The 108,649-nt window shown below is 47.3% G+C and overlaps 3 protein-coding genes and 1 long non-coding RNA gene across 10 annotated transcripts; 2 read left to right on the plus strand and 2 right to left on the minus strand.

Annotated features, from left to right (window-relative positions):
* The first annotated feature begins 208 nt into the window (after nt 1-208).
* On the plus strand, nt 209-27,632 carry LOC135366501 (organic anion transporter 3-like). Of its 4 annotated transcripts, none has more exons than XM_064599213.1 (11): nt 209-790; nt 3,922-4,271; nt 5,870-5,973; nt 10,915-11,069; nt 12,924-13,092; nt 13,174-13,321; nt 16,680-16,765; nt 17,617-17,831; nt 20,660-20,841; nt 23,166-23,303; nt 27,566-27,632. In XM_064599213.1, the coding sequence occupies exons 3-10, from the start codon at nt 5,936-5,938 to the stop codon at nt 23,301-23,303; spliced, it is 1,131 nt and encodes a 376-aa protein (XP_064455283.1). In that variant the 5' UTR covers nt 209-790; nt 3,922-4,271; nt 5,870-5,935; the 3' UTR covers nt 27,566-27,632. The 4 variants fall into 4 exon arrangements, with proteins under 4 accessions (XP_064455283.1, XP_064455282.1, XP_064455281.1 ...); XM_064599212.1 differs by having other exon boundaries at nt 23,166-23,299; nt 27,566-27,629; XM_064599211.1 differs by lacking the exon at nt 27,566-27,632 and adding an exon at nt 23,700-24,159 and having other exon boundaries at nt 23,166-23,299.
* A 9,286-nt stretch (nt 27,633-36,918) lies between these two features.
* On the plus strand, nt 36,919-61,998 carry LOC135366503 (organic cation transporter protein-like). The gene is made up of 10 exons (XM_064599215.1): nt 36,919-37,287; nt 43,185-43,288; nt 46,334-46,488; nt 49,154-49,322; nt 49,402-49,549; nt 53,726-53,811; nt 56,240-56,454; nt 59,608-59,789; nt 60,816-60,949; nt 61,016-61,998. The coding sequence occupies exons 1-10, from the start codon at nt 36,964-36,966 to the stop codon at nt 61,071-61,073; spliced, it is 1,575 nt and encodes a 524-aa protein (XP_064455285.1). The 5' UTR covers nt 36,919-36,963; the 3' UTR covers nt 61,074-61,998.
* A 1,128-nt stretch (nt 61,999-63,126) lies between these two features.
* Nucleotides 63,127-90,511, minus strand: LOC135366504 (phospholipid scramblase 1-like). Of its 4 annotated transcripts, none has more exons than XM_064599217.1 (6): nt 90,414-90,511; nt 87,945-88,001; nt 76,799-76,959; nt 74,897-75,070; nt 71,560-71,691; nt 63,127-64,268 (listed from the first exon to the last, which is right to left on the minus strand). In XM_064599217.1, the coding sequence occupies exons 1-6, from the start codon at nt 90,478-90,480 to the stop codon at nt 64,173-64,175; spliced, it is 687 nt and encodes a 228-aa protein (XP_064455287.1). In that variant the 5' UTR covers nt 90,481-90,511; the 3' UTR covers nt 63,127-64,172. The 4 variants fall into 4 exon arrangements, with proteins under 4 accessions (XP_064455287.1, XP_064455289.1, XP_064455286.1 ...); XM_064599219.1 differs by lacking the exon at nt 90,414-90,511 and adding an exon at nt 88,569-88,588; XM_064599216.1 differs by lacking the exon at nt 90,414-90,511 and having other exon boundaries at nt 87,945-88,523.
* On the minus strand, nt 79,881-86,154 carry LOC135366505 (uncharacterized). The gene is made up of 2 exons (XR_010414197.1): nt 85,874-86,154; nt 79,881-80,200 (listed from the first exon to the last, which is right to left on the minus strand). It is a non-coding gene; the product is annotated as an uncharacterized LOC135366505 (long non-coding RNA).
* Nucleotides 90,512-108,649: the final 18,138 nt, after the last annotated feature.

A 108,649-nucleotide genomic window follows, 5' to 3' on the forward strand; every position in this document is an offset into this window, starting at 1 on the left:
GAAGAAGGGAGGTCGACCTATCTGGCTAGGTCGTCCTTTGTTGCCTTCATGTAAACGCGCCTAATGTCGATCGGGTCGCACCCCGCTTACGCCACGAATGTGGGTCGAGGGTCTATACTGCCTGGGTTCTATAAGAAAAAGATAAGCGGGAGCAAAGATCGCCCGATAGAGATGCCGCTATCTCTCAAGTATAGGTTTACAGCAGGGTCTGAGTTGAGAAGAGCCTCGCGTGTGCGACAGAAGCAGCGTTTACATGAATGCGACAGGAGGTTTACCAGCTCCGGTGGCGCAGCGGTAACGCGTGCGCTTGGAGACTGGGAGGTCCGCGGTTCGAATCCGCGGGCCGGCTGTGCCGTCTGGGGTTTTTCCTGGGTTTCCCTCAGATGTGTAATAGGCGTATGCCGGCACAGTTCCCCTGAAGTCGGCCCATGGACGCAGCTATCCTCCCCCCGAGCGAATTCCGCTCGGTCTTCCACTTCACCCTTTCCTCTCCTCCTCTCCACCACCTTTCCCTTCCCGAGAAACATGCCGCCTAATCAGGCAGGCAGACCTCTCGGGTTCCTCCCAACGACACTCCTCCTCCACTCCTCCTCGACAGGAGGTTGTCGTATCGACTTACCGCAAGAAATCCGCTCAAACAGGGCCAAGTTAACCAATCTGCTGATCAGATGAGTGCGAGGGGGCTTGATAGCTCCGTGCGACGCGTTCCTGTCACACTCATGTAACCGCGGCTCTTGTCCGCGACTATAGCTTTGCTTCTCCGTACGGAACGACAGAAACGTCGCTTCAGGTAAGCACAGTATTCCCTGGACTTGAGTGCAATATACAAATGTTTAATTCGCCAGTGTCTTGTGGGTTAGGAGCGCAGGAGGGCCGCACTCCGCAAACGGAGATGTCCCGTTCAGTGAAAAACAGAACGTGCCATGCGCTTCTCCTTATTCACGTTTTCTTCTTTTTTTTTTTTTTTGCCCTGAACTAGAGCCCTGCAGTAGACGGTCAACTTTTCGTACACATACATACATAGAAATACATGTACACGTGTCGTCAGAGCAGGAGTTCCTGTGTCTTTCTGCTTTCCCATAGGCATAAAGTACAGTGGCCGCCCACCGACAAATGTAGTCCAAGTTCATTAGCGGTAACTGTTCTCTAACCGTGCGTTTTTTATTTTTCATTTATTAATTTATTCGATTTACGGCAGTAAACCCAGGGAACGGGGGGGGGGGGGGGGGAAGAAAACCCACACATTGTGTCTTGACGAGCCCCAGCCATAGCCATGGTTCCTCAGCTATAGGCAAAAAAAAAAAAAAAATACAAATATTACGAAATACGCAAAAAAGTGGAAAACGTGGACGTGCACATCAACTTATGCATATTCCTATCACTTGATAACATATACGTTTATACTGCATATAACTTTTACGAAATACTTTGCCTGTACCAGTTGCGACTATTACAGGTACGGGTACTGGTTACGTTATTTTCTTCATAGACAAATGACCAATTTGTTTGCAGCACTACATTTCAAAATCTCTCGAGCCTAAGGGCATCGATATATCGGTAATAATATATTTTATCCTCTTCCCAACCTTTTTAATGTATGCATATTCATGTCACGAAAGCGAATATTGATAGGTGATCGCTTATGTCTCAATGTCAGCTTTAGTTTGGACTCATGACAGTTTGTTGTTACTAAATCAATAAGAGTGGATATCTGTATAGTGTCACGGGTGTTGGTTCGGTTATTACATTTCTAACGGCATGGGATTTTAGCGATATAGCAAAATCTCTTTCACGCGTTGAACGTTCTAGGATATTCACATTGAGATCGCCACCAAGGCATAGACATATCTATTTAATTTTATAAAGTACAATAATTGAACCCCTGTATGCAATAAGGGGATAAGTCGACTTATCCTCTTTTTACTATTTTTGTTGCAATGACATCTACATACCAGTATGCACCTGCCAATGAAAACGTAGGACCTTATTGGGATTTGTTGGCCCGCTACAGCATGGTAAAAAACGGGAAATGCATGTGTGTCAATGGGACGGACAATCATATCAGGCCCCTTTTCTCATTTTGGGATTTTTCGACTTATCCCCTTATTGCATACATAGGTTCAATTGGTCCACGTACGCAAGGTAGCTACTAAATTAACCGTTTGGATGCCTGTATACTGTGGCGACGATGGGTCGTTATCATTTCATAGAATTTCAATGTCCGATGTACATGCTGTGAGCTCTGACACAATTTCGTAAAGTAGATTTCGTTGAACATAAACGACGACACCGCCACGTCGTTTTTTTTGGTTCTGCACGTATAAAATATTTTGTAACCATCTGTGTGGATTGGGCTAATATTTTCCGTATACCATGTTTCGGTCATCATTATGAAGTAAATAGTGAAAAAGAAACAAATCTAACAATTTGCCTGCCTTGTTGGTAAGACGCTTCAAATATGCTTTTGGGGGTGTTAACTGAGAGAGCTGTTGCGATAAAAACATGTTGCTGCAGTTATATCAATGATTGAAATCTGCATGGTCAGATCATCTGCATGACTAACCTGTAAACTGCAAAACAAGGCTGCCAGATTTCGGACAAGAATGCCTCCCTTGGATGCAGGCAGAATGTGACGTACCGCATTCTGCCGGCAAATAATGCCGTTGACCGCATGATTCTAGGTGGTGTAGTTTTTTTTTATTTACTATTATTCAGTGACACATTTACTGGGATACCCTGTATAGGCCAGACCGGGCGCTGTATCAACACGATACTTAAAACATATGACGTTGGTCTGGAGCACCACTCCGTCAGGACACCTGGCTCTTGACTCCAGGACTCGTGGGTGCTCCCCGCTATTCAGTGATACTACAATTGAGGGTGCTTCGAAGGGCGCGCGCTGCTACAGAAGATCTAGAGGCTCTCTTAAAGGGACTATGAAACGATTTTTTTCTTCGTTTCGTTCGAAAGAAGACATTTTTCTGAGTCTAGAACCGAAATTTTACTTTCGTCGCGCGAGCGGATTTCTCGGGAGCGAATTTAAACGGAGCGGCGAAGGGAGGACAGCTCGCGCCACGCCGTGGCGAGCTGCCGAGCGGAGACACAACGGGTAACTTGACGCGACCACGGCCGGCTCAGCAACACGTCATCGTGACGTGTTGCCGAGCCGAGGAATCCCGCCAGGAGCATGCGCCGTAGGATCCGGCGTATGCGTTCATCGGGAGTGGAAATCTCCATGACAGCAGCTTTCGCGCGATCGGCAGATTTCGGCAGTGGCGGCAGCCACAGCGCGAGCTCGCGGCATTACTTGCCATTGTGCAACACCGGTGACGTAACGGGGAACCGAAGTGCGGTCCGTACAGTTACACCATCGGCAGGGAAATATGCGCGGGAGAGGAGGAACGCGGAAGAGACATTTCCAGCGCGCGCTCCTCGCAGAGTGGAGCGATTTCGTCCGGAAAAAATTGTGGCATATTAGTTTCTCTGCGGGAAGAACAGTTTCCATCGAAAAAAAGTATGGGGGTTCGGGAAATTTCATAGTCCCTTTGATCACAACATCGGAAGAAGATCGCTGTTTGAGCACCCCTTCTTTGGCTCTCTTATCAACCGAGATGGAATATCTTTGGACGCCCCCGGATCGCAACCCGCGTGTGTTGTGTATCTATAGTATTTTTTTTTTCCTTTTCGTATCGTGATAAGGTTTTGGTGTGAACTTCCTTGTATCTAGCTTTTGTATACCAACTTGCTTTGTATTTAAGCCTGTAGAACAAATAAGCTTCTGTTAGTTGAAAACCTGCAGTTCGTTTGTACGCTTTATTGCCCTTGCCCAGGGCTGGCACTGGACAAGGCAAAATACATGTTTTTATCATTATGCATACAGAGGACAAGGCAAAATACATGTTTTTATCATTATGTATACAGAGGACAAGGCAAAATACATCGGCAACATGGCCGCGACGCTCGACGACCTTCTGGACAAACTCTGCCGATGGCATCTTTTCCTCAACCTCATCGCCTTACTCCGAGGATTTCCCGCCACATTCAACATGATGATGCCCGTATTCGTGGCACCCAGGAACCTGGACTACTCTTGCACCAATTCCTCGACCATGTGGTTCAACTAGAGCCTCGCCGTAGGAGACAAGTTGCTCCCGAGCCAGTGCTATTATGTGCCCGACTGCAACGGTAGCTACAAAGATACAAACGAGCTTGAACCCTGCCAGTCCTGGACTTACGACAGAAGTGTTTACGGCCGCACTGTCGCTGAAGAGGTACATTGCTGCACGCCACGTACGTTTACTGTGGCGTCTTATCTGACAATAGAAAGTTTTGCTAACCTTTGTTAAAGTGCCACTCGGGACTCGGAAAACAGCGTTTGTTTTATTCTATAGCCCATGAAAACAAGGTGCCTCAAGGATTCTACACGCGAAATTTCTATCCTGTTTACGAGCGCTGTGCATTTCTGTCAATTTTTGAAAATCTGCTGAGCCTCCACAAGTTGCGATGACGTGACGAGAGAGTGACGTAATCATAAGCCCGCAAATTGCAATGATGTCATGTTCTGGGGAGGGCACTTGTCTCCTTGGGAGAGGACTTCTCCCTCCTTTGTGTTTTCTGGAAGATCGGAGCGGTCGAATAATATATAACGTGGGGCTCCGCTAACGGAGTGCAAAAAGTGAGCCCCATGGAATACGCGAAGGGCAACGACGTTGCCAGATGAGAGCCGGGCGCTCCGTTGGAGCCTAACATGACGTCACAGTTTTTTAAAAAAAGTTCTCTGGCTTTCGCGTTACGTAGAGCCAAAATATTCTGCAGGAATGTAAAGTGAGACAAGAGAACTTCAGTAACATAAATTTGGCAGGATTCTGACGGCACGAGATTTAGATCGTAGTGGCACTTTAAGGAACTGCAGGTGGTCGTTATCCGCAGTCCCACACTGCCGTGCGTGCGGAATGTAACCACAGATCTGCAGGTGAACTCGTGTTACATGTAAATGTACTCCCACATATAGTGTAACAGCCTTGGCGGTTACTTTAAAGGTGCACTAAACAGGTATGCAAGATGTGCTTTTTGTAGATGCATTGTTCTACGTTCACGGCGGTGAAGCGTTTCCAAAAATTATTGGCACTAAAAATAAATTATGGCTCTATGCCGACAAAATATTCACTGTACTCTTTCCAGATCATGTCCCGCCCTGCAGTGTCCTGCCAACAGCAGCCACACGTCATTTTAACGTCACGATCCATCAACCCACGTGGCAAACCACGTGGTTGCGACGGATTAGTGTACCACGGCCACAGTTATTACGGACTCGCTTGCACGAGAAGGCGATAGATATGCGAGGGGCGTAAAGATTGCCTCTAGTACAGGTTGGGACAAAAGTTCACGGAACACGCGAGCGGCGTACTTTTTCTTTGGTGCGACACTCTAGCGGCCGCCGGAAGTGGATGAGTTCACTCTTTTCGGAGGGGTGGAAGGGTGCGCTGTTACCGACACACAGTGGTAACTCCGGTGCCGCTTGGGGGCTTGGGTGTGTCTGGGAAGTGGAAGCTACCGCTGTGTGTCGGTAACAGCGCACGCTTCCAGCCCTCCGAAGCAGTGAACTCGCCCGCTTCCGACGGCAGCTAGGGTGTCGCACCGAATAAAAAGTACGCCGCTCGCGTGTTCCGTAAACTTTTGTCCCAACAGGTAAGAGCGTAAGTTCAGCGCACCTCAGGAACCACGGGATGTGGAGAACGGCTCGTTTTACGTGTCAATATACACCATGGCATATATTGCTATTAGTAGAGTACAATAAATGCAGGACACAACGGTTGAGTCATGTGGAAGTAACGGCTTTCCTTGTTCTTCTTTTTTCTTTTTTTTTCAGTGGGACGTCGTGTGTGACCAGTCCCGGAAGCTGTCCCTCAGCCAAAGTCTTTATCTGGCAGGCCTTATGTTCGGGACATTCATCGCAGGACACTGTTCAGACTGGTAAACTCTGCATTTTTCAGTGGCCACAGTAGACATAATATAGGCAGTTCAAGGATATCGCCCGCATGACTGTACGACACGTTTCTAATATGCTCATAACTTTTTTTAGTTATATGCGATGGTGCGTAACCATGTGAGAACGCCACTTGGCAGAAAGTTATCTCCGACTATAATGAAAATTCGTTGAAGTACGTATTTATGCCAGACTCCGCCGGTAGTCGAATTTCTGACAATCTCCTTGATGACATTGTGCCTTATCGCACACAGACTTTCCGCTGTATGTCACTTGATATCAACGACCTCTACTTCTCCATCGACACCGCAATCCTATTTTCCAGATTGAGGGAGATCACGAAGAATAATTTAATTTGTTTTCAAACAAATGCAGGGATCCCACTTTCCTATTTTCTCGCACTTGCCAAACTTTACCTTTCCTCTGCAGTTGTCAGTTTCAACGATAGTCCTTCCATGCAGTCGAGGGGAATTTGCATTGGTCCTGCTGTCTGACGCAAGCTCAATTTACCTCTCCGCACTTGACAAATCACTATCCTCCTTTTTCAAATCACGTCTTAGCACAGCTCCTCAGGTCCCCCAAACTCACCTCGGAAAACCGTGCAACGAAGAAGGCCGCCACTAGATACCCCACTGTTGCCGTTCCGGATCACTTCGGCGCGCTAAGTTTAGCGGCAAAATGTTTATGTTGTTTCTGCGAATGAATTTAGTCTTTATATGTTCAAATAAAACGCGTATAACAACTTTCTCTGTCGTGTTTCACTTTTTGGTCCGTTTTTAAACGTGTTGAGCGATCGGAAGGATCTAGTGCACGGCTGCGTGCATCACATAGCGTACCTGTCGTACCAGGAGCCGCAGGCGCTGCAGTCGTCCATTTCTCCTTCGGTGACTTGACCTGGCTTGGTTTGTGCTTCAACTGGATCTTTAGCGCGCTACAATCCACGCAAGCCAACGTCTGGTAACAATGGGGTATCTAAGGGCGGCCTCCGGCATTGCACGCATCGGGATAGGAACAAATACATGGGAAAATGGCGACCTTGGGGGACCTGCAGCTCCTATTCGACGATACGTTGATGATAGAGTTAGTTTAGCCTCACATTCAGACTCCGCAACTGAACTCATGGTCTGTGCTCAAAGGACGTGTCCTGAATTGGTCTTTACTTCAGAAGTCCTCTCAAACGGCCGCCCCAAGGAACCGGCTTCCAGTCGGATGCAATATACACACCTGCAAAATCTCCTCATTCCCCCAAAACCCGTGAACCTTGAACTCTCAGTGAACCGCCGCGTTGTCCTACGCTTTTACCACGGTATTTCACATGCCTTAGGAAAATTTGTAACCTCGCAAGGAATCAGAGTAGCCTACTCTGTTCACAACAAGCTGTCCTCCCTCACACCCTTCATGAAATGTGGTCAAAGCCAGCGGTGCACCACATCCCACGTAAAAAAGTTCTTAGACCGCAAAAAGTCGTGCGGGTACCGTATACACCTTCGGTGTGGGGATTCCTACATTGACCAGAGTGTCCGTTGCCTGGACAATAGGCTTGGTGAACACGCTAATAATGTCAGAAACAAATGAAGCCTGGTTCGAACTCAAGGTAATGTTACCATCAACTCAACACCAGCTAGCCTGCCTGTTCCTGGTATGTCCATTGACTGCTATGTCCGTTGTTTCCCTGCAAGGCCCATTTACCGCTACCGCCTGTCTTGCCCATGTTTTTCACACAGGCAAATCAGATCCATTGGAATCTACGGAGTGAGAGGAAATGAAACTAGATATCTACCATCTTAAAACAGGTGGTAGTGGTTGTCGTGGTGGGGGTGGTAGTGATGGAACTGCTTGCCTTATGCCTGGTTCACACTGTTGCATTTTCACGCGGTACGAATGCGGCGCGGCGAACCGAAAAGCATACGCACCGCAAGTGTTTTGCTCGACCGAATTCCACGCGGTACGGATTATCTCCGGCTACGCAGCTGACCAATGAGCGAAGGCGCTTTGGAGAGTTGAGATAGATGAATAGACAGATGGATAGATACACTCTAAAAAAAAGGCGTACTTTTACTCCTTTTGGGGACTAAATGCATTGCCACAAAAAATAGTCCCTTTCGGGAGTAAATGCACGGGAGTAAATGAATGTCACAGAGTGGAGACTGCATTTCGCGCGCTGTTGTAAGAGTCCCAAGTACATAATTCTTGTGCTTGCATGAAAATACTTTGAAGCAAACCGTGATATATCGAGTGACATAAAATCTTGCGCCATACATAGGGCATAATTTGCGAAGAAAGATGCGCTAACTCTTTCTTACTCTGTGTGGCTGGAAAATTGCTACGTTGGCTGGGTTATACAGCCTTATGCCGCTCAAATTGACCAAGGGCACAGATTTACTTAGACTGTTGCATTCAGGAAACCATTCGCGAAGTTCAGTGACAATTTGCAGTCCTGGGGAGTAAATGTCGGGTTAGGGGACTAAAATGGGGAGTAATTGCAGTCTAGAGGAGTAGAAGCTGCAATTGCTCCCTGTTTTACTCCTTTTTTTTTTCTTAGCGTGTAGGAGTAGAAAGAGTGGCGGCATGATTGGTCAAACACAGACGCTTTCCGTATCAAGAACGCATGTCTGAACACCGTGTCGTACGACAACCACATCCACGCTCAATCTGCACCGTACCCGCAACGCAGACTTGGACGTATTTGGAGTATTGTATTTAAAATACCGTATTTTAAATACAATTTGCGGTATTTTGGTATTCTACTCAATACTTTTTGTTTTGTGTATTTGTACTCTATTTCAAATACATTTTATGGTATTTTATACTCAATACTCTAATTACATATTTTGGATCTCCCTCTCAAACTTGCTGTGTCTCGTCTTTCCATTATCTTGCTTGTTCAGTGGAAATTTCCGGAGTCCCCCGGACTTGACCTGGACATTGGCCCTTCTTGGAAGTCTGCATTTAGAGATCCTGCCCCGTGTGTCTTAATCCTCTGCCAGTGAGGGTTCTATTATGTGTACCCTGACGCGCTGACGCCGAATTCTGACCTCGCAGAGCGGGGACCTGCTAAAATTTTGCTTTGTTCTGGGTCACATATACTTATTGGAGTTATGTGGTATCTCTTTGTCATCTTTTTGGGACTTGTGTTTAGATGACTCCTGCCACACAGCGGCGGCTTCCGCTAGTGCGCAGAGTTTTAGTGATTCATGTCACATAGCGACGATTTGCCGCATTGACCAGTGACCGGTGACTTTTTGCGTTCAAGGATAAATAGTATCTTAACTGTATTTCAAATACTTTTTGAAGTATTTTGTACTCTATCTTAATTACTTTAATTTTCATGTATTTATACTCTATCTTAATTACATCCTAACGTTAGTATTTATTATCTTATCTTAAATACATTTTTGAGTATCTTGCACATGTCTGCCGCAACGGAGAGAAGTGGCAGTGTAAACCAGACATTACGCGGTACGCTCAGGCGTGCAATGTCACTGCTATCGCAGGGGGAGGTCGTGCGTCAATGGAACCGTGCCACATCTGTAACTTAGCGTCTCAAGAAAATCAACACTCTTAAAAAATGGTGGTGGTCGTGATGGCGAGAGGGCTCGCCGTTGTCGGCAAAGTGAACTTCACCGCATAGCACGCTCTGAGCCAACCATCATCCTGAACCATAGAAATCTTAAGGAGTATGCTAGAAGGAAACCTCCGAAACTGGGACGTACGGGCGAGGGGAGCGCCATATTGAATCAGCTACTGTTGCCGCGGCGCATGTAAACAAAGGAATCCAGTAAGCATGCAGCAAACACAACGCCAAAAATGTTTTTCGAAAAGTAACATACAGCCAAGAACCCATGAAACCGTAAGATATATGAAAACACACACACATACACACACGAAGAAACAAAGACGCGACACGGACGCCACATGGGGACGCCATCTCCGCCGCTGCCTCAACCAGCCTTGACTACAAGCCTGGATAGGGGCGGACACTGACAAAATACGTAGCCGACGGAAGCAGAGGAGCAACCGAGCAAGTGTTGCAACAGGTTTCGGAACTGTGGCTGCTTTCACGGGCTAGAAATACGCGACGGCTGATTCAATATGGCTGCCTCCGAGCGCATACACTGAGAGAGGGAAGAGCTCCGTTCAAGTCGTTTGCTCTCCTTCAATCCTCCTCCCGCCTTCCCTTCTAGCCTCTCTCCGTAAGATTTCTATGTCCTGAACGACAGCGTTCTCTCGCCATTTTCAACCTTCATTACTTAACGACGACGAAGCGACTAAACCGGATGAAGCTTGCTGAAAAACGGGAGGAGTACGCCATTTTCGTGTTAATTACGAACTGCACAACGGCACAAAAAAGGCGTACGTCCCCGTTTTCAGCAATTCACGGGAAAGAACGGTGTCATTCTGGATGATGATTGACTAGGACAGGGTGTCTACCAACCTGGAAAACCTGGAAAACAGGGAATAGTCAGGGAATTTTGATGTGACTGGAAAAGTCAGGGAATAGTCAGGGAATTGTCAGGGAATTTGGCTAAAAAGCAGCTGAAGTCAGGGAAAATCGCAGACAAGTGCCGTGATGATGCGCGGCGAATCGCCAGTGCCGACCGGTGGATGAGAGGCGATGCCGCAACAACGTTACTGCGAGTAGCAGTTCACCAGTATGACAAGCTCTGACGCAGAAAAGTAGGGTAGCTTCACTAATACTTAATAAATGGTCCGTTTTATGTTGGATCTGGTATCAAAACGTACGAGCAGGCACTAAGTTCCCTTTTGTTTTTGTCAGGGAATTCGCTTGAAATAGTCAGTGAAAACCTGAAAAAGTCAGGAAATTTGAAGGCTGCAGTTTAGTAGACACCCTGCTAGGAGCGTGCCATGTGGTGATGTTCATTCCAGGAACGAACGGTAAAATAAACGAGACATTTTCTGTTGCACAGGTTTGGTCGGAGGCGGACGATACTGGCGGGAATCCTAGCAACGGCTGCGTCGGGGGCTTGGGCAGCCTTTTCGCCCACTTTTATCATCTACACCGTGGCCAGAGTAACCCTTGCATTCGGAGTTAGTGCCTTTCGAGACGTCACGGATGCTCTTGGTATGACATCACTGTGCATATGTGCACAAATATAAAGCGGCGCTTTCGTACATGTGAGCCGCTTAAGTTAGTCACACTCAAAGGGTGACGTCAAAGTTGAATTGAAAGGCGCCTCACTTATAGTAGATTCACTAAATAGGGGTACAGAGTATCGCATTGCTTTTTCCGCGCCGGAGCCGCCGTTCGGTGTCTGCGATTGGGCCAATCGTGTCACGTGGTTTCTCCTTCCAAGAACTAGCCGCCCGTGTTGGGTCACCTCCATGCAAAACCGGTTTATTGGGTTGCGAGCCGGCTCGACACTAACCTCTATAGCTCGACTGCGCGTCCACTACTTCAGCGTCGTTCTCCACCAGAGAAGGGGGAGTAGGAGTCCCATATTTCTATAGGCGACGCAGCCAGCCGCTCCTTGACTCAAGATGGCGGGCTCGCTCGCCGGCGTGGCTCAGTGGCGCTACTCTGCTTCCAATTTGGTGACTCTAACTTATAGGACACGCACAAGTACACGTATGACGATAAATCGTAGCGCGCTCGGGACGGAATATAAAGTCCTGCCAGCGTGAAGCGTTTTCTGAATGGCAGCGAGGGGCAGCGGAAGACAAAATAAACGCAAGGTTCATATCACCGCGCAAAGAAATCTCTTTTTAAGACTCCTATGGTCCTTGGAGAGCAGATATCGCCGGTAGCAGACCACCGAAAGGGCCAATCAAACACCTGTTTCTGGTTAGCACGGGTGCTTTCAGGTTGTGGAATGGCTGGATGTGGAATGGTGTGGGTGTTGCGAAGGTCTTCCCAGGAGTCGGATTTCGCCTGATCAGATTTCCCCTTGTCGTACAGCGGACGCGTGGGCTGGCAATGGGGAGTTCCGCTCGTTGATCTGGAGCGGGCACCTGAGTCTGCTACAAATAAACGATTCTGCAAACCCCCCATCCGGTAAACTCAGCGAGTCGTTCCGGCGCTCCCGTTTGTGCTCGGCTTCACAAGATCTGGAGGAGATGACCGCGTTGATCTTTTCACGTTGGTAATGGTGATAGAAACAACAAAAAAAACGAGACTTATGTCGCGACCACGATCTACTAGATTATAACGACCATGTCATAGGCACCACTTCCCAGCGCCGCATTTGGAAGCTAGCGGTGGCACTACTCATCGGCCCGGTTATTGCTTCCTCAATTTCTGCAATACTTTGTACTTAAGCTTACCTTAGTACTTTTGCACAAGCGGTGGATGTCCCACGGGAGATGCTTCTTTCTAAAGTTGATTATCATCATCATTCTACGCGTTTTCATAAGAGCTGCTGTTGCTGTCGTCTGCTACGGTAGTCGGTGGTGGTGGTGGTGGTGGTGATAGGGCTTGCCGTTGTCGGCCTCACGTATGTGGGCAACGTCACGACTCACGCCCTGGGGTAGTCGGAGGTCCGCTTCTGCGCGTTCAAAATTCAAATTTCCATTGTCCAATCGTGATGCAGATCTCGCGGGCCGATGAGTAGCGCCCCTAGCGGATCATGCGGACGGGCTCCTCATTGGGTTTGCCGATTATCACATGGTCGTTATAATCTAGTAGGTCGTGGTCGCGACAAGATAGGACTGGCTACCCCAGTATCGTTGAAGTTCCGGCTCAGTCCGACCTTTGCAAATCAATTAAAAGAAGAAGCGCTCCGTCGTGGAGTGTTGAGTTGATCTGGACGGAACACGCGAGACCGATCCGAATCGACCAGTGGAACGTAAAGTCTTCGGGAGGGAGGAAAAAAATTGCTCGAGATCTGCCATTTGCTCCATCGATATACGATAAGTAGAGGTTGAGCGATGTATAGATGTTGTACGTAGAAGAGTTTGACACGCCTTTTACTCGTCCCAGTGATGGAGACGGTATCGCCCCGGTTCCGATACCTACCTACAATTTCCCTGGGTATAGGATGGAGCCTGGGCATGTTGGCTCTGCCCGGAGTGGCCTACATAGCGAAGGACTGGCAAGCCTTGCAACTCTACGCCTGCGTCCCTCTCGGTGTTATGTTCCTCGTCTGGATGTACGTATAGCTAAACACATTATCGTGCCAAAATGGTCGATCGATTATCTACAGCTTCCGCGTTGTGATACGCCCGTGCAGATTTCTTCCAGAGTCTCCACGATGGCAGTTAGCGAATGGTGAATACGACGCTGCCCGAAAGAATCTCATGAGGTTGGCCAAGTGCAACAACAGCCCAAAGGAAAGCGTTGAGGAGGTCATTGAAAACGCGCGGGAGAAAGCGGGAAAAGTGAGTGCAAAATGCGTGATAGTCTTTCTATATAGCAGATTGCTGCCTTGCACACAGGGTGATCGCTTCCCCACTCTAAAAACAGAGGTTCACCACATATCACGCTCCTAGCTAACCATAATCCTGAATGACAACGTTATCTCCCTTGATTTGATGAGAGCTGAGGTAAATCCAATGGGCAGTCAGCGTCCATGATGCACAAGCACGATGAAATACACGCAGTGAAGCTTTCATTTGTTTATTGGCATCCTATGTCATCATCACTTCTTCATTTATTGTTGTTGTTGTTGTTTATTACACAAGCTTTCATGCAGTGGACTGCATTTAATCAGGCGTTTTCATCCGATTGGATGAAAAAGGGGGCGTACGCCGTTCTTGTGTCAATTATGAACTGCGTAACGCAACAAAGGTGGTGGTGGTGGTGGTGATAGGGCTTGCCGTTGTCGGCCTCACGTATGTGGGCAACGACTCACGCCCTAGGGGAATGTGCGTCCTGGGCCGACTTCTAAGGGAACTGTGCCGACATATGTCTGAAAGCGTCTGACGCGTAACGCAACAAAAATGGTGTACGCCCTCCCGTTTTCCAGCAAATCAGGAGAAAGAACGATGCCACTTGGAATTATGGTTGGCTAAGAGGCCATTTGGGGGCAATTCGGATGTATGAAAATTGCCACAAGGGGCGATGGTAACGACAGGATCGGCTCGCCGTTGTTGGCAACACAGAAGTGGGCGTCGTCACGACTATAGCCAAAAACAAAGACGGATTGAGGACGAAGGGTGGAGATGCGTAGAAGGTGCGTGAGTTCGTCGGGGAGTGCAAAGTGTTAGAGGGGTCGTTGAGCAAGACTCGCCTCCTGGAGAAAGAGAACAAGGTTTCTTGCATTAGCGGAACGTTCGGCATAAGAACCACCGGGGAAGAGAATGTCCGCTAGCGTGCAAGAGCTCAAGTGAGGGAGATGTGCTTCACGCGCAGAACGGTATGCTCGACAGTCTCGCAGGACGTCCTCGATTATTTCAGGTTGTTGACATTGACCACAACAGGCATCACCCCTAGAGCCGATCTTGAATAGTTGAGAGTTGGTGAACGCAGATCCTGTGCCTAGCTTATGCGGCATTGTCTGTATGCCTCGAGGGAGGTTTTCAATTGTAAGAAGGGGGTGACGATGGTGGATGATGTCCTGTATCCCAGGGTGGCGCAGTTGAACAAGCTGTTGAACCGCCATGTGCCTGTCGGTGTCGTCCAGAGTTGGTAAACAAGGACCACAGTTCAGGTGTGCCGAGGACGCTAGCTGATCCGCCCTTTCGTTGCCGCCGGTACCGACGTGGGACGGGATCCATTGGAAGGCGATATCTCGTCCGGTTTGTGTATGCTGAGCGCACGATATTCTGACGCTTCGTGCTAAGATGTTGTCACACAAGGTGTTCATCACGTCCCATAGGGCGCTTCTCGAGTAAATCAGTAGGACTGCCCTGGCGAACATTCGCACCTGGACCGCAGCTGCTGCGTGCAGTAGAGCCAGGAGTTCATCAGTTGTAAAGGATATCAGGTAACGCAATGTTCTCCCTTGCCAGGCCACGTTCACTGCCATGGAATGTAGAACGCGCAAGTAGCACTTTTGGTACGGTCGTCAATAGAACCACCTGAGAATACTGGAGCGTATGAGCGGTAGACATCGCTTATCAGGTTCTCAGCCGTCACCCTAGCGACCAGGGGGCTACATTGCCTCCTTTTGTGAATACCTGGAACGTAGAGCGTCGCAGCTGGTAGAAACTCCCGCCATGGCGCCGAAGGTGGTTCACCGGGATGTTGAGGCCGGCTCTGGCTGAGGGCCACGGAGCTAGTAGCGGCTAGTAGCGTATACGCTGGCCAAATGGCCAAGGGACGTGTGCGACTTCCTCCCGAGGGCAGAGCGGAGGCGGGCGAGGGGAGTGCTTGCTTCCGGACGTCGCCAAGTTGTCCAAGTACAAGGGTCCCCTAAGCTCGGAATGAATATTAACATGCTTTTCCTCGGCTACCAGGTAAGTCTGGGTAAGTCCAGAGATGTTAGGTATTCCGATGGCGTGCTTATTCCTGCTCGACGAATTTGCTCATGAGCCTGCCATTGTGTAGGTCCTTTGGGGGACACCGGCCATAATCAGTTTGACTAGCGTGGGCAACAGAAAAACTTCCCTGTGGGACACCGCGCTCGAACGTTTTGTGGGAGCTGAAGCAGCCATTGACACACACATCGAACGTACGGGCTGATAGGAAGTCCCAGAGGTATCTCAGCAGGAGGCTCTTGATACAAGCACCTTGTGTTGCAGCCAAACATGCCGCGTGAGTTACAGAGCCATAGAAATTCTTCACAGCCAGGAACAATAAGAGGGCAAATGCATTTGATTTCCTCGCTTCTTTGAGCGATGTAGTCACTTCAGGAATGGCGTCAGAAGCGGACAAACCCTTTCGAAAAGCTGTAATGTGTTTAGGGAAGTGATTGTTGCGTTCAAGGCCCTGCACAGCCTCTTGTGGATTATCCGTTCTCATAGCTTGCCGACACATGAGGTTAAAGCGATAGTACGGTAGGAGGACAACTGCGCGGGAGGTCTCTCCCCTTGTTCAGGACAGGTATCACCCTAGCATGCTTCCAGTCAGGTTGTATGGCGCCAGAGGCCCAGGCAAGAGTACTGCACGGGCCGTATTTGTAGGCCCAAGCCCGGCCAGAGCAGAGCCTTCCTTTGATTTACCCGCCCGTGCCCGGCCCGATGGCTGCCCAGCCCGGGCCCGGTCACGGGTTCTAAGTTTCTTGGCCCATGTATAGGCTATACCCGGCCCCGCCCCGCCCGGTTCACTTCACAATTTGACCGTGGCTAACTAAGAAAGGGGTAACACAGCCTCGAGTCCAGCCTAGGCCCGGCAATCTACGGGAACGAGCCCGGCCAATAATGGTCAAACCCAAGCGCAGCCCAGGCCCACGAAAGAAAGCTTTACCCTGCCCACGGGCCGGGCCAGGCTCGGGTTTTCGGGTAAGCCCGTGCAGTGCTCTAGCTCAGACTGAGTTGTACAGATGGAGAGCCTCCAGCTGCTCTTCACCCCCGACACATAATTGTCACCAAAAAGGCGTTTGTCCCCTCTCTGTTCGAATGAGAAGCTGTGTTTTGCTCCGCCTTCATCTGTCTCAGAAGAAAAAATAATATCTGTTCGTATGTGTGAATGTGCAAGAATGTTGATGCATTTCCCCGTGGATACGATGCTCATAATACGAATATTTTTAAAACATATCGATTATATCGACTCGGAGAAATATTGATAATATGGTCCCATCCATGCTATAGACAATGTGTGATGCGTGACACTTTGCCGTCCTTTTGATGAACGCAGGCGCAAGAGACCAGAAAGGGTTTCTTCATTGACCTTTTCTCAACTAAGCGAAGGGCGCTCACAACGTCGGTGTTCAGCTTTCAACTGTAAGTATGTGGTGCGGATGTGTAGCATGTTGCCCCTCATACACTCTTAAGACTTCACACTTAGCATAACAAGGCCCTATAGTCAATTATCATGCCGAATGACCTCTTTCTCTCGCCTCAGATTTGTTGAAAACGGGAGGGTTACATTTTTTGTGACACTAATGCACTCATATGAACTGCAATAAACCGGTTTATGCCATGCGCTTTTCGCGAATCAGAGGCGAGAAAGATGTCGTTCGGCATGATGATTGATTGACCCTATAGAACGATAGAATATCCGCTTGGCTATAGAACCCGCCTACAAAAACATTTTTAATCAATAAAAGAAGCCTGTACATATGTTCGCATCCACCGCATGCCATGCACACTCATCGTCATTAAATCATCATGCCCTTCATCATGATCATCATCATTACACGATAAGCACATGACGCTGCGCTGCGTCGTTGCGTTTGGTGGAGCTGCTGGCTCGGTTCCCCTCATGCTCCCTACAAGAACATTTCCACAACCGGCGACTCCTTTCTTATGCTATTACTGCGGCTCTGGCCACAACGCTGCTGTCGTGGCCATCAACGCCCCAGCCAGCTCAGACAACGGAAGGCCTGACAATCCAGAGCAGACGATGGTCCCCAGCCCCATGGATAAACGGGACAGCAGCGTACAGTGGCGGTCAGGCATGGCAAGCCGACCAGAGGCAGCTGCTGCGGGCATCTCGTCTTTCGTCCACATAACCGAATGACGTCCACGCCCATGACATATGACATACTCGATCATTCACATCAGCTATCGTGCCCATCGTCATTAAACTATCACCATCATGACGCTGTGCTGCCTCGTTGCCATGTTTGCAGGGCAGTGTCCTCCATGGCATGGTACTACATGACAGTATCCACCGCAGCCGTCGGTACCAACCCATACATCAGCTTCGCAGTTGCTGCTGCGTCCGAGTTACCTGTCAAGCTCATCAACGCGCTATTGATAAGGTTCTGTCGCAGACGATTGGCGCTTCTCGGATCGTTCTTCCTTATCATGCTCGTGATGATCGCACTGATTATATTGCCTAGAGGTAAGTCGACAGCATCCATCAGTCAGCAGGGTCACGGCATATACGCGGTTCCACGCTGTGTTCCCCACAGGAACAGGAAATGATGGAAATGGTGCAGGAAATGATGGATGCAGATGATGGAAAGAGTGTACGATTGAGGGTAGCCACGACACCACGCGGCCGTGGTGATGTATAAGCATATTGACGTTGTTGGCCTTACAATGACTGCGGGCAGCGCCGCGACCTTAGCTTGAAATGAGGGTAGAATGCGACCAGGAGTGTTTGACGGTTGACCGGTTCGAAGCTACGAGAGGTCAAAAGCCTTGACCTGGCATGTCACTGAAGTCTTTGTACAAGCCAGTTTCAGGGTGTATGGGCTAGATTCTGCGCTGTCAAACGACCCGTAGAGAACGTACTTTTGAAGTGCGCAGTTCCGTTCACAGTACCGCTCTGCTAGGCAAGTTTTTTTTTTTTTCTATTCGGTGTTAGCGCCTCGAATCAACTGTGGCTACGAGCGATGTGCAGACGTGGGTGGGTGGAGTGCGAGACAAAGGAGGTTACTATCAGTCATGGGCAGACCTCAGGAGTAACTATACCGACATCCATCTGGAAAGTGCTCCGCAATACACAGGGACTTGGGCAGGACTTGCATGATCAAAAGGGTGTTGGAATTCTGTGGGGGGAGGGGGTATATGTCTATTAGAATAGTAAAAGGAGAGGGAAGGTCAGTCAGACGCCAGATGGGCTTGCTATTCTATTGGAAAGCAACACCGAGAAAGAGAAAGAGGAAAAGAAGAGTAAGCAAGAGAAGGAGAAAGACAGGGAGGGGATGATACCCGTATCGCCGGTTTGCGGGCCCCGGTGGCCTTTATAGCAAGCATGTGTGATGGAAAGTTGCATAATCTTCGGCGGTGTTTTGGGGGCTGCAGAGAAAATCCCTGCGGCGCTAGGTGTTTCCGGCGCATACCGTCATGTACGTGCAGCAGCCGCTTCGAATGCGGTCAATATGAAATCGGACTTTCGCCGTGCCCCAAAACTCTTGTGCGACATAGAGTTGAGCGCTGATACGGTTCGTAGAGCTCTGACGTTGCAATCGTTATTATAACGAATTCAAACAACTGAAGGAGAAGAAGTTCTGACGCCAGGAATTTTGGGTCTTCTGATCTCCGGTCAGATATGCAAATCGTCCCTGGTATCCTCTCTAATTGTGTACTGCCTCGGCCAATTCTCGTTGTATATGTTGTCGGTATAGACTCTAAAAGCGGAGTTTCACCGCATAGCACTATCCTAGCCAACCATCAGCCCGAATGACAACGTATATATATACTCTCTTGATTTGACGAAAACAGAGGGTGACGACATTTTTGTGGCGATTATGAACCGCGTAGTGCCACAACAATGGCGTACTCCCCCATATTCAGCAAATCAGGGAGCAAAAAACGTTGCCGCGCGAGATGATGCCCTGTAGAAAAACAAACAAACAAACAAACAAACAAACAAACAAACAAACACACACACACACACACAAAATCAGTCGTTCATATAGCACGTACAACTTGGCCGGTTGACACAAATCCTTTGTAGGCGACAAAACGAACATACGGACCAATGTAGTAAAGACCACATATAGTCTTAACATCATGACACGACTATTCGTGGTCTTCAGTGTATTAGTTCGTATGTTCACTTTGTCTCCTGTAAAGGATCATCTATATTGGTCCTGTATGAAACTGTATAGGATTATATAAGGTTCATAAAGGTTATGCGGAAGCCTATACAACTTCCGTGTTGTTCAATATGGAATCCCATACGAAGCCATGTAGGAGTATGTGGAGTCCTACATCGATCATGTAGGACCGTGAAGGAGTCATACAGGATAGTATTCTGGCCATGCAGTAGTTATAGGTGGTCCTATATGTAGGTCACGTAGTAGTCATACAAGGTCCTATATCTGCCACATATGAGTTTTGTAGTGTCCAATGACGACCAGTTACGAGTCCCTGGAAACCTGAAACAATTGGGGATGTGTGGTAACACATGAGAACTCTGAAAATTGATATAATTTTTAAATGTTAAAAAAGTGGTGTTGCCTTAATTTTTGAAAGATGCACACAGTACGTCCAGTATTATTATTATTGTTGTTGTTGTTGCTTGATTTCGTGTTAGCGCCGTGAAGCAACTGTGGCTATGAGCGACGTAGAGACCTGGACAGATGGAGAGAGGACAGCAGGGAAGAGAGGGGGACAGGGAGGGTCCATTATTAGTCGACCAAACATGAAACATACAATGATGCGTGCATTCCTTGAGAGGCACATATGACATATTGACATATGACCCCATCGAGCGACACCGAGGTGTCGCTCGTTGGGGTACCGGTTCTAATATGGTCGGCTAGAAGCGTGCTATGCGGTTAGTTCGTTTTTAACGGTGTATTTAAATTTCGCGCGCTCCAAGGCCGTGTTGGTAGACTCTCGAGCAAGAGCTCGTGGCGAGTGACGGGTCAAAATATGGAGACATGGACAAGTTGAAGGTCGGGCTGAAGATTCCTGGGTAGTCTTGTTCAGGGTGTTACCCCATAACTGTCTACCTGCACCGCCATGCCGTGCTCGCCAATTACTCAATGAAGGCGGAACATTGTTCTATCGACATAGAAAGCTTATAAGCACATTCCATCATGGTGAATTACGAAGTGACCGAGCCCTGCCGCGCAAGGGTATAACGCGAGACATGGGATTTCCATAGTCAGAACAATCAAGATGGCGGTATTACGAAGAACAGTTAATTAGCAGTTAACGAGGAATATAATTTATTCTACAGGACCTCTTCAGCACTGTTGATCTGTTACACAGGTTACCCATGGGTGAAGCTTGCCTTGCTGATCGTTGGAAAGATGTGCACCTCTGCTAACGGCGTCATCATCCGCGTTCATGTCAGCGAGGTTTACCCAACTATCGTGCGCTCTGTGGCTTTGGGCGTCTGCATCACAATTGGAAGAGTGGGCACCGTCGTCTCACCCTTCTTGGACGACTTGGTGAGTTTGTTTAAAGTGACTTGGCAATAAAAGCGCCAAAAAAGGCGAACACAGACGACACGACATTACGACTTCAACAATGAAACTGTTGAAAGTACTATTCTATGGTGTGTCATCTGCGTTCCTCTTTTTTAGCGCTTTTATCGTCAAGGAAATGTACCAACAGAGCCAAATGGATGTTTAAGCGTTTAATGTGACACTGTACACTACACCCTACTATGGACTAAAATACCGATAACTATGAGTTCCGCTAGTTCACACAGTCCTTGTCAATCGTTTTTCGATGTGGTCGACGATGTGGTCATCCCGTGGCATTCAAATCTTTAATGGCACTACTGCGTCCCTAAGCTTCTTCAAAACAGCGCGCTGAACCCAATTCGTATCCACAGTCGATTACATGCACGACGCGCGATGAAAACATTACACCATTTCTCTTTTTTTCTTCTTTTTTTTGTGCGCTTGGATGGTAAGGTTTATATCCCTGTCACACGACAAACTGAATGTCATTTCCACCGATTGATATTCGTTTCGTGTCACACGGTGGATCCAAATGGAAATACATATTCGCCCAGCGATAAAGTACGGGGTACGCTTCATCCGCTTGTACCTCTCGCTCTGACCGCGTACCGTCGCAGTTGAGAGATAGCAGTGAGCTTTAGTGTACCGTGGATAAAGTTACCGTGCCTATCGGGACCGATCGCAGTCGTGACCAGACTTGTGCCCGTTACTCGAAAAAAGTAATTGGTTACCGTTACTTGTACGGAAAAAGTAATTGATTACCGTTGCCAATTACTGGACTCCAAATGTAATTGAGTAACGAGTAGAAAAGTAACGCGTTACTCCGGTCGTTACTCTGCATTCACGCAAATTATACCCGTCTTTGTGTGCCTCAGAGGGGGAGGGGGGGAGAAAGAAAGAAATCGTTCAACAGCGGAAGAACTGAAATAACACGAGAAACAAAAACCCGCAGGACAAGTAGATCTGTACGTCTACTGCATTTATCGCCTGGGAAGACGTTGGCCCGATTGTGGAAGCGCATTGCGTGGATCTTCCCATGACTCACTACACCTCCAAAGCTACCGCAAAGGTACCACCACACTGGTGTAGTAAGAGATTAGGGAGAGAGACCCCAAAATTCCATAACCTTATTGCAATGACTTCCGCTCACTGCACGAGGGTCTTGACTTGGGGCAGAACATCTGAGAGATGAGTTAATCTCTACCGGAAAAGTAATCAATTACTGAGTAATCGATTACTCGGAAAAGTAATTGATTACTCTAAAAATTACTTTGACAGTAAAGTAACTGATTACTCTAAAAATTACTTTGACAGTAAAGTAACTGATTACTCTAAAAATTACTCATAAAAGTAATTGATTACAAGTAACGCAATTACTAGTAACGCGTTACGCACAAGTCTGTGCGTGACTCAATGTTATCCACCGATTGGTTCCGGTTGATACGGTTCGACTAAGTCACCTTATCAACGGTCTGCTAAAACTCTCTAGCAAAAACAGCAACAATAAACCGTTAGTAGAAACTAAAGTACGAATGAAAAGTTGCACTCCGATATTTTATCAGGAGTTTGATAACTTTTGACGGGAAGGAAGGACGGCTATACACTGTCTTTCGGACGGCTACCTTCGTTCCCAGTCGCCATGTTGCCAAGTGCGGTGCAGATAGGTTGCTTACGTGTCTTTTGCCGAGTAAGGTTTGTTGAAAACGCGACGAGTTTGTGAAATAATCTAATGTCACGCTAGTTTCTAGAAAAATAGATAAAAATGTAACTAATGTACCTGTATAACGCTTCACATGTTCGACAGTGACACCAATGGACGATTTTAAAAAGATGCGCGCGCCATCAAGCGCGTGGCGCAAGGCAGCATGGGAACTTTGAGGGACACTGCTCCGTCGTCTGCTTCGGATATGCTTCATATCGGCTGACGCTGTGGCTGCGCACACCGGGAATGTTGTTGTTCTTCTGCCTCCGCCTCTGGCCATATCGTAATGCTTGAAGGCGCTCTAAGTTCCCATGAGCCCTTGCGTACCACAGGTGGCGCTTGCTTTTCTAAAATGGTCTATTGCGAATGCCATTCCGTCTCGTTGTGTAGCTCGATGCAAGACAAACGTAGGACATTGTGTGCAGTTTCGGAAATGGTCCAATAGGAATTCGATTTGGAAATCGAATCGCTTCGGTATCTGAAAAAAAAATAAAAAATAATAAAAAAGAAAATTCGCGCATGCCTAACCTTTAGTGTATTGTGCTGCCTGGGACATGGCATGTGTTCATGTAACTGTTCATGACACGGCCATTTTCCTTTTCAGGGCCTGATAACCTTCCCGTGGATGTCCAAAGCAATTACGTCCGCCCTGTGCCTGTCGTGTGCTTTGGCGACAAGGTTGACGCGGGAGACCTTCCAGAAAGCTCTTCAAGACAACTTCGACACGAACCAACAAGAGTGAGTACTGTTGGGGACACGGTTGTCTAAAATCTCCAGCCCGTGGCCGAGCAGTCCCCTATCGGCGATGTCGCGCACGAAGGAACTATACCATTACAGTCTCCGAGGTAAGGCCACGCAGCGCCGCCTGTCGGGAGCGAGTACCATCGCATTCTCAGCGTCGTCTGCTACGGAGAGCAGGGAGCGAGTACCATCGCATTTTCAGCGTCGTCTGCTACGGAGAGCAGTTCAGCGCAGCCTCCCCTCGGGGAGGGTATTGGTGTAGTTCCTTCGTGTGCGACATCGCCGACAGGGGATCGCTCCGCCACGGGCTGGAGATTTTAAACAACCGTGTCCCCAACAGTACATGGCTTTTAGAGCTCTCTGTTCTAAGTGATCACATGACCATCTTACTTTACAGAGCGACACAAAGTCTGACAAGTCGCAGTCAAAGTACGGGCTGCACCACAAAGTTATGATGCAACGTCATCTTCTAGAAGGCCATGTGCGGTGATGCACGAGCGTTGTATATAGCGGATGCTCTTACCCTTCACGTTCGGTTAATGTGCATTCCCGCTTGTATCGCTGATTTTTTTATTGTGCTGTTGTATTTCACTCGAGTGTCGTACGATCTTGAGAGAGAACTTCACCACATCACACGTTGGAGACCAACCCATGCAAGGAATAAAAAGCATAGAAAAAAAAATCTGTGACGATTTAGCGGTAATTACCTGGGGAATGCTGACGGCATTAAAATATAATGGTACTCCGTTGCTTTACGTCGCCAGAAAACTGGGATCATGAGAGACGCCACTGTAGTCCATCTGTGGACTAATTTTGCTGATGGCCGAGGGCTGAAGGGGCTGTTATTTCAACACACTGCACACTCGATTTAACGTCCTTCGTGAAAGAGGCTATGTGCCAGCAACTTGTGCCCTGCCTGACACCCAGTTGCTGGCGTCCACGGCCGTGTTCGAATGTGCAGCCAGCAAAAATTGAAGTATCTGTTCGAAATACGCTTAATAAAGTGAAAATCCGCAATGACACCAGAAAGACTGCGGTACATCCGTTGCCTTTGGGTTGTCAGGAACATGTGCACGAAATGTGTATTTCCAAATATTATTAAATTTTCCCAAATATTAAATATTGTTCGAACGAATTTATTAGGAAGCGAGCGCTTCGCCTCCGTGAAGCGAGAGGGCGCTGGATGACACTAAATGTATTGCTCCGTAGACGAAAGCGTGTGCTGGGCGAACGCAACGCATCCTGGGCAGGTCCTGGTCGCACGTTACAACAAACGTCACACGTGACCTTAAAGATGGCGGCGCCCGTGATCGGCGGCCAAAACGTTCGTAAAGAACATGGTTGCTGTTTCTGCGCGATGTTTCGGGTGTCTTTCGATCACGGTAATTATTTTTATCCGATAACCTAGAAGTAAAACGCACAGTTTTGCACATAAGGCCTCCTACTGTTTACGACTTCCAAAGATGTGATGACGACCGCGCGGTAAGACACACCGAGGCAATGCGATGTATTTAAGCTAAGGAGAAATGGGGTACCATTATGCGGAAGAAGCACCGCCTGGTTTGCGCTGCACCAGCTCCGGTGGCGCAGCGGTAACGCGTGCGCTTGGAGACTGGGAGGTCCGCGGTTCGAATCCGCGGGTCGGCTGTGCCGTCTGGGGTTTTTCCTGGGTTCCCCTCAGATGTGTAATAGGCGTATGCAGGCACAGTTCCCCTGAAGTCGGCCCATGGACGCAGCTATCCTCCACTTCACCCTTCACCCCTTCCTCTCCTCCTCTCCACCACCTTTCCCTTCCCGAGAAACATGCCGCCTAATCAGGCAGGCAGACCTCTCGGGTTCCTCCCAACGACACTTCTCCTCCTCCTTCCTCCTCCTCCTCCGGTTTGCGCTGCAAAATACGTTCATTTCTTGGCTTTATGACGACGGAGATATGTCGGTAAGCGGCCAAACGATATGTGAATAATGTCGCATGACCTCAAAATGAGTTTTTCTATGACGCGACCAGGACAAGATGTCAGTTTTGCAAAAGGCACCCGCTTGAGGGTAGTTACAACAATGGCGGGTTTGTGTCACCCCTGTGCTGTTGGCATCATCTGGCAAGAGAAAAGGCCGGTTTCAAAGCAGACGACAATGCTGGGTGACGTCACGGTATATGCTCCTCCGGACGAACCGCCATAATATGAAGCTCTGTTCTCTGCTCTTCGCATTTCGGTTTCGGTTTGCTATTGTCATCTACTAATTCATTACTCGCGCAAAATGAATGCAAACTCGGTATCGGGGGATGGTTCATGATTTTGCGGAAAACGAGGGGCGTAAGCCCCCTTTTTTTAAAACTAACATAATTGCAAAGCATCACAAAAACAGCGTACGCATATCATTTTCAACGAATCAGGGACGGGAACGATATCATTATAGATGATGGTTTGATAGGATCCTGTTATACTGTGAAGTTCTCCTTTGAGAGTGTAACGCCGGTATTTTTAAGGGCGGATAGCAACCCTGTTCTAGGCGCTTCATTATCCACGAAATATATACTGAGCAATAAAAAATTAGAAACCTGTTACAACGATTTTGTACTCCGTTCATCTGTAGACAAGTTTCAGGGCGCGGCCTGATCGGTGGTGGTGGTAATGGTGTAAGGGCTCGGCTGATAGGCATTCGCATCAAAGACACGACGTTTACCAACATACAATGATTTCTCCTCACGCAATGGACGACGCCGTCATCTCAACACCAACACAAAAGGAATGGGACGCATGACTTGCGTTGTTTGCGAACTATGGGCGAATAAAGAAGTCGCACTGTCCGCTTTCCCTCTCCTTCTCCCGGAGGACGATCGTGCGGAACGCCCTCCCATTGGTCTCCTCAAGCCATTCGTCCAGTCATCGCGGGAGATCGTTTCAACAGACCAATCAGTGACCCCTCCGCATGGATATACCGAAAGCAGATACCGAAACCCATCCGACAGTGAGTTGGTCGCACAGGAGAGGTTGCCTGCTTGCATAGGGTGCGTTTTCGTATTCAACTCTGGTAACTCCGAGTTACTTTCAGCCGGCGAAAAATAGCCAGAGTAGCGGAAATGACGTCATAACTGTGCGGCGAAAATTAGCCAGAGTAGCCAGGGAGTGACAACTCTTCTCTACTCGTCGTTCTGACGTCACACACAAGATAGCAGACGACGATGGGTCGTCTGCTACCAACCGTGCTGTTGACAGACAATTTGGGTGGTGTTCAATTTGGAAATGTAGGACTTGTTAAAAACTGTTGAACATTTATAAAATCTGCTAGAAGAGGTGGTGGTGGTGATGGTGAAAGGGCTCGCCGTTGTCGGCCTCACACATTTGGGCAACGTCACAACTAATGCCCTGGGGGAATGTGCGTCCTGGGCCGACTTCTAAGGGAACTGTGCCGACATATGTCTGAAAGCTTCTGAGGAAAACCCAGGAAAAACCTCAGACAGCACAGCCGGCTAGAGTGCACGCATGTGCGGTTAGTTGTTAAACCGGCAGTATGCCACCACTACCACATCGTTTCGCCCGTCAGGCCAGTCCGCCATTTTGAGCGCAGAGTAACTCTAGCCGTTCGAAAATTACGGTCAAAGGTGGCTACTCTGGAGTCACGTGATGATAAAGGCTCTGACGTCGTTACCCAATTCCTGGCTACTCGGGTTGAATAAGAAAACGCACCCATAGAAATCATGAGGAGAGAGACTAGAAGCAAAGCTGGGGGACAGAAACAGAGGAGAGCAAAGGACTTGTACGGAGGCGATGATACCTCCTCCTATCGTCGAAGTCTGGCAGCCGCCATGATGGGTCGGGTGGTTTCGGCGGCGGCATTTCCCCGCGTGAATGACAGTCCGTTTTGGCACTCTGGTATCCAATCCAATCCAATCCAAGTCGGGCTTTCTCCCGCCGGGCTCCGAGTGTTTTCGTCTGCTAAGAGAACGGCGCGCCGAGATCCCGTTCGAGTAGGCCTGCCATATATCTAACATGGCAGCTAACTTATTGGGAGATGCTCCTCTTCGCGAGCATTGCATCATGGTATTACAAAAGCTCAGTGCATGCTTACGAGAACCAATACCCCGGTTCTCGGTCGCGGACGCGGGAGTGAGTTCCATGGTTTTCATCTGCAGGTCCGTATTGCTGAAAGCCAGACCTCTCTTGTTCTAATTTTTTTTTTGTTCTACGGACCTTTGTCAAACTATGTATTTCTAACCCCACAATGTATTTCTCTATTTTACTAGTGTAATGTTGAAATTTTCAGAGAGGCCACCACCGCATCACCACCAGCAATGGGGTAGAGTATCGCCCCTGGCCATGAAGCTCCCCATCTCCAAATAAAGTTGTTGTCTCAGAGAGATGTCCAGTTTCAGTACAACTTGGTTGCATTACACATCAGGGAAGCTGAAACATATTTCGTACATTCTTCCAGCCAACAAAGGAAAAGTAACTGTAAAAGTACCGAGGGTGCTGTTGAGGGCAACTGTATCTGGGTATTTTTTTTTTCGTGCAATGGTATCTCTAACTGCAACTTAGATACTTTTGAAACCATCTAACTGTTACAGCCCTGGATAGGAAACACCCTTTCTGACGTAGTGCTCGTCGCTGGCACACAAGCACATGATGACACATGATGTTCTAAGGCTGGAACACATAGAAAGGACAAATACGTACAAAGCATCAAGTGCCGAAGAAATTAAAGGACAACGGAAGCGAAAATAAGCTAAAAAGCTGTTTGCCTCATATTGCGATGTGTACCAAAACGATCCGGAATTCGACTTAGATTTACGTATATTAGTTGCAATGCCGCCAGAATCGCGATATAAAATTCGGCCGCGGAGCACTCTGAGCCCCTGTCGAGCGTCGCCGCGCAGCCGTAGCAGACCACGGAAGTGACGCACGTTGTCTCTCCTGTTTGAGTTCCGGACTTTCATTTTGCGGTTGTTTTGCGATCGGAGGTTGATTTTCGCGACAAGAAAAATTGTACATGCTTGTGAAGTCTTTCCTGGCTGTGCTACAACTAGGGTTACCACCTTTCTGAGTGCAAACTACCGGCTGAGAGAGAGGAAGTGGATAGAGGGAAAGGAGGAAATGTTCGCGGGAAAGGGAAAGTGCGTGAGGGGTGGAGAGTGTACAGAGAGAGAGAAAGAAAGAACGAGCGTACTCGCTCAAGACAACAATGATAATAATAATGAATAACTAAGAAAACGACTGGTGACTACGGAGTTGGGCCTGTGCCCCAGGGTTTATTCAAGCTGTAGTGCAATGTTGTAAGGAAAGTTCCGTAAAAACCACTATGAAAGCTGTTGAACCACAAATACCCGCAAAAGGCTGCCGGTATCACCTTCCTACCGGCAACCGGCAGAGCGAGCAAATAACCGGCCCTGCCGGTATAATACCGGCCTGGTGGCAACCCTAGCTACAACATGTTGCCGGCTTCCTTTCGGCAACCGGAGGACATAGCGTTCCTTGCACGAACGACACACGGATAGACATCACAAACACAGCGTCAAACATCGAGTGACGTTTATTACAAAGACAACACTACCGAGGCTGGCCCCCAAAATCCATCCGAATGAAGGCGATCTCATTCTCTCTCGGGGTGAGAGTCTTGCTGCTTACATTGCTGTCTGTCTTGCCTTGCGTTCGGTCAGGATATGTTTCAGAACAAACGTGCTATACCAGTCTCTGGTTGTTTCCGTGGCCGTATTGGCCATTGGCGCTCGACAGGCAATCGAGAGATGCGAAGTTCAAATTCTGCCGACGTCTGACTTTTTTTAATGACTGTCAGTGTCATATTTCAATTGTTTCCGAAAGACAGGAATCTTATTCTCGCCGCGAATCCGTCTATGCCGACTTGCAGACAGGTGAAACAAGACATGTAGTGTGCAGACATATTGTTGACGAATGGTTCAAAACAAATCCAGAGGTACTCATTAGCCTTGACTTGTCAACGAAGTACAGCAGGCTGAAAGAAGGACCGGCTCCTTCTGTATTTTGACGAAAACGGAAGGAAAAAATCTTTACCTCCACTTGGCGTTTCGGCGTACGTCTGATTCCCGCTACGGGGAAAAAACGAAGTCGAAGAAGCATGTACGAACCCATCTCTCATAGGATATATCGCCTTCAGACTTCCACGAGATCTCCGAATCGAACATCTTCAGGCGTTATTCGAAATTCGCCGTGTTTATCCCGTTCATCGGGCAGCCGCACATGGAGCTCGAGATATATTTGACGTCACGCGCTCCTCAGATTTTCCCGCAATGCTTCGCGGCAGCGCGTGCTCCATGGGCGATCGCGTCGGGTGGGCGACCCAGTGCGCTCGTAATCGTCAAAAATATGCCCATCCGTACAGCGTACTCGCAAAATACTAGTGGCACCATAATTCTACGTAATATTTACACCTTGTTCGGGCCCTTTTTTGCAATGGACAAATTTCGCTTCCATTGTACTTTAATGATGAAAGAAGGAAGCCACTGAAAAGGGCAGTCAGCTGTAGGATTCGAACCCACATCATTGTTGGATTACTGGTCCAGGCCCCTTACCAACTGAGCTAAGCTAACACGCCTCTCCAGAGACTTCCAAGGTTGCGTCATTTGAAGGTTCCCTTCAAATGACGCCCCCTTGGAAGTCACTGGAGAGGCGTGTTACCTTGGCTCTGTTGGTAAGAGGCTCGGCTAAGACCTTACAGAACTTGACCTCGACCGCAAAAGCAGCGTGGTAGCGCTTTTTTCTTGAACACGTTCTGTTTGTCCTTGTCTCCCATGGTTTCAAGAACAAGTACCAGAATCGCCAGCTGATGACAAAACATCCCGCAGAGGGGCGCAGAACGCAAGGCGCCACATGTGCGGTTGCTCTGGGCCTTAGCAGCAGCGGAGGTGGTATTACGTGTGTGTGTATGCGGAGGCGAATAGCGGCATTATGGTCCGTCCTAGGAAGTGTACATCTTCTGAAGAGCTTCGGGGACGCCACATTGCATAAGCACGGGAAAGACGCGCCAAAGCTGCAGCGATGGAAACCCCGCTGGAGACCTGGCATTAGCGATAAGCGAGCTGAAATATACAGCAGGAGAACCATATGTATAGAGGAACAACTATGGAACTGTGTTCAGCTCTCCACAATTTTAACGCGGCCTCGACCGGCGCAGCGGGAACAGAGCCACCCCAGTAGAATTCAGCTTCACCATTGGGAGAGCGCGTTCGGAGCTGTTCTATACTCCCTGTGTAGGGGCGTCCGTTGTTACTCAAACGATACGAAGTCCATACAGAATCACTAATGATCCATTCGGGTGCACAAGATCGTTCTTAGCTCCTAACGCGGCCACGCTCCGGATATCTCCGATATTAGCGATATCACATATAGCCCGCATCTCGCATAAGCACGAACAAGCATCATCTCAATAACAGCGTCTTCAGAAAGCAACGCCCGTCATCGAAGCATTTGAGTCATGGAGGAAGGATACACTGTTAAAACAGAACTTCACCACATAGCACGCTCCTAGCCAACCATCATTCCGAATGATATCATTCTGTGCACTGATTTGTTGAAAATGGGAGGAGGCGCCTATCTGGGACAGATTATCTTGTCCCAGATAGGCGTCTCCCCCCTGTTTTGAACAAATCATGACACGGAATGATATCATTCGGTATGATGGTTGGCTAGGAGCGTGCTATGTGGTGAAGTTCTGTTTTAACAGTCTACACAAGGAGCGGCTCTACCTTCCAGACTCGCATAGCCACCCTCTAGCGGTCGCTCGAGTCACAATCGCCATTGCGTCCTGTCGACCACGTGATCCCCTCTAAAGTTTCGGTTTTGCAAAGCTTTGTTTCTCGCGCTGTTCTCTGTGTGATTTTGCTATTCTAAGGTAATTTATTGTAAAAATGTGAGCACCACTGTAGAAACGAAGTAGGCTAATGCGTTCCTGTCCGGTCTGCGGCTCTCGTTGAACGGAAAGCAGCTCTATCACCGGAGCACATTTTGTTCGTATAAGTACAAGGTCAGTTGTTTCAGTCGCCTGTGTGCGTTCGAGTCATCTTGAATTGTTCGTTTGGGGCCTGATACTGTGCCGCAGATTCATTTCATGTCCTCTGTTGTTGCACAAATCTCATTAATGGTGTTCTGAGTACGGCATTCTTTACCACTTAATCAAGAAATGTACATAACGAAGGAAGTCACCGCTGGCACACGTGATGCTTCCTATCCCGCGTATTCCTTTTGAGTTCTGCACACTGTGACTGGTCTTCTAATAGAAGAGTAAACATCCGAATACACAGAAGTAAAGTGCAAGCCCGCGTTCAACGTAATAGTGCTATCCGAACTGTGACACAACTTCAGCTCGCGTCGCCTGCTCTGGGGGAGCAGTGCTGTCTGGAGCGTCATGTGAGCGGTCACGTGGTAGACAGGAGCATCCCAGAATGCAATGCGAAGTCGGCTACGCTCGTCCCAATAGAAAACTGTCGGAGGGGCCGCTCCTTGTGTTTCCTACCTCCATGGTTTGAGTAGCAAGATGAATCCCACTGGGGTGTCTCCGCTCCCGCTCCGCCGGTCGAAGCCGCGTTCAAGTTAACGTTGCGGGGAACTGTACCTTAACGGTTCTGTCGCTGTCGTTGGCTTGAAACCACTGTGACTTGCACTCTAAAAACTGAACTTCACCTCATAGCACGCTCTGCGCCAACCATTGTCGGGAATGACAGGCTTATGACTTCTGATTCGAGGAGAGAGGGAGGCGTACGCCTTTTTGTGTCAATTACCATGTATCCAAATTGACACAAAAAGGCGTACGCCCCCCTCTGTCTTCGAATCAGAAGCGATAAACCTATCATTTGTGGCAATGGTTGGCGCAGAGCGTGCTATGAGGTGAAGTTCAGTTTTTAGAGTGTGCATCATATCTGCTTTTTTTTGGGGGGGGGGGCGGGTTCACCCCGCCAAAACTAATCCAGAAGATGTGGGTTCGAGTCCTACAGCTAATCTTTTCAGCGACTTTCATCTTTCATCGTTCTAAACAGATATATCTATCGCTGAGCGCACGCGCTGACAGTATGATGCGAGTGTGGGCGAAATGTCATTAGACATTTCCCAGGCGCGCGGAAAAGATAAGCGGGAACGAAGGTCGTCGGATGAGGCAGCAACTATCTGCGAGGGTTTACAACGGGGTACGGTTTGGCAATAACCCTGCACGTACGGCATGGTTTACGACTAGCTCTGCTTCTCTGCGCGGAACAACAGAAACGTCGCTCCAGGTAAGCACAACATTCTCTGGTCTTGAGTCTCACTACTATGAGGTTTAAGTAATAGATGTAAACTTCGATTGCCACTTTGTAAACTAGTGGAACATAAAGAGCGGGAGAAACATCGACTGAGTTCTTTGGCTCCACCGCTACTAAAGCACTAATTGTTCGAGAACAACACAAGATTCCAGAACACGGCGAATTTACAGCCATAGAAATTTTTGCTTGGCTGTAGCAATGTGTTCGTGTTCCATGCGGTGTTTGCGTCTTGCGAGAGCACAGTCGTGGATGAATGTTTGAAAAAAAAATGCAAATTTTATGCAGAAATTTTTCGCAATCCCAGCCTGCGGCACGCATTGGACGAAGCCACAAAAATATGGGCGAGCTCACTTTGCGTACAAATCTAGTCCTAATTATTTTTTTTTTTTATGTCGTGGGTGCATGTAGTTGAAGGACATCGTTGGATCATTTCATCGCAAATTTTTGAAGGTTTTGTTATAATTAGGGTTCTGCTTTTCAGCATTTGCCGAAAAATGACGGATTTTTCTCGAAAATGCGCGCCGGATTTTCTTAAAAATTCGGCATGTTCCGGAAAACTAATAATTATACACTTGCATATGGCGCTACATGACCAAAAAGGCCGGTTCCCGATTGCATTTTTTTCCTCCAGGGCATCGCGTTTTCGTTATGTTCCCTTTATCTCGTTTGAGTCGTTTCCAACTGGAGCGCGGAGCATGCCGCCCTGCGCAAGAGTTAGCCTTGAGTTCGTGGAAAAAGCATTCTCCTGCAACACTGGTCAAGAGGGTTCAAGTACTCGTGGAATCCTTCGACAAAGGAAAGGAAACTCTCTGCCTTCTCAATGTCATCCTATGTATAGACGAATATATCAAGCTGCCGTCCCTCAATAGCCCTTCTCCCAAGTGATTATAGCCGCTGATTTTTTGGTATCTATTTTGAGCTCGAACGTTCAAAATGGCGAATACCTTGACAACAACATAAAAGGAACGGGATTAATCGGTTGCGTCGTTAGTGATCTATGAGTATATGGCTCGCAGTTTTCAGCATTTAGTTATCGGGAGATTCGGCGGATGTTTTTCGTCATTTTTATGTTTTGTCAAATTCCGATATTGGCGCAATTTTAAAAAGTTTGCGCAAGAGATAAATGGCGAAAAATCTGCAGCTATAATAGCTCATGGAAAGGGGCGGAAACCTAGGATGAGGAAATTGAGAACGCGGACGATTCGACTTTTTCTGCATTTACAAGTTTGCCCTAAAAATAAATGGCAAAAAAAAGAAAAAAAAATCGGTAGCTATAATGACTCATGGGAGGACTGCAGATTAATGGGAGGGCGTTGAGAACACCAACAACTTGTTTTTATCACTGATAAGAAAACGTGTTAGAGGGAGTGGTTTTCCTCAAAGGCTACACTCTAAAAACAGAACTTCACCACATTGCACGCTGTGCGCCAACCATTGCCACGAATGATAGGGTTATCGCTTATGATTCGAAGAGAGAGGTGGGCGTGCGACTTTTTGTGGCAATTTGGATATATGAAAATTGCCACAATAAGGCGTACGCCCCCCTCTCTCTTCGAATCAGAAGCGATAACCCCATCATTCGTGGCTATGGTTGGAGCACAGCGTGCTATGCGGTGAAGTTCTGTTTTTAGAGTGTAGGGTCCCCGCATTCCACCTGGAAGCGAGGGGAAGGAAAACAAAACTGTGATGCCGCGGAGGAAAAAAATTACACTCTAAAAACGGAACTGCACCACATAGCGCGCTGTGCGCCAACCATTGCCGAGAGTGATAGAGTTATCGCTTCTAATTTGAAGAGAGAAGGGGGCGTACGCCTTTTTGTGGCAATTTTCTTATATCCAAATTGCCACAAAAAGGCGTACGCCCATCTTTCTCTTCGAAACATAAGCGATAACCCTATCACTCTCGGCAATGGTTGGCGCACAGCGTGCTATGCGGCGAAGTTCTATTTTTAGATAGTACAATTTTATGAGTGACATATGAATCGAATTGATGGAACACGCACGCCAAGGTACAACAACAACAACAACTTTATTTTCGGTCTTGGAGAGTGGGGAGTTTCATCGTAACAGGCGATACTCTACCCCAGTGCTTGGTGGAATGGGGGGAATAAAATAACGAGCCCCTTTACAATAACGATCGAAGTCCGATGGTGTCCAGAAATGTCAGAAGAGCTTTGAGCGCAGAGCGTTGCTGGGCTGGATTGGGCCAGGGACCAAGCAATTTCGGTAGGGAGAAAGGGCCAGAGTCCAGCTGACGAAGAGACTCGGAGAGTGTGATTCGGGAAGGTTCGTAGTGAGGGCAATGAAGAAGAATGTGCTCCAGATCCTCAAGAGCACCACAGTGGCAACAGGTGGGAGAATCAATTTGTCTCAAGCGGTAACGCCACTGAGCTGTAAAGGCCACATCGAGGCGCATGCGGTGGATTAATGCAGCATCCTGACGAGATGTGTTTCGTGGCACGCGGAAAGCGAGCATGGGATCAACTCTGTTCAACATAGAGGGGGGAAGAATGTCGGTTGTCCGTTGGCGGGAAGCCAGGGGTGTCACTAGACGTCGCAGAATTGAACGGCGGTCTCCTCTGAGCAGAACAATACGGGTCCGGTTCCGAGACGAGAGTGCTGCTTCTGCGGCGCTGTCGGCCTGCTCGTTCCCCACGACACCACAATGGGCTGGAACCCACTGGAGAACGAGCCTGTGGCCTGCGGAGTAGATAGTGTGGTAAGCCATTAACACGTCGGTGACTAGGGGTGCGGATGGGCCTCGTATGCCGGAAGTTTCAATTGCTTGAAGTGCAGATTTGGAGTAAGGTACCAAGCCAAGCTCACCTGCCAAGGTACACATGGCAGGTGAGCAAGCATATATCACAGCACAGGGTGTTTAAAAAACGTGCTATCCATCATATGCAGGGTAGCGCAGATAAACCTAAGTGGCATTCGCACACGCTGAACCTCCGATGGCTCACGATGGCACATTTACGCGTGCGAAAGCTACAGACAAAAACCGTGGAAGCCATACTCAGCGGGGGAAGACAAACAAACACAAAACTAATAAATAGAGCAACGAATACATCGGCCTCCGTACATTGGAATAGGGAACATGGCGGCCTCGGGACAGTTGTATTCAGATAGCGCTATGGGAGCTGTCGGTGCAGAAACTTGGGAAAGAAATGAAAAGGGCGCGATAAGGTGGCTACTCGTGCACTCCAAATGAAGTGACTCTGTTTACCCTCACAGGGAGCCTCTGCTTAACGCTCCAAATCCTCGCCTTCTTTCACCGTTTGTTAGTCATCTTTTTTTTTGTCATCTTTGTCTTTAATCTACCTCATCCTTCTTTCGTCATCTGTTAGTTTTTCGTTTTTCCTACTTCTTTTTCTTTATTTCTTATTTCTTAATCTTCTTTATTTATTTATTTCTTATTCCTTCCTATTTCTTTCTTTCTTATCTTTTCTTTTTATTTATTTATTATTATTTCTTATTTCTGGAATAGCAAGCCGACGTCCCGTTTGGCTGACCTTTCCCAGTCTTTTTTTTCTTTTTCGTCTAATAAACATATCCCCCCCCCCCTCGCTTGGCGAGGATCCACGCTTCCGTTCAAACCTATTTCCGCTTCGGGGTTTTGAATCTCTGTCGGTGTGTTCAGGTCTGAGTTTGAATGGTGGAGTGAAAAGCAGCCATGGCAGCAACCGAAACCGCGGTGCTTTGTGCTTGCACGAACGGGCCTACATGCACGAATATTTGCACAAAGTTTTGTTTCTGTGGAGCTGCTATTTCTCTCATTTTTATGTCGCGCTTCCTGCAGCCGCCGTGAGAAGTGCACTCTAAGAAAAAAAGGAGTACTTTTACTCCTTTTGGGGAGTAATTGCATTGCCACAAAAAATAGTCCCTTTCGGGAGTAAATGCACGGGAGTAAATGAATGTCACAGAGTGAAGACCGCATTTCACGCGCTGTTGTAAGTGTCCCAGGTACATATGGCCACGCATGCATGAAAATACTTTGAAGCAAACCGTCAACTGTGATATATCGAGTGATATAAAATCTTGCGCCATACTAGGGCACAATTTGCGAAGAAAGAAGCGTTAACTGTTTCTTACTCTGTGTGGCTGGAAAATTGCTACGTTGTCTGAGTTATACAGCCTTATGTCGTTCAAATTGACCGAGGGCACATATTTACGTAGACTGTTGCATTCAGGAGACCATTCGCGAAGTTTAGTGACAATTTGCAGTCCTGGGGAGTAAATGTCGGGACTAAATGTTGGGTTAGGGGACTAAAATGGGGAGTAATTGCAGACTAGGGGAGTGGAAGCTGCAATTACTCCCCGTTTTACTCCTTTTTTTTTCTTAGAGTGTGCAGCGGCCGCTGGTGTGCACAGACGACAAGACAAACGACACGAGCAACATGGCCGCGACAATCGACGACCTTCTCGACAAACTCTGCCGATGGCATCTTTTCATCAACCTCATCGCATTCCTCCGAGGATTTCCCGTCACATTCAACATGATGATGCCCGTGTTTGTCGCTCCGAAAAAGCTGGACTACTCCTGCACCAATTCCTCGACCATGTGGTTCAACCAGAGCCACACCGTGGGAGCAAAGATGCTCCCCAGCCAGTGCTACTACGTGCCCGACGCCAACACTAGCTTCAACGACACAAATGAGCTTGAGCGCTGCCAATCCTGGACCTACGACAGAAGTCTTTATGGCCACACTGTCATTGAAGAGGTACAGTGGTACATTCCGAGCACATTTACTGTGGCGGCTGAATCTGACTATAGAACGTTTTGCCCACAAAGTTAACTCCGTTTTAGGAGTCTCTGGATGAGGACGGAAGCGATGTTGGGGAGATAAACATTGCTTCCGGCAACCGTGTGTCGAGGATTTCCAGCTTACGTTAAAGGTACCGTAAGGCAGTTCATGTTGCTTCGAATCCCAGCGCAACAAGTTGTATGTGACAGATAACGGTTGATATTTTTAATTTGCAAACAACATTGTGGTACAACAGTGCCGCGTATTAAAAGGGAGCCTGGCCATTAGGAGGAGCCTAAAAAGAGGCGCACTGCCAATCAAACTAGAGCGTTTTTCATTGGCTGCTGTTTTCTGTTATGGACGCCACGTCACCGACATTTTCCGGAAGATGGCGCCGTACACTCCTAAAAATGAACTTCACCGCATAGCACGCTCCTAGCCAACCATCATCTCAAATGATATCGTTATCTGCCTTGATTTGTCGAAAACGGGAGGCGTACGCCTTTTTTGTGACACTTATGCTGTTCATAATTGTCACAAAAAGGCGTACGCCTCCCGTTTTCGACAAACCAAGGCACATAACGATATCATTCGAGATGATGGTTGGCTAGGAGCGTGCTATGCGGTGAAGTTCATTTTTAAGAGTGTAGCTTGGAACGGCGAAGCGAGAATTTCATGACAAAATTGTTTCACAAATTGCTTTAACTGAGTTCCGTAAGTATATATTATGATGTCATTATCTTGGAAGTCACCTTTAGGTTACGCTCCACTATCGAGGTTTGCGTGAAAATAATGCGTGACTCTGTCCTCATTAGGCCTAGTAATGACAACGATCGCAAGAAAATAGCAAAAAAAAAAACGTTGCGTATGTCCAAAAATTTGCATTGCACGACATACTTTTACTCACACACACGATTTCGCGTTCTTGATTCCATCTTGTTATGTTTCGCAATTAAAATACTAATACCGGTAGTTTGTTCCAACAAGCGGTTCTGCCCGTTCTACCGTTCTGGGTCTTCCGGACATGCTCGTCTTCATCCAGATGACGTCGATAAAAGCGAGCGCGAAATCCATGGCGCAACGAATATCAATTTCAATCCTACCCAATCCGATTTCCCGAAAATAGCGGCATCGCAGGTGAAACATAGCTTGGATAGCCCGGGGATTAATAATGAGCTGTATTTCGGGGGTGTGATTGGCAGGAGAGCTCAAAAATGTGTGCGGAGCTTCAGGTATAGGCAGGTCCCATTGGTTACCCGAATCCCTTTTATTAGGGAATGCAGGTGATCATTTCGTGGCAACACAGCCTAGCACTCGCAAATCGCTACTCCGGTGTCCACGCCGGACCACATGAACGTTGCCACCCGAACATGAGTGCCAGGAATGTAGCGGTTTTATAGTCGCTTGGATCACGCTAAGGAAATCACGGTTCGCTCGTCTTCGGCTTTCGTTGTCTGCTAACCCGCGTGAACTTCGGCATGCGTGCCAACTTGGTACTTATGTGACGACCCAAGATATACATAGGCAAATCGTTACCCGATCGTATCGAGGCCTTGCGGAAAAAGTGCTTGCAAATTGATCTCTCCCTGTTTATAGACAGATGACATCATAGAGAGATATTACCATGTGCCTATCGTAACATCTACTACTTCGATAATCTTTCATGTCTGTTTTTTGGATTTTTCATATAGTTTTTATGTAGGTTTCCTTTTTATTGTTCGCATCTTCTTTAGTTTTGTTCACTTATCTTGCTTTCTTGTAGAGTATTTTGTATCTCATTTTAACATGTGTGATGTTGTGTGCGCCAATACTAAGGCCTATGAGGCTGTTCTTGGGCACCAATAAAACAACAATTTCGATTTCAATTTCTGCAGCACCACCAATTTGGTAGAGTTGAACTGCGCTCGAAGCTAGAGGCGAGCAAAGTTGCGCCCGAAAGCCACGGTCTTGAGGCGATTACGACGTTCCCTGAAGGGGACGTGACCGTCGGTCCTACTTTTCTTTCAATAGGAGGCAGCGAACAAATGCACATTCGTGGAACCCAGCCCTCCCTTTCCGATTTGTTTCGGTTGCAGTCTGTCTACCAACGTCATGATGACGTTTCTCGGGTAGAGGTCTACTGCTGGCGCTCGGAAAGCGCCACGCTAACATGTGGCATTACTGGGCTTTGGCCAAGCGAACGTGACTGCTCTGGAGGTGGCAAAAAACGTTACAACGAAATGATCACCCGAATTCGCCATATACACGGCTCTGTGGTAGAACGGCCCGGGGTGACGTCTGGGGGCAAATAATCCCCAATTCGTCAGGTAACGACGGTCAGGCAACAATACATGTTGCCGACAGACTTTGTGATCGTGATGGCTACGTAGCCGGCATGTAGCCAACTTCTTTCGTTTCAGACCAAGTTTTGTCCGCATGCAATCTAGTTTTGCTCCCGTACTTACTAGCAATGGGCAATGAGCCACTCACTATTTACAAACAAATGACGTCAGATGGTACAACAGCGCCGCGAACTTGCTGACGGCAACTACTATAATAAAAAATAAGTGACAAGAAAATCACATTAAAACATAGCATTTCATATTCGAGAATTTCATGTATTTTCTTATATATTATTGGTTGTGTGGCATTAGTAGACCTACACTCTTAAAAATGAACTTCACCGCATAGCACACTCCTAGCCAACCATAATCTCAAATGATATCGTTATCTGCCCTGGTTCGTTGAAAACGGGAGGCGTACGCCTTTTTTGTGACAATAATGAACCGCATAAGTGTCACAAAAAAGGCGTACGCCTCACGTTTTCAACAAATCAGGGTAGATAACGATATCATTCGAGATAGTGGTTGGCTAGGAGCGTGCTATGCGGTGAAGTTCATTTTTAAGAGTGTATCTTTCCGCTAGCTATTTCTAAGGATACCTACTGGGTTCCTTCATGTTCAAGAGCCCAAGGAGTCTCCCGGAGTACACGTGGTATTTCTCTACAAGACAAGCGGGAAGTATAGTCGTGTTAACCGATCAGATCCCACGCAGGACTACCACATTGACTTTCGAGACGATGCAGCTCTCGGGTGGAGCTTTTTCTTTCCGCGGTTGACTGGGAGCGCTAGGCGCAAGCCGGTCAAGACACCAAAGCGACAAAAAATGTGATCTCATTTGTTGTCATTATTGCAAAGAAGCGACCCGTGACCTTTGTGAGAGTAGAACGGCTTCGGGAAACGGCTGCGCTCTCCGTCCGTGTTGTTGAACCTAATCTACACTGTTAAAACGGGTAGGTGGTAGGTAGGTACACTCTTAAAAATGAACTTCACCACATAGCACGCTCGTAGCCAACCATCATCCCGAATGACAACGTTCTCGCCCCAGATTTGTTGAAAACGGGAGGAGGAGCCTATTTTGTGCCGTGCATAATGAGCACAAAATAGGCTCCTCCTCTCGTTTTCAACAAATCAGGGTCGAGAACGTTGCCATTCGGGGTGATGGTTGGCTACGAGCGTGCTATGTGGTGAAGTTCATTTCTAAGAGTGTAGTGGTGATAGGGCTTGCCGTTGTCGGCCTCACGTATGTGGGCAACGTCAGAACTTCACCAGATAGCACGCTCCTAACCAACCATCATACCGAATGATATCATTCTGTGTCATGATTTGTTCAAAACAGGCGGGAGGCGCCTATCTGGGGCAGATTATCTTGTCCCAGACAGGCGCCTCCCCCCTGTTTTGAACAAATCATGACACAGAATGATATCATTCAGTATGATGGTTGGTTAGGAGCGTGCTATGTGGTGAAGTTCTGTTTTAACAGTGTACTAACGTCATGATTACGTCACGGTGACGTTTCTTGGGTAGAGGTCTATTGGTGACCACTTCGACACAGTGTTGCCTGTGATTTTCAATTTTAATTTTATAAAATCTACGGGTGCAGTTGCGACGTAAATTGTGACGTAAGACCAGTGAGAGTGCTCAGGCAATTGAATAGAATATTCTGCGATTGCACATCTCCTGCTTTACGGTACCTTTACCGTGTCATCACACGAGCGACATTCCCCAGAATACGCCAGCAGAAGATGCGCAAAGCGTCATAGCTTTTTACTGTTACGTGAGCGCAAGCGCTCAACGTCGCGCCTTCACGTGTATACTGCTAACCTCGGGGAATATCGCCCTGCGAGACGATATTCCGTAGCAGACGACAGGAGAAGACGCTGATCATGGCATCTGCTGTGTGTGCCATATTCCACTTCCGATATGCGCACCGTGTGATTGCTCGACATATAACACTGGGCAAAACCTCTGTGAGCAGTTTTTTTTGTTTTGTTTTTTCTTCCAGCAGAACCTTCCGTGAGGACGCCTCTCGTGTGAATACACATACAGGGTGTCCCAGAAAACCTGTCATTGAATTATAATAAAAAAACTACACCACCTAGAGTCATGCGGTCAATGGCATTTGTTCTTACTGGGTTTTTGCCACCTCCTCGTGTAAATGTCGTGTAACGTAAATTTAATGATGTAAATTTTTGCGAGCTTAAGTCGGAAATTTGCCTAGTAAAGGTCACTTTTTTACCTCACCAATGTGAAGAGCGTGTCTAATTTAGTCAAATTAATGATAATTGACAGGGATATTCAGGAGCTATCCCATCGGAGAAAATAGCCGAACATCATGCTCTACCGAGGTCTCACAGAATAGCGCACGATGAATTTTTCAGCGCAACCTTTGTCAGTCCGACGAAAGGAGGTTGGAAACCCAGCCCTCCCCGACATCGCAGAAAGAGATAAAACTGGCACGGTTTATCACGTCCGACTTTCGCTGGGATAATGCTTTCCCTCTCCCAATTTTAGGAACTGTTACTTTTTCTACTAGTATCACTCTGTGGGCTGGCTTCGGAACCTCTTTTCGTCGCACTGCGAGCGATTGCGCTCAAAAAGTCATCGCGCGCTATGGTCCGGTACTCCGAAAAGCATGATATTCGGCTATTTTTTTCCGATGGGATAGCTCGTGAGTATCACTGTGAATTATCATGAATTTGAGTGAATTCGGCACGCTCTTCATATTGGTGGGGTAAAAAAGTGACCTTTACTTGGCAAATTTCCGAGTTCAGTTCGCAAATATTTACATAATTAAACTTGGAGTACATGACATTCCCATTAGGAGGTGGCAAAAACCTAATAAGAACAAATGCAGTTGACCGCATGATTCTAGGCGGCGTAGTTTTTTATTATAATTCAATGACACGTTTTCTGGGACACCCTGTATAACGAACCCCAGCTGGCCAAAATTGTCCGCAGTCCAACCTTGCCACGCGTGCGGAACGTCGTCACAGAGATGTAGGCTGACTCGATCATCTTACCTGGAAATCTACTCCCAATTATTATCGTGCATTACAACTATTCTGTATGGATTAAAACGAAGCATAGCTCTTTCGCTTGTTGATGCATTACGTTAGAGTGCCAGTCAATGTCTTTACCCGTTGTACCCGTGTTCTGCAGCGCACCCTTCCCGCTTTCAGCACTGTGTTGGCAGTACTTTAAATGACTAATAGAACTTACTGACGTTCCACTGCCCCGCCAGCGCCTGCCAAGACTTCACTCGTTGAACCGTTGAGTTTTCCCGCCGGTCACGTGATTCAACGCAGCACGGAGAAGTGACATTCCCTGTGCAGATGCAACGGGGTTTCCTTGGGACGGACTAGTGCACCACAGCCAGTATCATTAGGGGCTCACCCCCACGCGGGAAGTGTGGACCCACAGGTTCTGCAAAACGACTCCGTCTTACGTGTTACGCTTCTCTATACGATTAAGTATTGTTGATACAGTGCAGTAGATGAAGGACAAAACTGGTGAGTCATCTGAAACGAAGTGCTTTCCCTGTTTTTGTCCCAGTGGGATGTCGTGTGTGACCAGGAGTGGAAACTGTCCCTCAGTCAAAGTCTTTATCTGGCCGGTCTCATGTTAGGGACCATCATAGCAGGACACTGTTCAGACTGGTAAGTTCTGTGTTTTTTTTTAATGACCAATTACGGATATCATAGATCGAGAAGTTACCCGCGAAGAAGAACTCGTTACGAGTTAAGTTACCGTGCGAAAAATGTAACTAAGTTAATAACGAAGTTCTTTACCCTGAAATGTAACTCGCAGTTACGGAGTTACTTAAAAAAAAACAACGAGTTACTTCCAAGTTACTTCGGACACAAAATAGCGCTACACAGGTGCAGCGCGCGTGAGCAGTTGAGTTAGACATTGAGTTCCCTACGGAGGAGTGCAACACGCTTACATCGTTTTCGTTTATGTCCAACGATTCGAACGCTTTGCATCTTACTCCCTGTGGGCGCACAATGATTCAGCTCCATTTCAATGGCAGTGGTTCTTACTTCCTGAACAGAATACTATCATTGACTAAATACCACGTTTTATGACATAAAATGCCATGGAATAACCGGGGAGAAAGCAAGAAAATATGTGCACGGTGAGTGAAAAGCGAATTAAAAGTAACTTGGAACTTAGCTTAAGTTACTTTGGCAAAGTTACCTGAAAAAGGAACGAGTTCCTCCACCACGGCACAAAAGTACCGAGTTAACTTACAAGTTACCCAAAAAAGCAACTTAGTTATAGTAAGGAGTTACTTGTAACGAGTTATCCCGAACTCTGACGGATATACGTACAGGGTGCCCCAGAAAACGTATCATTGAACTACAAGAAAACACTACGCCAACTAGAATTATGTGGTCAACGCCATGTGTTCTTACTAGGTTCTTGCCACTTCCTGATGTGAACGTCATCTAGCCTGAGTTCTATTATGTAAATTTTTACAAACTGAACTCGAAAACTTGCCGAGTAAAGGTCGCTATTTCACACCACCCATGTGAAGCGCGTGCCGAATTTACTCACGTTCATAATAATCGACAGGAATATTGAGGAGCAATCCCACTGGAAAAAATAGCCGAATATCACGATGTTCGGAGCGCCCAGGGCCTATAGGGCTCGACGACTAATTGAGCGCCCGCGTTGTCAGTCCGACGAGGCGAAGTTGCTGAACCCAGCGCACATAAGGATAGTACAAAGTAGTAGTATTGAAATTGGGAGGGGTAAGGTGTGATCCCAGCAGAAGCCAGATGTGATCTTATCTCTTTCCACTATCGCTGTTGCATAAAAAGAAGAAAGAAAACAGTAATTAGCAAGTGCTGTTAACCGCATGGTTCGTAGGCGTAGTCTTTTATTATAATTGAAGGTCACGTTTTTTTGGGACACCCTGTATAGTTTAAGGATATGTTCCTGGTTTTACATCCATGAGTGTACGAAACGTTTTTACTGTGTTGTCAACTCTCTTCAGTTATATACGATGGTGTGTAACCATAATGTCACTCTAAAAAGTGAACTTCACCACATATTACACTTCTTCCCAACCATCATCCTGAATGGCAACGTTCTCTCTCCTAGTTTGTTGAAAACGAGAGGCGTACGGCACTTTTGTGACACTTACGTAGTCATGTTAACAGTCACAAAAACGTGTACGGCCTGTAGTTTACACAAATCAAGGGTAGGACATGACAACATACCCGGTTGATCGAAACCCTGCTTAATTAATTAATTAAGCGATCTATTATGAGCGACCATAAAAAATATCTTCGTTGTACAGCGTCCCATCACTGCGCAATTCCATTTGCAAAAGTGAAAGTGGCATCGCACACAGAAACGTGACCTTGAAGGTGCTTGCCGACCGCGGCCGTGACGTAAGAAGCACAGTATCAACGATCCATCCAATCGGCGCTCCCATTGGGTTCCCGTCACGTCACAGAGTGACGTCAACCACACTCATTCTCTTTCGACCCTTTCAATGAGTTGATGGGTGGGGCGACCAGCTCCGGTGGCGGAGCGGTAACGCGTGCGCTTGGAGACTGGGAGGTCCGCGGTTCGAATCCGCGGGCCGGCTGTGCCGTCTGGGGTTTTTCCTGGGTTTCCCTCAGATGTGTAATAGGCGTATGCCGGCACAGTTCCCCTGAAGTCGGCCCATGGACGCAGCTATCCTCCCCCCGAGCGGATTCCGCTCGGTCTTCCACTTCACCCTTTCCTCTCCTCCTCTCCACCACCTTTCCCTTCCCGAGAAACATGCCGCCTAATCAGGCAGGCAGACTTCTCGGGTTCCTCCCAACGACACTCCTCCTCCTCCTCCTCCTCCTGGGTGGGGCGCGTCCAAATCCAAGCTCCTTGCGCATGCGCGACAGGGTAGCTACAGTCGATGCTTTTCTGCGAGAACGCTCGTTAGTTCTAGTGCAACCCGCCGCAGCGAGAAGCAAGGAATTTATCCAGAGGTGCCCAACTGTTCCTTTGAAGTGCACAGGTGATCGCCCCATTATTACCGTTATGACCCTTATGACCATTATGACCCTTTTCATTGTAATGCATCACTTATACAGGATGTTCGTTCTTCGTTCCCAGGCGGGCATGATGTGGGCAAGAGCATGCAACAACTAGATCACTAATTACCAAACGTTCCTCAATTAATAGCTTTTAATTTGCGGATTTTGGGGTACCTGAAATAGCAGAGTTACAGCCTGTTACCTCGCACTTCCCGAAGAATCCCACTATATAATTAAAAAGTTCATTTACAAATTTTAGGCTACTAGTCACTTAATTGCTACATGCGCAAAAACCAGACCAATTGCCGGGGGTGCACATTCTTTATTACCAGTATAGGTAACGCACCGGCCGTAGGAGGGAATGTTAAAAACAGGAACGTCGCGAAATGCCACGTTTTCAATCTGTTTTTAGCCTTTGTTGTACTGCCGGTGCGTTACATACTGGTATTAAAGAACGGTACATACGCTCTCTGACACATTGTCCTTCTGGTCAGACTGACCTGCAAAACCTGTGCACCTCCCATGGCCTTTTTATTAAAAATCTGCAACGAATAAAAAAGACACCCTGTATGCGTCGTTGTGTGTGCCTTTCTATTCAATGTATGCCTTGTCTCGTATATGATGACGATATCAGGAACGAATGGGAAAAAGAAACAATACATTTTTGTTGCGCAGGTTTGGTCGGAGACGCACGATCCTGGTGGGCATTATAGCAACGGCCGCTACGGGCATTTGGACAGCATTTTCGACCACTTTTATCATGTACAACGTGGCCAGGGTGGCGCTTGCGTTCGCAGTCAGTGCGTTTGGAGACATCACCTACGCTCTTGGTATGACATCATGACGTCATTGTGCATGCATATGTACAGCCCCCGTCAACCTTAGCACTGAAAAAGAATGTGGTCTCGTTCCCCTGCGCGATTACGGGAACTCATGGGGCAATAAGGAAATTTTAATTGAACAAAATTATTGTGTTAGTTTAACGCAAGCATTTTGCTCACTTAATATTTTCCCAGTACACCCAAGGTGGCTGTTATCGCGCTCGGTAATGGGAGCAAATTTTTCCTACGTTAATAATAAGGTTGACAGGAGCTGTACATAAAAGAAACCGCTAGTGTGCAAGTAATATCTGTTCGAAGTGTTCGTACGCTAAAGGTGCAAATGTGCAAAGGTGTAAATGTGGACGGCGAAGGGTGCCCCAAGTTGAACCACATTGGCAAGTACTCGTAGGGCAGTAGTATGAAGTCCAAACCGCATGAGGCGTTTTTTGAGCAGTAGACCGCCGTGCTTTTCTCAGCGGCAAGCCTTTTTTTTTTTTAGGCTCCTCTCATTGGCGAGACTCCGTTTCAATACACGGCACTGTCACTGACCGCTTGCGCGCGCCGCTTCCGTTGTTAGCCGTCGATACCTGCTCGGATACCTGCGTCGATACTTGCTCAGACTTCAAGGACGGCGACGCAACCGTAAAGCCCGAATCCCATAACAAGCGACACGCGGCAGATACAGGCGAGAAGCGACAAAATCGACGTCACTGCCGCCACACGAGCGTCAAAAAAGCTTTGTCGCGGCTGAATATTTCTGCATCTACTCAGAGTAGATATTTGTAGCATGTCGCTGAGTTTGTTGCCTGTTGTTTGACGAAACCAGCTGGATTTGACGGCGTGAAACAAGAACTGAACGCGTGGGCAAGAGAAAGGGTGGAGAGGGCAACCAACAAAAGTAGCAGACGAAGAAGTGGGCGGGGCGTTGGGAACTTCAACCGCAGCGCCACTGCGTTACGGCGAATATTACATAGCACCTTCATTACAAGTTCTCCTCGTTTTGACGAATGAAATACTATTTTTGGTATAATTATGGCAATTTACAACTTAGCTCGAATAAAATAAGCAATGCTTCTCCAAAAACATCATTTCTCGGCGACGAAATATCGCTGCTCAAATGGACCAGGAAGTCGCGCCATGACCAGACGCGACAGCGACAAATTCTGCAGCGCGTCGCGTGTCGCTTGTTATGGGGTCCGCGCTTAAGCGTCAATCGCATACGACGATTTTTCGACAGAAAACCGGTCACCGTCACCGGTTTTCCGCTGAGTATACGCGAACAATGGGAACGTCACGGATTACACGACGACGGCGGTAGACCGAAATATCCGGCGAAAGGCGGAAGCGGCCGCTCGCAGCCAGTAGTACTGCAAACGGAAGTGACGTCAGGCGGCCGCTACACGTGGGAACGCGGCGGGCATTTCGGATGCCCGTACCAACCTAGGGACAATTTCGAAAGCTAAAGATGCCGTCTTCGGAAATGACGCGAGCTCAGTTTTAAATATTGATCAGTTAATTTGAAGTCAATATTTAACAAAGAGTAACGAAACGCCCGCTAGGGCGCCACCGTACACTCTTAAAAATGAACTTCACCGCATAGCACGCTACTAGCCAGCCATCATCTCGAATGATATCGTTATCTGCGCTGATTTGTTGCAAACGGGAGGCGTACGCCTTTGTTGTGACACTTATGCTGTTCATGATTGTCACAGAAAAGGCGTACGCCTCCCGTTTTCAGCAAATAAGGGCATATAACGATATCATTCGAGATTATGCTTGGCTAGGAGCGTGCTATGCGGTGAAGTTCATTTCTAAGAGTGTACGCGCAGCGGAAATCAGTGCGTGCGGTTCGTCCCGCCGTTTCTCAGCCGAGATGTGCCGCCGCCGAGTAATCTTCGTACGCTGTTGGGCTTGTATTGTTCGCCACCGCTGTGGCTTGCCGGTCGACAATGGCGACGGCCCCGCGTTCAGAAAACGCCTCATGCGGCTGGGCCTCGAAGCCAGGGTGTCGAACCGAAAGGTTTTTCATTCCGGTTTTCGTTTCGGTTCAAAGAAAACGGTTCAGTTCCGGTTCAGCTCCGGAGTAAAAAACTGGCTCAAACTGGTTCAATTTCACATGGTGTAAGGAGAATTGACTGCAGCAAAAATAATCCCCTTTATTCTTTCCAACAGAGAGAAAAATAAAGAGAGAGGTTAGTAGAAGGTTCTACCATGTGAGTTGCAGACAAAAACAAGGCGGCCGTCTTGTGCTCTCGCACATTGTTGTAACGTGGCGTTTCTGGAGCTTCCTACCGAAACATCCATGGATGCCATGTAATGTGCACTTGAGGTCTTGCGTTACGTACTCTTGAGGGGAAATAGATCATTGTTCGATTTGAACTGAAAACTGAAGTGATATTTTCGGTTTCCTTTCGGACCATAAAATTTAATTTTCGGTTTTCGTGCTGTTCCGGTTTGTCCAAAAATAACGTTTTTTTTCTTTTCGTTTTTCAATTCGCTCCGGAACTCTGCTCAAAGTTCTGACTGCATAAAAAGTTCTGAGCATTTTCTGACAAAAAAAAAAAAGTGGTCCGGATACACCGGCGGAATTCGCTATAAATGCACGACAAAGTTTAGAACTTGAGGTGATAGATATCGTACAAGATGTCAATATGGTACGCCTTATTCTTTTTAGTAATGGAGACTGTGTCGCCACGATTCCGATACCTGCCTACAATTTCCGTGGGTATGGGATGGAGCCTGGGCATGTTGGCTGTGCCTGGAATGGCCTACATAGTGAAAGACTGGCAAGCCTTACAACTCTACGTCTGCGTCCCTCTCGGTGTTATGTTCCTCGTCTGGATGTACGTACAGCTAAACACATTATCGTGCCAAAATGGTCTATCGAACATCTGCAACTTCCGCGTTGTGATACGCGTGCAGATTTCTTCCAGAGTCTCCACGATGGCAGTTAGCGAATGGTGAATACGACGCTGCCCGAAAGAATCTCATGAGGTTGGCCAAGTGCAACAACAGCCCAAAGGACGTTGTTGAGGAGGTCATTGAAAATGCGCAGAAGAAAACTGGCACAGTGAGTGCTAACTGGCACACGATTGCATTACTCTGTCATTACGCCTTGCATTACGCTTTCAAAACATAATGTCACTGCCTAGCACGCTGCACGCCAACCACGAATGACAGTGTTATCGCTTCTGATTCGAAGAGAGAGGAAGGGTACATCTTGTTGGTCACAATTATCATACATCCAAAAGGTCACAAAATGGCGTAAGCCCCTCTCTTCTTTCGAAACGGAAGCGATGATTCAATCATTCCTGGCAATGGTTGGCGCAGAGCATGCTGTGCCGTGAAGTTATGTTCCTTTAAAGTGCACTCTAAAAACAGAGCTTCACCGCACAGCACGCTCCTAGCCAACCATCATCCCGAATCCCAACGTTATCTGACTTGATTTGATGGAAGCGGTTGGCACACGCCATTTTTGTGGCAATTGTGAACTGAATAATGCCACAAAAATGGCGTACGCCCCTGTTTTCAGCAAATCAGGGGAAAGAACGATGTCAAAGGTCAATTGGGATGATGGTTGGCTGGGAGTGTGCTCTGTGGTGGAGCTCGGCGCTGCGAAGTGTACATGTTGCGTGTTCACCCCTTCTATGGCCCATTGGCTTCATCTGCCAACAGTGTGACAGATGCCGCCCGCCTCGATTGTGTTCGTCTGTGCGTGAAGAGAGAGTGTTGGAGGTGCAAAAATGTCGACACGCACCTTCATAGATATTGTAGTTCATCGATGTTTTTAGACATCGATATTAATGGGTTTTAGTGCGTCGCCCGCTATCACATTTGTGTACGTAAGTGATAGCGTGCTGCTTTTGCGCACTCTTTACGTTTTGCGCGTGCGCAGAACCACCGGCGCTATCTCTTACGTACGCAATGACGACATCGTACGATCAATCAGATATCAGCAACGTGATGTCACTCACTCCAAACGAATCAGACGACCCAAGCAGCACAATGTACTGAAACTCGGGTGCAATAGGGGTGGACGGTATGTGTTTTATCAATGTTCTTTAGTTTCACGAGTCTGTTCAAGGCCTTCCACCTACCCGTCCACCCCTATTGCTCTCGACTTTCAGTACATTGTGCTGCCTGGGGATATATTATTCTCAGCGAACCCACACAGGAGTTGGCTTATCGTGTTTTCGGAAGCGTTACGGTGAAACTTGTGCGTTTTCCTAAAACTCTGTAGGGAGCTTTAGTGCGCCCAACGAATCGTGTTCCCACCCACAACTGTCGCAGCAGTCACAACAAAAACGAAACGACTCATGATTCGGGAGCTATTTCGGCGCCTCGCCATTTCCGTGGTTTAGCTGGAGGCGCGAAAACTCTCCGATAAAGCACATACGACTCGGTCCAGCGGAGAGCCGTTCATAGAGGCCGCATTCTCTGACCTTTTGCCGCCTTGTGGGTGGAGCCTATTTTGACGTCAGAGTCGTCGTTGCGCCGCCCAAAAAGCCATTCGTTTCATTATGGGAAATTTAAGGAGAGGTCAGCCTAAACAAGCTGGCTTGCTACTCCGAGCTACCTGACAACCAATCCCTTATCTAAGCGTAATCCGTCCAGAATCCGTTTATCGGCTATACGGGGCGCGCCATTTTGATGCTGCCGGCAGGTGCTTTGTGTCGCTCAATGTAATCTAGAGAGATACCCGACTTATGCCTCTTGTGCTATGGGGGGCTCTGTTGCCAAACTGAAAGAGTTCAAGGATGAAGGGCTTTCGAAGGGCAAAGTACCCACGTGTCTTCCTCCCTTGAATCGTAAACGAAGCTGGGCATCAAAATGGAGTCGGCTACTGACGGACGACGGGGCAACAATTAATAGAGCGCGGCGGGGGAGGCCGTTCAGATGTGAAGTCGCATGACGCGCTTCAAGTTGGCCAAACTCTCTCTATGAACGACTCTGGTCCAGCATGGCCTCGTGCGCCATCCTTGGTGAGCCTTTACACAAGATAAACTGCTGTTTTTGCATTAAAAAGCCCGTAGGTGACATTAAATACATTTTTGACGTTTCGTGCGGCTGGGGTGAATGTTAGTGATTAGGAAAGGTGGCAGGTGAAGATTTTTTCCTCTTCAACAGCACCGCGGGCACACTGTCCGCCAGCCTACTTTCAAAGTTTTCGGGTGACGGAGGCACGCACGAAAGGCTTCCGATAAATCCCGAATGAGTGTGAGCGCGATACCTTCTCCCACTCACCCGGAGCATGCGTAGTCGTGGCGGCACTCAGTCGGAGACTTATCGAAAGTGCCAACAACAACGAGCAACTAAATCTCTAAACTTGTATTAGGGAGCATTAGGAAAAGATAAGGGAGTTTTAGTGCGCCCAACGAATCGCGTTCCCACCCATAAAAGCTCCGAAAAAGAGAAACGACTCACGATTCGGGATGCATTTCGGTGACTCACCATTTCCGTGGTTTAGCTGGCGGCAAGAAACTGTTCCGATATAACACACACGACCCAGTCTATGGCGCCGGGAAGTTTGGGAGTCGCCCCCTCGTGTTAACTGAACGAACTGTGTCGGGGGGATATTCCCGGGCACTATTTGCACATTGCGTTCAGTATCAAGACATTGCACGTGTAAGAGGCTGTCCAGCGTTGATCTTTCCTGATAGTGCATGACGAAAACGATATACGTTTTCCAAGTAAGTCGCATGCTCGTTCCAATATGACAGTTTTTACTGTAAGTAACCGAAACGAAATCGAAACGAGGATCCCCACCAAGAGGCGGCACAGCGAGCGGGGCCCCTAGTGAGGGCTTCGTCGCCAGTAGCGCTATCTGTCATTACATTTTTGATGCCCCAGACGGATGCGTGAACATTGGTGATTGGGAAAGGTAACGGGTTAAGCGTCGTGTAGTTCAGGTACCATACAGAGTAGCACATTTTGACTTCGCCTTCGTTCGCGCCGATAAGATTGTGCAGTTTGTTTGCCGCTATGGAGTCTGGTCTTGGACGACGTCCCTGAGCAGTAAGATAATTTCGTCGTACGAAAAGCGCTTTTACTGACGATTTTGCGTGCCACAACAGCACCCGGCATACTGTCCGCCATTTTTCTTTCAAATTCTTCGATTGACAGACGTATGGGCCTGTTGCTGTGGGCCAGGTGGCGCGAGTGAGCAGCAGCGTCAGCGCCCCAAATCATGCAACACTCCCTAGTTCAGCAGACGACGAGGCACTTTCAAATACACGGTCTCGAGTTGTTCGCGCTTTTCAAGAAGCACCGGTTTTTCTGTGGATTTCCTACAGGTTTTGTAGCTTTCCTTGGCACCATACCGTTTGACACACCATACAAAACCCACTGATGAAACTACCTACTGTTTGGATCCGTGGCCGTTTGGGCCCGAAATGGCACAGTGCAAACTTCACAGCAACAGCCCTATACGAAACGCTTGCGATAAATCTCGAATGGGTGGGAGCGCGATAGCTTTTCGTACACGAAAGCATCTCCCACTCGGTCGGAGCATGCGCAGTTGCGACGCCGCTGAGTCGGAGACTCATCAGAAGTGCCAAACGGGAACATTAAAACTCCCATAGTGTGTCTAACGACAACATTTCCGAAAACAGGATAAGCGTGATTACCTTAGAGGGGGTGACATCACGTTGCTGATATCTGATTGACTGACAGCGATACGGAAGTGGAAGACGCTTACGGCTTCCCAAACTTCCTAATGTGTGTGTGTGCGTGTCCTTGTGTATGCGACCACAAGGTCGTGACAAAGCACATTTCCGATGAGCTACGACCCAAGCAGCAGAATGTACTGAAACTCGGGTGCAATAGGGATGGACGGTATGTGTTTTGTCAATGTTCTTTAGTTTCACGAGTCTGTTCAAGGCCTTCCACCTACCCGTCCACCCCTATTGCTCTCGACTTTCAGTACATTGTGCTGCCTGGGGATATATTATTCTCAGCGAACCCACACAAACTCTGCATGTACACTCTTAAAAATGAACTTCACCGGATAGCACGCTCCTAGCCAACCATAACCTCGAATGATATCGTTATCTGCCCTGATTTGTTGAAAACGGGAGGCGTACGTCTTTTTGTGACACTTATGCTGTTCATAATTGTCACAAAAAGGCGTACGCCTCTCGTTTTCAACAAATCAGGGCAGATAACGATATCATTCGAGGTTATGGTTGGCTTGGAGCGCGCTATGCGCTGAAGTTCATTTTTAAGAGTCTACTTTTAATGAACGCAGCCGGAAGACACCAGAAAAGGTTCCTTCATTGACCTTTTCTCAACTAAGCGATGGGCACTCACAACGTCGGTATTCAGCTTTCAACTGTAAGTATGGAGCCATAGTTGATCTGTAGCATGTTACCATGTACAGGGTGTTTTTTTTTTTAAACCGACGCTGACATTTTGTAAACAGGCTATATGAGAGCGGCACAGATGCCATTTTTATAACTAGTCGAAATAGAAACCAAGCGCATCAATAGCGCAGGAGGGACACACCCATTCCCATCGTCGTACTTTGGCGTCGGAGGGCCACGTGCTTTGAAGCGATGGAGCTGATTTGCTGGCCAGATAAGCCGCTTTGAGGTCATGATTAGACTCCATCGTCGCCGCAGGTACACTCTTAAAAATGAACTTCACCACATAGCACGCTCCTAGCCAACCATCACCCCGAATGACAACGTTCTCGCCTTAGATTTGTTGAAAACGGGAGGAGGAGCCTATTTTGTGCCGTGCATAATGGCACAAAATAGGCTCCTCCTCCCGTTTTCAACAAATCTAGGGCGAGAACGTTGTCATTCGGGGTGATGGTTGGCTAGGAGCGTGCTATGTGGTGAAGTTCATTTCTAAGAGCGTCCACTCTTCAAAACGAACTTCACCACATAGCACGCTCCTAGCCAACCATCATCCCGAGTGACATAGTTCTCTCCCCTGATTGGCTGAAAACGGGAGCCGTTGTGCCTTTTTGTGACACTTATGCTGAAATGTTAATTGCCACATGAAGGCGTACACCCCACGCATTCCACAAATCAAGAGTGATAGAGGTACCAGTCTGTACAATGGCTGCACTCTAAAAACAGAACTTCATCGCATAGCACGCCGTGCGCCAACCATTGCCACGAATGATATGGTTATCGCTTCTGATTCAAAGAGATAGGTGGGCGTACGCCTTTTTGTGGCAAATTGGATATATGAAAATTGCCACAAAAAGGCGTACGCCCCTCTCTTCGAATCAGAAGCGATAACCCCATCATTCTTGGCAATGGTTGGCGCACAGCGTACACTCTTAAAAATGAACTTCACCGCACGCTGCTAGCCAACCATCATCTCGAATGATATAGTTATCTGCCTTGATTTGTTGAAAACGGGAGGCGTACGCCTTTTTTGTGACACTTATGGTGTTCTTAAGTGTCACAAAAAGGCGTACGCCTCCCGTTTTCAACAAATCAAGGCAGATAACGATATCATTCGAGATGGTGGTTGGCTAGAGAGCGTGCTGTGTGGTGAAGTTCTGTTTTTAGAGTGTATGCTATGCGGTTAGTTCTGTTTTTAGAGTGTGGCCTTCAGCGTGCTATGTGGCGAAGCCTTGTTTTAAGACTGTAGTGTCCTTCCTGGGCTCTTGATGGACTTGGTTTCAATCTGGCCTGTACATGTGCACACATAGTATATTATTTAAGTGCAGGACTAGCCTCGATAAAGTGCGGTACTGATAAAATAGGCTGTTAGGCACAGTGGCGTATTCAAGGGTTTCGGAGGTTGAACTCCCACCATGAGATTGTACCTATGTGGTGGAGCATATGGGAGAGGTGAACAGATGGTGAGATCAACGTGTCTCAGATAGTCGCCTCCTCTCAATTTCATGAAACCAGGACACGGAATGATATTGTTCGGAATGACGGTTGGCAAGGAACGCGCTATGTGGGGAAGTCCTGTCTTAACCGTGTATACGCAGACATACACTGAGGACGCGAATAATTTCCTTTCATTTGTCGGAGGGTACCACGTGATCAAAGTATTACAGGGGAAAGCTGTTCCTGATAAAAGTGTTATAGAGGAAGCCCTTAAGGAAAGAAACATACTATTGGGTACGTACCGTCATTTTCAGAATGGTAGCGCCATATGCAGGAGTATAATTCGGAGTGTTTCGGAATACGCTGAATTACAAGAGTGGAGGCGGAGGCAGGCTGGGAGTGCGAGCTCAACTAGTAAACATATGCTCCACGTGCAGCCACAGAGCTTCGGCTATTTCGACTTTGTATATATATGTGTATACATCCGGCAGGCGTCTCAGCCGAAGGCAACAGAGTAGCCTGATTGACATAGTTGCTGAAAAAAAAAAGTAGTCAAGTAACAAAACATTGTGGTTATGGCATCTTCGACTGGCAGTACCAATGCTATGAGCAGGGACAGATCTGGGCCCTCGTTTTCTTCTCTTTTTTGGGGGTCGGGTGGGGGTGGGGAAAAGTTCCTTATTGAAGCGTTTTACGGGACAGGGGAGAGAGCGAAATCCGACGTATAGACTGTTCTTTGCGTGCGATCGCCCCCCTTCCTGGATCCACCACTGGCCCTGAGCCAGCGCGCTCAGATCTTAAAGCACACGCTCGGATACTACTGGCCAAGCTGTTGCCAGGGCATCCCGTTCTGATGAGTCGAAGATCGAGCGAGCGCTCTAGGCGATCGGCGGCAGCCAGTCGAAGAGCAACGTGGAAGGAGGGTACATTATATGGAAGCCCTCCAAAATGAAGTATTTTTGCAGGGCGGTATCCTCCATGGTATGGTACTACCTAACAGTGTCCACTGCGGCCGTGGGTAGCAGCCCATTCATCAGTTTCTCAGTCGCTGCCGCGTCCGAGATACCTGTGAAATTCATCAACATGCTATTGATAAGGTTCTGCCCCAGACGACTGGCCCTCTTCGGAACGTTCTCCCTTATCACGCTTGTGATGATTGCACTAATCATATTGCCTACAGGTAAGTAAACGTTTCATCCACGAGTCCATGGGCGCTTCCACGTCGTGTTTCCTGTAAGATTTTAGGAAAAAATCTTCCCGGGAACAGCACCGCAGAAGGATGCTGCCCCGACGACCGTGTTATTGGCCGCGCGTTCAAGAACACGGCCCACCAGGGGGCGGACCGCGTTATCAAGGGGCCCTTCTCCAAAATATGAAGGACAGGCTCCCGTTTGCCTCCCTCCACCGCGTAATGGTAAACCCCGTAAGATACTCGTGCGGTCGAGTACTCGTGTCATCTACACTCTTTAAAATGAGGGGGGGGGGGTCGAGGTAGCTTGCCGTTGTTGGCCGCACTCAAGTGGGCAACGTCACGACTATAGCAAAAAAAAAAAAAAAAACTTAAAATGAAACTCTCGTTTCGAAATTGAGCCGCTCGCTGTTAGCCCTGCCGTGAGGGATCATACGCCTACACTCTTAAAAATGCCGCCGCAGCGTCTGATCTAGGTACACCTGTAACTACCAGGAACTTGCAGACACATTGAATTTCTCTTCGCAGATGTCAGTACAGCAAAACAAATCAGAAAAATCAAATCACCAAGTTTACTTATTCGAGTACTTTTCTCGGTGAGACTTGGGGAAGATGCCAAAATAAAATAGGGTCGCAGATTGTTAGCCTAGGGTGTGAGGAAAATGCGGGTCTTCCCGCACTATTCGCGGGCGCATTGTGGGTCACCCACATTTTAACCCCCCCCCCCCCCGACCCGCAGCGACAGTGAACTTCTATTCGCACATTGCAAAACTACGCGGTCATCTGCAGGTAGACGCGGATAAACCCGCATCCGCGCATACCTGTAGCAGTCCTCTAGGTGACCACGACGCCACGTGGTGGTGGTGGTGTGAACCTCTTGCTGTTGCTGGTCTTACAATTGCAGGCAGCGTCACAGCTATAGCTGGAAGATGAGTGCATAGAAGGCAGTTAGGCGACACCGATGGGTGACTGGTGTACTCTATAGGATCCAGTCTGAGCTACGAGTTGTAGTTCAAGCTACGGAAAGTCTACTATCTTGACCTAGCACGTCGCAGAAGTCTTCAGCTCTGTTTCAGGAAACAAGCGGATAGATTCTGCGCTGTCACGTGTCCCTCGAACACATGCGCACACACATACGGGAGATGATGGGATATTCGCTGCCGTTGTGGCAATACACTGCCCCCTTTTCGAAAGCGCATGAGGGGATGATAGAGAGGGCACCAGTCCGGTTGAGCGCGAGAAGTTCACAAGAGCGTATAATAATCATGAAACAAGAAACAGGAGAACATAGCTCTAGGGTACAAAATACCGTCAGAATACCGCTCGCGCAGTCTCTATTGCACGCATTTTTTAAAAATTCCGTGTTATCGCCACGAAGCAACTACGAATCTAAGCGACGTACAGATGTCGACAGATGCAGCGAGGCAGCTGGGAAGAGTTAGAAGACAGGAGGTTATTGCGTCCTGAGCCGACATCAGGGGGAACTCTGTGACATTCGTCTGGGAAGTTTGATGGAAATCCCAGGGAAAACTCTCAGACAACACAGGAGTTTGCGCAGGATTTTCTTCTCACGAGGGTGGTGGCATTCCGTAGGGGGCAGGGGGTGATACCCGTATCTGCTGGTTTTTGTATCTGCTTTGTCTGCAAGCATTGGTGTGGGGAGTTGCAAGACCTTTGGGGTTGTTATGGGATGCGGGGAGAAATTCCTGCAGTTGCCAGCTGTTTTCGACGTACGCCGTCATACTTGCGCAGGTGTCCCTTCGAATGTGGAGAATACGCTCTCGGGCTGACGATATAGCTCGTCCAATTTGCGACTTCCGCGGAGCTGACTTGTGTAGCAGCGAGTTCACCGCTGACCCGGTTCGCAATCTATATAGTGAGCGTCGTTTTTACGTGTGTTGGGAGACCCGTTATGCGTACATCCAGTCGACGACTAAGCATACTATTCCAGATTATGGATATCCCGTTTGAAGCAGTTCCCCAGCTCTCACTTGTCTCCCAATATCTTCTTGAGTTGGTAAGGATGGGCTGTACACTCTTAAAAATGAACTTCACCGCATAGCACGGTCCTAGCCAACCATTATCTCGAATGATATCGTTATCTGCCCTGATTTGTTGAAAACGGGAGGCGTACGCCTTTTTTGTGACAATTATGAACAGCATAAGTGTCACAAAAAAGGCGTACGCCGCCCGTTTTCAACAAATCCGGGCAGATAACGATATCATTCGAGATGATGGTTGGCTAGGAGCGTGCTATGCGGTGAAACTCATTTTTAAGAGTGTAGCTGCCGTAAAATGCACTTGCTAAACGTGACCTGCGTGTTCAGTGTTGCTGATTAGCAGTGATGTCCAGTAATTAACCGCATGTAGCTAAACTACTAGTTAAACTACCTGATTGTAGTTAAAAAGTAGTTATGAACTACTTGCAGAAATGTAGTGTGCAACTACTAGTTAAACTACAATTTCGAGTAGTTAACTACAGTAGTTAGGTTACTGCACGCGCCAACTACTTCCGATTTTGCCGCATGCTTTACGGCACGATTGTGCTTCCGACTTTTACCTAGTGCTACTCGTTTGATGAGAACGGAGGGGCAGAGCAATTGTGCCGTGCATGTGCACTAAATCTTCACTTTTATCACTGCTTGTGATTCATATCTAGGTGTCCAAGAACACTATCGAATGGGATTGGTGTTGATGGACAACGTTAAGTAGTTAGAGATGTAGTTAAAATACAGTGCAGTAGTTAAAGAAGTAGTTTTAACTACCTCCCCTGAAAAGTAGTTGAACTACTAGTTACACTACTCCATCGCGAAGCAGTTAGTAGTTATACTACTGTAGAAGTAGTTAGCGGCCATCAGTGCTGATTAGTACGTGTGAGGAAATCCAGTTCAGGGATTACGACGCAACCAAGTAGAACAAGTTCATGACAAGCTCAACCATGGGCTAATAGCGTATATGACGGCATCCCATTAAAGACAGTGCTACCAGCTTTACTCATGACAAACTCATCCTGCTGCTTGAAATTGTTTGTGTTGTTCTCTCGCTTCGCTTTACATCTCCCTGTCGTTTTTCGTACATCCCGCGAGAACAGCAAGTATCTTTTATGCTGCAGCACCTCTTCAGCACTGTTGATCTGTTACACAGGTTACCCGTGGGCGAAGCTAGCCTTGCTGATCGTTGGAAAGATGTGCACCTCAGCTAATGGCTCCATCTTCCGCGTGCATATCAGTGAGGTCTACCCAACTGTCGTGCGCTCTGTGGCTTTGGGTGTCTGCATAACAATCGGAAGAGTGGGCACTGTCATCGCACCATTCTTCGACGACTTGGTGAGTTTGCATAAAAGGACACTACGGACTATATCTCACTACGGACTAAATCTCGCGTCTTGAGAATCGTACCCCATCCATGCCATTGCAATCCCTGTGGCTCCCACTGCAGTGTTTCTGCAAAAAATATTGTTTCGCTATGCGAGGCGGAAGAAGTGCTTCGAGAGAATGCCTGAGGTACACGTCATCAACCGGGTAGCACCTGAAAGAAATTATGTCCAAGCACCGTTCCCAAGCACCGGTTCTCTCCACCGCAACTGCTGCAAAGCAATGTTTGTTATAGTCAGCCAAAGCAGCACAATGTGCTGAAGCTAGGAGCGCGTAGTGTGGACGGGTAGATGAAGGTTGTTCACTTCCTGGGCTGAGCTCTGTGAACTGAAGCGCTGCGCTGACAAGGCAATCCATGTACCTTTAGTGGGCATGTGCCAGTACTTAGCGCTGGACAGGATACACATAGAGCAATATGCAAGGATATAAACATGTGTACAGTATATGTGTATACGCGATATATTCGTACGGGCCAGCATATGAAGCAGCGCTCACTTTTGTTTTATGCCATATCTTTTGTGCCATTTTCGGCCTCGCGAGCGTGCAGGTTCAGAACTGTTCAAAAAAATTCGGTTCAGAGGAAACATAGATTCGATTCGGACATAGAATCCAATATACACTCTTAAAAATGAACTTCACCGCATAGCACGCTCCTAGCCAACCATAATCTCGAATGATATCGTTATCTGCCCTGATTTGTCGAAAACGGGAGGCGTACGCCTTTTTGTGACAATTATGAACAGCATAAGTGTCACAAAAAAGGCGTACGCCTCCCGTTTTCGACAAATCAGGGCCGATAACGATATCATTCGTCATGATGGTTGGCCAAGAGCGTGCTATGCGGTGAAGTTCATTTTTAAGAGTGTAGGAATTATCGCTCCGGTGTCCCCAAAGCTTGCCTAACATTTAATATTGCGCTATTTGGAACATGGCATATGTCCATGTAACTGTTCATGACACGGCCACTTTCCTTATCAGAGCCAGATAACTTCCCCGTGGATGTCAAAAGCAATTACGTCCGCCCTGTGCCTGTCATGTGCTTTGGCGACAAGGCTGACGCACGAGACATTCAACAAAATGCTCCAAGACAACTTCGACACGAATGGACAAGAGTAAGAAAGCACGTCCATGATTTTTAGCTCAGTTCCAAGTGATTACACGACCTTCTTACTTTTCAGAGCGGCACAAAGTGAGACATGTCGTAGTGGAAGCACCGGCGACGCGGCCAGCTCATGACGCAACGTCATCTTTTAGGAGGCATATGCAGTCATGCACGTGGCACGTCCAGATTAATGCCCCTTCCATACGGGTCATACGATCATTGAAGTCAATGGCCATTGAGCATGCGCACAGCGCCACCTACCGTGTAACGCGTCGGTCCGCCAGGGAATATTGAACCTAATGCTGTGTGAGAAGATGACACGTTGTCAGCTTGGCGCCGATATGCGCATGTTCAATGGTCATTGGTCTCAATGGTCATTGAGTACTTCCCGTGTGGTCTCTGTTTGTGCATGTTTGTGTGTTGTGCACGTGCTTCGTGAGCCCGAACTGACGTGTCCCGGGGTAGGCAGTGGAAGTGTTTTGGGACTTAGATCTCCACATTTTCTATTTGCAATACATCAAACAAGCAATGTCTGTTCGAAATATCGGCGGCTCTCGCCTTCAGCAGTTGGTCCCTTAGCAATGCAACGAATAATACCGCTTAGTACTCCAGGTTCTTTGTAAAGCCGTACGCCATTTTCGCGCATAACAATTAGCGTAGTTGCATGAGGGTCACGAAAAGGATGTATGTTTCTCATTTTCAACGAATCAAGGGAGAGGATCATTGAGGATAATGTGCTAGGAACGTGTTATTCAGTGAAGTTCTTCATTAGATAGCAAAACCACGGTTATTATGTGCTTTGTTATGCACTAAACATATCCTGAACAATAAAAATACTGCAAAGTACAAAACAATTTAATTTAATTCTTTCATCATAACTATGATAACTGAAAATCAGTTTCTGGACACGATGGCACTGATCGGCACTCGAATGAAGAGTGCAAAAGGGGTGTAGAAGGGGTGTAAAGCCCAAAACTTTTCCGTTACTGCTCGAAGAAAAAAATGGTGTTCCTTCACGAATTTTTTTGCGGACGATTTATCGAACGGATTTTTGTTCTGAACGGCTTTGGTATCTGGTGACCGAAGAGATCAGATGTTCTCATTGGAGCAACTTCGTAGCTTTTATAATTAAAAAGTTAATTATTGAAAGTTAATTAAGACATTGCCTTGGGAGTCTGTTAATGCCTCCCTAGGGAGTGCCCTTCAGCATATGCTATATTGCAATTGATTTCATCTCGGAAAAAGTGATTGATATATTTTTTAAAAACCTGTTCGCACTTAGCGTGGACACCCTGTATACTTGAAACAGACGCAGACAAGTTGAACAAATGTACCATGGTTGAGGTTCTTTAGCCGACGACACAGACAGGGAACGTTTTATCGTCTGCCTTGAATGAAGCAATCATATAGTTGTAAATCCACAGCTAATCTTTATCTCTGAGTCCGTGCGATGTACATGCGTTATCTGACTGCATCGAACCCTTGGGGAGCTACTTGAAGGCAAGAAGTGCTGAAAGCAGCGGAAAGGACAATAAGATTTTGCACAAGAGGTACTGCTTTATACGGTACAAGACACGGTACCTCATAAACTGACCGTGTACCCCATAAATATGGTTGTACCTCATACATACAAAGCTGGATCCTTTGTCTCCCCCAGTACCTCTTAAAGCAACTGCGGAAGAGCACTGATGTACCTGATATTTACCAGGTACAGTTCGATATAAGGTACGTTATAAGGTACCGAATTTAGAGTGTAGGGACACTAAATTCCAACTAGAAACAGGCCGCGTAGCGAGCATTCTTCCAGCCTGCATCCAGTGTGGGACCATCACTTTCCACCCAGGGTCGAGCCTGACACTAGGCCGGATCCTCTCTAAGGCAAGAGTGGATACATTATGAACCCACCCTGAAACCAGTCCCATAATCTAGCCTGTTCTTTTTTTTTAGTAGCGAAGAGCAGCGGATAATAGATGTATCCCCCTCACGGGACGCCAACAACCTCCGAGAAGAAATTTCTGGGCATATCCCGGATCGAAACCCAATTTCCGAAAATTCCTAATCGTTCCTCTTCTTCGAATCACCCGAAGCCCAAAACACTACCCTCGAAGGGACGAAACTTTCCTACCTCCAGTTGTGACACCTCAAATATGAATACAACTGCCCACTTGAGCCGATTGACGAACCAAATGAATTTTCAGAAATGTCTTTATTGAACGTTTATTATGGAGTTCGCTGTGCAGGAATTTGACATGAAAAGCCAAACTCACGATCCCAACATTCGGCATTAGAAGCACCAATAGAAGCCAATAGAAGCCATTACAAGCCAATAGAACAGCATCGCCAGTAACCACAATGACACTGAAAAGCATTTGCAGTGTCAGCTGTGTGTCAACCAATCTTTCATGGTTTTTGGAATACAATGGTAGAAATGGTCCATCATTACACGGTGACTCTCGGCAATGCTACGCTCTCTCGCTGCCAGTGGTGCGCAAAGTACCTCAAAATTGTACTTGAAGGAAAGTACCAAGTTTCTAGCACCTGTTGTACTTTCAGTACAGTACAAGGTACCATGTTAACCTACCTAAAGTAAATTACAAAGTACTTTAAAGTACTCATCAAGTACATTGCAAGTTTAAATGGCATCACTGGACGTTTAAATATTTGGTTGTGGTATAACTAGAAGCAACTGTGTGTAGATCGTTGTCGTTAGAAAGCCTTTAAATAGCATTTTCTCAAGTGGTAGCCAAAAAACATTGAGCATAGCCGCATGGGCTTCGGTATTCGCGGTGCGCATTGCTCCGCTCTTATTACCATCATCGACAGGAACTTGCAATGCAAGTTTGCCTCTGTGGAAATAACAGTCTTCTAAGTTTACCTGGAACAACGTGGAGTGACATGTCGCAACCCCTTTAACAGCTGACGCTGTGAAGGAGTTGCGACGACGTACAACACATGGCTTGACGGGTAACGGTAACTGTGCCGTCAGAAACAGCGATTTCAGCTGCAACCTTTTAGGTCGGGATTTATGATTACATTTTCCTCACATTTCAGGTCTGTAACATTACGTAGCACCTTTATGCAGTCTTTATGCACTCCACGCACAAGATGTTCCTGCATCCATGGTCATTTGCCTCTGAGAACACGGTGATCACTGGCTTTGAACGGCTGTTTTCACCGTGGAACAGCTATGGATGAGGAAACACCCAGCCACGTATAAAACAGGCGCCTCTCTGTCAACAGCAGGGCCCTTGTCCTGGAGGATGACGTACAGACAGCCGCACTATTTGACCGCAGTTAAAGGCGCAGCCTCTGAAGTCAAACATGAACGCCTATAAGTGAAAAGAGAATTTCTTACATTTTATCAAACACTTTGCGTTTGACGTGGTTTATTTAGCACTTTGCGTATGTACGTTTCGACATTCTGAGTAAGCTTATATCGCATACTTCGAGGCAACGTAAGAAGTACTGTCCCAGACGTCTATACAGGGTGTCCGGCGAAAATCCCGCAGCTGAATAATTCGTGAACAGGTGGCGCTATCGAAGAAATTTCTTTTCGGTAAAGACCGTTGGGACATCGGCCATGAACTGGGTAGTCAGCGGCTCATTTGCATACGTTCACTAATTAGATAAGCGTCTTAACTTTTACTTGGCACGCTTATGGAACCTCTGTTTTACGCATTGGGACCTTCAGCGAAAGATATTGCAAGAAAAAAACGCATCGACACTCAGTGATTTTTTCGAGTAATTAGTCGGTTGCGGTTTACATATTTCTTGCGCGCAGCAGTGCACCAATGTGCTCTTTCGATCAGCTATCCGGTTGTCAATTTCGTGTTCATCCGCATGGTTGACACACGGGGGTGATGAACGATAAGGAACAGCCGCAAGACCGCACCCAAGCAGCACAATGTACTGAAAGTCGAGTGCAATAGGGGTGGACGGTATGTGTCTTATTGACGTTCCTTAACCAGCCTCGATGGCTCAGTCGGTAGCGTGTTCGCCTTCTGATCCCGAGATCGCGGGTTCGAACCCGGCCGAGGACGCCAGCAACTTGGTGGCAGGGTACAAGTTGCTTAGACACGCTGTCTTCCGCGAGGGACGTTAAATATGGGTTGCCGTGTGATGAGCTTTCATCGCACGTTAAAGAACCCTCAGGTGGGCGAAAAGCAATCCACAGACCGACCGCTGTGGCGTCGCTCATGATCTCAGTAGTCTCGCGACGTAAACCCCCAATTATTATTATTATGATGTTCCTTAGTTTTACGAGGCTGTTCAAGGCCTTCCACGTACCCGTCCACCGTACCCGTACCCGTCCAATTCGTTGGTGGATAAAGGAGTGGAAGAACGTCCTTTTGCGCTTCACCGCGACCAGCCGCGACAAAAATATGTAGACCGAAACCAATCAATTACTGCAATAAATGACCCGCTTCGGTGGCAGATTTTTCTCTAAAAAGTGTCCACCGAAAGTCCTTAAAGGAGTAGTACCCATTTTAATGCCTACTGCGCTCTGCTTTAGAAGTCATGTTTTCCAAGAAACTCATTTGAATTTTTATTTAAATAATGAGCGCCTCACACTCATTCACACGGTGCACAGCCTGTAGGTATAGTATCGGACAGATACTACCTAGAAACAGGTTCTTCGACTGGTGCACCCATTCGCGACTTATTTAGCCCGGGGATTTAACTGAGACACCCTGTATACAACGAATACTACATCAGACAACGTATACACATATACATATATACAACGTATACACCAGCAGACAACGTGGACCGCACATTGGGCGTGGCACATAGATGAAGGCGGTAGACGCCGCTAAAAATGTCTCATTTTTGCGACGTGTAGCAGTCCATATGTATTGTAGACCATACTTCAACACTATCTCAATGTCGTGATTTGTTTTTGTTTATATGCGAGGGGATATGTAAATTTAAAATACGTGGAGTGGTTCGTGACAGCTACGAGGGCCTGCCACGCCGCATTCGTTTGCAGTGGCTGGAGGCAGTACACATCGAAATACACGCGCCTCTGGGACACTGGATTAGTGACAGTGAAAGAGTGCCAAACTCAATAGAAGCCCAGCCCGTGCATGACATGATTCGTAGAAGGTAGACTAATGCAAAGCGTTGGGATGATGGTTTGTTCCAGGGCCCTGGCCGAACTACTACGTATCTTTGTATTATCTGGCGACGCGTAATGAGCGTTTTTTTTAATAGAGAAAGTGGCTGAGGTAGCATTGCAGCATTGCATTAGTATATGCAGAAGAGCGAACTATCTGCAACAGAAGTAGAGACGAATATATCTTTTGAGGCAAAAGGCTACATAAATAGCTTGCCGTCTACAGTTTTTGTGCTCTGTCGTTTTTCGAATATAAACAGGCGCGTAGCTGAATCGCGCGCAAAGAAAAAAAAAAAGAAAGAACAAAACATATATGCTGCTTGTTCCCCGAGCTTTCGATGCAGTAGTACCATATAAACATGGCCACAAGACGCCGCCATTAATGATAATAATGTAGCTTCGCTGGTGGTGAAATCACAAACATCAAGGTTCCCTTTTAAATTGGTCGCCCACCGCCGGCAAACCTTCCCCCATAGGGTCTGAAGTGCCTCAGCCTTGAGAAAACACAAGGAAAAAGGGGACCTGATAAAGGATAAACCAGATAGGTGTCCCTATCAGGTTTATCCTCTTATTGTGCTTGTCTGGTTGTGAATCTGAGGCCGTTCCAGAGTTCGTCATAGCATTTTAGCCGTTTTTGAGGTGTAGTCGACGTGCCGGATATGCTTTTGTCAGCGGACTACAGTCCCGTTCTTCTTCTGCTTCTAGTTCTGCTTGAAGGCAGTATGGGCGCTGGGGAGATCGCAAAATGCAATGCAGTGAGACTGTTTCTAACAGCGCTTTGTGTAGGCAGTTACACTTCGATGACTCCTTTACATAGCGACATGTTGTTCTGGAAATGTGTTTCGAAATGATACTTCTTGGAAGCTAAGTTCGAACGACGCGGCAAGCAATACATCGCGAGGTGGCAGGTGAAAGTCAATATCGCCGAAGTTGGTTCGAACGAAGCAAAGTGAACGGGAAATCACGAGACCACAAGTCTACGAAAAGACAGACGAACACTATCACCGATGGGCCATTCTGTGTCTATTATGCCAAACTCTCAATAGCATGCCCACAACACGTCGCACAACGTGCTCGGCCCAACGTTGTTCGCCAACCACCACTGTGAGCGACATTTGACCCACGTTGGGCCATGTACTTGTCTGTTTGCTGTATCAGTTGTTTGAAAGACCTTGCATCCAGGAGATTTCTACGAATCAACACAGTTGTGTTCCGGGATACACAAACTGTGCACCTTCAACGATGAAAAGTTCTCTGCACTCGCGAGAACAGCCACAAGCACGTTTAGATGGCACGCCTAGTTGCTTGCGTTTTCAACAGGCGGCGCGCGAGTCTGCTCAGCGTTGGACCTAGTGATGGGCGAGTCCTCCAAACACTCTCGGTAGTACTATCGATGATTGGCATGACTTCTCATTTGACTATTGATAGTCTTGTTCAAAACTCTCGATATTTCAGCTACCGAGAGTAAGCTGGACCCAGTCCAAACTGTATTCATGAGGCTGAGTATTACACTGAGGCTGCTGTATTCATTTCAGTATACAGCAGCAAAAATATGGAATACGTTACCACTTCATATACAAGGGAGTAGATCAATATATAGTTTTAAAAGGCATATTAAAAGTCATTTTGTGCCCATATCTCCTTGTGATGCTAACTACATGTGAACAACCATGACCAGTACTTATGCTACATTGTTTATTCACTGTCGTTCATTCTGTATGCTGAGGTCGTTGCATTGCTGCCGTTCTTTTCTCGTTCCGGTCTTGTTTTCTTGTATTTTTGACAATGATCTGCGGGAAGTTGTGTCGGTTACCTGTTGTTCTGTTATTATGCCGTATGTTAGTAATTCTTATTCATATTTAGTCGGATCAATTACACGCGAATAGCGTTTGATCTCTTTATTTTAAAGCCCTACGTCAATTATTTTTTCCTTTACTTCTCAGTATTTTCAGCACTGTGCAAATTTGTTATGGAAATAAAAAGTACTCTCTCTCTCTCTCTCAAACCTGCTTGCTGCAGAAATGCATGGGTCACTGCTCCTAGCTGTATTAATAATCTAACCGCCAGTAGGTATAGTTGCACAGTCGATGTTTTTCCAATAGTTTCGCGCCATTCGCATGAAAAAAAAACTATTACATAAAACGGAAGAGCTGTTTGGAAAAACGGACGGGAGCTTCTGTTCTGCTTAAACCAACAAAGCAGAAAGAGATTACAGATTGTTGTAAGCAATGCTCGTAGTTCATATTATTCAGAACAGCCACATACGCTATGAGACTATAAGTAGCTTACGTTACTGTCACAGTAATACGGGTTTGTGACAAGGGCCACTAATTCCTCCTCAAATGTTAACTTAATAGCAGTTCTGTTATTTCATATTTCATGAACTTTTATACATTTCCTGGAGGTAACCATCAATCACAAACGAACCACGATCATCAAACTGCATGCGAAAAACGAGAATTCTGAAGTTTTTTTTTCAATGGAAATGTGTTCAAATAGCGACTAAACAATAGTTTCCATGAGCGAAAAGCGATCTTAGCCGGTTTCGTTTATAAAGCAGCCTGTGTAGATTTTTAAATTTGTTGTAAACAACATATCGAGAGTTTGCATGAGTAAAACGCGACTTGAGGAAGTTTAGTTTTCAAAAGAAACCTGCTCAAATTTTAAATTTGGAGTAAACAAACTATTAATAGTTTGCAGGAGCAAAGGCGAATACAGAAGGTTTTGTTCTTAAAAGATACATGCTAAACTTTTAAATTTTTAGTGAACAAACTATCGGTAGTTTTCAAGAGAGAAACGCAAAATCTCAGAAACAAGCTTAGCAGGTCCTCAAACCTGAAGAAGTGGGGCCTACTGCATAAAAGTCTCGTTTTTCGCAAAGTCTCGTTTCCGTTTTCTATGTACTTGTGAAACAAGCTAAAATTTGAAATTCGGGGTGAATAAAGCCAAGGGAGGAGCAAAATGCGAATTCCAAAGGTGTCCTGGATTGGGTTGGCTTACGCGACGTGAAGTTCACGACCGACTCTATACTAGAGACCTGGACAACTGGCGATCGCCTATGGGAGAGCCTGGGTCACGGGATAGTTATGGCATTGGTCACTGCAAGCGCCACATAGCATTATTGGGGAGAGGGAATGACACTGTCACTCTTGCCACAGTCCTTCGTGCTACACAGGCTGTTGCTAAGCATGCGCTACGCTTATTGCTTCGTCATCGTCAACACAGCCTACCTTGCATTGCCACGGTTTCGGCAAGTCACGTGGCAACGAATAGTGCGAGCTAGCGCCAAATCCCATAGCCAAGCGGCGATTGTCAGAACTACAACCCCGGTGCTGGGAGCTTTGCGGATGGCCAGGTCTCTAGTATAGTAGTAGGTCACCTACATGCCACGATTGTATCTAGTCCGAAAAACCATGGCTGTACTATCGAAATTGCGGTCCACTAAATAGTTGTACAATCGACAGTAAAAAACTATCGACATTATCTAAAGTTTCGACAGTATCGCCCATCACTAGCTGAATGAAGCCAACTGAACAGCGTTGACCCAAGACCCACGACCTGATTAATCAACACACAACTATTTCCATAGGAGGAGGAGGAGGAGGAGGAGGAGTGTCGTTGGGAGAAACCCGAGAGGTCTGCCTGCCTGATTAGGCGGCATGTTTCTCGGGAAGGGAAAGGTGGTGGAGAGGAGGAGAGGAAAGGGTGAAGTGGAAGACCGAGCGGAATCCGCTCGGGGGGAGGATAGCTGCGTCCATGGGCCGACTTCAGGGGAACTGTGCCTGCATACGCCTATTACACATCTGAGGGAAACCCAGGAAAAACCCCAGACGGCACAGCCGGCCCGCGGATTCGAACCGCGGACCTCCCAGTCTCCAAGCGCACGCGTTATACGGATGCCATCTTACTGCATTCCCCCACCCCCAGCTCAAGCGAGACAGACGCTCTCTCTTTCAACGGTCTCGGTTATTGGCTAACCAGGGAGCGGAGCCGTCAGTGATTGAGCGAGCCCAATGGTACCGAACGTGTGGGAAGAGAATACTACTGAATGGAAGACTCTAACGAATCTATAAACTTAAGGGCGACCCGCATACGAAGTTTTCTCGACGCAAGAACGCCCAGCGCTCTGCATTTTTACGTTCAGCTCCACGAACAATAGCCGTCGAGCGGGGACACCGACATCTGAGGTGAACAGATCGGAGCGGCAAGCGCAGGAAGCGACGTGTCCGTCTTGACCAATCGCATGCTTGGCCAGAAACGACTGTCTCCACAGCCGCTCAGCTGTGTGGGCATAAACGATGTGGTCGCGAAGTACGCGCAAGTGGAAGACAGAATGAAGTGGACCAGGCAGAATTGGCTGGAAATGAAAATGAACGCGGACACGGGAGCGACAAAACGCATACCATCCCACTTGCTAGCCATTGTTCGATTGTCGTTTCCCTCTGGCCTAGATATCGCTGCACCCAGTAGAGTGTTCTGGACGGTCTTCTTCAATCCTTCTACCGCAACAGCTGTCGCTTTTAGAGAAGAAGCAGTTGTTTTCTTTTTTAACAGCAGCAGCAGCAGCAATTTTCGCCTTTGGTCCATATTGGGAGACACGGGAGAACAGCGGACGGAAGCGGAAGTACAAGCAAGAGATTTCCACGTTGATGGTCGGCGCGCCTTGGGGTTATTGCCTTTGGTTACCACATTTATGCAAAGTTATACTGCATGTTTTTCAAGTGATATCTATCGCGTATATGTTATGCCAGCCTATAATAGCTCGTACTCATGACGAGAAATGCCGCCAGGGGCCTCGAGTACAAACTTTGCGCCGGCTCCTAGGTTGCGCCGAGAAAACGCCGTTTGCGGGTGGGCCCGACGTTTGTCCATCGGGAGTGACGTCACGATGTCAAAGCTCGGCGTATCCGCGTCGAGAAAACGTCGTATGCGGTTCCCGCGTAAGGAGAACCATTCATTCACTAACTGATCCGAAGAGCCGCATAACCGGTTCGCTACCAGACGGCTCACCTACTCGGCACTTCGCAGTTTGTTCCCGTGGGGAACCGATTTGTTCTCCAGTTGACCGTTTTATGGTTCTTCGCTTCTCGGCGGCGTTCCACGAGTGTCTGCGCAGCGTATCGTGATTGAATTGCAAACATTTCGAAAACCTTGACTGACTAGTTGACTGATCCTTGACTACTCCTTCACTAGTCCTCGCTGCTCGTCAGTTAATCATGTGTCTGTCGCACGTTTTTGTGTCGTGATACCACGTTTCTTTTGTAATCACTTGCCATCATGGCCATTGTGAAGAGCCTTGATATTAACTTTGGATGCTGTACCGTTGTCATCGGACGCATTTTTGCTTTGTTACCGACCTGAATTAATTTCGAGAGTACCCAATTTTATAAAGTGAGACTTCCATACATTTAACACAAGTGACCAAAATCAAGTTTTTTTATTATTTTAAATGGATCGCTGAAAAGAGTGTGTAGTTCAGCAAGGAAACAAACCAAAACACTTACGACCAAAATGGCGCAACCGATGAGACATCCTTTGATGTGGACGTCCAGGTTAATGGGAAAGGAGACGCTGATGACCTTATCTACTAGTGATGCCCTTATCTCGCCCACTACAGTGCCTGCCATTGTTTGCACCTGCAAGTGGGTAAAGTTTAGGTATCACAAGGATGGAGGAATGAGAAGGTCCGCCCTGTCACTGCAAGGTGAAGCTGTGGTTCGCGTCCAGCCACGTGACGTCATTCCTGGTTTCGATTTCATAGTTGCCTATATTGCATGTAGTTTCGGAATTCACGGAGAGGTGTAATCGCAGCGTGCCCAGGTGCCTAGTTTTCTCGGTTAACGGCAATCTTACAGAACATCCGGTGAGCCCAAACGGACCCTCTGTTCACACGTCACTTCTGTAAGCATTTCTCACCCGCCAGAGCCGTATATTAAAAGAGAGTCTGGCCACTAATGGGCCTGAAGCTCCACCCACTTTTTCAGCTCTCCGAGCAATAGAGGCCTGAAATATGGGGCGTTATCATTCAACCTATCCTCACTATTTTTCCCCATATCCAACATGGGAAGCGCCATTTTGGGTGGCAAGTAGCATGACGCAGGTGATCTTAACCGACTTCACTCATCTTAGTCATTTTAAGTATGAGGTCCTCTGTCACCTCAAGCTGTGACTTGGTGCACTGCTGCATAGACACTGCTCTTTGCAGGCACCTTGTTCACTAAAGAAGTATCATCATCATCATTATTATTATTGTTATTATTACTTTGTCTACGACAGTAAACAGAGGACGTTAACAGTCTTTATTGGGGATGTACTGCCATGAGCGTGAGTCGTGGAGCGTCCAAGGTGTATCTAAACAGGTAGCGCAACTCCCATAGGTCCCTGTGTCTTCAGAATGACGCCACGATAGAGACGGTCAGCGCCATCCATCCGTTGAGCGGACTACTACCATTGTAAATAAATGACGTCAGGGATGACGTCACCACTATGAACAATATGTAATGCATAGTTAGCCATGGCACGTTTACATTCGGGCACGGTGTTTGCGTCGTATACACTTTCCCTCACCCAAGCAACAACACCAGACGAGAATACAGAAAAATAAATCACATCAGGTTTAATTAAACATATCAATTCGAAATACATAGAGTTATCACAGATTTATACAATTCCAGACTTAAGGGCATCGTGATGACAACTACAGAAATTAGGAAGGTTCACTTAAGTTCCATTTCTCTCCTAGAGCTACACGTACACGTAGCGATTAGACATTTGCATTTATTCAGTGAGTGACTATTATAGGTAAATTGCAACGAAACGTGGCATCGTTGATGCACAGCTGATTCCTGCTAACACTCACGCTATCATGGCCGCTCGTCCCATGACGAAATTTTTTTTCGCGGGGCCAGCAACAGGGGATGCATTGTATTTTTCTGCTCACACAAGTGGTTCTCGGTCTACAGCTCCGAGGTGTGAACGTCGTTTCCTGTTTAACCCAAAAAGTGTACCAACTCAGTATTACAATGCACGGACACACGGCACTATGCACGGCACGGACACAGAGAAGATGCACGGATAAACACCGTAAACACGCCCACTGTGACACATGCGCAAAAGGAGCAGGGGAGCAGGACACGGAAATGTACTCGGGTGGTAGATGATTTTGTATATGTGCACGAGCGGAGCAACAGAAAGTTTTTTTCTACATTGAAATTATGAATAACCTATTAGTACACACACAAGCCACGCCCATGTTGTGAAGTTTTTCTGTATACAACCGTACCTCTACTGTCAACACCCAGGATCGCTCGCGACTCTTGCTGATGGCCTTGCCGATGGGTCTGATTTGGTATTTTCGCTCGTTTTCGCTACCAGTTTAGATGTACCTTGGAGCATCTTCACATTGATCAAACTGAGTCGGTTGTATCATGTACTCAAACGCTCAGAAACATAAACTTTTCAAAGTACAAATCTTTAAAGAAGATCTCAATGTTATGAATTGTCTTAGAGCGCAAGGTGCGGCGAAAGATGTAATGAAAAATTGGCTTTAAAAACGAAGACTGTCAAACGTGCTATTTCTTGTTCAACCAGAATGTTTTTCTACGGCTTACCCAGAAGAAATTTGACGAAACTACTGCTTCGCGGCACAGCACAGGTGGAATCCTTGTACGCGTGTTACTTCTCTTAGAAGCCATATAAAGCAGTGCAAGCCTTTCACTACGTTTGGAAAACGTTACTTCGACGGAAATCAAAAGAAAGAAGTTTCGGTGTGAGTCAATGATTTTTTTAACATACAAAGACTTCCAGCTCTATCTGACGTGGCAGCCTGAAGAAGGCACTTGATGCTAGTACTGTTTCCTTTCTTTTCTTTGTGCGATACCTTGTTTCTGAAAAGTGTTGAAGCTATCGGCGGTAGCAAATAGTATCCCCTTTCTCATCAACAAAAATATAGTTTTATTACAAGCTCGCGACTCAAGGGCCCATTCATGGCCGTGTATGACTCCATAAAAATTGCCGCTCGCTATTTGAGCTGAAAGGCTGGAATCGCACAGAAAATTTTCTCCCTTTTGCCCTGCTTCTCTCTTTCCAGCTCTTATTTATTTGTCAGCAGATGTAACCACGTTGTTCTCGTAAACATCGTTTTTAGGAAATCCCAAAATCTCCTCGCGAGGTATGAGAAGAGGACAGTGATCGTTTCCAAACAAAACCCTGCCTGTAATTCCACCATTTTTTTTGTATTTTGCTGAGAGATATATCCTGCAGCTCGTCCTACTCATGTACCCAAGGCTATATGGAGAGTGAAATAATAATTTCCCCGCTGAATTGGACATCCGAGTGCTGTCAGCCAATTTCTTATTGGATATTGCTATGAGGACTTTGGTACAAGTGCAGCCTATCTTGAATATCTCTGTCGCTCTCTGGTGTACTAAACTCTGCTTAAATCATATTGGTATCTCATTTAATCAAAATATGGCGTGTCAGAAAAGGTAACGAAAGTCGCTGCTTACATTGACAGTTGACAGGCCAAAAGGCAAAAAAATGTACTCAGTCGGACTGATTCACACCGATTGAAAGCAGTCCGAATGTATTTTTTTCTTTTCTTTTTTCTTCTCTGTTTCTGAACCGAATCTCCAAAAATAACGGCTCCAATGTGCACTCGAACATTTGCGGTGCCGCGAAACAGTATTCATGCCAGCAGTCACGGTGTTTAAAAACTGCGTCTATATTTTACATTTAAATACCTCATTCAACAAGGTACTTTGGATTTGTATTTAAATACTAAAAAAAAATTATCGACATCCCTGACTTCGACCACGCATTGCTGACACTACGGTAACATACCTGGAACACTTCCGCGGTGAACAAGCCGGACCAATACGACGGGAGGATGGCGCCAATAATCTTTAATATAGGTTTTCCCTTGACGTCATAAATTGTGAGGGATGTACCCAATATGGTCCAGTCCTCGGAAATAGACGCTATTTCTCTTCCTAAATGTGCTTGAATTGTCATCTCCTGAAATGAACAATCCAATGCGATAATTAAAACTGGATATCTGGTTGATTCGATTGGGTCTTTATTGGCGCATCAGCTACTAAGGCCATCATGCGCTAAATATCACTGAAGACTAGTCAGGTAAGAAGTGCATGTTCAAGACTAAAACTAGAGTAACTATTACATGAGTATTTAAATTCATAGATCTTTTAAGCAGGGAAAGGTATCGGTAGTAGTGACGGAAACAGAAATGGTATATTACCCAAATTGGAGATGGTAACGATAATGGAAACGGAAACGCATACCACGGTCCTCCATTACCGGAAACACAAACGGAAAGGAAAATTATCGTCCGGTATTGAATTCGGGAAACGGCTATTCCTGTTGTGCGATGATATCTGAATGACGTGTCATTTTACTTTTGTATATTGACGACTCCATTTCCATGTAATGCATTCCATTTTCATCTTGCACCACCACCGAGCTCCAGTCCCCCGTAGCAACCCTTGTACAGAGGCAGCTCGACATCGTCGGGCTCCTTCAAGCAAATACCGGAGCAATATTGATGTCATGTCGTTTTCGTTACCGCAGACATGTTGTGTACGTCTTATGTGCATAAACGTATACAGCACAATAAAATACTTAAAAACAACAATACTGACAACAACAGCCAAGGCCCCGTCGTTTTCTGTAACTCCCACTGCATTCCGATAAGCGTGAACCAAAAAATAACGAAGGGGATAAACATGAAACAACAACAACAAAAAAAGAAAACAGAAAAAAGACGGGAAGCAGAGCAGAAAGGAGGAAAGCAGTGAGAGAGAAACGTCCGGCACGTCATACTACGCCACTGGCGACATAATCAAAAAAAGAAAAGTAGGGTGGCTAGACCTCAGTCATTGGTCCAGCTGCGGAAGTCACGTGCGTTTTCAGCTACAATAGATTTCTATTACAGCTTCGCACCCCTGGTTTGGCTATGAGTGAGGTACAGACCTGGACACACTGGGTTGACACAAACTCGCCATTATTGTAACTACACTCAAGCAACTACCTTTTTTTTTTGTATTCCAGTTTCGGTTGGAAACAACGGAAGTGAAGAACACCGCATTTTGCCCCACATCTTGTTATTACAATATTCTGAGAACTCGTCATAGTACGCGCAGTGCATCGTAATTACTTGCTTTTGCGGATTACTGTACGTAATCAGCATAACGCGTCATGTCCTGCAGTTGCCTACTTGAAGGATATTTAGGAATGGATATATGTGCTGCACACTTTTAAGCTTTTGCAGACCACATCTGAGCACGTGGGCGCAAAGAACGCTCTTACAATGTTGAGAGTTCAAAAATAAAAGGAGAACGAGAGGCAGGAGATTTGGAGGCATTTCTGATGTCAAACTCATAGTGGATGACAAAGGAATAGTCAGAATAGCATGGCAACAGCAGTAGTTCCCTTCTGCAGTATAAGGAGCTACTGTGGTTGAATTTGCAGCTCCTACAGGATAGCCCATGGGCCATTGACTTCCTCTATATACAATGCAGTCATCGACGAGCATTATGTGACACTCAAATCTGCACCGCGTGAATATCTCCAGGCCTGCACGTCATCCGCCTCAAGCATTCTTGCTTGTTCTCAAATAGCATCGCTCGAATGCGATGTGGCGTGTTGCTGTTACTACGTTGTGCGCACTCGGGTGATTCTATTCAGGGATGTCTTCCAGCACCAAAACACCAGTCACAGACATCTTACCTGTCCCAGGCAACAGCAGAAACATCCCTTGACGCCGCCCTGAAGTCTCAGAAGGCGTTGGAAACTCATCACGACAGTGCCATCCATTTGACACAAGTAAGCAGTGAACGATGAACTTGAAAGACCGAAGCACCCTTGAACAATGAGGCATGGTGCCAAATCTGCATCACGAAAAAACGTGAAAGGTGTATGATACGAAGATGATGTTCACGGCGAACAGATACTAAACACAGACAGGCGATTGATTGACGAATAACCCCAAACATCCCGTAGCACGCTCTTTCATTACCAGATTACAGAGAAGAGATAGAAGAATGAGGAACGCTTCTGGTTAAAAGCAGTTCTGTCCTTCAAGCCCCGAAACTAGCCTGTGCCACGGAACAACTCTCAACGAGGCCTCGTGTATCGGAGCGATAAAGCAGATGATCACCCAAGCAGTACAATGTACGGAAGGTCGAGTGCAATATAGGGGTGGACGGGTAGGTGGAAGGCCTTGAACAGACTCGTGAAGCTAAAGAACTTTGATAAGACACATACCGTCCACTCCTATTGCATTCGACTTTCAGTACATTGTGCTGCTTGGGCAGGTGCTAGATGGAGGAGGTGCTATAATCTGCTGGCTAGATCTGCCGCCTTGCTGCCCACATAACATCCGTCGGTGAAGGACAAGCCCGCATGAAAACGCGCGGTTTTGGTTTCCAATACAGTCAAACTCCGTTATAGCGAACACCTTTTTAACGAAAATACCACTATAGCAAATTTTTTTTGCGGTCCCGCTGGAGCCCTATAGGTCCAATAATGGACATCCTTTTTAACGAAAATACCTTGACTGCGAATTTTTTTTGCTGTCCCCTGAGTTTCGTTGTAAAGGAGTTTAACTGTATAGGGAAATTCATAAATTGATATTATACGGTACGCGTCCAAGGGTTTTTACGATACAGAATGTCTTTCAACGTGGATTGTTTCCCACACTACTGTCGCTTTCGCGCGAAATTTCTTAGTTCATAGTTAATTGCGCACTGACAATACGCCGCAGATCGGAAATATTTCCACGGTGACTCCTTGAGGAGAGCTTCACAAATGAAGGAGGATTTCGAGTCACGTTAAATGTCACTTCCATGCTTATTAAGTAGGTCGTGGGGTAAACATGCTGTAGACTATAATTTAGACTAGAACCTATAATCTGGAAGATTTTCCAAACGATTGCCTCCGAAGCTGGCAACCGACGCACGCCAACCCCTTGCTGTCTTCTGTCCCCGTCTGCATGCTGTTGTTGATAGCTGCAGTGGCTTCACCGCACGAACGCGGAATATTAAAGAGAGTCGAATAATGATGCGCAACAACAACTTTATGGTGAGATGATGAATCGGGAGTTCCATCGGCGGCGACGATGACTACCCCATTACAGGTAGTGATGTGGGGAATGAAAATAATGAGCCCCTTCACAATAAGGATTGGAGTCCTAAAGTGTCCAAAAAGTTCAAAGAGCTTTGAGGGCAGAGCGTTGATGAGATGGATTTGGCGAGAAACACAGCAATTTTGAGGACGCCACAGCCTTGATCGAAACCAGATTTTACATTGCCACTTGGAAGACAAATGCTACCACGCTACGACAAAGCTATAGTACAAAAGCTACCAGCATGCAGCATGTTTCTGCCAACCAGGACGGCGTTGCCGTCACTCTGGATCGATAGTGACCACACCATGGTTATAGGGGGGGGGGGGGCGCTGCTCCCTCGCGACAGTGCCGCCAGTGGTGGTGTTGGAAGCATCCGACGTGATATCACGCCGCCCGTTCTGTGCATTCTCAAGTGGAACCGTATCCATTGAAAGAGCCATCGTTTATAAGAAGAGCCATCGCGTCATCCGTATGAGCAATCACACAGTGCTCACATGTGTGTTTACTGTATGAGCCTCTATAAGCATGTATGAACTATATATAGAGAAGCATTCTCATACAGCGTATCATTACGCATGGATGCACATAAACGTGCAACATGCGTGGTTAAGCTAAAATGACCAACACGTGATTACAAAATACCGGTTTATTTAGGTACTGGCACGACGTAGGCCCCGCAGAAAGCTTGCCAAATGCTTTTCGATAAATATGGGACGAACCCAGCATTTCCCGAATCCGGACCCGAATCCAAGGAAAGTTTTGCGAATTCACGAATACTGCGAATCCCGAACTTTTCGAACCCTTTCTCTTAAAGGGACTATGAAACGATTTTTTTCTTCGTTTCGTTCGAAAGAAGACATTTTTCTGAGTCTAGAACCGAAATTTTACTTTCGTCGCGCGAGCGGACTTCTCGGGAGCGAATTTAAACGGAGCGGCGAAGGGAGGACAGCTGGCGCCGCGCCGTGGGGAGCTGCCGAGCGGAGACACAACGGGTAACTTGACACGACCACGGCCGGCTCAGCAACACGTCATCGTGACGTGTTGCCGAGCCGAGGAATCCCGCCAGGAGCATGCGCCGTAGGATCCCGCGTATGCGTTCATCGGGAGTGGAAATCTCCATGTCAGCATCTTTCGCGCGATCGGCAGATTTCGGCAGTGGCGGCAGCCACAGCGCAAGCTCGCGGCATTACTTGCCATTGTGCAACACCGGTGACGTAACGGGGAACCGAAGTGCGGTCCGTACAGTTACACCATCGGCAGGGAAATATGCGCGAGAGAGGAGGAACGCGGAAGAGACATTTCCAGCGCGCGCTCCTGGCAGAGTGAAGCGATTTCGTCCGGAAAAATTTGTGGCATATTAGTTTCTCTGCGGGAAGAACAGTTTCCATCGAAAAAAGTATGGGGGTTCGGGAAATTTCATAGTCCCTTTAAGAAAAAAAGAAAAAAAAAAGAAAACAAGGTTTAGAAAATCAGGAAAAAACGCAACGAATGAACAGTGTTTTGAAGCAGAGTTAGAAATTTGTTTAATGAAAAACAAGTTACTTCTCTCAGGAGAAAACATACCATACAGTTTTTTCATGCAGTTTATGTGGCATGTTGGTTATGTGGCATGCAAGAAATACATGAACTCTCGGGATTGGATCCTTTCCATAAAAGTAAGAAGCAATGAAGAGCAAAACCATGTTACTTTTAAACTTGTAACGTGGACAGAGTTTTATTTTGTGGTCTTGGCGCGCCCCGGGTCCCGCCAACCAACCAGGCTTTCAGCTGACACCGGAGGCGCCGATTCTAAAAAGAAACGTACGTGGTTGGTGAATTCAAAGGATTCGATTTGTCGTTCTGGACACTGGGATTTGGATTCCCGTGCCTCACATCCCTGCCTATAGGATTTTAGGATTCGCGGATTCGTTTGGCCTATTCCTACGTTTTGGTGGTCTTTTCCTGTTTCTGTGCTGGCGCTTTTGATGACGATGGTTTAGTTTCAGCACATTTGACGAAGGAATCTGTTGAAAAAAAAAAAACACTAAATCAGAACTGTGGTAAACTTCTGCGTATAGAGGTTCCTGAGAGCCTGTTCTCACAACTTATACGGCGGCATGGATTCATGCTGAAATGAACATGACTAAGGCCCGTTTCACATCCCAACACATAGTCACACCATTTAGTCAGTCAGAATAACGCACGGGGTCATTTTGTCGATTAGTTGAAGTTGCACGTAACCGTCCTCCAATGCTGGGTAACATTCAATGAACGCGGTTCTGAAACGTTTCACTTTGTTTGCGTGCTGCTTGCACAACTGAGTGCATATATGTTAGAAGAAGTCGACATGCTAACCTTGTTGCGTGCGCACCCATTCTGGCGCACCTGACCCACTTTCAGAATAAACCCGTCCCGTGCACACGCACTGTTGCCGCCTTTCAGGTTTACTGCTTTCTCACAGGTTATGGGCCCAGAACACTAGAACTGTGGATATGGGAGACAGCGGCAAGTTTACGGTTGCAAAGCTCACGGACAGCAATTATCAGGTCTAGAAGTTCAAAATGAAGATGTTGCTGACCCAGGAAGGAACGTGGACGTACGTGGACGGACCTACTCCACAGACACCTTCTGCAGACTGGACGGCTGGCGATGAGAAAGCGCAGAGCACGATTTGCCTCAGCGTTAAGGACAATCACATTGTGCACATCTGTAATTGCGGCTCAGCGAAGGCGATGTGACAAGAGCTACGCAAGGTTCATGAGCGAGCAAACCTTAGCAATAAGCTCTACCTGTTAAAGAAGCTCTACCAATCCAAGTTAGCGGAGGACGAAGACATGCAAGACTATATAAGGCGTACCCTGGAGTTAGTCGAGCGGCTGAGAGGGGTCGGACGGGAGACCACGGATTTCCAGGTAGCGGCTCTTTTGCTCAGTGGTCTCCCGGAGAGCTACGAGGCGCTCGTGACAGCCCTGGACGCACGGCCTGACGACGACCTGACGCTGGAGTACGTCAAAGGAAAACTCGTGGACGAGTATATGAGAAAGCGAAGGAAAATTAGTTCAGCGTCTGCGTCAGCAACGAAGAGAGACGACAGTAGGAAACCACAGTAAGCATCGCTACTACTGCAAGGAGGTAGGCCACTTGAAATGGAACTGCCCCCGTTTGAAGGGGCGCAGGAAGCCTCGGCAGCGCGCTATGGCAGCGCGCTATGGCAGCAGCGTCCGACCGCTCCGTCATCGTCCGAAACTGCATTTCTCGCCGCTCCCGAATTGCCAGGTAGACCATGGTACGTTGACTATGGCGCTACCAGCCACATGTGTAACGACAGGGATTTCTTCACGGGGAATTATCGTCAGTCAACAGAAACTGTTACCGTGGCGAATGGTCAGAGAATTTCTTCACATGGAATCGGTGATGGCATTCTACAGTGTCGCATTTCTGACTCCAAGTGCAAGTCGGTCAAGGTGAACAATGCACTCTACGTATCCTCCCTCGAGAGTAATCTTCTGTCTGCCAAGCGCCTCACGCACCAAGGCAACGTGGTGACATTTCACGGAAACCACTGTATCGTCACTAGGAGGCAGGAGGTGTTGGCTAAGGCAAGAGTGGAAAATGGCCTCTATCGCTTGTCGACTTTGAGTTCTACGGCTGCCAATGTCTCTCGGATTTCTAGTCACAGAGTGTGCGTACACGTATGGCACCTTCGTCTCGGGCATAGAGACGGAGTAGCAGCCAAGCGTTTACAGCAGGAGGATTTGGCAGATGGGATCCTGATCGGCGACTGCGACCACTTGGTAAAATGTAACAGCTGTATCAAAGGAAAGATGAAGAGGGCGTCCTTTCCTAAAGAGACTTCGTCGCGAGCGGGAGCTGTTCTGCAGCTTGTCCACACGGATGTCTGCGGCCCCATGAGAACTCTAACGCCTAGCAAAAACAAGTACTTCCTCACTTTCATCGACGATTTTTCACGATACACTGTCCTGTACCTGCTGAAATCTAAGGACGAGGTATCTGCAAAGCTGGAGGAGTACTTGGCCCTGATGCACACAAAGTTTGCACGTCATCCGCAGGTAATTCGCGCCGACAATGGGACAGAGTACATCGGTGGCAAGACACAGGCCCTTCCGCACAAGTACGGTGTAACATTCCAGACATCAGTTCCGTACAACCCAGAGCAGAATGGGGTCGCCGAGAGAAAGAACAGGACACTCTGTGAGAGCGCAAGGAGTATGCTTTTCGGGGCAGGCCTTCCGAAGTTATATTGGGGCGAAGCTGTTACGACTGCCTGCTACCTTCAGAACCGGCTGCCTAGCAAAGCGGTATCGAAAACTCCTTACGAACTCTGGACTGGCAAGAAGCCCCACCTGGAACAATTGCGCATGTTTGGGAGCACGGCCTATCTTCATGTTCCTAAGGAGAAACGAGACAAATGGGACGCTCGGGCTCTTGAGGGTGTGCTGGTCGGCTTCAGCGAGACGCAGAAGGGGTACCGGGTGCTTCTTAAAGGTAGTCACAGTGTCAAATTGACGCGCAGTGTGATCGTTGACGAAAGCCCGATCATGGAAGCATTCTGTGGAGAATCACCCGCTTTCCGGCGTTCGGGCACACAGCGTTCGGAGCAGTCGCCTTCTGGTGTTGAAGTGGAGCTGCCTAGCTTTCGCCCTCCTAGCTTGCCCTTGCGCGGTGACAGCGTTGGAGATGTTCCGGTGACTGACAGAGTTGTACCAGGGTCCGGTGCGATGAGATCGATTCGCTTCACCAGCTCAACACCTGGGTTCTTGCAGAGTTACCGGAGGGCAAGCAGCCCTTCGGCTGCAAGTGGATTTTTAAAACTAAACGGGACAAAGATGGCAACGTTGAGCTGTACAAGGCAAGACTGGTCGCTCAGGGGTTCTCCCAGCAGTTTGGGAGGACTGTGATGCCACGTTTGCTCCAGTCGCGAAGCTCACCACACTGCGGATTCTTTTAACAGTGGCAGCTGCCGAGAACCTGAGAGTTCGTCATTTCGGCGTAAAAACCGCATTTTTGAAGGGCGAAATCGAAGAAGACATTTATATGCAGCAACCGGAAGGGTTCATCGCTCCAGGGGAGGAACATCTCGTGTGTAAGCTTCAGAGGGCGTTGTGTGGACTTAAAGAGGCTGCCAGGGCATGGAACATCAAAGCCAATCAAGTACTACTTGGAGCGGGCTTCACACGGAGCCAGCCAGACCCCTGTTTGTACACCCAAGTAGTGAACGGATCCCGGCTATATGTACTTGTATACGTGGACGACATGTTAAGTTCCCATCGAGACTATCCTACCATAACGGGAATTTGGCATCAGTTGAATAGGCACTTTGAGCTGAAGGACCTTGGACATGTCTGCCACTACCTTGGTATCGAGATAGAGAAACTACGTCACGACTGTTTCCTGCTGCATCAGAAGAACAAAATAGATGCATTCTGCATGCAATGCTTGCAGAAATATCACCTCAGTACTGCTAAGAGCAGCTTCACATCAATGGATCCAGACAATCTCAAGTTTACGGGGGAAGATCTACTGCCCAGCAACGGTCTGTATCGGAAAGCAGTCGGAGAGCTGCTGTATCTGAGCACGACGACACGGCCTGATATCGCTGGCGAACTGGCATACTTTGTCGTCGAGTGAGCAATCCGCATCAGCGAGATTGGGGGGCCGTGAAGAAGCTGTTCAGGTACCTGAAGCATACTCGGGACTTAAGCTGAGCCTTACAGGCCGACGAAGCTTGGATTTGACAGGATATGTCGACGCAGACTGGGTCGGCAATGCCACTGACCGCAAGTCAACAAGTGGCTACATCATCCTGCTTGGAGACAGCCCGGTCACTTGGTCCAGCAGAAAGCAGTCATCTGTTGCTCTGTCGAGCACCGAAGCAGAGTACATTTCCGCGGCTTATGCTTCACAGGAAGTTTTGTGGCTGCGTCCATTGTTGGAAGATTTCGGACTAGTCATTGATCAACCGACACCCATGTTCGAGGATAATCAGGGCTGCGTTAAGCTTGCCCTTAGTGAAAGGATCAACTCCAGGACAAAGCACATCATGAACTTTCAGTACCGCGAGTCGCGGACGCTTTGACGAAACCTTTACCACGACAGAGACTGGAAGCGTTAAGGCAACGGATGGGGCTCATCAAGGGATGACCTGTCGAGGAGCGGGGGTGGGGGTAGAAGAAGAAGTCGACATGCTAACCTCGTTGCGTGCGCACCCATTCTGGCGCACCTGCCCCACTTTCATAATAAACCCGTCCCGTTCACATGCACTGTTGCTGCCTCCCAGGTTTACTGCTTCCTCACAATATACTTGTTCACTGGTCACTACAGCAATAGGTTAGTCACACTCCGTGTTTGTTACTTGCTTCGCGTTTAGGCATCCGAAGACACACTTTTGGAGCACCTTGAAACATGCAACGTGCGATTTTGGTGCGTCCTGGAGCGCGTAGCCTCAATTGCACGGCATTATTTTAAACGTGGTATGAACACACAACTATCAACGCACGCTTTGCATAACGAGTCACAAACCGCATGGATATGCCAGTTTCAGACAGCTAACCCAAGGGACATAACGAACGATAACGACAAAACGCGAAAGTAACGTACCTGTAATGCGTCATAGGGTGGTTCCACGGCACACACAAAAAACACCTTGAGCGATCACTGAAACCGCATAAAAACACTGTCACACCATCGCAGCATGAAGATTGCGACGAAAATACGAATCTCACGCGCAGAACGCAGTAAAACAAAGGATGTCAAGACGGCTCCGAGAAACAGGGTCGAGTGAGCAAGAACGCGCTGAAGCACTGAGATGGCACACACAACCACTTGAATCGGAAGATGGCATGAAGGTGCCAATTAGAATGTTGTAGCGCACGAAACGGACAACGTGCACCTAGGATTTCGACGGTATCAGACGAAGGGGAGTGGGGTTACCGGTACACGACCCGCCGAAAGTGACGCGTCTCCTGAAAGGTTGCTACCAGACGCTGTGGCGCCTGTACTCCTATGCGAAAAAAGAAACAGGGCGATTAGCTTATAATATATATAACACTTTCTGCCGTAACTATATTACTCCGGCTGAGGGTCACACGCGCCGTAATTTGTGTTTACTGCCATCATCTGATGTCAGTAAACATACACACACACACACACACATATATATATATATATATATATATATATAAGGTTTTGAAGGTCTTGAAGATTCAGACGGCGCCGTATTAATACACAGAAGAAATAAGTTCACACAGAGCACCACCAAAGGAATATTTTCAGATGACTTCATTTAATTCATTTTGAAATTACACAGACACGACGTTTCGAACGGTGGACCGTTCTTTTTCAAGTGAAAAGATATAATGAGTTGGTGAGTTGGTTGACCAACTCATTATATCTTTTCACTTGAAAAAGAACGGTGCACCGTTCGAAACGTCGTGTCTGTGTAATTTCAAAATGAATTAAATGAAGTCATCTGAAAATATTCCTTTGGTGGTGCTCTGTGCGAACTTATTTCTTCTGTATATATATATAACCCTGGCAACATTACTATGCTGAACGATATTACCATATGCTTAGCAGAAATATATCGAGGCTATCGGGCGATACCCTCTTCGAGGTGGCAGCCGACACAGACATCTGAGCGGTGTTCATGACAGCAAACGCTGATAAACGTGACGCACCTTTCGTCACAATGAATAAGTCGTTGTCCTTCGAGCCTTTAACGTTGAACCGCCATGAAGGATACGCTGCATGAAGAAACGAGTGAATTACAACACTCGCCCACTACGTATGTCGTCAAAAGAAATGTGCCTTCCCTGTGAACGTTCGCTACAGCTGACACGCGGAAATATTCGTCAGTGTAGCTGAATATCAGAATCTTTACGCAGTTGGGTGTTCGTCGGATGACAACCAAGAGTTGTGAATCTGTTTGCAATTGACATGTGTGAAGTATCTAGAAATGTCTCGCGTGTGTTGCACTAGGACGATGCGTGGATGCGTCGTTTACAGGCGGAACTACAAAGCACCGCGTTAATAACGTCGCCAGCTGTACTGGCTGTCCATATGGATAAGAGCCGCCGGATTTTCCGTGTAAGAGCGCTTCATCCGGTCACGACACGTTACTCACCTGAACATCAACTGAGTACAGGTTGGGACAAAAGTTTTACGGAACGCGCAAGCGACGTACTTTTTCTTCGGTGCGACACCCTGCGGCCGACGGAAGCGGGTGAGTTCACTGCTTCGGAGGGATGGAAGGGTACGCTGTTAGCGACACACAGTGGTAGTTTCGGTGTCGCTTGGGTGTGCCTGTGAGGGAAGCTACCGCTGTGTGACACTAACAGCGTAGCCTTCCACCCCTTCGGGAACTCACCCGCTTTCGGTGACCGCTAGGGCGTCGCACCGAAGAAAAAGTATGCTGCTCGCGAGTTCCGAGGTCACATTGTAAATGAACCACAGCGGAGACAGGGGTAACTTTACCAGAAGATATATCTGCTTGCTCAAGTGTCTCGTCCAGTTTCGCTCTTTCTCATTCAGTTTATATTTCAAGCCTGTTCGAAGCTCGGCTGTACGGATACAACCAATGTAAAACAAGCCCCATCTGAAATAATGACTAAGTCACATCACAGTGGGCACATGCTGGAAAAAGACCCTTCCTGAATTGAAATGCTTTCCAGCACGTCGTTGGCACATTTTTTCTCTTTACAGACGTGGACAAGACTTTACTCCATCATTCCTGGATAGATGAGCAGTCCATCATGAGCGCGAACGCACCACCGAAGACGTGCCGGAGCACTGCGCTCATTATCTTGTTATATCTTGTGAGATCTGGCATGATCTTGTGTGTTATATTTCTTTTCTTGTATTATCTTGTTATATCTGTTTCGTGACTGGTCATCCTCTCCCAAAATCCCTTCAGGGCACTTAAGCTCGCTGCAACCTACAACCCGATTTGAGCTTGAGTGGTTGTGCTGAGAGAACAAGGACCAAGCTGCGTTGACCTTGTTTCGTTCAACCTGGACTTTTGTCATTGATGACTCACTCCATGTACCTGTTCTCATGGATAATATGTCAAGCTGCTGAATGGAAGAGGGAGTCAATGTCTGTCCTCCTCACATCACAGATATCGTGTTCATTCTAATTCTTTGGGCCCTAAAGACATCGTATTCTCATGTAACCCGGCTGCCTTTTCTTCCGAAGACTTAAGATGGGAGCTGCGATAGATATAGGGCACTGAATGAGCATTTTAGCATGATCCCACAAGGCAATCATTTCAAAAATATAAAAGACAGCGATGGACGTGAGGAGCTAATGACAACGCCATGTATTGGACCACATACACAGCTCTTGCACAGCGATGAAGAAAGAAATTTTTTTTTAAAGTTACGCATACGGAGTTCCAATACTTTGTATCACGAATAAACTTGCTTTCTTTAAAAAAACAGGAAACTTTCCAGGACGTGCATGCGTCCTTCATTTCTGAGCTTCTGTGGATTACACGAAGCAGTTTCATCTTGAAAGTCGATTTTTTCCCTGGACGCGCTAGGCCCGTGTTTGGCTGCAGACGTGTAAGCTAAAAAATGTCCTATGATCGAGCATCTTCTGTCTGTTCTCCGGACTCAGCGAAACGTTATCCATGCGAATAGATTTCGGCAGGCTCAACAGTATCTCCAACGACCAGTCCTACGCTACCTTGTATTCTTGACCTTCGCAACGTTTTCGAATCACATGAAAGGCTACATAAGTTCCACTCACCATACATACTGTTCTCCTGCGTAAAAGTCCCAGGACGTGGTTCCTTCGCGCCAGGACCTGAAAAAAAGACAGTGACCTCAATATTGGAAACGGAAGTATAGAAGCGTACCCGCTCCTGCAGGTATACATGTTGCCGTCCGCTGCGGAGAGCACAGCGATTCATGTGTCAGCAGGAAATGCTTCAAGCACAAAAGTGAATGAATCTCATAACGAAATGGTACAAATAAATTTCTGACATTTTCATTACAGTTGGCGGACCGACTCGATAACAGTAGAATCTTTCAAGACACCTAGCCAGCGCCGGATCTATAGGGGAGGGAGATTTTACGCATTGCTCTCGTGCTAATGAGAGCATTTGATCCCTTTGGTTACCTGATACTGTTACCACTTTCAGAACAAAAATCCTTTCGATAGATCGTCCGCAGCAAATTCGTGAAGGAACACAGTTTTTTTCTTTATTTTGTTCATTACGCGTATTCAGAGACGCGTCTTTCCTTCACCTCTAATATGAGAGGGTGAAAGAGCACACTATCGCTTCTTGCGTCTTTGCTGGAAAAAGATTACGACAGGCCGCACCTGTCCGTATCGAGGCAGAGCGGCTGAGCATTCGCCAGTGTGACGTACCACTTCCTTAACGAGCTTAAAGGGACTATGAAACGATTTTTTTCTTCGTTTCGTTCGAAAGAAGACATTTTTCTGAGTCTAGAACCGAAATTTTACTTTCGTCGCGCGAGCGGATTTCTCGGGAGCGAATTTAAACGGAGCGGCGTAGGGAGGACAGCTGGCGCCGCGACGAGCTGCCGAGCGGAGACACAACGGGTAACTTGACGCGACCACGGCCGGCTCAGCAATACGTCATCGTGACGTGTTGCCGAGCCGAGGAATCCCGCCAGGAGCATGCGCCGTAGGATCCCGCGTATGCGTTCATCGGGAGTGGAAATCTCCATGACAGCAGCTTTCGGCAGTGGCGGCAGCCACAGCGCAAGCTCGCGGCATTACTTGCCATTGTGCAACACCGGTGACGTAACGGAGATCCGAAGAGCGGTCCGTACAGTTACACCATCGGCAGGGAAATATGCGCGGGAGAGGAGGAACGCGGAAGAGACATTTCCAGCGCGCGCTCCTCGCAGAGTGGAGCGATTTCGTTCGGAAAAATTTGTGGCATATTAGTTTCTCTGCGGGAAGAACAGTTTCCATCGCAAAAAGTATGGGGGTTCGGGAAATTTCATAGTCCCTTTAACTTGCGCAGTTGAAGCTCTGTGTGTCGGCGATAGCTCAGAAACTGGCGCATGCGTTACAGCAGTTGTGTAGGTTGCTCTGTCGCTGGACACTAGGATGCCGTTGATACGGGCACGTTTTACGGACATGTCCTGGTGGTATCCGACGCTCCTACAACATACCTCCGACGAGCACTCCACTGTCACGTGTTTGATGCATTTCACGGTTTGGCTCATCAGAGTACTGAGAACCCCAAAAATATTTCTATTTAGTTTTTCACTGCGTCGAGCTCTGTAAGGAATCAAATGAGCTCCTGCTAGGGAGCGACGAACGCAGGGGACGTACAGAGGTTAGAAAGCGATAGAAACCGGGCTGTTTGGTGCTTTTGGCAAAGACACCGCTTAAGTACACCAACTGCGCACAACCGACTCCTAGTGGCAGCCAAGGCCATCATAGTGTTATCACAAAGATAACTAACTCGAATTCTGGTTCTTGGAAGGCGTTTACTTGATGCTCCTGGTTGCGTGATAACTTTGTGATTACAGCATGATGGCCTTGGCTGCCACTAGGAGTGGATGGTGTGCAGTTGGTGTACTTAAGCGGTGTCTCTGCCATGAAAGGTGTTTGTCAGTCCCCAAGCAGCACAATGTACTGAAAGTCGGGTGCAATAGGGGTGGACGGGTAGGTGGAAGACCTTGAACAGACTCGTCAAACTAAAGATAATTGATATGACACATACCGTCCACCCCTATTGCACTCGACTTTCAGTACATTGTGCTGCCTGGGTCAGTGCTTCGTCTGTTTTGTCTGTCTGTGTCCCCTGCACTGGGGTTTTATCGCTTTTAGGACGTACAGAGCACGCTCTAGGCTTAGAGGCGCATGGAAGTTACATTTAACATGGCTCGAAACCCTGCTTTATCTATGAAGCTGTCCACCAGGAGGCGCCATGCAAAAGTATTTTCGCTCTGCGGTGTATTGTCACTGCGCAATAAAATTTACAAAAGACAGTCGGACAAAACAGTAGCGGACGAGGGACATGAGCCTCGCGTGACGTAGAAACTGCTCAGTGCCTTTTGGAAGAGTGAAAGCGCATTGTAGTGATTTAGGAGTACAGTCCTTTGTCAACTGTCGACCTCAAACGTGCACGTAGCCTTGCAGCCGATTATCTCCCCCACCAATGAACGTGGCAGTCGCATGCAGACGACTGCGCATGCGCATATGCTCACTCGAAAAATGTCCATTTCCGCTCACCTGCGTCGAACCACAACCGCACTCTGTTCTCCCCCGCCAGCGCCTCGAGACCAGTCTTTCGTTGCATTAAGACACGCCCTGAAACACACGCATTAAACTTAACTGAAAGGACTTACTCGAAGGACGCACACAACACATCAACGTATATTGATATTACCAGTTACATTCCTGCCAGAATATCTGAGCAAACCCTACATGACCCGCAATTTGTAGCATCGGTGCCTTTAATGCCAACAGAAACTGACTAGTTCAGTTCAGTCGCAGAGTTGCGGGAACTCCCGAGTGTATTCTAGCAAGGATTCTCCGAGTGCAGGCGTCTTGAAACGGACCCATTTCACTGGCCGTTTTCCGCAGTTGACAATATCCTTGATGCCTATAACAGATGTAACTGGTTGACCTGCAGTGCGGCGCACCGACAGGAAGACGCGCACTGAAGTTGGTGCCGCTTCGTTGCATATACTCACAGAAACGAAACGGATCAATCAACGCTTACATCCTTTACTGAGCCCCTTAATTTGCCAATATTACCCTTACTGAGCGTAAATTTCGACAAAGCGGCTGACGCCGTGTTCGTCAAGCTGTGTTTTATTCATGGTACCCGTCAAGGTGTCCGCTGTAAGCGTACAGGCCGTAGCTTTATGCGTTAATGGCACGGGAAACGGGATTTACTCTTATATTCTGACGCATAAGATTTCGCTTTGACAGATAAACTCAGGCTTTGCGTTGCAATATCAGTCCTTCACGGCTATATTGACACATATCGTTCTTCAAATGTTATACGGGCCCTGCTGCCTAAGAGCGCGTGCAAGTATGTTGTGTCTTCTGTAAACTGCAAAGCAACTAAATGTTACCGACTTATTTCATGTCAAACGTAATGCGGGAAGAAACGGCATCGAACGAGAAAACTTGCACAATTTAGTCAGCCAAGCACGCCGTCGGCCAGCAACGGCCAGAGTTGATTATCCCGGCTATCTCCACGCTGTAAATGCGTACGCGTACGCCCATTGTTCACTGGGGCTGGTATCTTCATGTGTGGTCTTCTACAAGCAGATCATTTTGGTACAGGTGACTCTCGTTTCTTTCGTTTTTTTTTTTCTTTTTCGAGATGCGTCTCCCGCCGTTGAAGCGTATGTGTTAGTGATTCAGTTGCAAAATATTTCTTTGAAATTGTAGTTCAAATTATTATTGGAGATTATAGCTCAGCATGATGTGTTCAAGCAAATGCATCCTCAGGAACAGGAGACACTCCTCGTAGCCATGCCCCACTGCCCAATACCTCGCATGCACCCTCATCTGCCTCAGATCCTGCTCCTAAACAGCAATTGTATCATACATGAACAGTGAACATTGAGCATACGTGAATATTGAATATACGCTCGAGTGTCGCTTTTTGTACTCTCCTTTCAATTCTCAGTCTTTTTTCTTTTTTTTTTGCATGAAATCTGTTCTGAAGATTACGCTGGTACAAAGTAGTTTACCTCGCAGCGACAAAGTGGTCGGTTGCACCTATACAGCGTTCTGTGTTGACGTATACTATCCGGTATAACTAGTGGTATATGGCCGTAATAAAGGGAAATATAAGGATAAAGACTATACGCATAAAATAGAAATCAATGGCTCACTTCTAAAATAGCCGTCTAAAAACGATCAAATTCTTGACCTTTACTATCGTTTTTTAACGCTTACTATCTGTTCTTTTTTCTTCTGAGAGTGTACTTATGGCGGATGAAAGTGTCTGAAGATACGTATGTTATCGCGATGTACTGTCGCGTATGTTGCCGCGGTAGATAAGTATATTGTAGCGGTTGTCGCGAAACGTATGTTGTACGTGTTCCCCAAGCAGCACAATGTACTGAAAGTCGAGTGCAATGGGGGTGTGCGGGTAGGTGGAAGGCCTTGAACAGACCTGTGAAACTAAAGAACATTGATAAGACGCACACCGTCCACCCCCATTGCACTCGAGTTTGAGTACATTGTGCTGCCTGGGTCGGTACCTGCTGGATTAAAGGCGGGCATATGACCCGCTTCCCCCACCACTACAATTGTCACTGTTTCTACTGCAAACGATACGGCATGAGCTTCTCGCCAAAGCACATGCGTAACAAAAACTGTCGTGCGCTTGGAGAATGCTACGACAGTTGTAAGATTCGTAGACTCCATGCCTTCTCCAGCGCATGATCATTTTCGAAGCACATGGCATAGACATCAACGACTGTCGCGGATAGAGTCACTAAATAAGCTACGCTTCAGAGTAACGACACTGAGGCAAAAACAGCCGCCATGTTGTTTCGGATGACCTCCAGCCCCACCTCTATGTTGGCAGTAGAAATAGATGAAGATGAAGTTCAGCAGTGGAAGAAGACAACACTTCGAAGAGTGCTAAATGGATGGCGCTGGAGGTCATCCGAAACCACATGGCGGCTCAGTGTAGATACTCTGAAGCGTAGCTTATTTAGTGACTCTAGTCGCGGAGAGTCTTATTGTGCCAAAATCAGCCGACGAGCGCTGCCCCCCAGCTGTTTCCTTTTTCGGGTTACTGGAGCAGTAAAGAGTTTTTTGAAGCCTTCATGCATAGGCACAATGTGGTGAATGACATCACCATGACAGTTTCCGGCGACTGCCCAGAAAAGCAGCTCGAAATAAAGAGTCGCCGACGCATAATGCTCCTGCAGAGCGGCCGCTGTGAGAGCCTTAGTCAAGTACCACTGTCTTTTCTTAAAAGTGCTATAAGTCATTGCTAGCGATCAAGATCTAATGGCTGAAGTGTTTGTTAAAGCCACAGTCCGGATTTCATGAGAGTATTCGGACTTAGACTGTGTCCGATTGTGCTCCACACGTACATGGTCAACGCAGAATATAAAGGCCGAAAGCTTCCCCATTTTAGAGAGAATAAATTAAATCCTACGGTTACCCCATGTCCGGTTTCGTTTTCTCCATGACGTCATTCTTGTTCCCGTCACAACTGCGCAAAACAACACAACAACATTACGCGCTTGGTTGGGGTGCAAAGTGAGATTTTCATGTGCCATTTTCAGGTGAGACTTGACCCAGTTGACATTGGCGAATTGATTTAATAACTTATGTTATCCCGCACTATCTAGCGTGTTACATTTGTTACGCAAGTGTTGATCCTGTAACTCGGAGAGACACGTCTGACAAACGTTTATGCTGCGAAGGCAAAATCTGTCACGAGAACGAGGTCGACACTTTGTAACACTTACTCGTGTCTTCAAGAGGCATTGGCATACGGCACCGAACTTTTATCCAGGACGGTGAATACTGGCTGTCCGAAACTGTTTTAGGGATGCGGTCTCAGCAAAGCCCAAAAACGACACGTTCTTGTTCTCACGATGCACTAACCCAGACAACACGAAACGTTATTCGGACGTCCGAAGAAGATCCCAACGTCCCACGTTCCAGAAGGTGCGTCCCTGGACGTGTCCGTCGTACAGCGCGGCTGTACTTTCTTTCTTTCCTTTTTTTTTCGATGAGGAAGTCCCAGAAATGTCGGTCAGCATGCGAAGTAGCGATATGGGCACTCCCACTCTTACGTGTTTGTTGAGAGGAGGAGGGAGGAGGAGGAGTGTCGTTGGGAGGAACCCGAGAGGTCTGCCTGCCTGATTAGGCGGCATGTTTCTCGGGAAGGGAAAGGTGGTGGAGAGGAGGAGAGGAAAGGGTGAAGTGGAAGACCGAGCGGAATCCGCTCGGGGGGAGGATAGCTGCGTCCATGGGCCGACTTCAGGGGAACTGTGCCGGCATACGCCTATTACACATCTGAGGGAAACCCAGGAAAAACCCCAGACGGCACAGCCGGCCCGCGGATTCGAACCGCGGACCTCCCAGTCTCCAAGCGCACGCGTTACCGCTGCGCCACCGGAGCTGGTTTTGTTGAGAGAAAGAGTGAAAGTGAGGCGTTCGCGCGGCAGCCGATCTGTGACGCCATTTGATGAGTTTCCATCGCATTTCCGAGTAGAGTATGTAATATTTGGAAGAATACGAAGCACCGCTACGGTAAACATTAAATCGAGATGCTTATTCCTTTGTGGAAATAATTGGAGGTGTTTGTGTTCGTGGTGAGGATTATGACGAATACAGGCGTGTGGCTCGCTGAAACTGACCCTTGAAAGTGGCGGAAAGGCAAATTCCCGTTGACGTCCTTGTCCTGCATGTTAGGTGTTCGTGTGCCTGCTTAGCTTGTGAGGTACAGGCGAGAGCACTGACACCTGCACTCCTGGTCTAGATGCACAGTCTAGAGCTTTGGCAGAGTCGCTCCGTTCTCCTCCACACTCCGAAGCGTTCTGTCTGTGGGCCGTAGAGGAACCCAACATCTCCTAAAATAACCCGCACATATTACCACGTGAGCCTCCACCACCTCCTCTACGGTCTGCATTGTGTCGGCCCTGTTGTGCATTCTGCCCCTGTGCAAAGTCGTTGCCGTTTTCGAGTGCTGGACTTACCTTGTACTTTTGCCGGCAACTGCCTGCACTGCACTGTCACTTATGCACGATCTTGGTGCTGGATCTTCCATGAGCTTTGCAGCCCGACCCGGAACTAGAACATTCTTCTTCCTCCTCCTCCTCATCATCATACTTTCTGGGCCTTATTCACCAGTTCCGCTGTCGCGGGAACTTTTTATTTAGTTATTGTTACTACATGCTTTCTTACGTGGATTCGGAACTTCCTTACAAACAGGAAACAGTATGTCGTTGCAAATGGTACCACCTCCAGTCTCGCTCATGTAGCTTCTGGTATTCCGCAGGGTTCGGTAATAGGTCCACTTCTTTTCTTGATTTACATCAATGACCTGCCTTGTGATCTATCGTGTAGGGTGAGACTGTTTGCAGACGACTGCGTTATATACCACCCAACTACTAATTTCTCTGACATCCAATTACTACAGTACGACCTTCAGAAAATTTTTCAATGGTGCACGGCCTGGCAACTCCCTGTTAATTCCGAGAAGTGTAAGGTTTTGTCATTCTCTCGCCGTTCAAGCTTAAATCACCCGTACAACCTCGGACCCTGTGAACTACAACATGTAAAGACCTACAAATATCTTGGCGTCCACCTCACTTGTGACATGACTTGGACTGAGCACGTTACATACATCACAGCGAAAGCTAACCGCTCCCTTGGGTATCTCCGCCGCAACCTTCGTTCTTGTCCACCTATAACAAAAAAAGCTGCCTACACGAGCTTCATCAGGCCCATACTTGAGTATGCCTCCCCCATCTGGAGTCCTTACCACTCCAACCTCTCTTGTGCAGTTGAGGCGGTGCAGAACCGCGCAGTTCGATTCATTTTAAAAAATTTTTCTCCATATAGTAGTATAACAACAATGAAGTCGTCTATTGATATCCCAACATTAGATTTACGTAGGAAAGTATCCAGTCTCTGTCTCTTTCATAAGGTCTACCACAACACAATCTTAAGCACAAACTTTTTAAGAAATGCGGCGTTTATCTCTGCACGACTGGACCATGACTACAAGGTTGAACTAACACATTGCCACCATGATTTCTTCCTTAACTCATTTGGTTGTTACATAGCGAAATGTTGGAATGATTTACCTCGTAACATTGCAGTGCTTCATGATCCTTTAGAATTCAAAAAAACAGTCACCGCACTCATCATAGGGGACAATGAAAGAACAGTGTGTAGCTGAAGTCTGTACCTTTTGTGTCTTTGTAAAAATTTATTTATATAACCCATGTTAACCCATACAGTATGTACCTAGTGTGTTCTTATATGTGCTGTGTCCGCCGTCCGTTATGTAGTGCCCAATGGCCTTTAACGTACCATGAAATTAAACATGCACTGCTACCTGCATGCGTAGAGGGGGAGGGGGAGAACAAGTAACTTTTAAACAGAGCCGTATAACCCGTGTTGCCGCAGGACTGGAAGACAATGATCGTCGATTGTCGTCCCCATTCTCAAATGTGGTAACAGTGAGTATGTTAATAACTATCGCCCAATTTCTATCACACGCATCGCGTGCAATATTCTCGAAAACAAGAATCTTCTCGAACTTAGTCAAGTTCCTTGAGGAAAAACGGTTTTTTCTACCCACTGCAGCACGGAAATACGTTTTTCGGAAGTACTATTCTTGTGAGACGCAACTAACACAACTTTTGTCTCATTGGATGCCGCCAATCTTTGCCACCAGGGGATCCCATTCGTTGCCGCCAAAGACGGCTCTGTTTTCATTCCGTTTTTCTTCTAAACGGTAGCGCTCTGTGAACTAATTTTGCTTGCATCATACTAATTGATACATAAACTTTCATTTGAGGGCAGGTTGTCTTTGCATTTTAGTCACCCTTTATATCTGATAAAACTGCTCTGAAGCACATCAAATACGGCGTGCATTGTGCTGAGCTTTCGGCCATCAAGCCAATATCTGCATTTCCAGGAATGGGTTTGGTATCCAATGGCCCGGCCATATTCCCGTACCCCACCTCAACTATTTTACTTTTGCCTTCCTTTACATTATTTGATAACCCACCTTCACTGAACTCCCTTATCATTACCATTAGAATTTCCGATCGCCAATACCCGAAACGCAATATTTGTTCTTTGTTACGAATGACTGCCTTCCTAGGCGTTGTTGGGCCCTGTTTAAAAAAAAACAAAAATTTTTTTGGCGCCCTGCTACGCATGCCAGTAGCAGTGCATGCAGTAACAATTGTTAACCCCGAGCCGTTTTAGCGAAGCCAGGATTTCCCAGGATCGTGGGACGGGATTGTGGCGAGTTATGTGGTGGATCCGGTTATAGTCTCGGACGGGTCGGAACTATCTGACCCGCATCCGATTCATACCCGCAGGTGCAAATCCGCACCCGACACCCCGCTTCCCGTTACAAACTGAGACCCGCATCCGACCGTGGCCTGCACATTTTTTTTTTTCAGAATTTTCACTCGCAGCCGACCCGTAACGTGATGAACGTTGAGAGTACTCCCTGGTCCATGTCTCACTATTAGATGTGTCTCTGTACATGGTCTCTTGGATCACATCAGCGCAGGAGCCAAAAAGATGGGAAGGCGTGGTGGGTTGTTCCTTGAGGCATGATGATACGAAACGCGACATGGACAAAGAAGGACAGAAGAACAGACGCTGTTGCACCCTCAACCGGTAACCGCATACGACGAATTCTCGACGCAAAAACGGCTAACTTTCCCGCCGGCACGACAACTTGCCGGAAAAACGGCGGGACGAACCGCAGGCACAGATTTCCACTGCGGCAGTGCCGTGTATGCCAAAGGGAGTCTTGTCATTAATGGGACCTGTATATACCTGGAGCTCCACCCACTTTTTGAGCTCTCTGGCCAATCACGAGGCAAAATACAGTTCGCTATTAATCCCAGGCTATCCAAGCTATAAATTATCTGTATTTACTGGGTGCCGACATTTTCGGGAAACTGTATTGGATTGGATTGAATAGGATATTCCCTGACGACCAAGTAACATAATGGATTTTGCGTCCACTTTTAACGGCGCCATCTGGATGGAGAGCGGCATGTCGGGAAGACGCGGAATAGCAGAAGGCAGAAGTGGCAGAAGTAGCAGAAGCAGAAGTGCATGCTAGCAGAATTGATTGGCCGGTAAAACCGCCAGTTGGAACAGACTACCTGTATTATACGTATTTTAACTATAAAACATAACATGATTGAATCGAGAATGGGCAAAGGTGCGTACATGAATAAAACTATGTCATAAAATGCAAATTTTTGGCAATGCGTAGCATTTTTCTCGCTATTTGCCCGTGATTGCTGTCGGTACTAGGCCTAACAAGGACGACAAAACATGCCATTTTCAGGCAAACATTGACACTGGAGCGTAATTTAAAGGTGATTTGCAAGATAATTGCAACAGAATCGACACTTAGGGAATAAAATTGATGTAATTTGTAAAAAAAATGGCCAAGAAATCTTCGCTTCGCCGTTCCAAGCTACGCCGCCATTTCCGGGAAAATTTTGGTGTCATGGCGGCCCGCATAGAAAACAGCAGCCAATGAAAAACGCTCAATTTGATTGACAAGTCGAGCCTCTTTTTTAGGCTCCTCCTAATGGCCAGACTCCCTTTGGCATACACGGCACTGCACTGCGGCGGACGATCGCGACCTAGCGGGAATTTCATTAGTCGTGCTAAATTTGACTTCAAATAAATATTTTGCTAAAAAGTTATAGTGGCACCCAGAGGTTCACGCAGTCAATGGGTATCCGCACGAGCGACTTTTCCGAGCAAGATCTAGGTGAAGGCGCGAGGGCGACAGGAGTGGCGTCCTAGTTTATTGGGTGCACGTGAGCAACGTCACGTCTTCTCCTGCACTCATCTACCGCCGAACGAGAACCTGTGCGTTCAGCGCCGTACCAGGGGAATGAACGTGTAGTATATTTCTATTGTCGGGAAAAACTCACGTGACCTCAGACGTCGGGCCAATCGTTGGGCCTCGGTAGAGTAGTTTTTTGCTTTGTTTTATTTTGTCTCCATGGGTGACGCGTGACGTAAAGCGACGCTGCCGAGGGGTTCTCTTTCCCTTTCCCCTCTGTTCTCTCCCCGCTTTGGCGGTTCTGGATTTTCGTTCGCATCCAGTGAAATAAATAAAACGCGGAAGCGTTGGCTCTTTCTGTTGCACAAGGTGCTTTATTTTTCGGGATTGGTATTTCCAAATCACACATATGCAGTCTTCTGTATCTGCGCCAAACACGAACTTGACATGAACATTGTTTCTGAAGTTCGAGTAATATGCCGAAGCAACTTCACATTCACTGTTAGCTGATGTCTCAAGTGGAAGACTTCACAGTAGATCAGTAAATTCAGTGCACAGGCACACACATTCACAAATCCAGCATGACAGGAAACATGTCCATATCCCTTTGCTGCTTGTATAGTGTCACATGTCAAGGCTGACCCGTCACAAAGGAACCTGTGCAGCTGCTAAGCCAAAAGATGATGTTCCAACCACTCAGAGTGGCATATCCATTCTATTGCGTCCATGCCGATGCTTTTCTGAAGCAGATATGAGTTGAGCAGTACCTAGTTGATACCTGAGCAAGAAAGACCAGAACTGGGATCAGAAAACGTGAAAACTAAAAATTATACCGGCCGAAATGCTGAGTATATGCCACAGGTGCGGTGCTATGCTATGCTACGCTAAGCGGCAGAATAGGAATAGGCAGGAATAGGAACTGACTTACCTGCCATCGAGTGGAAAAACACAGTATTGATCCTCCTTGAATCGGTTGTCGCGCCAAGCAAGCGAAGCAGACCTGCGCCTTCCACTTATCTATCTCTGAATTTACTTGCAGAAGTATCCAAGAGGATTCGAGTTTTGCAGAGTCGGTATCGACGGGCACTAAAAGCCATCCAAAGCGGTACCGGCAAAGATGCTTTGCGTGCGTCCCTGCTGCACCATATTTCGAAACTTTACGGCGAACTGCTCCGGCACCCCAGCCCCAGACACGGCGGAGCCCGCTTTCCCGCGCCACGGAAAGGTTATAATTTCAAACCGACCAATGAGCGCTCGCATACCAGGGGAGCGGCCGCAGGAGCCAATGGGATGCTCTCGGTAGAGAACTCGCGCTTCCACGTAAAAATTTTGACGTTTCATGACGTTTGATGACGCGAAAGGCTCGCAGCGCCTCACTTTAGTCCGCAAAGGAACCCGCGAGTTTCAACCCCTTGGCCGTACGATGGCCGGATGCATGGTGATGCAAGCGTTGTGCAACTTGCCGGTCATGTCTCCATGTTTCTAGTGTTTGTTTCGTGTGATTTTTGCCTGCGCGTCGCGTACTGCATTGTCACGTTTCTCTAGTGACAGGTACGTACGCTTTTGGAACGCTCTACGTAGAGATAGGCAGTGTCCGTTAACTGAAACGCTGTTGGTGAGTCAGTTCCACATGGGCCGGTGCTGCGTTCCTCGCTGCCGAGACAACAACTACGAGGGCCCCATAGTGCATGTGTTCTCGTTTCCAAAGGATAAAGCTCTCAAAGAATCGTACCTGAAGGCGATTCCACGCGCAGATTTTAAACCGAGCATTCTCTCCAAGGTATGTACGAAGTAAACTTGAAGCCACTGCCGCTGGAATGCGCTGTGGGATCTTGCTTACATGCTTGTTGTAATACGGTTGTCCTGATTCTCTCGCAGGTCTGCGAACTGCATTTTCAGCAATCGGAATTGTCGCGAAACTCGCGCGCGGCGATGGGGCGCTACTGGGAAGACGACTGAAATCGAAAGCGATCGACTACGATTGGTGCTAGGTGCTGTGCCCTCGGTTTATTCAAACTGCCCCGGCCTGCATGTCATCTACGCGTGTTCGTCACAAATCAACGAACTCCAAACGCGCCAAGATGAGGAACAGGACCATTCAGAAACCCGTAGAAAATTCCCTAGGAAACCAGAAGAGAAGTAGTGATGAAGAATTCAGTGTCTTCTATGATGACTTCAAAAGCAAGTTAGGAGGCATCTGCAACACCAATTTTGGACAATGAGTGTGACCGACAAGTGTGTGATGTTTCTCCACATTGTAAGCAACCCATCATCACTTAGTTATAGTGTTCGAAGGAGTAAAGTGGCATTTTCAACGTTCGGATAAATATACAGTGAACCCTCGTTAATATGACCGCCTCTGTTCCCGCAGATTTTGGTCATAAAGCGAATTGTCATAATAACGAGAAAGCGGTCCAGTGGGGACCAGAGGGCATGCACGGCAGAACAAAACGTACGCATGATGCTGTACAACAATTTATTTAATAAAAAAGTCTGTCAGCAATGACTGCTTGGAGTAGCTTGCAGTGATCAGCTTTTCTAACTATACAAGAGTATTATCGATCACGCAAACATTATTAATGTCATTGTGTTGCTCAAAAAACAATAAGGCAACCTTCAGTGCTTCACTGCTTTAGCAATCCGAGAAGAGGTATGAGTAATCTCGAGGTCAACAACGCCTTGCGTCACCCTAATACTTTGCGCCCCACTTTAACTGTGTCACTTTGTTCCTGAGAAACTTAAGCAGCCACTCAAAGGGGTGCTTGACGCGGTCATAATAACCGGAGGATAATACGTGTCTTTGACCCCAGCTGTGCCCAAAAATCTCGGTCATAGTCCGATAAGCGGAATGTCATATTAACGGGAAGGATTTACATGGGGAAAAAACCGTTCCCCAGGAATTCGGTCATAAAGCGTGAATGTCAGATTAACGGGGGTCATAATAACAAGGGTTCACTGTATAAACTTAGAAGTGCTTCATTCACCAGTTGGCCTTGTTCCTCAGTTGATGCTAAATTCCATTACATTTGTTGAAACACCGCTTTCAACAACAAGAGCGCGACGTCGCTTACTTAGGCACGCTCTGGCGACCGTCCAAGTATCAGAGGGAAGCAGCGGAGGGACAACTAGCGTGACGTCACGGCGTGCATGATGAGGCCTTCTGTTATCTAGGTGGTGTTGTGCGGATACCTGGTTAAAGCATACTCGCGAAGCAAGCGCTACAAAAGCGCCCTCAGACGTCCGCCCGCTGCTGGGCGGACGACGGCACGCTTCCCAGTTCCCAGGTTGGTCATACGGGCATCCGAAATGCCCGCCCTGTCCGCTCCTGGAACGGTAGTACCAGCTCCGGTGGCGCAGCGGTAACGCGTGCGCTTGGAGACTGGGAGGTCCGCGGTTCGAATCCGCGGGCCGGCTGTGCCGTCTGGGGTTTTTCCTGGGTTTCCCTGAGATGTGTAATAGGCGTATGCCGGCACAGTTCCCCTGAAGTCTGCCCATGGACGCAGCTATCCTACCCCCGAGCGGATTTCGCTCGGTCTTCCACTTCACCCTTTCCTATCCTCCTCTCCACCACCTTTCCCTTCCCGAGAAACATGCCGCCTAATCAGGCAGACCTCTCGGGTTCCTCCCAACGACACTCCTCCTCCTCCTGGAACGGTAGTGCAGCGGTCCTATTGGCTGCCGTCGAGCGGCCGCTTCCGTTCTTCGCCGGATTTTTGAGGCCGTCGCTGTCGTCGAGAAATGCGGTAACCGCATACGACAAACTCTCGACGGAAAACTGGCCACCGTCACCGTTTTTCCGGCGAGCCGATGCAAGCAAGCGGAAGCGGCCGCTCGACGGCAGCCAATAGGAGCGCTCCACGCGCTATCGTTCCACGCACGGACGCGGCTGACATTTCGGATGCCCGTATGACCAACCTGGGAACTGGGAAGCATGCCGTCGCCCGCGCGCTGCTGTCTGAGGGCGCCTTTGTAGCGCTTGCTTCGCGAATATGCTTGGACCGCAAGAACTTCTGTGTGCCACTATAACTTTTCTATGTGTAGCAAAATGTTTATCAGTTAATTTCAAGTCAAAATTTAACACGGACTAACGAAACGCCCGCTAGGGAGCCACCATCCGCCGCAGTAGCTAGAAATCTGTGCATGCGGTTCGTCCCGCCGTTTTTTCGTCCAGAAATCTTCGTATGCGGCTCACCGGAAAAACGGTGACGGTGGCCGGTTTTCCGTCGAGAATTCGTCGTATGCGGTTGCCGTTTAACGGTGTGAGCGTTTGTTCCGCCCTTGTCAGCGACGTTTTAAGTCCTATTTCGAGCCACTGCAGTACAGAGGCGTAAGAAATTGAGCAGCTTGGTGTACTTTCTAATAGTACTCTGGTAAAATGAGTCAACCGCACACGACCAGCAACTTTAATACAAATCTTATTTGTAGACTTCTGCCAGGCATATTCCCATCTTCCCTGATGTCTTCTCCGAAGAGACAAAACCTCGACGTCACTTCTTCGTACCCGGCCAACCGTTGATCAAGAGAAGAGAGGAAGTGATCTATTGTCGACAAGCAGTTATTTATGCGGAACTCCTCTGAAGGGCAACTAAACAACCATGCTTCGGGGGCAATTCCATAGCCTTGTGGACTGGATCGTCGATTTTCATTTAAAAAATTGAATTCCCTCGTTTCCATTACATATTCCCCAATCATATGGTAGAGATCGAATGCTTCATGATTTGCGGCAAAGCCTTTCGGCGATCTGAATAAGGCAATTAAGCTGTTCAAGGCCATTGTGGCCAAGGCTGATTTTGCAACGTTATGGTGTTCTTGCCGTTTATGTTTAAAGGAGCTGTAAAGTGAATTTCAACCCAGGGTTATCTTATGATTTTATGAAATCTAGGAAGAGTACATCTCAGTTAAGAATTATTTCTTTTCGAATCCCATTTTTCTTTGAGTAATTGAATTTCAAAGATTGCATTCGAACGCAAAGCTCAGTACACTCTAAATCTTTTCACACCTTTAAAGGTGTAATAACGTGCATGGTGCACGCCTTTTTAGGTGTAATTTTGGTAACATCATAATGGAGCACGGTTTCGCACAAATTTTCTTTACTCGAGTGTTGTCTGTCCTCCAAAAATGCAGTCTTGCAACATCTCAACATTGTTGAACAGTATTGTAGACACTTGCGCGTGCTCGATTATCGGTAGCGATGCATATATGCATTAGCACGTACTGACAATATCCAAGACATAATGAAAGCAAGATTTGCACTGACATTTGATCTTTAGTAATGCTTTCCTAATTTTGTAAAATATCATCCTGGAGATGTAATGTCACGCAACCAGCTTGAATGTGCATAGCGCACACCTTTAAAGGTGTGAAAAAGTTTACAGTGTACTCCCTCAGCAACAACACTGGGTTGGCTCGTGTCGGCTACGGCTAGTCTCTCCTTTGTAATCCGCTTCCCGGTCTGTGGCGGAGGCATAATGTTGCTTTGACGTCCACGTCGTGTGATGTTGATTTTTCCAAACCTGAACGCCCTCGAGCTTGCGATAGTCCAGCAGTCACGCCCGCAAAACTTTTGTTCTTACGAGCGCACGCGGTAGACGCGGCAACATGACACGACATCATCCGCAGAATCGCCGACGGAGGATGAATTACCGTCATTGCAGTCATCTGGCCGCCGTGGGAAACACTCTTCATGTGTAATGAAAATGTTGACAACCTCGCAGCGGAAATATAATGCATTGTTCTTCCGGTCCACGTGTCCTTGCGGCAAATGCGTGCAGGTGCCGACGGCAGAGGAATGCCTTTGTTGCCGCGAAACGAGACGTTACTGAACCAGCGCATCGGTTGCATTTCGAGAAGTCTGTACTTTGAAATACTGTGGCTGAAGACTGAGTTGCTCCAGGTATCCTACTGCTACGGGAGAGAAAGCGACCAGTACGTGAACGAGTAAGTGAACAAGTGAGTTCATTCATGCGTACCTTCGGTTTGCTATTAGTAGTTACTATCATAATTTTACGCTGTTCATAGTACATGCAGGAAGTTTCGGTACGTTGCCTACAAACATTTTACCAGGTGGCTCTGGGGACCATTAGGAAAAAAAGCACTGCAGAAAAGTCCTCGAAACGTGTGCTGTACATGCCGTAAGGGAAACTTTCCTCTGAAGCATACAAAGGTTTTTTGCCTTTTTGTTGTGTGATGCAGTAGGTGCTGTCTGACCATGTGTTTATCCGCTTTCACTGAGACGAAGCTCTCACTTTTCTTTCAGGTGCTTGTAGGCAGCTTTGAAGGCCTCCCATGTTGACGGCAGTACACTGGATGGTTTGGTCGTGAACACTGCTTGATCACAACAGCATCCCTTTCATGAACAATAGAGGTCTGCCATATACCCTTCTGAAATAACCAGACAGCCACTACGCAGCAAAATACATTCTACAGACATCAAAGCTTGTAATGTTGCTTTATTGATAATTGTGTTTATGAATGAGCATACAAGTGAGAGCAGTACACGAGCAAACAATGAAGGAGAACATCCCCATACTGTGTTCATATCAATTTGCAAGTGCTACCTCGCACCAACCAGTAACACAATGTATGTATGCTTTTTTTCTTCTTCTGTTCGGCGCACAGGTGTTTACCACAAACACGTTCCAGTCCATTAGCTCTAAGAGAACATAGGCTATCGCCTTGCCTATAATCGATATATATATATAGATATATATCGATTCAGCTGTGATCGTATCGAGGCTCAATTTCTATGTTCCACATTGCAACACTAGAACCCACAAAATATTTTATGTATGTGGTAACTCCCATTCCGAGGTTCTTGATCTGTTCAGTGGTGACCTATATGTGGCACCGTACGCAAACTTCGATGCGTTCTTCATGATGTGTCCAAAGGTAGGCCGGTTGTAGCCTCGCGATCTACAATAAAGAATGCAGAAAGCAGTGGCCATCCAGAACAGGCCACTGCTTTCTGCATTCTTTATTACATGCCACAACTTTGTATTACAAAAAAAAAAAAAAAAACTTTGCTTGTTCTGGAATTTTCCCCACGTAACCACTAACCTCCTTATCTTTCGCTATGCTTGCCAATTCTTGCCTGTTGTCCCGTTTCGTCCACGTGTTCGTGAACCTTCCATTTTCTGTAACCGGTCTGTAGCCTAGATCACTACGTTCACATAATCCCCTCCACACCCTAACAAAGCAGCCATTCACTCCGGCCGTAGAAGCCCGCAGGGATCCTTTCTTCCCTCCGGGCTGTTGACCCACAATTCGCATGAACCTTTAAACACGTCACACCTAACCCTTTAAATACCATGCCAATGATGAGGACGGTGCCCAGAAGAAGAACAGTCTCTGTTCGAAATATCGGCGGCTTCTGTCCTGAGGCAACTTCCTTCCTACATCTCTACCGGTTCGCTGGATTTCTACCCATCTATATTTGTTTGTTTTGTTTTATGTAATTATAGTGTTTTAATTCACTTCTTTATATTGGCTGTTTGTATGGTGCTCCATTATGGAGGCCCTCGGGCCAGTCATGGGCACTAGAAAAGTAGAAATAAATAAATAAATCTCGAGTTCGGGACTTTATTAGTATAAGAAGGCCTCAGGTGGGGTCATGCCAGTGGCATCAACGAGAGGCTTCTCTTCAGAGGCATCCCTATCGTTGACAAAAATTTGACGTTTTCTGTGCACATCCATCTTTGCAATACTTTTTCAATTTCCTATTATAAATTTCCCATGTTTTCCCTCATAGCAGTCCGATTGTAGCCATTGGTGGGGGCTCAGGCCTTTTGCAGGCCACTACTATTTCACTGTAGCTCACATCTTTGCAAATTGTTGGTGTTTCACTCAGGAGGTGATCTGCATCCTCTGCGAAGATAAGATATGGTCATGGCTAAGTGTCTTCCCTGTGCTCTTTATATCGAAACATAGTCCCTCATGGCTGTCATGGCTGTTGAAAGCGTGCCAGGTCAAACCTAGACACCTCAAGGCTTGTATACATTGTTTCCTGAATGACAACTGATTTGTATATGTAAGCTCATAAGCTGCATCCATGGGTTTAGCTCATGCTTGTGGACTACATGGCCACTAAGCATTCCCGAGCATATTGCAATGTGCACTTGCATATTGCAATTGTACAAGCTTGTTCTTTTTACCTTTTGCTGCATGTACCTTTTATGTCATTGTTGCAGATAGAATTATTGTAACAGAAAATTCAACTACGCAAAGCCTGTGTGCCTTGTTTTGTATTACTTTTTGTGCCCTCAATACTTACAAGAATTTGGATTTCCTTCTCACTACCTTCTTTGTTCCCTTTCTCTAATGTACATCAGTATAAATATCTGTACCATGTGTGCCTGTATCACGCATAATGAAGGTCAGACACAATTCGAAACTTTGTGTTTCAGTAAGATTATTTGGATGTTTCAGTCGCTCATGGCTGTGAGTTCTGATAATCCTACCTGTGTCGCAAAAAGGGAGCCTGCGACCTTGCTGGTAGGTGTTGTAGGTGAGCTCTGTTGAGGTTACTTTAATAATAATCAGTTCGAGTAACCTGGGGCCTGGTAAACAGCAAATACTACAAGGTGTCATTTGAATCTGTGAAAACATAAGCCGCTATGAATTCACACCTTGGTTGCACTGGCCCAATTGAAAAGAATTGTGCAGGACAGCAGGATGTTCCCTGCAGCCATCTTGTTCACTTCTGGCCGACGTTTCCAAGATAAAGTGGCACTCGGCTTTTGTGGTGAGAAGCGTGACGCGAACATCTGTGGCCACTTTGTGAGATGCACCGGAAGTTCTGGTTATGATGCACATTTGATGTACTACTTCTGGTCTGGTGAAGCAGAGGGCACAATACTGCAAAGTAGAGAGCTTTTAGTACCTGCAAACTTGCATCAGCAGGCCATTCAAAACTGTTGTCTTGAGATTTCCAGAATGACTCGACAGCTGGTTCCACTAGAGGTGCACATATTGTCATATCATGCACCTGCAAGCATAGGCGCCGACTGCGGGGGGGCGCGGGGGCCCTTGCCCCCCCGGAACATGAACTAGGGGGGGCGCCGCGTCCCCCGGGAAGTCCCGCTAAGAGACTGACACCAACCTTTGGGGCTCGGCGCGCCCGGGTCAAAAGAGCGAAGAGGAACCAACCCAAAAAAATGTATCTTGCAATTCGTAAAATATGTATCCGCCCACCATACTCATTATCACAGTAGAAGGTGAGGCGAAGAAACACAGAGGATGACACAACACATAGCTTGAATTTCGCCCAAAGCAATCAGATCAATGAAACGAAGCAGTCGAAAAGGTACCAGCAGCTGCCAGTGAGGTGTAACGGTAGAATCTTCGGAACGCATATTCGTTGGGAGCGGGTTCAACTCCCGCTGCTCCATTTTATTGACCATATTCATAACATTGCGCGCATTTCGGGTCAAACACCGAGGATTCAATGCATTTTGTTCCTTTTGCACTCAGTTTTCAAAGGCGTAATGCCTTCAGTTGTGCACATGTTCACTGTTTACGTTCTCTCTGTTTTTTCTTTTTTATTTTTGTTTCTGTTCTTCCTTCCTCTTATTTCTATACCAGTTCTGCATACATCATAAGATCCCACCAGAGTGTGTGATTCTTCAGCTTTAGTTTTGTGTTCTTCATTTTTCTTTTCCTTGTCTTTCCGTCTTTTTGTTTTCTTTTGCTTTCTTTTTTCTTTGCCTTTTTTGTCTTCCCCATTTCACTCTTTTTTTGGAATAACACACCGACATCCATCTGGTTTACCTTTCTTTTTTTTCTTAATAAACATATCGCCCCCCCTCCCCCCGCGAGAGTACTTATTTCGCGGTGCGCCCTTGCCCCCCCCCCCCCCCCCCTAGGAAGATGAAAACTCTCCGCCTCTGCCTGCAAGGCATGCAGAAGTTAAAATGTTCAACAAAACAAGAGCTTGACCCACCTGTGAGCATGTGTGTGTATAGACAATAGGTGT

The sequence above is a fragment of the Ornithodoros turicata genome, chromosome 8 (genome assembly GCF_037126465.1).
Source record: "Ornithodoros turicata isolate Travis chromosome 8, ASM3712646v1, whole genome shotgun sequence".
Lineage (NCBI taxonomy): Eukaryota > Metazoa > Arthropoda > Arachnida > Ixodida > Argasidae > Ornithodoros > Ornithodoros turicata.

Bases quoted from the DNA above. Each gene is read 5' to 3' on its own strand.
- LOC135366503 (XM_064599215.1), top strand. From the start codon at position 36,964: ATGGCCGCGACAATCGACGACCTTCTCGACAAACTCTGCCGATGGCAT. The intron at 56,455-59,607 runs GTAAGTAAACGT...TCTGTTACACAG, and splicing joins ACTAATCATATTGCCTACAG to GTTACCCGTGGGCGAAGCTA. The intron at 59,790-60,815 runs GTGAGTTTGCAT...TTTCCTTATCAG, and splicing joins CACCATTCTTCGACGACTTG to AGCCAGATAACTTCCCCGTG.
- LOC135366504 (XM_064599216.1), bottom strand. From the start codon at position 88,107: ATGAATCGCTGTGCTCTCCGCAGCGGACGGCAACATGTATACCTGCAG. The intron at 75,071-76,798 runs GTAAGATGTCTG...TGTTCATTTCAG, and splicing joins TCTGCTGTTGCCTGGGACAG to GAGATGACAATTCAAGCACA. The intron at 64,269-71,559 runs GTAAGTGTTTTG...TTTCACTTATAG, and splicing joins TCGGTTGCGCCATTTTGGTC to GCGTTCATGTTTGACTTCAG.
- LOC135366501 (XM_064599211.1), top strand. From the start codon at position 5,936: ATGTTCGGGACATTCATCGCAGGACACTGTTCAGACTG. The intron at 13,093-13,173 runs GTACGTATAGCT...ACGCCCGTGCAG, and splicing joins GTTATGTTCCTCGTCTGGAT to ATTTCTTCCAGAGTCTCCAC. The intron at 13,322-16,679 runs GTGAGTGCAAAA...TGATGAACGCAG, and splicing joins CGCGGGAGAAAGCGGGAAAA to GCGCAAGAGACCAGAAAGGG.